The sequence below is a fragment of the Rhododendron vialii genome, chromosome 5a (assembly GCF_030253575.1).
Source record: "Rhododendron vialii isolate Sample 1 chromosome 5a, ASM3025357v1".
NCBI lineage: Eukaryota > Viridiplantae > Streptophyta > Magnoliopsida > Ericales > Ericaceae > Rhododendron > Rhododendron vialii.
The window spans coordinates 10,175,827-10,319,572 of record NC_080561.1 but is presented as its reverse complement, the minus strand read 5'-3'; the positions used below and the strand labels follow the sequence as shown (position 1 = coordinate 10,319,572).

The 143,746-nt window shown below is 38.3% G+C and overlaps 11 protein-coding genes and 3 long non-coding RNA genes across 23 annotated transcripts; 5 read left to right on the top strand and 9 right to left on the bottom strand.

Annotated features, from left to right (window-relative positions):
* Nucleotides 1–6,069: 6,069 nt before the first annotated feature.
* Nucleotides 6,070–7,397, bottom strand: LOC131327191 (2-hydroxyisoflavanone dehydratase-like). The gene has a single exon (XM_058360228.1). It carries the CDS (start codon nt 7,213–7,215, stop codon nt 6,289–6,291), a length of 927 nt encoding a protein of 308 aa, XP_058216211.1. The 5' UTR covers nt 7,216–7,397; the 3' UTR covers nt 6,070–6,288.
* Nucleotides 7,398–8,544: 1,147 nt separating this feature from the next.
* Nucleotides 8,545–9,879, bottom strand: LOC131326987 (probable carboxylesterase 12). Its single transcript, XM_058359930.1, has one exon. It carries the CDS (start codon nt 9,725–9,727, stop codon nt 8,795–8,797), a length of 933 nt encoding a protein of 310 aa, XP_058215913.1. The 5' UTR covers nt 9,728–9,879; the 3' UTR covers nt 8,545–8,794.
* A 16,572-nt stretch (nt 9,880–26,451) lies between these two features.
* On the bottom strand, nt 26,452–27,699 carry LOC131327152 (2-hydroxyisoflavanone dehydratase-like). Its single transcript, XM_058360174.1, has one exon. The coding sequence runs from the start codon at nt 27,586–27,588 to the stop codon at nt 26,683–26,685; it is 906 nt and encodes a 301-aa protein (XP_058216157.1). The 5' UTR covers nt 27,589–27,699; the 3' UTR covers nt 26,452–26,682.
* Nucleotides 27,700–43,428: 15,729 nt separating this feature from the next.
* Nucleotides 43,429–45,718, top strand: LOC131327156 (uncharacterized). Its single transcript, XR_009200212.1, has 2 exons — nt 43,429–43,765; nt 45,228–45,718. It is a non-coding gene; the product is annotated as an uncharacterized LOC131327156 (long non-coding RNA).
* A 6,947-nt stretch (nt 45,719–52,665) lies between these two features.
* LOC131327151 (probable carboxylesterase 2) lies at nt 52,666–54,439 on the bottom strand. The gene is made up of 2 exons (XM_058360173.1): nt 53,928–54,439; nt 52,666–53,207 (listed from the first exon to the last, which is right to left on the bottom strand). Exons 1-2 carry the CDS (start codon nt 54,344–54,346, stop codon nt 52,703–52,705), a joined length of 924 nt encoding a protein of 307 aa, XP_058216156.1. The 5' UTR covers nt 54,347–54,439; the 3' UTR covers nt 52,666–52,702.
* A 7,645-nt stretch (nt 54,440–62,084) lies between these two features.
* Nucleotides 62,085–64,149, bottom strand: LOC131327154 (uncharacterized). Its single transcript, XR_009200210.1, has 2 exons — nt 63,008–64,149; nt 62,085–62,617 (listed from the first exon to the last, which is right to left on the bottom strand). It is a non-coding gene; the product is annotated as an uncharacterized LOC131327154 (long non-coding RNA).
* A 4,963-nt stretch (nt 64,150–69,112) lies between these two features.
* LOC131327155 (uncharacterized) lies at nt 69,113–69,824 on the top strand. The gene is made up of 2 exons (XR_009200211.1): nt 69,113–69,267; nt 69,340–69,824. It is a non-coding gene; the product is annotated as an uncharacterized LOC131327155 (long non-coding RNA).
* Nucleotides 69,825–72,107: 2,283 nt separating this feature from the next.
* Nucleotides 72,108–79,966, top strand: LOC131327149 (uncharacterized). 6 transcript variants are annotated; one of them, XM_058360170.1, is made up of 7 exons: nt 72,108–72,389; nt 73,134–73,369; nt 73,446–73,704; nt 74,213–74,251; nt 77,541–77,708; nt 77,804–77,959; nt 78,061–78,462. In XM_058360170.1, the coding sequence occupies exons 1-7, from the start codon at nt 72,360–72,362 to the stop codon at nt 78,232–78,234; spliced, it is 1,062 nt and encodes a 353-aa protein (XP_058216153.1). In that variant the 5' UTR covers nt 72,108–72,359; the 3' UTR covers nt 78,235–78,462. The 6 variants fall into 6 exon arrangements, with proteins under 6 accessions (XP_058216153.1, XP_058216152.1, XP_058216151.1 ...); XM_058360169.1 differs by having other exon boundaries at nt 77,529–77,708; XM_058360168.1 differs by having other exon boundaries at nt 74,213–74,266.
* On the bottom strand, nt 78,577–79,083 carry LOC131327153 (acetylajmalan esterase-like). Its single transcript, XM_058360176.1, has one exon. The coding sequence runs from the start codon at nt 79,081–79,083 to the stop codon at nt 78,577–78,579; it is 507 nt and encodes a 168-aa protein (XP_058216159.1).
* A 1,616-nt stretch (nt 79,967–81,582) lies between the features above and the next one.
* LOC131327148 (putative serine carboxypeptidase-like 23) lies at nt 81,583–88,821 on the bottom strand. 2 transcript variants are annotated; one of them, XR_009200209.1, is made up of 10 exons: nt 88,524–88,821; nt 88,264–88,416; nt 85,428–85,535; nt 84,944–85,039; nt 84,678–84,770; nt 84,007–84,095; nt 83,554–83,927; nt 82,845–82,937; nt 82,579–82,709; nt 81,583–81,804 (listed from the first exon to the last, which is right to left on the bottom strand). XR_009200209.1 is itself a non-coding variant. In XM_058360166.1 (10 exons), the coding sequence occupies exons 1-10, from the start codon at nt 88,780–88,782 to the stop codon at nt 81,676–81,678; spliced, it is 1,503 nt and encodes a 500-aa protein (XP_058216149.1). In that variant the 5' UTR covers nt 88,783–88,821; the 3' UTR covers nt 81,583–81,675. The 2 variants fall into 2 exon arrangements, 1 of the variants encoding a protein (XP_058216149.1); XM_058360166.1 differs by having other exon boundaries at nt 82,579–82,687.
* LOC131327147 (polyadenylate-binding protein RBP47-like) lies at nt 81,904–99,398 on the bottom strand. Of its 3 annotated transcripts, none has more exons than XM_058360164.1 (6): nt 98,770–99,395; nt 95,812–96,289; nt 95,208–95,290; nt 95,001–95,131; nt 94,604–94,700; nt 81,904–82,032 (listed from the first exon to the last, which is right to left on the bottom strand). In XM_058360164.1, exons 1-6 carry the CDS (start codon nt 99,142–99,144, stop codon nt 81,919–81,921), a joined length of 1,278 nt encoding a protein of 425 aa, XP_058216147.1. In that variant the 5' UTR covers nt 99,145–99,395; the 3' UTR covers nt 81,904–81,918. The 3 variants fall into 3 exon arrangements, with proteins under 3 accessions (XP_058216147.1, XP_058216146.1, XP_058216148.1); XM_058360163.1 differs by lacking the exon at nt 81,904–82,032 and adding an exon at nt 92,948–93,499 and having other exon boundaries at nt 98,770–99,398; XM_058360165.1 differs by lacking the exon at nt 81,904–82,032 and adding an exon at nt 92,948–93,499 and having other exon boundaries at nt 95,208–95,263.
* A 20,803-nt stretch (nt 99,399–120,201) lies between these two features.
* Nucleotides 120,202–121,834, top strand: LOC131326815 (uncharacterized). The gene has a single exon (XM_058359700.1). The coding sequence runs from the start codon at nt 120,324–120,326 to the stop codon at nt 121,605–121,607; it is 1,284 nt and encodes a 427-aa protein (XP_058215683.1). The 5' UTR covers nt 120,202–120,323; the 3' UTR covers nt 121,608–121,834.
* An 8,181-nt stretch (nt 121,835–130,015) lies between these two features.
* On the bottom strand, nt 130,016–136,084 carry LOC131325813 (pentatricopeptide repeat-containing protein At5g39710). 2 transcript variants are annotated; one of them, XM_058358264.1, is made up of 4 exons: nt 133,170–136,084; nt 132,963–133,076; nt 132,229–132,313; nt 130,016–132,130 (listed from the first exon to the last, which is right to left on the bottom strand). In XM_058358264.1, exon 1 carries the CDS (start codon nt 136,016–136,018, stop codon nt 133,691–133,693), a length of 2,328 nt encoding a protein of 775 aa, XP_058214247.1. In that variant the 5' UTR covers nt 136,019–136,084; the 3' UTR covers nt 130,016–132,130; nt 132,229–132,313; nt 132,963–133,076; nt 133,170–133,690. The 2 variants fall into 2 exon arrangements, with proteins under 2 accessions (XP_058214247.1, XP_058214248.1); XM_058358265.1 differs by having other exon boundaries at nt 132,229–132,303.
* Nucleotides 136,085–141,612: 5,528 nt separating this feature from the next.
* LOC131327059 (uncharacterized) lies at nt 141,613–143,142 on the top strand. Its single transcript, XM_058360052.1, has 2 exons — nt 141,613–141,809; nt 142,587–143,142. Exon 2 carries the CDS (start codon nt 142,590–142,592, stop codon nt 143,010–143,012), a length of 423 nt encoding a protein of 140 aa, XP_058216035.1. The 5' UTR covers nt 141,613–141,809; nt 142,587–142,589; the 3' UTR covers nt 143,013–143,142.
* Nucleotides 143,143–143,746: the final 604 nt, after the last annotated feature.

The window sequence follows — 143,746 nt, the reverse complement described above, 5'->3', positions numbered from 1 at the left end:
GGAGCAATTGGAAAATTGTATTTCTGTTGCAAAATGTCCATCAATATATAACTACCGCACGACATATATAATTAGCCCGCAATTGTCAAGTAAAAAGTTAGCAGATGCCTCTTAGAAAAAATATGCATGACCACTCAAGACAAACTACTACTCCCTCCGTCCCTTTTTAAATGTCCTACTTCGTAATTCCAACTTATTAAAAAAACATCATCATTATACCTTTCACATCAACTTTTTCCTCCACTTTCCCTACTTACCCATCATCATTACACTTTTTACTCATTAACTTTTCAAAATAGAATCTACTTTTAGGGACAAAATAGACAATGTACCAACTTTTACCCACTAACTTTACCAAATGGACACTTATTAAGGGACAGCCCAAAATGGAATACTGGACTATAATAAAGGGACGGAGGGAGTACATGATTACAGTATGTAGTCTAATGCGCTGGTCCGACTAGGTCAACAAGATTTAAATCGATAGCAATAGCACAATGGAATTTTGAGTACTAATTTCACAATAAGCGAATTAGACCAAACTTATACTACAATGGAAAAAAAAAAAAATCCAAACCTTGTTGTTTCCTCGTCCTATTCGTCGTACCGCTAGATCTTCTTTCAAGAGCAAACGTCCAATTACTGCACTTATTCCATGCGGTAACAATTTGAGCAATAAATGATTAAATACAACACAAAACAAAAGGAAAAAAACGATCGCCACAACACAGGAAAATCATCTTCACCTCATCCAGGATGGACCTTACAACGCCAGAGAGAGAGAGAGAGAGAGAGAGAGAGAGAGAGCATCTGTCCACGCACATACTGTACACATTAACATGGACAGATAACTTTGTTAGTAGCTATTGTTCAAGTGTAACACCCTTTACCACTGCGAGACTTGTATATTGTTTTAAATCCTTCGCTTCATAATAGGATTAGGATATGGAGATATAAGTAGCATCAAATTTCTAAAGTAGTATTCATAAATGATACCACACCCACCAAAACCTTAAATCACCAACTCGATACCTTATGTCGTCGGATGAGGAAGTGGAGCTAGAGACCCTGATGTCACACAACGCATATTGATGTCTACTTGGGAAAGTGATATAAAAGTACACTACCCAGTTCCAACACGAAAGATAACAGAGGGAAAATGATGGCCATTTTCAGGAGACAGTGCCGGAAACCTCTTGCACCAATATTGCGCTGAAAGAAAATGAATGTATAGAAATTCAAATGCCAATTGCAGGCATCTCAGAAGTTAATAGCCACCAATTTCATAATTAGGTGAAGGAGACAAACCTAACCTAATCCCCATTAGTCTCTTCCACTCGATTAATTTTTTATTTTTTATTTTAACTTAACTCTTCTACTAGTTCACTCACCTCCCTTTTCATGAGGGAAGCAGCTGATCCAGCTGCTCTAACAGTTCCATGAGCATCGCAGTATTCCTCAAGCATAAGTTGCACTCTTCTTACAGCCCCCGAAATCTTTCTTTGCATGATCAAAAGTGATTTTGTTTGTTGTTTCCTTCAGTTGCTTTAATTGTTCAATTTCTTTGGCTAATGTTTCTTTGTCTAATGTAGTCAAATAGGACCAACTCAGCTCTTTCAAGTATTGCCCTATATGTCCTTGAAGTTGATGTTCAAGCTTTTTCCTCTTTTGATTGAGAAGCTGATCAAATCCCAAGTTTTGACCAACAGATGAAGCTGTATCGTATTTACACGAATCCAGAAAAGAATCCATAACGCCAACTTTCCAAACAAAGCACTAGTGGTTGTTCAGTATGTTGAGAAACTTCCAGATGTATTCAGGTAAGGGGCAACCGGAGTCCGCAGTCATCAAGGCTGAAAGATGAGATATACCATTGGAGTAAGAAGCAAACGGTCCACCATGCGAAGCCAATGCCTTATCAATTGATTCCAACTCAGAAAAGGGATGAACTAGTGCCGCCAAAAGAGCTTCGCTCCTTACGATGTGCGAGTCACCCTCGTCTTCAGCATCAACTAGGGATTGAAAATGCATGTCAGCAGAAAACAGAGAACTTCTAATACTAGCTTCTCTCTTCATTAGAGAAGAAGTTTGCGAGTCCTTCTGGTTCCAAGTTTGATGGAGTTTGTCCAGCTGCGCTTTACAAGCTTCTTCTTGAGAAGCAAGTTCTTCAGCCTCTTCCCAAGAAAGATGATCCCTACCCTTCATTGAAGCTTTTTCAAGAGCCAACTGCTGCCCAGTGATGAGACCAACCATAACAAAGTAATTCGATCTGCTCCGATTGAACTAAAGATACCCTCTCTAATTCAACCTCGACCAGCTGCTCCGGTGCTGTATCAATAGATCCCCTGATTTGTAGAGAGATCCAAATGCATCCATAACTTCTGAATTGAAAGATACATAAGAGCTTATCAAATCTGGTAAAGCAACTTCAATTATTTGCCCAACCAAGTCCTTGCAAGAGAATAAACTAATTTTGAAAACAGAAGCCCAGTTCCTTTGGGAAAAAATATTTGAACCACCATAAACAAATAGACAAACCACTGCCAATAAAATGCCATAGTTCACTAACAAATCCTGCTACCAATGCGAATTTCTCTATTTGCTCTTCCAAGTCACTGAAAATAGTTACAAGATCAGAAAGACTTCTTGTACTTCTACCCTCGCTATGTGGAGCGGCTAAATATACCGATAATTCAACACTTATCCTGGGAGCAGCGGGACGGATAGTGACCTGAAGTTGAATCCGAAGGCGGATCGGGATTTCGGAAAAGTGGGTTGTGAGAAGGTTTTGGTGTTGGTGGCGGAGAAGGATGAGTTGAAACGGAGAGGTGTGGAGTATTGTGAAGCGTTGAGGAGTAGTGGTTGGAAAGGGGAGGTGGAATTGGTATGACTTTGTATGACTTCAAATTCATCTTGTCCACAATCATAATCCAAAACGTTCACCTCTTGGCTTTTGCAGTCAGTACCGAAGAAGGTGCTTGTAAAAATTAATTTCAGAATGTATTGATGCAATTATGAACAGGTTAGAATTTTATTCTGTAAGATGAACGCAAGTGTATTTTATAGTTAATTAAAGCATTCATTTTTATGAACCAAAATGCAATTTCTACACATAATTATTGGTATCCGGTTAAATTAATTATTGCTGACGTACTTTACTTTGCAACTTCTACGAAATGAATGACTCGAATTATTATCGTGGGAATAAAAGCCCACAAATTGGCACTTTGGAGTGGCACGGAGAGAGGAGAGGCGATATTGGGAGGAGATTTTTCCCTGCACAGAGCCTAGACTAGTTCAATTGCAGGCTCTATCCAAAGTAGTACAATAAATTAGTAGTGTCCCAATCAAAAAAATAATTAAAATAATAGATTGTACTTCTTGAAGGTGCTTCTTTCATTTTATGGATTCCATATCTTTCTTTCTTATGTTTGTTTCGCGTAGAACAAGAGGAAACAGAGAAATATGAAGGGTTTTACTGGGTACTGTTTTGCATTGTTAATTTTCCATCCAAGAACTCCTTCAATTTGCTCAATTTTGTGGTTGGATTCCGATTAATGTACAAGGCACAAACAAGGCCTGGTAATTTTTTTTTGTAAATCTTTTTAGTTGGCCGAACTACTCGCCTTTCGGAGGTTTTTCCGATCGATTTCATCCTGTTTCATTTTATTGTTTTTTCTTTCCTATGTGGAACTTTGTCTACCCATTATGGGTTTTGCTTCAATGTACTAGTGAGATCCTACTCAATTCATATGGATTACCGAAAATTGAGGATCATTTTTCCCAACTGAGAGCTCCGAATTTTGGGTGTTTGTAGCCCTTTGGACAGTTTCAATGATCCAAAAACGTATGACTGAGCTGAGCAAGGCCTGATCTCTAGACCCCAACTAAAAATCTTGGAATTCTATTTGTCTTTTACTCTCTATCTCCCCTTTCATATTCTTTATTTCAAATAGTTCTTTCATAAATACGAAGAAGAGAAAAACTTATTCATGCAAGGAGAAACAGTGAATAAGTTTTACGGCGCTCAATCTCGGCCATTAGTAAATTATTTTTAATCTGGATCATTCAAAATACTTTTGGATAGCTGAGATTGCGCGGAGCCACCATAGTTGAGTTTCTCTCAGCAAAGAAAGGATCACTATTGCAGATACAAGGTAAGAAAGTCAAAAATCGCCACTGCGGCTCCACGACTCCCGGGCACAGAACCCTTCCAGACATCAGTGGTTTTCACCTTGTTTGATGTCAATTTTGAGAAAAAATTTAAGATAAAAAATTTGTATAGATGCACAACGTTGGAGTACTAATATTTAGTGCAAATTACTACATTATTTATTCTTGTTTTTAAGTTAAAAAGTTAAAAATTCCTTCCCAAGACTTTTTCTTCGCTTGTTTTCTTTTCAAATCCGGCAGTCTTGTTGCTTGTATTGTTTTTATTTTGGATACTTCGGAGTATCATTATAAAAATAAATGAACAAGAGTTTGTGCAACAGATGTGCGAGCACAAGTTTGTTGCTTGTATTTTTTTATTGTGCGGCTTTCACCATACACAATCAATTTGATGTTTTCAATATATCATAGTCTTGTAATCACTGGCCGGGGTAGAACCGGGATAATAAATTTAACTAAGCTTAAACTTGTCCCTAACTTGGAGGAGACCGAAACGTCGGTCTTTAATTAAGTTTACTACTCCTCCTTCTGTTGCTTGTATCCAATATTCCAATCCAACAATTTGGTTATGCTTGCTACGGGAATAGAATTATATTCCAGTTTAAGAAAGACCATTTCCTTCTATCAATGAAACTTTAAAAAGGCGGATTAGACGAATCAGAAAAATCCGGTGCTATCATATAACCGCGGCCTTTTGGCCGTATGAAAAGAGGAGACGAAGAATACATCCATGGCACTCGTAGAGCAAAGAGGAATGAACATGTTATTTATCAACGGATCAACCCAGAGGGGTTGGTCGAGTGGTCTTGGCCTATGACTTAGGCTCTGTTTGGAACTTAGGGAAAGAAAAAGAAAAGAAAAGAAAATAGAAGAGAAGGAAAATGAGAGAAAAATGGGAGAGAAAATTTACTATTCACTACACTCAAAATCTTTATTTTCTTCTCTCTTTCTCTACAACCAAACAATAGGAGAGAAAATTCTTTAATTTTCCTTTCTTTTCCTTTCTGTTCCCTGAGTTCCAAACAGAGCCTTATGTGTTTTGCTTCATCCTAAGGTTTCAGGTTCAATTCTCCTTGTCAACAATTCTTGAGGCCACCTCATTCTCAGGCGTAAACATGTGAAACAGCTGTGGGAGAGATTATAGAGATTAGCCCAAGGTGTCCGCAAACTGCCTCGGGACTCTTGCATTACCACAAAAATAAAAAATAAAAATGTTATTCATCGTCCAGCACTATGTCTATTTTTCAGTAATGGAAATCTATAGCATCTTCTGTTTCCACTACATTCTTTGCGTTTAAGTCCCATGCTCGTTTCATTTTTTACATTGCTTGAAAAAAACAATTGAAGCCCTTTTCGCTGAGGGAAAAAGAAAAGAAAAAAAAAAAAAAAAACTGGCAGTAGATTATATCTACTCCGCACAAATCGTATGTTCAGAAGTCAATTTTATACACTCAGACAAAACGTGGTTCTGACACGCCCTCTTATTGCTATCACGCGGTCAAAGTGTTGTTTCTCCTTTTTGAGGGAAACAACATCAATTCCTAACTTATGTAGGATTAGTTTAAGGAATTTGGTAATTTGGAAACGTGATAATAGAAATTAAAGTAAATGAGAATATCACAACTTATTGGACAGCTAGATAAAATAGCTGAGAAATAGATCGATGCAAAACAACTCTATTAATTCCATTTTGTTTTCTCGCCAAAATTGCAAGATTTAGTGGACTAGAAAGAGGTAGAGTGAACTTTATAAATATACACACACAAACCCAAACTCTCGATATGAGAGCCAGCTCAATTGACTCATACCCAAATGTACGCGTGAATCTGTGTACGAATATATACATCGTAGCGTCGATAGGAACAGGAAAGCCAATAGCTATGCATATTAGACAGAAAAGAAAAGAAAAAACTTGGACTATATTATATTAATCCAATCAACAAAGGTCTCATCCATGAGAATAACTTACTCACAAAGACTGTTTTTAATAGATTATAATCTATTAGCGGTAGAGACAATCTATTAGCGATAATAGGCTGTTTTTAATCTGAATCATCCAAAAGATCATCGAACGATCGAGATTGAGCGCTTCGGTAAAAAACTTATTCGCGGCTCTTCTCATCGAGAAGCTTGATTAATAAAAGAAACCAGCTTCTGAACCACAATCAAAGCATTTTCACAATCAGGATTAAACATGAAGAAGACATGATCCTCCCCTTCATTCTCCACCAGCTCCACATCCCCTTTCCAACCACTATTCCTCAACGCCTCACAATACTCTACGCCTCTCGGCTTCAACCCGTCCTTCTCCGCCACCAGCACCAAAACCTTATCGACACCCATTTTCCCCACATCCGGATCCGCCTTCGCGCTCAACTTCGGGTCGCTGTCCGTCCCACTACTCCCCGGATACAAGAACCGGAGCATCTCATCCGGCTCACTGATCGCGAAGTACGGGTGCGCTATAACCGCCCCGCGAACCCGCAAGCCTTCCGGACCCGGGGTTGCCCCGACCCGGACAGCCACGTGGTGAGCTATAGTCGCTCCAGCACTCTCACCCATTAAGAAAACCCGCTCGAAATCGACGTACTTGTTTAACCACAATTCGGGCCCGGTCCCGTTTAAATGAGTGCCGATCCACTGTAACGCGGCCCACGAGTCATCAAACGCGGTCGGCAGCGGGTGCTCTGGAGCGAGCCTGTAGTCGACCGAGATGGCGACGACGTTCGCTTCGGAGACTAGACGGGTGAGAAATGGGGCCGTGACGGCGTCGAGGGCAGATCCGGCGCAGAAGCCCCCACCGTGGTAGTGCACCAAGAGGGGGAGCTTTTTCGGATCTGGACCGTTGATTTTGGGTAAGAAGATCCGGGCTTTGACTCCGGTTATTGGGGAGATCACGACGTCCTTTGATTCGACCCCGGTTCGGGGATCGACGGTTGGGGGCGAGAAACCAGAGACCATAAAGCGTTCGACGCGGCCGTCTTTGTGTACTTGGAAAAATGGTGGGAATTTGTGGGTTATTTCACTACTAGTGTTAGGATCCATTGCTGTAATTTGGAGAGAGAGAGGAGTGTTGGAGAAAGATTGGGAATGAGGTGGGGTATTTGTGAAGGGTCACTGGTGAGTCACCGCTACAGTGGTAGATGGGAAAGTTAGTTGAGGTCGTTGTTTGGAGAATTAAAGTTGAAATTTCGTTCTTTGAAATTACTACTACTAGAGGGAACTGGAGTCGGACATGTAGGTTTTTTTCTTTTTTGTCATTGTTCTCCTACCAGCTTTTGTAGTTTTTCGGCTTTTTTGCGTTTTGTCCTTATTTAATTTTTTTTGTTTTCGTCAATTTTGTACAAAATTTTTAGGGATCATTAATTCGTCTCGACGGAAGGAATCAAAAAAATTTTTTTTATTACTTTTATCGAAGTATTTTTTGAAAATATATAAGATAAAAGCCCCAAAAGCCAAGCTTCACCTGGGTGTTGCAACAAGTGAAGTATACTTTAGTGTGGTTTTGGGGAAAAAGAAGTAAAAGTGATTTTTTTTGCTTGTCTTTATTTGAGTTTTTTCGCATTTGTTAGTTTTTCGTTAAATTTTTGTAAATTATTGATTCATCTCGACGAGAAGTAGAGAAAAAAATAAAACCTTATGATCGCAACCTATAATATTTTGAATAAAGACAAAAGTCTTTTTGACTTATTTTAATCCTTTCTAAAAAAATGACTTTCGATCAAATAATTTTACTTTGTCGATTTTTCTTATTGAGATAAATCAATAATATATAAAAATTTGACTCAAAACTAATAAATGAAAAAATATTACTCCTTCCGTCCCTTTTTAAGTGTCCTGCTTCGTAACTCCAACTTATTAAAAAGACATCATCATTACACCTTTCACATCAACTTTTTTCTTTACTTTCCCTACTTACCCATCATCATTACACTTTTACTCATTAACTTTTCAAGATGAAATCTACTTTTAGGGGCAAAATAGACAATGCACTAACTTTTACCCCCCTAACTTTACAAAATGGACACTTATTAAGGGACAGCCCAAAATGGAATACTGGACACAAAAAAAGGGACGGAGGGAGTACTGTATTTGCCAAAAAGTCAATTTTCCTTGTGTAAAATTGAAAATGCGATTAAATATTCCTTTGTCGATTAATTTTACAATATTTCTTTGTCGATTAATTTTAAAATATTCCTCTGTCGATTAAATATTCCTTTGTCGATTAATTTTACAATTTTTCTTCGTCGATTAAATATTACTTCAGACTAAGTCGGAATTTCGACTTAGTCTGAAAATGCGATTTTCGATTGAAAAATGTTACTATCAAGAATCATGCTCATATCCCAATCTATTCTAAACACGAAAATCATGGAGATATAACATTAAATTTTCATTCCCTCTCAAGATTTTCGCCATTCCTATAAACATTAACAAAACAAAAAAGGATAGTCTTATTCGTAAGAAACAAAAGAACGCCAAAAGACTTGTATTATCCATGCACAAGGTGTATAACACTGTGCTGTGCACAATCCGAATCATCCGTTCGGCTATCCGACGGTCCATACCTCATCTTAATCATTCGTTGTCGAGATGAGATCTGAACTGTTAATGTGACAAGGGATCATTCCGAAGCATCATTTACAAACAAACCCAACTTGTGAACCAAAAGCAAAGCATTTTCACAGGTGGGATTAACCAAATGGAAGACATGATCCTCCCCTTGATTCTCCACCAATTCCACATCCCCTTTCCACCCACTATTCCTCAACGTCTCACAATACTCCACCCCTATTGGCCTCAACCCGAACAAATCATGCTCCGCCACGAACACCAGCACCTTCTCACAACTCATTTTACCCAAATCCGAATCCGCCTTCGGACTCATCATCGGGTCACTATCCGTCCCGCTACTCCCCGGATACATGTACCGCATCATGGCGTTCGGTTTGTCATTTGCAAAATACGGGTGCACTAAAGCCGCTCCACGAACACGCAAACCCTCCAAATCCGTAGCGGTCCCCTCCCGAACCGCCATGTTATTGGCTATGGTTGCTCCAGCACTCTCGCCCGTTAAAAAAACCCGCCCGAAATCAGCGTACTGGTTTAACCATGACTCGGGCCCGGTGCCGTTAGAGTGGGTGTAAATCCACTGCAACGCGGACCAGGAGTCATCGAACGCGACGGGCAGCGGGTGCTCGGGAGCGAGCCTGTAGTCGATCGAGACGGCGACGACGTTCGCTTCGGAAACTAGGCGGGTGAGGAACTGGGTGGTGGCGGGGCCGAGGGCGGATCCGACGCAGAAGCCCCCGCCATGGTAGTGCACGACGAGGGGGAGCTTTTTGATCGGATCTGGGCCGTTGGTTTTGGGCAAGAAGATCCGGGCGGTGACTCCGGTTTCCGGGGAGATTAAGACGTCTTTCGATTGGACACCGGTTTGGGGGTCGAGGGTTGGGGGGACGAATGGGGAGACCATGAACCGCTCGACTCGGCCGTCTTTGTGGATTTGGAAAAACGGGGGGAAGTGGTGGGTTATTTCGCTGGTGTCGGGATCCATCGTAGAGAGAGAAAGAGAGGAGAGAGATGAATTTTGGAGAGAGAAGGAGAAAATAAAAGGAGCGTGGGGCGTGGGTTATGGTGACGGAGACGATGGTAGATGGGGGTGGGGAGGTGGTTTTAGGTGTGGCAGTTGGGGAATTAGGGAAAAAATTTCAGTGTGGAGCAGATACCATGTGATGTTCTTTCGAGCATCTGAGCCGTCCATCTCATGTTTGAACGGCTCATATTTGAAGAAAGAAAAATGAGAGAGAAAGCGTTGAGGTGAGAAGAGAGAGAGAGAGAGTTTCAATTCAAATCGTCTAAAAGTGTATCGGACGGTTCGGATGCATCGAATAGGTATCACGTAGGATATATCCGCTCGGCACTGAAAAATCACTCGGGAATTAGGGTATGTTTGGAACTTATGGAAAGAAAAAAGAGAGAAAAACTCGTGGAATGAAAGAAAGGGAAAAGAAAGGAAAACGATTAAGAATAAAAGTGTGAAGAAAATATAGAGGAAAATGTGTTACTACCAAAACTTGGTTTGTTTTTTTTTTTTTAATTTTTTCTCATCTTCTTTCTTAAAACAAAACAAGGGGACGGGAATTTTTTAATTTTCCTTTCCTTTCCAAGTTTCCAACTGGTTTCAAACAAATCATATAGCAAAAGTTTAGGCATTGTACTACAAGTTAATACTATTCCCTCTCTTCCAAAATAATAGCCCCACTTAAATTTTTGGAGCAAAAAAAAAGTATTTTTTTTAATGATTTTTTGAGTTTCTTCGTGCCAAATCAAAAAGTAACGTACTTCTGTGAAATATTTGCATTATATTTCATATATCATCAATTATTTGTTTTGATAAATAACATTAAGAAATAATAAATAATAATCGAATGTCAAAAACTTCGGGGAGTTCTATTAGGCCCCGTTCAGTTGTCAAGAAAGTACAAGAAAGGATGGAAAAATCAACTTTCCCGTAGCTTTTGCAGTATTTAGTTGCCAATAAAGTAGTGGGAAACATGTTCTCAAGTTGTCCTGCAAGATTTACTTTCTTGCAAAAGTGATCCGGCCAAAAGCATAGGATTTTGCGGGAACGTTTTCTCCATTATGGGGCCAAAATAATTGGCAGGTAAGAAAAAAAGCAAATGACTCCAATACCAAAAAAATACGAATTAGATTCTTAAAAAGACACTTTGAGATTTACGTGAGTAACAACAATTTCGATTACTGTGGTGCTTTCTGAGATAATTGTTGTGGAAAAAATTAGTAATTGATTTTTTTTGGAAGTATTTATTTATCTTGTCATTAGTCTTCAGTTTTGTTTTATACTTGCTAATCATCAGTTTATCAATAAGTTTTTGTATTGGCAACTAATCAAGCATAGTTGTTTAAAATTTGTTTATTTTGTTATCATCTACTTATTTTTAAGCTTCATTTTTTAAGCTTCATGTTAAGGCTTTGCATTTGATAAAATATATTTTTCGGTATGTGTTAGCTCTCAAAGTTACTTTTAGCCATGAGAAATAAAGAAGTTTCTCATAAGTGTCTTTTCTCGACAAATGAACCACTAAATTTAAGTTTTTCTGCAAAAAAATTTTGTCAAATGAACACTCGCAGGAAAATAGATTTTTTTTTCCTTTACTTCACTTTTCCTGAGAATAACTTTCCTGTACAACATTTCTGGCAACTGAACGGAGCCTAATGCGGAACTCATCGTACATGGATTAATATTGCGGTACCCATCGTATATGGATGAGCTAAATAAAAAGTTACGATAAGTGCAAGATGTTAAATTTTTAACTAGTATTTGAGTATTTTTGGCATGCATATTGGATAGACTAGTATATAGGTTAATTTAGCAAATGATGAAGTACTGTTCTAGAAGGCCATCCAAGAGTGGGCCTCCAAAAATACTCCTTGCATTACCGTTGAAAGCAACGTGCGTTTTAATAAGTTAGGCAATAAAGTACTATAATAAGTGAACATTAACTTGGGTTATTTGAACGAGCTGTGCTACGTGCACAGCAGCTTGTACACAGCAGCTGTGTACAGATCTCATTTTCTCTCAGCTCGGGTCGCACAGAGATGATCGGAGCCGCTCATGTTGTTCTAAATATGTCGTTTAATGTCTCTGTAAAAAATGAGCTTTGTTCGATATCGTTAGAGGCGTTAACAAAACACCCAAAATCACTTCAGAATTTGGGCGTTAACAAAACATCGATATCGCCACTCACTGGTCAGATGCAGTCTGGCGCGCGATGGTTGCGCTCTGGCTCGAGCAGGACTGAACCAGACCAGTGCTTGGTTTACACGTTTCTGGGTTCTGAGGTATGTTCAGAAAGGTCCCTGTGGTACTCCATAACAACAAAAATACATATTGAACTATAGCTAGCATTTCTAACAAAAGAATGCAGTAAACTGATTATTTTCATGCTTAACAGTGATTTAAATGTACAAAAAGACATAGAACAGTAGGAAACCAATCCCCACGCGGTCCAGCGCGTGTAGCAACGGAGTGTCGCACGCTGGTCCTACCATGACGATTTTTGAAACATTGCCAGCTTTAGGACCAAGACTGGTATTGACTATCAGCCTTGACCCTGCTAGCCCTCCTCAGGGATCAGAACAGAAAGCAGAACAAAGGTAAGTTATACCTTTGGTTTTTTGGGGTTTGAAATGTGCTTGAGCTTTGAGTGTGAGGTTGATTGGGGTGTAAGAACAAGCTATATTCTTGAAGAAGCATGAGTGATAGAAGCAAGAAAACAAGGTTGCTTGTGTTGCTTGGAATTAGGGTTAGGGCTTTGTATCACTTGAAACTTGACAATTGGTATTTTTTGGAACACTTGAACCCTTCAAATGGATGAACAATTAGGGTATTTATAGGGAGAGAGAGAGACAGAGGTAGATATGGGCTGCAAAGAAGGATTCAGCCAGTCCATGAGGCTGGCTGAGGTTGCATTGGTGGCCAAGTTTCCACCTCAAGAAAAGTTGGTGGGAACAGGCATTGCGCTCCGGCGCGCGATGGAGTCAGTCTGACGCGCGCGGGAGTTAGTCTGGGGCGCAAGGGGTTGCGCTATGGCGCGAGGGTCAACGATCAAACTTTGACTGTTGACCACCACCTGACAGTTTGACCAGCGCACGCTGGTGTCATTCTGTCGCGCGCGTGTACTACCTACTCACGCGTTGGTCAATAGTCAAGCTTTGACCATTGACTAACACCTGTCAAGTTGATCTGCGCGCACGGGCTCTCAACCAACGCGTGTCAGTAAGGTTTTTGGCTTTTGAAGTGGCTCTAATTTGGTTAGGTTCAAAAGGGTGTCAAACACTCAAAGCTCAAACACTTATCATTCCCGAGGTGTTTTTGATCCATTTTATCATCGGAGAATCAAAAATCGAAAGTAAATTAATCTGGAAGACCAGATTGGGGTGTCTACAGTAGCCCCTCTTTGACGGCACTTGAAGCCCCATTGACTTGGTACAAGTAATGTCAAAGATTTTTAGACACCCCTCAAGGCAATCCAGAGCAAAGCATACTAGGAAAGTAGACTTGTAAACTTAAGGAACCTAATTGGTAGAATGGACAGGCGGTCCATTGCCAGGGATAGAAGTAGAAGTGGACGAGTGAATGGCCGCTTGTTGATCGAATTTGGACAGGACAGGCTGTCGTTGTAGATTTGGACGGGACAGGCCGTCATTGCTGTGGATCAAGCTATCCTCGGCACAAAGCGCTCCAACAAACACGGGTAGGTCATGTCAGGCAGGATGAATTCCATCTATTGGGAATCAGAGTCAATTTCCTTATCAAAGATCATCCGAGACAAAGCAATAAGGCTGCTGGAAGATGCATTTGAAGCTAGATTGATGTAGAGATAGTCGTTCAGGGTAGGCCGAGGTGGACTTTCCTGGGGAACAATTAGTTGTGGATGAACGGACTATCGGACGATAATCTGATCGTCGTTGTGGACTGAATGGACAAAACAGACGATATGGCTGACCATCGCTGATGATATGGTGGATCACTATACAAGATAATCGAGCCATTGAAAATTGGATAGGACCGGCTGTCGTTGATTTGAATAGGCGGATCACTATACAAAGTGATCGAGCCATTTAAAATTGGACAGGACCGACTGTCATTGTTAATTACCCTTGGCTTCCTCACATAGAGGTGGGATCTAGAGGATATCAGGCCCAAACAACAGCACTTCGGCTTTCTCAGCTTCTTCGACCAAACCTACTCGGTGCTCCCATGAACAATGGACCTCAGCCCATCAGTTCGCTCCTTTGTAAGCTTCTCATTACTGTCAATCCAGGTGTCGGCAGTGAAGACCTCAATTACCCAACCTACAGCCATCATGTTAATCTCAAATTCGAACGAGATGGATATGATTGGTTTGGGTTGGCTTTCTGAGACGATATAGTGGCTAGGATTGAATATGGTGGAGCTAGGGTTGATTTGAGTGGAGGTGATAGATATCTGACCAACCAGAGGGTCAGAGTTGTGTTGAGGCAAAGAGTTGGAAATGAATCTTGAATCTCATGTCGAAGACAATAACACACGTCAGTAGAATGACCAGGCATTTGGTGGAAGGCACAGAAGATGTGAGGCTTGTAACGAGCAGGTAGGACTTTTGGCGAGGAGGTTGGGGTCAAAGGCTTGAGATGCTCGTATTTGAAAAGTTTCTCCATCACTGCGGACAGAGGTGCCTCGAAGACAGAAAAACTCCGAGGTTGGGTTTGGGCCCTGTAGCTTTGGGCGTTTTGAACCTAATTGACATCGGCAGCGCGATTGGAGTCAAAAGTCAGAGCATCTCTCCCACTTGTGGCTGTATTGGAGTAGTTGCTGTTACCAAACAGCGCGCTATTATTTCCAGAATAAGCCCTCGGCTTCGCTTTCTATGAGGAGGACTCTCCCCTAGGCAGAATTCCACTCTGCAGTGCATCCTCAATGGTCAAACCAGACTCAAAGAAAGTCTCAAAGTTTGCAAATGTTTGAACCAACACAAGGTTCTTAGCATAGTCGGGCTGAAGATTGCGCGAGATGATGTGGAATTGATCCCTCTCGCTCAGGCGATCAGTCATTAATGCGGCTTTAGCTTTCCACCTCTTAACGAAATCATCGAAGGACTCATTTGCTTCCATTTTGGTGGACTTCAACTCACGAGTAGTCATCTTGAGCTGAGAGTTGTAGCTGTACTGTGAGACAAAGGCAGCCCCAATGTCCTCCCAAGTTCTTCTTTTGGAGATGTCGAGCGACAGAAACCAATGGAAAGTAGGTCCGGAGAGAGTCTGAGGAAAAAGCTGAGACATTGCCTCATTTTCCACACCCAATAGCTTCATTGCAGCATGGTAGCCACAGAGATGAGTTTTGGGATCACCGCTCCCAAAACTCAGAGCATCTCTCCCACTTGTGGCTGTATTGGAGTAGTTGCTGTTACCAAACAGCGCGCTATTATTTCCAGAATAAGCCCTCGGCTTCGCTTTCTATGAGGAGGACTCTCCCTTAGGCAGAATTCCACTCTGCAGTGCATCCTCAATGGTCAAACCAGACTCAAAGAAAGTCTCAAAATTTGCAAATGTTTGAACCAACACAAGGTTCTTAGCATAGTCGGGCTGAAGATTGCGCGAGATGATGCGGAATTGATCCCTCTCGCTCGGGCGATCAGTCATAAATGCGGCTTTAGCTTTCCACCTCTTAACGAAATCATCGAAGGACTCATTTGCTTCCATTTTGGTGGACTCCAACTCACGAGTAGTCATCTTGAGCTGAGAGTTGTAGCTGTACTGTGAGACAAAGGCAGCCCCAATGTCCTCCCAAGTTCTTCTTTTGGAGATGTCGAGCGACAGAAACCAATGGAAAGTAGGTCCGGAGAGAGTCTGAGGAAAAAGCTGAGACATTGCCTCATTTTCCACACCCAATAGCTTCATTGCAGCATGGTAGCCACAGAGATGAGTTTTGGGATCACCGCTCCCAAAACTCAGAGCATCTCTCCCACTTGTGGCTGTATTGGAGTAGTTGCTGTTACCAAACAGCGCGCTATTATTTCCAGAATAAGCCCTCGGCTTCGCTTTCTATGAGGAGGACTCTCTCTTAAGCAGAATTCCACTCTGCAGTGCATCCTCAATGGTCAAACCAGACTCAAAGAAAGTCTCAAAATTTGCAAATGTTTGAACCAACACAAGGTTCTTAGCATAGTCGGGCTGAAGATTGCGCGAGATGATGCGGAATTGATCCCTCTCGCTCGGGCGATCAGTCATTAATGCGGCTTTAGCTTTCCACCTCTTAACGAAATCATCGAAGGACTCATTTGCTTCCATTTTGGTGGACTCCAACTCACGAGTAGTCATCTTGAGCTGAGAGTTGTAGCTGTACTGTGAGACAAAGGCAGCCCCAATGTCCTCCCAAGTTCTTCTTTTGGAGATGTCGAGCGACAGAAACCAATGGAAAGTAGGTCCGGAGAGAGTCTGAGGAAAAAGCTGAGACATTGCCTCATTTTCCACACCCAATAGCTTCATTGCAGCATGGTAGCCACAGAGATGAGTTTTGGGATCACCGCTCCCAAAACTCAGAGCATCTCTCCCACTTGTGGCTGTATTGGAGTAGTTGCTGTTACCAAACAGCGCGCTATTATTTCCAGAATAAGCCCTCGGCTTCGCTTTCTATGAGGAGGACTCTCTCTTAAGCAGAATTCCACTCTGCAGTGCATCCTCAATGGTCAAACCAGACTCAAAGAAAGTCTCAAAATTTGCAAATGTTTGAACCAACACAAGGTTCTTAGCATAGTCGGGCTGAAGATTGCGTGAGATGATGCGGAATTGATCCCTCTCGCTCGAGCGATCAGTCATTAATGCGGCTTTAGCTCTCCACCTCGTAACGAAATCATCGAAGGACTCATTTGCTTCCATTTTGGTGGACTCCAACTCACGAGTAGTCATCTTGAGCTGAGAGTTGTAGCTGTACTGTGAGACAAAGGCAGCCCCAATGTCCTCCCAAGTTCTTCTTTTGGAGATGTCGAGCGACAGAAACCAATGGAAAGTAGGTCCGGAGAGAGTCTGAGGAAAAAGCTGAGACATTGCCTCATTTTCCACACCCAATAGCTTCATTGCAGCATGGTAGCCACAGAGATGAGTTTTGGGATCACCGCTCCCAAAACTCAGAGCATCTCTCCCACTTGTGGCTGTATTGGAGTAGTTGCTGTTACCAAACAGCGCGCTATTATTTCCAGAATAAGCCCTCGGCTTCGCTTTCTATGAGGAGGACTCTCTCTTAAGCAGAATTCCACTCTGCAGTGCATCCTCAATGGTCAAACCAGACTCAAAGAAAGTCTCAAAATTTGCAAATGTTTGAACCAACACAAGGTTCTTAGCATAGTCGGGCTGAAGATTGCGTGAGATGATGCGGAATTGATCCCTCTCGCTCGAGCGATCAGTCATTAATGCGGCTTTAGCTCTCCACCTCGTAACGAAATCATCGAAGGACTCATTTGCTTCCATTTTGGTGGACTCCAACTCACGAGTAGTCATCTTGAGCTGAGAGTTGTAGCTGTACTGTGAGACAAAGGCAGCCCCAATGTCCTCCCAAGTTCTTCTTTTGGAGATGTCGAGCGACAGAAACCAATGGAAAGTAGGTCCGGAGAGAGTCTGAGGAAAAAGCTGAGACATGGCCTCATTTTCCACACCCAATAGCTTCATTGCAGCATGGTAGCCACAGAGATGAGTTTTGGGATCACCGTTCCCATCGAACTTAACCAAGTCAGGCATCTTGAATTTGTCGGGAAGCCTAGCATTAGAGTACAGATAGAGACAATCCAGGTCAATTCCACTTGCGCTGATCTTCTCAGATTTTGAAACAGCTTCCTCCAGTTTGGCGATCTTGGCCATAAGAGCGGCCATGTCAAGATTTTGAACAGGTCTAACAGCAGCAAGGTTTGGGTTTGGAGTAAGCACACAAGCCTCTCTAGAGATGGGCTGAACAATGAGACGCCCTGCATGATTTGGATCCTCGACAAAGACAAGTTCTGCATGAACATCCTTATCATCCTCGTCCTCCACTTCCAGTACTGGCGCTAGTGGAAGATGAGTGTCGATGAGATCATTCGGACGAGTGATGGAAGCATCAGTCTGAGTGGCTCTCTGTTGCATAGCAGTGATACTGTTTTGGAGGTTCATGAGCATGGTTTTCAGAGTGAGCGGTTGCTGCTGATCTACCATGACAAGTTTTTCTGATAAGCCTGAAGAAGATGTTGAAGATGGGGAAGCCGACGGTGTGGCTTTTTGCAATATCGATGGCGAACCCGACTGTAGGGTGGCCAACAGTAAACCTGGAGAAGCCTCCGTTGCAATTAACTGGGTTTCTAGCCAGACAAACCTTTGATCGGATTCTGAAGACGTTCCCAAATAGGTTTGGCTCTTCCTTTCGATACTCTCTTGTTCGGTGCAATGGTTCCAAACTAGACAGTAAAGTAATTGAAAGCTCAGTGACATTCCTGCAGCAAGCTATGTACAAGAATAATGCAATGTACACGTCGTCGTCGGTGTCCTCCTAGACTCTATAACTAAAAACGAGTCTGTCTCATGACGTTCGGACGCTATCAAAATCCTCGGAATTCTTTTCGAGGGTGATCCTTGTTTGAATCGACTAACACTAAGAAATGTCAAAATAGTCTAAGCCTTTGACTACTCCGTTCTCGAAGTTTCAACTTTGGAGTCAGAACAACTCGGTGTAGATGATGTGATACCGAAAGCAGGGCGGCGTAGGCGACACAGCACCATAGCCTAAACGGTGCATGTGCTGCGCACGAAAACCAAGGTGGTATAAACATCACGGCATTCTCTCCGTTGTTCCTTATTTTCTGTTTGAAACCTCGATTAGGTATGTAGACAAGGACTTAAAAAGTCTTAATTTCCCAAAGTCTTGTTGATCTAAAGACTTTGAAAATTGATAACATGCACCATCAAGATGCATGACTCTTCATCAGGTCATGACAGCGTCCTAATAAGCATAAGACAGACTCGAAAGAGAGACAACCTAGAAGCCGCCCTAAATATGTGCCTACGCAAAACGATATGTATGTACAATGCATGCGATAGGGAAAGCGGTAACACATAGACAGTATATGGGGGTTAGATGTAAGTAAATCTTACCCTGCAGGTCTTAGTTTGAAGAGTTCTAATGCTTTGTATATGCAAAGGCTGGTTTTGGCTTGTAACGGGTTCTTCGGACTAAAGCCAAGATATACCTACCGCTGCCCACGTAACCGCAAAGCAACAATCAAACGGTAGAATGACTCATCATCGTCGAAGGATGTTGGTCATTCGGGGACCCCGAGCTCTGGTAAACTGTGTCGGATTGCCAAAACGATCCAATGAGGCTTATCCCACATCGATGCATATGAAGATGCTAAAGAATTTGATTAATGGAACAGAATCGTAAATTCGCAAATGCCTTTTAAAATTTGGCTCACTTTATTAACCAATACTTAGAAGAAACTACACGAGAGAACAATCGGAAAAGCCCCAGTCAAGATGGCTGGACACAAGTTCCTGTTAAATCACCGATCCTTTCTTTAGCAGCGCGAAACTCACTATTTTGACAGACCTTTGTGGGATTGTTCTCAAGCGTATAAAAATCTAAATATAAATCAATATTGATTCGATCCCTAGCAGAGTCACCACTGTGAGCAGTGTGACCGGAAAAAGGCGGATCGATGAGCGCGCTTTTGGCAGACGAGCGCTTAATTCAGAGTTGCCACTTGGGTTTGAAGGTCCGACACCCAAGGAACCGAATTGAAACGCTTGCTGCGCTGTTTGATTTGAAAAAGGTGAAGGCACCAGTCCGTCAAAACCATATCTGGGTTCGGGAGCCAGGTTACGAGAGGGGAAGGGTTTTAAGGCACCCCTCTCATCCAATCCGGAAATCGGTCTCTACTTAGGCATTTGCAAAAATATTTGCGATTCTGTTTGATTAATCAATTCTTTAGCCAATTAGAACAGGAGAATAGTTTAATAGGGATTTAAAACTGTAACATATTTGCACGATGTGATAGGTAGCATGGATGAGCAGTTAGTAAATAGGGTAAAGGCCAGGTTCTGTTTAACAGAGCAAACCAGGCGCACTGTATTGAATTGACGTGTACAAGAAGGAATCTACATGCACTGATCCAATCCACGTAGATCACTGCATGTGATTACAACCTGCGCGCGCGAATACCACACAAGCGCGCGTGAGTTTGCTTTGCTTGTAGCCTCTGTTTTTACCATTTTCTGGGCTCCGGAAGGATCAGTGCACACCCAGGACAAATCAAGCAATTGATAAACAGTTCTAAGCAGTTAGAATATACAGTTAAAAGGCTGAAAAACCCTATAATTTAACAAAATAATATGGGAAGGTGGTATATATTTTTCACCGTTAGATTGGTACATATTTTTCAACCGTTGGATTGAAAATAAATGCCTTTGAATCCTTTTCACATGACTTTGAATCAATCATGCCTAATATTTCGGAAATTTGTGACTAATTATGGTAATCTATAACTAATGATGTTATCCTGATCCTAATGCTATAATCCGCCAAAATTGTATATTCCGAAAATTGTATAGTCAGCCAATATGGTACAATCCTAATCCTAATGCTATATTCCAGAAATTAAATCAATCATGCCTTTCTTTGATTGACTAATTCTAATCTTAATCCTAACTCTTTCTTTTATTGACTAATAATATTCCGAAAATCTGATCTTATGCCGGTTCAATCATGCATTTTCAGCCAAAATTAGTGGAAAATTATGCCGATTCAATCATTCATTTTCAACCGAAATTAGTGGCTAACTATGGTACTCTATAATCAAGCCAAAATTGAATACACATTATGGTAATCTATAATCAGTCAAAATTATCTCCAATATTTGTAGGGCAGTCCAAGAAAAACCGAGGACTGTGAAACCGATCCAGACCGAACAGATCCGTGCTCTTTGAATTTTGTCCGTGTATTTTTGACCCTAGGATTAGAGGTATATTCGGAAAGGGTAATGTGAGATTTTTGGTGATTAGTTCCCTATGATTCCGGAAAATAGAATTACCACATTTACCAAATCTACGAAACTAAAGGAAACGTGCAATTTTGAACTAGGGTGATTGGTGGGAAAGATTGTTACCACAATTATGAAAGTTTCGGAAACCTTCTTTAGAAGGTCCACATTCTCTGTAATTTCATTTTCATCCATTTGAATCTTGCACTTTCAATTTTGTTTCAACGTAGTCCTTCCGTCAGCTTACCAATAGTGAGGTAAGTTCGATTTCTTGAACGATTTTTTTCAGTTATCATATAAGGGATTCAAACATCGAAGGATTTTTTTCAGTTCTCAAGCATGTCACGATTTTTTTCTTAAACACTTTTTACTCATATTGGGTTTGTTTTGCCGAAAATTTGAAGATTCTTGAACGATTTTTTTCAGACCTCATGCAAGGGATTCAAACATGGATTTTTTTTCAGTTCTCATGCAAGTTCGATTTTTTTCTTGAACGATTTTTACTCATATTGGGTTTCTTTTGTCGAAAATTGGGAGTTTCTTGAACGGTTTTTTTCAGGTCTCATGCAATGGAAACATCGAAGGATTTTTTTCACTTCTCATGTAAATTTGAATTTTTTTCTTGAACGATTTTTACTCAAATTGGGTTTCTTTTGCCGAAAATTGGGAGAAAAAAATATGAGTGTGAGAGAATAGTTTTTTATTTTTATTTTTGACAACCTTGGGTCTTTTACGTTAATCCTAACTTTGTTAATTGTTTTCTTCTACCTTCTTCTTACTTTCTAATATTTTACTGCAGGAAAAATTAGCAAAAATACATTTAGAGAAATTTTGCATCGAGCTTAAATTCGAGGTACTACTAATATTTTTTTTCTATTGGTACAATCACATAAGGTAAATATGTAGCAGAGAAATTAATCATGAGGGAAAGAGGGATACACCTCTATAAAGAAATTTATTATATACTCCTATGCTATACGTTACGTGCCTACCCTAATTGACTCAATTTGGTTTGATTGAGACACAAGAGTCAATTTAGTTCTTTAAGTTCCAACACATTAGATTACCGAAAAATGGTGCGAGTTCAGAAAGTTCCTCCACACATGGCTCAGAGTGCTTTCTTATCTTTATTCCAGAAGTTGTATTTGATCGGGAGCGAGACAATTGTGAGCAAGACAATTGTGAACAAAAAAGATTGGAAGAAAAGTGAATAGAAAACATTCGGTACGTCATTTTTTCTGCCAGTTTTCTCCTTTCTCCCCTTCTAACTGATGTAAAGTGGAGACTATATTATTTGGTTGCAGAAAAACAATTTTGGTTGCTGAGGTCAAGAGGTAGAAATAATCTTAGGATGGAATTAGGCACCCTATGTGTATATAAATTTTCCGTGATGCTACTTTAATTTCTATCTTATACCACCACTCTTATAGGTTGTGGACTTATGTTTCTTATGGTATATGTAATTTCTTCATAACAAGAAGTTTTGGTTATAAGGTTGACCAACTTGAGATAAAAAAAATGTCATGCGAACTTCCTCACTTTTTTCTTTTGCTTTTTTGCTTTCTTATGAGGCACCGACACTCTTAGAGATCTTTGTATTTGCGTCGGACACTCCCGGTACACATAAAACTTCTTTATTGTGGGTCATGTCGATGACACGCACAGAGACATGATAGGATAATTTTAACAGATCAATTTTAAAAGCTTTTCGAGGTTGAAACTATAAAAGTACTGGTCCAAAAGCAAAAACATATGTGTTGTATAGGCATGCACCATGAGTCAATATTGCATTCAATAGGGGTTCTAACCTAAATTTTCTCTGATTAAAGGTTTGCATAACTAAAAACAATTATTTTAAGTAATTGCGTGTTCGTGACTCCACTTTTTTAGAATTACCGTGCCCCATTTTGGTGTTTGTGTCCGCATCGGGGCTACATAGATGCCTTGATACTAATTGAGTTAATATTTTGTAAGCTTATCATCTATTTTCTATCTCCAATGTGTAGAGGCAATGGAAAACTAGAAAGTTTGATTTGAAGTTGTGCAAATCTGCTGCTATTTCTCTTTTTGCTAATTGTATTGGATTTGCATTAAGGTTACATATACAAGAATAATTTTGCAATTATTAAAAGGAAAATCGAAGGCAAGAAAAAATGGCTCAATAAAGACAAAGATCTACCACAAATGGCAAGGAAAAAGAAAAGGCAACTTGCCGGATGGAATAGAAAAGAGAAAAATTGGGTAAGGCTTTTAATCTGAGTGACTTGGTTGGTTGGTGCAAGGTGTGGCAAGTGCATTTGGAACATGGTGTATCGTTCTTTTTGCTTCCAATTCCTTTTTTTCTTTTTTGATGGGCTGCTTCCATTTCCTCTTCATGTAATATTACAGGTCAATTTTCGAGCGTGACTTCAAAAAAACATGAGAAATCTATATAATAAGAAAACCTTATTACAAGCATGACACATCATTGTATGATTTTGGATCGTGAACCATGTGCTTACATTGGAATGATGCCTTTTGTGAATATGACATGTTTTCATGCGTTCTTTTAAGCTTTTAATATATATCTCCTCAAGTCACATATTTTCATAGTTGTGTATCGTTCCTATTTCCATTAGTGTCTTGGATGGTGTGTTTTATTTTATCAAGTTTTATGCAACAATGAGTTTTTGCATGCACAAGTTGGAGATTGCTAAATTATTTGTTCTTTATTTGTTAATTCAAATTAACCAAATCAATGAATATGCTTGGGCAATTGTTTTTTGCATAGTTGGAATCGTTGGGCAGTGGTTGTTCGAGCCGTGCCTTCAGGCACGGGCATGCGCTAGTAATTTAACAAAACACCCCATAAACAGTATGGGGACAAAATAACGGCCTAAGGCCAAATTACTCATGCAAGGCCACTCACTGGTCAGAGGCAGTCTGATGCGCGATGGTGGCGCTCTGGCGCGCGATGGTTGCGCTCTGGCGCGCGATTGTCGCGCCCTGGCTCGAGCGGGACTGAACCAGACTATTGCTTGGTTTACATGTTTCTAGGTTCTGAGGTATGTTCAGAAAGGTCGCAGTGGTACTCCATAACAACAGAAATACATATTGAACTACAGCTAGCATTTCTAACAAAGGAAAGCAGTAAACTGATTATTTTCATACTTAACAGTGATCTAAATGTACAAGAAGACATAAAACAGTAGGAAACCAATCCCCACGCGGTCCAGCGCGTGTAGCAACGGAGTGTCGCGCGCTGGTCCTATCATGACGATCTTTGAAACCTTACCAGCTTTAGGGCCAGGACTGGTATTGATTATCAGCCTTGACCCTGCCAACCCCCCTCAGGGATCAGAACAGAAAGCAGAACAAAGGTAAGTTATACCTTTGATTTTTGGGTTTGAAATGTGCTTGAGCTTTGAGTGTGAGGTTGATTGGGGTGGAAGAACAAGCTATGTTTTTGAAGGAGTATGAGTGATAGAAGCAAGAAAACAAGGTTGCTTGTATTGCTTGGAATTAGGGTTAGGGCTTTGTATCACTTGAAACTTGATACTTTGTATTTTTTGGAACACTTGAACCCTTCAAATGGATGAACAAATGGGGTATTTATAGGGAGAGAGGGAGGTAGATATGGGCTTCAAAGAGAGGGATTCAGCCAGTCCACGAGGTTGGCTGAGGTTGCATTGGTGGCCAAGTTTCCACCTCAAGAAAAGTTGGTGGGAACAGGCATTGCGCTCCGGCGCGCGATGGAGTTAGTCTGGCACACGTGGGAGTTAGTCTGGCGCACGAGGGTTGCACTATGGCGCGAGGGTCAACAGTCAAACTTTGACTGTTGACCACCACCTGACAGTTTGACCAGCGCGCGCTGGTGTCATTCTGTTGCACGCATGTACTACCTACTCACGCGTTGGTCTCATGCGTTGGTCAATGGTCAAGTTTTGACCATTGACCAACACCTGTCAAGTTGATCTGCGCGCACGGGCTCTCAACCAACGCGTGCCAGTAGGGTTTTTGGCTTTTGAAGTGGCTCTGATTTGGTTAGGTTCCAAAAGGGTGTCAAACACTCAAAACTCAAACACTTATCATTCCCGATGTGTTTTTGATCCGTTTCATCATCGGGGAATCAAAAACCGAAAGTAAACTAATCTGGAAGTCCAGATTGGGGTGTCTACATAATAGTTGAGATACTTTTTTAAACTTAGACTGAAAATAAATGTCTTTTATGTACCGGTAAAAATTGTTTTTATTCTAGACGTTGATTAATAAGATCAATAGTTGTGTGCCGCCCTGCGCTACAGCACCCTCTATGAGTTCATCGAACTGATAGGTTTCATACTTGTGATCTTAAATACTATATTGTATATAGTGTGGAATTTAGCGGTACTATGTTTCATTTGGGTGAGAAAAAAGAATGATATAAAGTATGAAAGATTATTTTTGACCGTTAGATTAAGAGGGAAATAATCTCAAAAGGTAAGACTTATTAATACCGCTTGTACTATTAGATAGTCCATCATATGTAGATTTAAATGGGCAAATAATCTCATCTAGTCCAGTGGTGAAACACTGAAATTTAGATTATTGTTGGGTCCAGAGTGTTCCCATGGATTTGGTTACACAATGTCACTCTCTGCGATCGCTCTAAAAATAGACTTGCGGGTGCGATGTCGAATGCCATAAAAGACTTAATTAAAGTCTTCGCTAACACCAATTGATTTTATGAGAGATGGTAGAAAAATGGTCCGATAATTATTTTATTATGAGTGTTTTTATTACTTTTTTTCAAAACATAAAATAAGTTGGAAACTTGCTTGATGCAATTTTTTATAAGCTAAAATAAAAGTTTAGACTGTTTGTTAAATAAGTTGTAGAATAACGTATTATATACTATAGAAACTTCCCAATTCACCTTAATCGTTCTATAGAAACACTCTTGAACTAGGCTCCGTTGAGCTAAGGTTTTTATTTTTTAAGTACTTATTTTTCGATTTACGAAACATGTCATTCTCTCACAATACATTACATGCATTTAATTCAAAAAAGTATTTATCCCTTAGCAGAAAGGGGCCTAAGTGTTATTCTGTAAAATGTATTTTCACAAATTCATATAAAAAGGAAAAAAAATGATTATCATTGTCAACTCCTATTGTTTTGTCTTTATCCGCATGAATTTATTATGTTACTTTTTTACTATGTTGCCCTTTTTCACACATTCAAGAATAAAATCGTAAATTCATATGAATAAAGACCAAAAAAAAAAAAAAATTGTGGATTATAAAAAGGAGAGTGTGAAAATCACTTCCCCCAAAAATGTACAAATTGAAGCTTAAAATAATCACACTTATTTGGTCAAATAAGCTATAAAATCTTAATAAGTGATTGTTAATAAGCAAACACGATTTATCAACTTTCTTAAGCAAATTAGCTAAATAAACTATTATACTATACGCAATGTCAACTCCAGAAATACAATTCATAAACTTAAAAGTCGGTGATAATCTAGCTAGAAAAGCAACATTTGTATTGATAAAATGATTTCTAATCTATTTCCAACGAATCACCACCTATAGAAAGCTCATGAAGTACACAACAAATCACATAAAATAGATCGACATACGTTTGGTGAGATAGTTGATGATGTCATATTTTCTAATTAATTAACAATTTTGCTAGCCTTTAATGACTACCTATATGCAAATAGTCAAAATGCATGTAAATAGATAAAAACGCCTAATCAAACAATTAAACCATCGATAAGAATGAGAGTAGCGTTCATAGTCACTCCAAAATGTTGGCGACTTTTTCTGAATCACTTAAAATGTAAACATTTTACCACATGCCTTCTTCCACCTAGTGGCTTTTCCCAAATCAAAATAAATAAGAAGAGGTAAATCACACAACAATTATTTTCAATTTGGAGATTAAACACAACCAAATTAATGAATTACCAAAAGGCTATCAATCAAGCTTGATTTATGAAAGAACCAAACCTTTGCCTCAATAGCCCAGCCTCTTCACTACTGGGATCAAACACATGGAAACAGTGGGTCCCTTCAGTTTCCACCAACTCCACGTCACCTTTCCAAATACTACTTTTCAAGGTCCCACAATAGGTCACACCTCTTGGCTTAAACCAATCCTTATCCGCCACGCAAACGAGCACCTTCGGGCAACCCATTTTCCCCAAATCCGGATCCGACTTTGGGTTCAACCTCGGGTCGTCCTCCGCCCCGCTACTTTCCGGGTACAAGAACTGGATCAACTTGTCCGGTTCGTGATCCGCAAAATACGGGTGCGCCATGATTAAGCCATGGATCCGAAACATGTCTAATCCACCCAACCCGGCCTTGACTGCCACTTGTTGGGCTATGTTGGCCCCAGCGCTCTCGCCCATCAAGAAAACCCGGTCAAAATCCGCGAACTTATTTAGCCACGGGTTGGGTCCGTTCCCATTCGAGTGGGTAGAAATCCACTGGAACGCGGACCACGAGTCGTCGTATGCGATTGGCAGTTTGTGCTCTGGGGCAAGCCTATAGTCCACGGAAACGGCGATCACTCTGGCTTCCGAGGCCAGAGAGGAGAGGAATACTAGGGTGGTGGCGTCGAAGGGTGACCCCACACAGAAGGCCCCGCCGTGGTAGTGGACGACGAGGGGCAGCTTTTGGCCTGGACCGTCGATTTTGGGCTTGAAGATGCGAGCTCCGATTTCGGGGGAGATCGTGACGTCCCCGATTTTGACACCCGTTTTGGGCTCGACGGTCACGGGGACGGGTGTGAACTTTTTGAAGCGTTCGATGCGGCCGTCTTTGTATACCCGGAAGTATGGGGGGAATTCATGGGTTACTACTTCACTGGCGCTCAATTCCATAGCTATGCTGGCGACAGAGAGACCAGTTTAGAGAGAGAGAGAGAGAGAAACAATATACAAGTAGTATGGAATGTTTGTTGAATCGGTTAGATGGGTTGGGATGCAGGTTTATGTATGCAAAAGTTAGTGGTAGCTTCTAGGCTTTTTGCTATGGACAATGATACATCCACCGGCCACCAACCACCACTCCGCCCACCGCACGCTCGCCGAGCCCACTCCAACCAGTGGACGGCCGATCCGAACCGTTCAAAAATTCTATAAAAAAAAACCGAGTGGGCTTCCGCGAGAATAAATGGCATCCGAAGTGTGTAAGTGCTCGAACCAATCTTCCATTTTTTAATGGCTCGGATCATCTAATTTTTGGAAGTTCGGATCGAGCACTTATACATGTCGGATGTCATTTATTCTAACGTAAGCCCACTAGGTTTTTTTTTAGAACTTTTGGACGGTTCGAATCGGCCGTCCGGTGGCCGGAGTAGGCCCGGCGAATGTGCGGTGGGCGGAGCGGTGGGCGGTGGGCGGTGGGGGTATCATTGTTGTTGCTATCCACATGATATCGGTTAAATATTGATAGATTTTTGAAGGGTTCAGAGGTAGTAATAGATTGAGTAGCCTCTAAATTATATTAACTAAATTTGAATAGAACAGATGAACGATGTGAGATAAAATATGACACTTTCTATCGCGCGCAACTCGAATGTATGTGGATGTACGTATTGAAGAGACGAGACGATTTGACTCGGGCATCAGAGACTCGACCACATGAGATGAGACGCACTAAAGACTTAGCTCTGACATCGTGATGGATTTATGAAGGGTTCCAAGGTAATAGGCAGAATAAGGTCTAGATTATACTAACTAAGCTCGGGTTGTTGGATTAGATGCTAATTAACTTACCTAAAAACAATTGCTAATAGAGGAATGCGTAATTTAATCTTTAAAGAGCAGCGCAGAGCCCTGCACTTAGCGGCATGTGGATATGAGGGGCTTCTCAATGCTGTCCATGCAGCACCAATGTGTGAAGATGGTTAGTCCTCCCAATATGCTTGCTCTGTGCTAGTAGGGGGCGTCTTGAGTACAGGGTGGATACTGATCCCCATAAAGCCAACATAAGTGATTTAAGTGAGAAATATGGGAAAAAGTCTAACACAGATAATTTTTCTATACATCGTGATTTTTGTTTTTTATTGCCAATTATAGAACCAGAACCAGATACAACCAGAAAGGGAAATAAACAAAGGGAATGCTACGGGACAGCCCCCCTATCCAAGCAACTGGGACAATTCTGGAGGTGCGACCGTGAGCTACAAGCTTGAAAATGAGCCGGCGTGGCTTGATGCCAGCAAAGCAATTTTATTGTTTACTAAGCAGCTCACGTGCACCTTGATTAATTTATGAATGAAAATTTTTATTATTTATTAGTGAAGGTCCAATTCAAATTGAGACAATCTTATGTGAGCTGACTTGGTATTTTTTTTTTCGTATTTGACTCAGTTTTTGATAAATAGGTACTTGAAGAGTAGAACACTCGCGCGATCACTCTGAATCGTAGCCTTTGTTGAGAAGGAGTTATAATTTGGGAGCAACTCCTCTCTTGACCCTTAAAATGACCTGGATCATTCAGTTTGTCTATTTGTGTGTTTGGTTTTTGATAATTGAAATCATTCATTTATAAAAAATAAAAAAAACTCGATCATCAATCACGTTCAAATTTCTGTTTATCGAATATCAATCAATACATGATCGCTACAAATTTATTCTGCTATAAATGAGCTTGACCAAATGTGGTCATCTTTCTCAAGACAAACGTGTCCATAATTGCAATAACCCGTATCAATATAATTTTCGACGTGCCGATTGTCTCCTGAAGTTTAAATTATAATCTCTCTATTCAATGGAAACGAAAAGGTTAAAGGCCTGTTTGGGAGAGATTTTCTTGGAGGGTAATCACGAAGGATTTAAAAAACGAGTTCTCAAAGTTTTGGGCATAGATTTCATTTTTCCATGTACATCGCATTTTCCATTGAGCTTCTGCATCTTCATCCCAAAAATCAAGTGATGCCTTTTTGGTTCGTCTCACGAGCAGGGACGGCTCTACAGGATACCCAAGATGTTATTGTTTGGTTAGCAGTTTAGTTTAGTTTAGTTTTGGTGGCGGGTGGAGAGAGAAATAGAGTAATGATTGGAGAGTAGGTAATGATTGGAGAGAGATAGAGAGAGATGAGAAAGTAATAATTGAAAAAATAGGATAATGATTGGAGAAAGAAATAGGATAATGATTGAAAAACAAAACTAAAATGGCAAACGAACGCTACCACATCTTCGGTGTAAAAAACTCACGACTTCCTAACCCCAAACCAACCTGTTGAACCACATTAAGGTTATTTAACATCCTTTCTATAAGAGTTGATTCCATAACCCTACTACAATTAAGTACGATTCCACACCCGCTAAGTCAATTGCATACGATGCATAGTCTATCTCTCCTCTGATTACGAAGGTTACTCCACCTTCTGTCAATAAGTATTAGCTCATGGGAGGCCTCACCTCATGTGGTCGAGTCTTCGTCCGAGTCAATCACCTCACCTCATTAATCATCAATTCACCTCCACGTGCATCCGGGTAACACGTAATGGATAGGGTTGGACTTCATACCACATCACTTACTGAAGCTACCTAAGCTCGGTTAAAATATAATCTAGATGTTACTGCACTTATATTGCCAATTGATTTTTGGTTGGAACCTTCCGTTGTCCATTTGTTGACCAAACTCCGGTTAAAAACGTGGAATACCAACAGAGTTAGGTTGGAACACTTTGAAATTGGCCGTTGGCCGGTAGCTTCACCTCTCCAAGAAGAAAATTGGTTGGCCACGTACATCGGTCTCAAAAGAGTAAAGCTACAGTTCCTGACCTGAGAATTCCGATCGGAATTCCGACGCCCCGCCGGGTCCATTCCGGCCACCGGACGGCTGATCCGAGCCGTCCAAAAATTCTATAAAAAAAATCTGAGTGGGCATGCGAGAGAATCAACGGCATCCGACGTGTTTAGATGGCCGATCCAAACACTCCATTTTTTGTGTGTATATTTGTGTATATATACACAAAAAATGAAGTGTTCGGATCGGCCACCCAAATACGTCGGCCCACATGGATTTTTTTTATAGAATTTTTGGACGGCTCGGATCAGCCGTCCGGTGACCGGAGTGGACCCGGCGGGGTGTCGGGATTCCGATGAGGAAAATGAGTCGGGAAGTGTGGACTTTCTGGTCTCAAAATGTGACGCCAGGGTGACAAGTATAGTACCATATAAGTATGTTTTAAGATTGAGACGTTACACCAAAAAAAGATTAAGAGAATAATATTTACCAAAAAGAGAAAAAGACAAAGATAGAGAGAATGGCGAACTTCAGGTTGGTGTTGTGCACACGGCGAGGTGCACGGTACTGTGCAGCGCACCTCCGAGTTATCGGATCGTGCATTGGACAGCTCGGATCTCATATCGGCAACCAACAATCAAAAGTCGTTTATTGTCGAGATGAGATCTGAGCCATCGAATGTACGATCCGACGGCTCGAGGGTGCGCAAGAAGGCTGGTGCTATTATTATTCCATTTCTGATTCCCTTCCTCGCTATTCTCGTGCATACATATAAGAATTCTTTTTTATATCCATATGACAGTTACTTGTAACAAGAATTAAAGGGTAGTGATTTTGTCACACATTTTTTTGATAATGTTACATCTTGCAAGCGTATTTTTGATGCAAAAATACACTTGCATGATATGACATTATCAAAAAATAGTGTGACAAAATCATTTCCTGAATTAAATCCTAAATCCCAATGTCTATTAAAAATACTTTTGCAGGGTGTAACATTATCAAAAAAAAATCGTGGCAAAATCATTTTCCGAATTAATCCTAAATCCCAATGTCTACATCAGTGATTGCTTTCATCTTTTACTTTTAAAAAAAAATAGAGAGAGAGAGAGAGATTTTTTTTTTTTTAATCCGCAAAAAGAGATTGCTTACATCAAGGATAGGAGGACAGAGTGTCACCTGCCGGCCACTGCCATAGCCGTTTTTCTTAAACAGTCCACCTAACGGGTTGCGCATGCATCTTTTAAAAGTACAACACACAGTCACATGTCTTTACTTTAACCTTTCTACTTTGTACTATTTGAGATGACATTTCCCCCGGTCTGACCCATTTTAGCCTTCTGTCTTTCTTTTAGCCTTGACGTCTCTCTCTCCTCGTCGGCCGGAGAAATTTTTGAAGTCCGGGTGGGTATCACATAATCTGGCCGACATGGTGCCCAAATAACACATCTGAACCGTCCGAGAGTATGTTGTACGGCTCATATTGCCTCTGCAAAAATGCATCATCAATTGCTTTTTTCATAACACTTTTGTCTAAAAATAAATTTTTAAAAATTTCAAAATCAGATAAAACTCCTTTCTCTTATCCTCAAGAAAGATTATTTCCCATAAATTTCACTCCAAAACTTTCGGCCCGCAATCTCTATCTCATGCCTAGGGGTGTAAATGAGTCGCATCGAACCGAATATCGGCATGTTCGTGTTGGGGTCCACCCATAGTGGTGAGGTTATTTTGTATAATACCCTTAGTGTTGGGTGTTGAGCGTATTTACCCTTAGAGTCCCTTATATATAATTGTAAACCCTATTAGGGTTAGGGTGTGACATAATGTGAGGGAAACGGTGAGGCGAGCATGGGAGGGCCGGTTTGTGGCCTCCCGGAGAGGAACCGGCGTGTGGTTCCCCAAAAGTTTTTTCATCTTTATTGTATATTGTGTGAATATATAATCAAAAGGAGTTTTTCTTTGAAATCACTGCGTAGGTTTGTGTGTGTGGTGTCCCTCATGGTCCTAACAATTGGTATCAAAGCGGGGTTGAAGAAGAAAGTCACCAAAAAAACCACGGGTTCAATTTCTGAAAAAAAAAAGGTGCTCACGAACCTCGTTTTTGTCACCCGAGGAGGTTGCACAGGCGATTGGAAGTGGCGGAAAGGACGATTGACGGAGCAAACTTGCAAGGATCAGAGGTTGATCAGTGCAAACATGCGCGAAACTAGTGAGCAAGGATACACTCGGGTTGGTAGTGACACAGGCGCTTACTAGAGCGAAGGTTTGCGGAGATGATTAATAGTGATCGGAGGCAGTCTGGTTCAATCGGGTTTGAAGACCTATCATCAGGAGTTGCAGTTGTGATTTGGGCTGCATGAGGATGATGATGGGCAATTGATACATGCTTGTGGAGAGTATAGACAAATGGAGTTGATGTTTGGTACTAAACAAGCAGAATGAGTTTTTTGTGACAGTGAACAGATAAAGCAACAGTTGCGGAGACACACAGGAAGGGCACTGGAGTACAAGGAGTCTTGACCTGAGATGTACAGGAGTGTCAGTTACTGAATCAGATTGTGTGTGGAATAGTCTGCAGACGGCTGGTAACTGGTTGTTTGGGAGATGTTCACGGGAGCTCTGGACAGAGGGATGGAGATGGAGACCAGACGATGCATCGCTGGGATCTCTTCCTTTGTGGATTTTGTGATTGAATTCTCTCTATGGTATGCGGCCATGAGAAGGAGAGATAAAGTTACAGATTGCATCCTGGTAAGGATGCGGGCACTTCGGTCAAGGGGGTGCCACTCTATTGAGGGGGTGCTAAATATCGGCGGAGATGTCGGTATTGCAGCTGGACAGTGCTGCGGGTTTAGCCTCGGAAGATCTAGTCTTGCAAAGAGACATTCAGTCAGGCAAGAGTACTTCGGTGAGGGGGTGCTAGCAGCTAGACTTGGAGTGACACAGGTGCTTTGCTAGAGAGGCTGGACAGATGCAACAATTGCCCACTCTGGGTGGAGGGGGTGATTGTTGGGGTCCACCCATAGTGGTGGAGTTATTTTGTGTAACACCCTTAGTGTTGGGTGTTGAGCGTATTTACCCTTGGAGTCCCTTATATATAGTTGTAAACCCTATAGAGTTAGGGTGTGACATAATGTGAGGGAAAGGGTGAGGCGAGCATGGGAGGGCCGGTCTGTGGCCTCCCGGAGAGGAACCGGCGTGTGGTTCCCGGAGAGTTTTTTCATCTTTATTATATATTGTGTGAATATATAATCAACATGAGTTTTTCTCTGAAATCACTGCGTAGGTTTGTGTGTGTGGTGTCCCTCACGGTCCTAACAGTTCGAGCTCAGCTCGATCATAATTTGTTTGGCTCGAGCTCGGCTCGACAAACATGTACAAAGCTCGAGCTCGGCTCGTTAGTATTCGGTCCGGAATAAACGAGCCGGCTCAGCTCGAATTCCTCAACTTTTTGGCATTGATTTTGAAAAATTGGCTAAACGAGCCGAGTCGAACAGAATATTGGCATATTCGAGCCAAGCCGAGCAGAACCTATATTTCGAGCAGAGACAAATCTGTTCGCGAACCTATATATTGGCATGTTTGAGTAGAGCCGAGCCGAGCCGAACCTATATATTTCGAGCTGAGACGAACTTGTTCGAGCCGAGCCCTGCTAGGTTCGAGCTCGGCTCGTTTATCAAACGAGCCGAAAAATCGAGCTCGAGCTCGGCTCTTTTATCCTTCGAACCGAGCCGAACGAGCCCTTACCGAGCCGAACCGAGTCAAACTTGCGAGCTGCTCAGCTCATTTACAGCTCTACTCATGCCCATAAGTAATCGAAGGCCACAAATACACAATTCGTGATTAATTTTTAATTTTTTTTAATTATATAAATAGTCTGAAAAATTTATGTGTTTTAATTTTCAATCCGTTTGAACCGATGTGAAGATTTTATTTTTCTGATCTTTTTATTCTAAAATGTCATAATTAATTTTTGTCTCTTATAATTAAAGATCAGTCTATCTAACCAGCGCTATATAACGCCTCATAAACGTCCAACTTTGCTTTAGAATTTAAGCTTGAATTTTGAAGCAAAGTTGGATGTTTCTTAAATGCCCTTTCCAATATTGGATTGAACTTTTTTTTTGTAAAGACCGTAAATAAAATATTTTAAACAAAATAAGCGATTCCTATCATTTTTTTGGGGACCCGTAAGAGGCCCAAAAAGAGAATTATGTACATGCTAGTACACATTTTTTCCTGTACCAATAGCACATGTTATTTTTTTGGAAAATTCTAAAATCAGTCCAATGGATTGACAATAATGAATGTGTGAATGTGTATTAAATGGTATAAAAAGTACACAGAAATACGTATTTTTCTTTTCTTCTAATGTGTTTATTGTTAGCCCAGTGGACTGACAATAACAAGACCATTTTTTTTTCCCCTAAAAAGAGAGTTGCTTGAGATTGAAGAGTAAAAAAGCGAAAAGAAAAGGGAAAAGGGAAAAGGGAAAAGGTTAATGTTGTAATTTGGCTTTGAACTTCAAACTGTTTCAACCTGCAAGTTGCAGTGGTCGGTAATTATTATCCCTGCGGGCCCACATACAAGCTACACTAATGCACCGGTTAGTATTTGCCTTTCTTGAAGAGCAAATATATCATACTCCCTTCGTCCCATAATGTTTGACATTTTTAAAAATGCGTGTCATTTTAAAATTGCATATATCTTTCAATTCATAATGTTTTAGGAAATTTTTTGAACTTTGTATAATAGAACAAATTAAACTCTATAAAACAAGATCCATATTGCTTATAAAAAAATATTATGGATTAAAAGATATTGTTAATTTTTTCATAAGGCTAGAATAGTGAAAGTGCCAAATATTATGGGACGGATGGAGTATTAGATAAAATTTGAGCCAAAATTATCAGTGAACAGTGCACATTTTTCCTTTTAACTACTCATATTTCTTTCAATACTACACTAATACTATTTGTTTTATCTATTCTCTATTAAAATAATATTTTCTTTTTCTTTTTCTTCTTTTCTTTTTACTATTATTCTTTTTGTTGGAGGAGAGAAAGAGAGGCTATAAGAGAAAGAAAATAATATTAAATGTATAAATGATGAATAGTTCTTAGGTAAATTTACCTAAACACTATTGCAAAATTTATTTTACCTAACCTTAAAAGGGGTTATTGCTAACTTGGTGTAATGCCTATTTTGGGTTTTTGCTTAGGTAAAATACCTGAGAAGCTATTTTCCCTAATCTAGTGTACATGTTAAATTCGTTGTCGTTAGATAAATTTTTCGTAATTTATTTTATTTATAATTTTTCATTGCCGACGCTACAGATCGAAAGCCAGTTGGTTTTCTATGTGGCAATTTTTTTTGTGTCCGCTCTATGTGGCAATCAACCAAGAGTTTTTTTTGGTACTCTTTATGTTAATGTTTTTGGGAAGTGATTTTCATACTCTCTGTAACGCCCCGAATTTTGGGTACGTTAAAAAGACATTTTATTCATAAAATCAAATGGAGTCTGGGCGTTAAATAAGTAATTTTATTGAAAGTAAACTGAGTCAAGCTCTTTATTACAACAGAAACTTAAAAGGAGTACTTTTATTACAAAAGGAAGGGAACTAAGGTTCCTAACTACAGCTTCGCCTGCTCCTCCATCTGAGCCGGCTCTTCAGCTTCAAAGGCCTCCAAGGTGTACGGCTCACATTGATCATCTACAAAGTCTGACACATTATACCAGTGTCGCCACCGATATAATATGTCAGGATCACCAAAAAGGCAACATCGTGAGCTACGAAAGCTCAATAGAAAAAATCCTATACCCGCTAACCCATAACTAACAAACAGCAGGTTATAACATCACATCGATTTCCACATGATACGTATATACAAAGCTAACATTGACACATCCATATTCGAATATCAATATACGTTGGTGTCCAAAATTTTCCGTGTTTTTCCTACGCGACTCGTCGTAGACGGTGTCAACATTTTCATTTACAACTCAACCTTTCAAAAATCATTTGTTTAACTCACACAATTTAAATTGGCTCCGTACCGCGGATAACCAAGCTACACACCCAACCTCGGTTCCGCCGTTCCGGACTCTTGAGTATCCTCACAATGGTTCCGCCGTCCCGGGTTCCCATTGGCACACAAAACTTGCATTGGCTCCTCTCCGCGGATAACCAAGCCATATTACCAATGAGGCTACCACGTCCGGCCGCATTGGCAATCTTCACAATGGGCTACCAAGTCCGGCCACATTGTGGTTTTCACAATCCACGCAATGGGCTACCAAGTCCGGCCACATTACGAGTTTTCATACACACAACGGGCTACCAAGTCCGGCCACGTTGCGGTTTTCACAATCCACACGATGGGCTACCACGTCCGGCCACATCGTGGGTTTCCATACACACAATGGGCTACCAAGTCCGGCCACATTGCGGTTTCAAAACACATCTCATCATTATCCACACCCTAGGTGTCATATTTCTACTTTCTTGATTTTCGTGTCTCGTTTCTCATGCATAGACTCCGCGGTGAGACTTTTCACATACGATATCATTCATTATACTATTCAAACTAACAAGATCATCCATTTTAAAACTACTTGACATGCTTGAATCACTTAATAACAAACATCATGCATTTCATATACTTTCAACAAAAGATAACATTATCTACTTTAAATGACATGATTAAAGTTTCTTCCTAACGAACTTATAATTGGGTACAAGACTATATTTGGAAAAATAGGTAAAGATAACTACTTGGGATGGAAGATAAGGATGTCCTACCTTGCTTCTTGGCGGTAGTAGTTGGTTATAAAGATTCGGTCTACGGTTTTGGATTTCGGCAGCGTAACGGCGTCGGTTTGCTTCGAAAGGAAAAGAGTTGTACTTTCTTTTCCTAGAAACAACTTCCTAACTACTTTAAAAGATCTAAAGGTGGTTTTGAAAGTGGTTTGGTGGTTTCTCTCAAGAACACTCAAGAACATAAGAAAACTAGAACTTTGAAAGCAAGAACTTATGGAATTTCTAGAGAGAAGTTGGAGCAATTGTTTGAAGGTGTGAGTTTAAGCTTGGAGTGAGCTTCTATTTATAGGCCAAGGCTCCTCCTCTCCCTCTCTCAACCGAATCTCTCTCTCTCTCTCTACATCTTTGATTTCTTTCACTTGTCATACTTGATAGAAAGCTTGATGGGTTAGGCCATGGGGCTATCTAGGCTTGCATGGCTATTCTTAGTACTTTGGATGGGATTTTTGGAAGATATGTTAGAAAGAAGGAGACATTGGTACAAGATTCTTGGTTAAACAATTGAAAGATGTACCAAGGAGGACAAGTAGGTTAAGATTTGGCTAGAAAAAGAGATCACCAAAGATTTTGAAGTACTTTGGAAGACTAATGACAAGGTACACATCAAATCTTTCTTCTTCTTCCTTCCTCTTTCCTTCTCTCTCTCTCCCTCTCCCTCTTTCTCTCTCTCGGCCTCTCTCCTCTCTCTCCCTCACGGCTCTCTCTCTCTCTCTCATGTACTATCTATATACATATATATATGTACTACTAATGCAAGACAAAAATAAATTAATAGATCTTTTGTACAAAAGATCAAACTAGCCTTTAAGGGTCAAGATTCAACTTAATAAACTAACAAATGGGTACAAGTGTACTAAGGCAATTTACATCATCCAAGTACATATATACATATATACATATGTACAAATATATACTAGGGCTAAAAGGGTCAAGATTCTCCCAATAAACAATTAAAAGGTACAAGTCCTTTAATTAATATAATAATGTACTTTTGTACTCCCGGGAATCTTAACAAAATATTATTTTAATGGGATAAGTACTTAGTTGGAAGATGAGCCTATTACCCAATGGATAATAAAATCCCTAACGGTTATTATCCAAAGGATAATAAGGTACGGGTACTTTAAATACTAAACTAAGTTTTTGGAAAAGACTACATGTCCTTTTTGAAAATACACATGTGATATATATGTACTTACCAAATAAAATAAAGGAAATGCTTTTGTCCAATGGGTAAAGATTATCCTAACGGTTATTGTCCAATGGACCATAGCTACAAGGGTACTTTTATTGGTAAAATAATTGAAAAGTACTTTTAAAGTAATTATAAAAGTCTACTTCCAAAAGATTATAGTACTTGGTTTAAATCTTTCAAAATCCTTTTAATATAAAGAATTGGGTTTCTATTATCCAATGGATAATAGTTCCCCTAACATTTATCGTCCAAAGGATAAAGAATAAAATCAAAACAATAAAAGAAAATAATTAAACAATTCTAGTCTAGGGTTTGAAAAGGTTCAAAAGGTTCAAGATGGGCAAAACGGTCCATCTACGGTTAGGGAAAATAACTAGGTGACTTTCTAGTTTGGTTACTCCATCAAGCCGGTTAGGAGCTAACTAGGCTTGCTAGGTAGGGCTTAAAGTTCAAGAAACGATCCTTGAGGGGCTAAAGTGCAATTAGGGTTTCTAGTCGAGGAATACGGTGATACGGTGTTCAATTGCTTGAATACGAACTACTAGGAATCAAATAAGAAAATCATCGAGAAATTAAGAAATTTCGAATAACGACGAGATTTTTATTGAATGAAAAATCGGAGTTGTTACACTCAAAAAGTCTAACTATGACGAAAACAAGAAATCAAATAGCCACTCAAGAGAAAATAAGTAATTTAAATAAAATTCAAATATTTAACAAAAAATTTTATTGACCAAAATTGAGGGGCGTTACACTCTCATTTCGACAATTCACATTATGTTTTGTCTTTATTCATATGAATTTATTATTTTATCCTATTTTCAACATACTTTTTCACACATTTAATGGTAACATTGTAAATTCATGCAGATAAAAATAAAAAATAGAGTGTAAATTGTAAAAGGGGTAGTGACTTATTTTTTATCCAAACTGAAAAAGTATGAAAGAAAAACTTTATAAAAGTATCGGGGAAAGGAGGACACAAACTACTTTAGTTTGCTTCATTCTAGGAAGATATAAGAGTTAGGCTTCAAGTTTGGATCCTTTTGGGTCCAAGTTTTGGACTAAAAAAAGAAAATTCCTAATTTGGACTGCACAATGGAAAAATTAATGGCTCAGTGAGCAGATCTGAACTACTGATTGCAGCATTGAACAGTTAAAATTTCGACTGTCTATTCAAGTCCAAAACTTAGACCGAAGAGGATCCCACTCCTGATTTGGCAAGGGGATGGGTGCGTGATTCCAAGAATGTGGCATCGCATCATGTGCCACTTGCGACACAATGGTTGCTTTGACGGCCTCCAATTCTGCTAAAAATAGAAAAAGAAAGAGATTGCTTTCATCAAGGATAAGAGGACGTAGAGTCACCTGCCACTACCATGGCAATTTTCCTTTAAAAAAATTTCTGGTATTTTTTCCAATATTTTTTTAATATAATTTTTCATTGGAATTTTTGTGATTAAACATTTGTATCAACAAGTTGAATAAAAAAAGAATAAAAATATGGACCAAGTTTGTAAAAAGCTTATATAAGACAACGCTAAATGGTTTTTTAGCAACTAAGTTTAATTAGCAGCTCCCACGTGGCTTGTGATGACCCCCACCACATGACTCTCTAGCAACTGAGTTGATAGGGCCCACATATGACTGGGGGTGCAAACTTGAAGTTTACACCCACTCGTAATATGTACGAACTGTATATCACGGAATTTCATTAAATTTTTTATCTTCAATTTATGATAATTGACCGGATCAAGTTCAATATCTTTGTAACAATACTAAAATACCCCTTTGTAATAACAAGAATACCACTTCCTAATGCCCCCACTAGAAGATGAATCAAGATCTTAATATCCTCTCATTGTCTCATGGGACTAGTATGTTATTCGAGATAGGACCTACCACAATTTCACTTAACCATTCATCCAAAACTATTTGTTTTGTACGTAGATCTAGACATGTATATTATCTATGTAAAAAAATCAGGTAATTGATTGAACATCCGCAAGGCCTGTATCGAATCGTAGTGGTTTTGGCTGTTCATTTGGTAAGTGATAATTATACGTCATTTGTGATGACTGTTGATGTCTGATCAAAATTTTTTGCACGACTGATAAACACATTGACACCTGCAACGATGTCTCATATAGTTTTAGAGCATGTACATCAGTTAGGTATATGACGCCTTTTAAGGTAAAATAGAGAAAGAAACTCACAAAAGTCTGTTGCAGCAGCTTAGCAAAATAGGAAGGTATTTTACCTTTCAGAAAAATGCTCGCTTATTTTCCCGAGCAACTGTTCACCTCTATCATTAAAATATTGTTCTTTCTGCAGGTTTTAGAGATAAAGGGAGGTAGATTGAAAGCGGTGCCCAATAAAGCTACGAAATACACAGAGTTTGTTATAGGAAAGACTGAAAATTGCCTAGCTTAATGTACTGTTCATAGCAATTTTGGCTCAAATTTTATCTAATTTGATGTACGTGCTCTAAGTGAGATTGTGGTGCACCTTAAGCAATTAGTACATGATACTTGGGATCACATCCAAATGGGAGGACTCATAATTTGTCTCTTTTTGTTTAACCGCGATAGAGTGCAAGCAAAGCAATTCGATAATGCTAAAGGCACAGCAAATTGGCACACCTCAGCCACATCAGCTGAAGTGGCAGCCCATTAAAAAAAAAGGATACTTAAAGAATCATCCTCAAAACCCACTTTCTTTAAGTTTTCATCCTGCTCAATTTTGGCACTTATGTTTTCATCCCCTCTTTTTTAATACCAAAAATGCCCATATATATATATGAAAAAAAAAAACCAAAAGTTGGGATGAAATCATAAGATTTCAAATTTCAGCAAAAAATTAGGCCCATGAATTACTCCTCCCAATATATAACCGAAAGTTGAGATGAAATCATAAGATTTCAAATCCCAGCAATAAATTAGGCCCATGAATTACTCCTCTCATCCTTATCTGATCCCCACAAAATGAAAACCCCATTAGAAATTTGAATATTTCTTAAATGGGTTTTGGAATCCATAAACGGATATGAGTTCGAATACCTCGTTGCCCATAACCGTCACAAATCTGTCCCCATCCCCACCATGCATCCTTGTCGCCATCCCCCGCATCCCCGTCACCATCCCTCGCATCTCCGTCTCTATACGCTGCATCCATGTGGCCATCCTCCATCCCACCCTCCACCGGAAACAGCTTCTTTAAATCTGGACCGAAGTGGAAAGTCGAGAGGAGAGAGATGGGTTGGTGGTTTGTTGCGAGGCCGCCATTGTGGAAAAAGAAGTCCCTGAGGCCTCCAGCAAGCGCCACGATTACCAAGCCGAGGTGGGTTTTAACCTCTCTCTTTTTTTCCCTTTACTTTTGGTTTGGATATTTCATGGTTTTGGGTTATTTGGGTTTGTGTATGTGTCTGATGGCTTATTCAAGGGGTGCAAATGAGTCGATCCGAGCTTCATCGTGTTTGAGTTTGAAAGAGTACTTGTTTCGAGTTAACCCACCCATACATTGTTGCCACGGTCGAGTTTAAAAGATTTCGTGTTGGGTTTGTTGTTTGGAAGCTTGTCATGATGTAAATATGTCATGTTTACCGAATGAATTTGATTCTCAATTGTGTGGGTTATATTTCATGATTTCAATGATAATATTTTTGGAGTATGTCATGTTTGTTAAATCGGTTTCAAGCTAGATTAGGAATGGTCATGAAACGTTGGAATCATGATGGTAATTTAACCATGTTAATGCTTGTTTTGATGGTAATTTAACCGTGTTTCATGAAATTAAAAATATGACCTTTGTGGATAAGCAATTTAGCATGATCAATACATGCAAAAAAATATGGTCAACTTATCATGTTATATACCCCAATACCAGTTTTGATGGAAAATAGTCCATTTTTCATTAAATAAGGTTGTGAACAATAATTCATTGTCAAGTGGTGCAACTTGATGGTCAATTGAAATGGGGATAGCAGACAAATCCATTTCATGGTAAATGATATAAATAATTTGCCATGAAAATTAAAACCGTCATAAGTGCAGTGAGGAGAAAAACAAAATTTGCTTAGACGTAAAACACTATAGATACATTAATTTTTTTTCATGATTCGAACCGGCATTTCATGGTGATGGTGCAAATGATATAGCATGAAATGGACATAATAGAAAAACTCGTTTCCTGGTGGTAAATGATACAAATAATTTACCATGAAACTAAATCCGGGTTGAACTTAAGATAACGTCCACACTAAAGGGAACGAGAAATCAGTGGGATTTGTTGGAATATTTGAAAATTTGAAAATCTTCCTCTCTTATATCTCACCTAATTGCATATGCTTCCATATTCATCCAAATCCCACAAAGTTAGAAAACAGTAAAAGTATCTCTCTCTCTCTCTCTCTCTCTCTCTCTCTCTCTCTCTCTCTATATATATATATATATATATATATATATATGTGTGTGTGTGTGTGTGTGTGTGTGTGTGTGTGTGTGTGTGTGTATGTATGTATTATAAAATAGTGTAAAAGGGTAATAAGGGTAATTTACAAAATGGAAGGATGAAAACATAAGTATAAAAAATAGGCGGGATAAATTCTTACATGGCATGGATAAAGAGGATGGATATTTAAATATTCCTAAAAAAAAGAAGAAGAAGAGAGAAATCAAAATCAAAACAAAACCGTGTTTCATCTTATTCTTCTTCCGCGCCCAAAATCGAACGAAGAGTGAGCAAGAGAGAGAGCGGACGGCTACCCAGACCAATCGGCCAACACCACCACCACTGGGGACCTCCGCCTCCATCGCCACCACCGACGACCTCCGCCGCCATCAGCCCCTCCTCTTCCATCCCCTCCACCGACGGCGACCAGCATCAACAGCAATTTCTGCCTCCGCGACCACGCACCTTCAATGCCCCTAAACACCCGTACTCTCTCTCTCTCTCTCTCTCTCTCTCTCTCTCTCTCTATATATATATATATATATATATATATATATATATATATATATCAGCCACAACCCTAAAACTTTTTTCGATTTCACTCTGGTTAAGGTTAGGGCTGAACTGAAATTGAGACTTTCACTCTAAAATTGGGGATTTCACTCTAATTAGGGTTATGCTTCCTTGCTTGCTTAGGTACTTATATTTGCAGTAATTTGTGGGATTATTGTTTGTAACTTCAAGCAATTTTGATTTTCAGAGAGACCAGCTGAGGATTTTGTAGGAAACTTTGTATGAGCAAGTGCCTGGTAGCGAAATGGCAGCTTTGTGGTAACGACTTCAACCCTTTGGTAATTTTGTGTTTAATGCAAGATGTGAACCACCCTGACTTCACTATGGAACATTGGTTGTTTGAATTTTCAGTCATGTTTCTGTTGACTATTCTAGTTGAAGCAAAACCCATGCTCAAGTATATCCCCAATATGACTGTAATTTCCATCTTCCGTTGGTGAAGGAAGCTCTAGCCATAATTGACAAAATAAAACGGGAAAATGGTTCTTGAATCTATGGTTGAATCAGTGATGAATGATTATGCCAGAGCTATTGTGTTCTATGTTGGAAATAGGGATTTTTTCTAAAATGGAATCGCAAACAAATGCATGAAATCAATTGTGCTATTTGTAGATGGATTATGGAAACACCAAATAAAACGATAATCAGAGCTATTTGTCTAGAATTTAATGTTCAACGTTGGTGGGTTTTTTTTTAAGCTTTTTAAATGACATTTGCCTCTTCTCTGAATCAGTCCTCCAAATGATCCATGAGCACTTTTCTGTACTAGTGGTTCCTATACTATTTCTCTCTTTCCTAGATGGGATATGTTTTCTTCATTTGCGGTTGGTAGTTGATATATTGGCCTGTGATGAATAATTGTCAAAGCCCATGTATTGAAACATAAAATTTGGTAATTGTCAAGTGTATTGAATGGTGAAGAATGTAATGGGAATGTTAAAGATAGAAGTTCGACATACAGCATACAAGGTCCAGTTTGAAAACCAAAAACTGGTAAATTACTGAAAACTTCTTTTCAAGTGCTGAATTATGATATCAAAAAAACCTCTTGGGGAATCAATGATTCTGCATGGTATAGTGGTAATGGAACTAAAGATATGACTGTAAACTAATAATCAGGCCCTAGCTTTGCGGTTTCTCATTTTTTATTTTGTTCTTTGGTTTTTTTTCTTTTGGCAGGGACGAGAGCTGCTCTTTAGGGTAACCAGGATTGGTTTTGAGGACATATAATCAAGCCTAGGTTCCTTATCACAGAAATATGGCAAAGACCACTGGGTCTGGTTAATTGCTAGCCTAAAATAAAAATGTCAATTGCCGTCCCTTTTCTCAATATTTCTCCCAATCAGTTATTTTTGGTCCATAATTGAAACTAACGCAAAGATGATAAGAGTTATGTTGTTTTTGTATAACAATCCAATTACAAAGTGATTGAGACATACAACTCAGTTTGGTTTGGTTAGTCCAATTACGAAGCACGTAATTCAGAATCCCGTTCAAATGTCTAGCAAGATGGTAATTCCTGCAGCCTTTCAGAAGTCCCTCAGTTTTTAAAGCGTCCATATTTGTTTATCGACTAAAAATTCCAGCCGGTTGTCTGTTTCCAAACAAATAGATGAAGTGCAATGAGAATAAACTTCTGCTGTAAAAGATGAACATATTTTGTGCTTTGAGGCAGTTACACTACATTTGCTGGTTCTTTACCGTAACTTCTTTAATGCAGGTGGTATGAGTTTAAAGGTGGTGAAAGAGTTGCCTCAAGTGCAAGAGAGAGAAGCAACAGGGGGAAGATTTGGCAGTGGTGGGCATGGCGGCGGTGGGTGTGCCTCAATTGCGTGAGAGGGTGAAGAATGCAAGCATGGAATGCTATAAGATGGAAAGAGAATATGGTTTCTACAACTACAAAGCAGTCAAGATGCCGAATGATTTGGTGGCAAAGAAGAGCGGAATGATTTGATAGCAAATAAAATGGAGATGTAAATCCTAGGCGAATTTGTCTTACAATTGAAAAGTTGAATATTGGAATGTAGCCTCTCTCTTTTTGTGTTTGCAAATGAGGTTTATACCATTAGAGGAGAATGTACTCTTATTTATTTGGATATGAATGATATTTATCATGAGAATGTATTCTAATGATATTTGTCATGAATGGATAAGTTGGCAAAGGATTTTAGCTATGAATATGGCTTGTGAATGGTGATTTAGAATGAGAAATATCGGGCATGATGTTCTTCTTGTTGTTTTTGCTGTACTGACTGAGACGCGTGACGTCGGGCTAGGACTAAAAATAGGGGAGATTTTGCCAAATTTTTTTCAAAACCTACCTTTGTGATTCATTTGGACATTCTCATAAATTGGGATTTGTTTTTACATTCTACCAAGTCTACGTCTATTTCTATTACACAAAAATAATAATCCATCAACAAGAACTAAAATGCTATATTTTTATGAACAAAAGCAGAATGTCATCAAAAAAGGACAACTTGAAACAGAAATCTCTTTCCATAAAAAAAGTACAATTGTCAAATCATAAGTAAATGCCACTCAAGTTGCAAATTTTCATTCAAACCTTTAACATAGACAACCATATCTTATAACATGATAAAGACACGACACGACATGATACAGATACGACACGACACGAACAAATACTCCAACAGCTTTTTCTTACATGCCAATACCAAGTCTAGCCAAAGAAAATAGTTTGAGATCCCATTAGGCACTAGCTAGTAAATGGACACGACACACCACAGATGCGACATGATACAAATATAAAAGCACCCACAATCAAGTGAACTGAACTATTCTTCAGCATTATCCAGTGCATTCAGTATTTTCGTAAAACTTGGTGGTGGTCCTCCGACACGTTGCCCTTGAGTCTCCAAAAAACTTGATTGCCCTCCTTGCCAAACTTGCCTACTTGTAATATTTGATTGCCCTCGCCAATCATGACTACTAAATGAGGTTGACATGTTTGTTTGTGAACTTGGAAACACATACATAAATTGGTTGAAGCTTGTTTTGGTTGGGCATGAATTTGGAGAAATTGGAAGATGCTTCCGCCTTGTGCCATATTTGGTCGCATATTATGGGGCATCATGTTTGGCCACATTAATTGTCCCATGTAGCTTGGCTGATTCTGGCCAACAATAAAAATGAGAATTAACAATAATTTTCACATGATTCATGAAATTGTACAATAAAAATAGTTTAACATGAAACAAAAACGAAAAAAGTTTAACGGGAAATACAAAAAAATTCTTACATTAACATTTACCAGACTCTCTTGTGTCCCAACCTCCTGAAAAAAATTGTTGTGTTCCAAACTCTCTTGTGTCCTAACCTCCTGAAAAAAAGTTTACATGAAACATAAAAATAAAAAGTTTATTGGAAACCAAAAATTAGCAATACCAAAAAATTCTAAATTTTACATTAACTTATACCTTGGTTTTTCCCTTGGACAATGTCTTTTTTTTTGTTTCTATTTTCTTTTTACCAATTTTTTCAAGAACACTTACTTCCTTTTGGTTGGCGGTCTCCTTTTTCGATGAAGAGTTACCGGGTCAAGTATGTTCGTGTTTTCTTTGGAAGGTAGAACTCCATCTCTAATTGAAAAAGAATTATTAGGAATACCGGAAATCACATTACTTCCACAAACATTCGAAGATTCAATCAACTCTCTTTTTAGCTCAAGTAACCGTGCCATCACCTTGTCATACTTTTCTTGACTATCTTCCGCCAAATTGGCAACCTCATTAAAGAGATTGCACATATTGTCATACCGACGTGCTTCAATTGACGTTGACGAGTTATCATAGTTGATTCGAATTTTAGTGTGCACTCTTTTGACATGTTTGTTCCATCTCCTCAAACAATCGACAGTTACAATGTGCTTCATTTGTTCAGCATTAATATCAACAATAAATGGCACTTGAATTCTCTTTTCCTCTTCTCCATATGTAATCCACTCTTTTACCTCATATTCAGATACACTTTCATTTTTTTTACTACAAGAACACTCAAGTCTCCCGACAAATTCTTCATAAAACTCTCTCACCTTCTCATTCGTGTACACACTTTGAAATTGCCTTTCCAAGCCACTTTTAGTTATTAACGGGATGAAACTCCTCTAACTTTTCCCATCTTCTTCATTTTCACTCTCCACCTTATTCGCCAATGCATTTTCATATTGCTCTACAAATTGTTTCAAGGTCGTCTTTGAATGAATGTAACCATCAAAATATGTATTCATACCCTCGCTTCTTTGTGTGGATGACATTCAAGCCCAAAAACAGTCATTCACATAAGCAAGAACCCACAGTTTCTTCTCCAGATATAACCCCTGTAATCATGTGTTATTTTGAAGCTCGTACTTTTTGATGAACCCATCCCAAGCATCCTCAAATTATTTTATTGTCAATGAATTCCATACTGCCTTGCGCATACATGAACTAATTTGTTCATAGGCGTTGTACTTACATAACTTTTCTGGCAGCTTTTTCATAATATGCCATATGCACAATCGATGTCGGGTGTCAGGGAATACTTTTTGTATAGCATTCTTCATGCCCAAACACTGGTCGGTAATTATTGCTTTCGGAATACAACCCCACATGCATGTCTTCCAAGTCTTAAATGACCACGAAAATGACTATGTGTCTTCATGAGAGATGAGCCCGCGTCCCAATAAAAGCGACTGACCATGATGATTCACGCCAACAAATGGAGAAAAAAGCATGTCATACCTATTTACTAAGTAAGTTGTGTCAAATGTCACAATATCACCAAACTACAAGTTGCCCTACTCCTTGCATCAGCCTAGAATACATTCCTTAGTCAACCCTTGTCATCCAAATCCATGGCATAAAAGAAGTCAGAATTGTCAACTTTCATTCTCATGAAATAACTATGCATCGCTTCAGCATCTCCTTCCATAAGTTTTAAACGTCATTGTTTGTCTACATAATTCTGGTTATCCTTCTGACTATATGGAAGCTTATCAGGCCCTCCCGCCTTAATTTGAAGTGAGGCATAAATATGGGGCAATTTAATCCCGGCTATATCATTTAACATGAGCTTTCTTTTCACATGTTCATCAATTACCCTATTGCTCTTGAAGAACCTACACTTTCCCAGGCTTTGATCGTTATTGTGCTCCAAGACAACTAAATTTAACCTCCACTTTCCATCCGGGTTTGAAGCAAAAATAAGGCGAGCCGGACAATCAATTTTTGTTTGTGGCCGTGGTTTCACCGGGTTGCTTCCTCTCAACCTTGTCTTTCCACCACGACTGCATTGAAGAGTTAGATTTTTCAAGTTTCCATCTTTTCCCTTTCTTGATGTTCTTTTTGCTACAAAAAATCCTTGTTGTTTAGCGTATCTAAAGATAAGCTTCGTTTGATGTGTCAAATTTCATTCCCACCTTCGGTTCCTCAATTTTGTCTTTACAATTTTCTGTTGTCTCATTAGTACCACTCAATACCTCTTCTTCATTGTCTCCACTTCCTACTTCCTCCTCCTTTTCTTCTACATCTCTACAAAATTTAACAAAAAATTACAACTAATTAAATCTTGTTCAACTATTGCCCAAAAAACCATGTTAATTATATTAAAGGATGAAGAAAATACCTTCCAAAATCAATTTCACCATCCGGAGGAGGCATAGCCGACCGAATAGACTCTGGCAATATCAAAGACGATGGTGATGGCAAAGGAAACATCACCTATTGGTAAAAATAAAAAGTAACATATAAGCAAATATGTTAGACTCCATTAAAATGAACGTATGATTTATGAAAACATTAAAATGAACAAAGTAAAAAACACATTAAAATCCATAGTAACCAAGCATTACAGACTATAACAATCAATCGCATTTTTTTGTCCGTTTTTTTACGGCATCCAAACATAAGCATGTGGCCATAGAAATTTCTGAGCAGTGCAAATGTATTCAATACCACTAAAGAACATACATAAGGCTTTTGAAGGCTAAACTTGAAATTCAAACTACAAATCTTTCTAGTGTTCCACAATCTAGTGATTGAATTGAAAGTGATTGTAAAAAACTTTGTCAAATCTTGTAGGGGTAGATTGGATTCCGCCCAAACTACTTCAAAAGTTCCTGCCATTGGGCTTGCAAATTCCCTAGCTTCTACAGCCACATATAGGTCTCGACCCTTGGAATGCGAAAAAGTATTTCGTACATCCATTTTTTTAGTCGCCAAGAGTAAAGAGGACTCCCATACTACAGGGCCAATTTGGATTCAAAATAAAAAAGCTTATGTCAATTACAGACTTTGAACAATTCAACTAGGACATGGGTTGATAAACGAACGAAATCGCAATTTCTGTTCAGCATTAACCCTAATCCGAGCAGAAAAAAGCAATGAACAAATAATAGAAATTGAAATCGAAACAAGTTCTGTTCACATCCCCAATTCAACTCAAGCCCTAACCCTAATCAGAGTGAAATCGGAACAAGTTCTAGTGCTATGGCAGAGAGAGAGAGAGAGAGAGAGAGAGAGAGAGAGAGAGAGAGTGTGTGTGTGTACAAATGTGTAGGGACGTTGGTGGTGCGTAGTTGCGTCGGTTGGTGGTGTGGCACAATTAGGGCTGCAAACGAGCCGAGCCGAGTTTTAGAGTGTTCGAGCTCGGCTCGCCAAAAATTTAGTTGGCCCGAGCTCGGCTCGAGCTCGTGACGAGCTGCAGGACTCGAGCTCGAGCTCGGCTCGAGATGTATTTACGGAGCTCGAGCTCGGCTCGTTTATGAAACAAATATATATAAATATATATATATAATATAATCGAGCCAATTCGAGCCGAGTTTCGAATAGCTCGAGCTCGTTCGTTTGTCTCTCGAACCGAGCCGAGCCGAGCCGTTATCGAGCTGAGCTCCGAGTCGCTCGCGAGCGGCTCGGATCGTTTGCAGCCCTAGGCACAATTATAGCCGGTGGTGGCGATGGAGGCAAAGGTCGCCGGTGGTGGTGGTGGTGTTGGCGGGTTGGTTTGGGTAGCCCCGCTCTCTCTCTTGCTCTCTCTTCGTTCGATTTGGGGTGCGGAAGAAGAATAAGATAAAACACGGTTTTGTTTTGATTTTGATTTCTCTCTTCTTCTTCTTTTTTTTAATGGGCTGCCACCTCAACTGATGTGGCTGAGGTGTGCCATTTTGCTGTGCCTGTAGCATTATCGTAAAACAATTAGGGTAATAAAGAACTCAAATAAAGACTGATTAGAAATCATGTGGAAGGAATGATTCTCTTAGAACCCGTCAATGGGGTGGCTCAGGGTCGGTTCATATATTTTGAAGGCCGGAAGTGAATTTTCTATATTGAGTCTGAGCCTTTTACATATTTATAAATTTCTTTAAAAAATGATAAAAGTACAAAAATAACAAAAAAAAAAAAATTTCAAACCAAAATAATACAATTATGACAATATAATTGTAAAAAGATATGATTGCAAATTTTTTTGAAAAAGAAGAAGATACAATTGTATTTTTATTTGGAAACATTTTAATATTAATATGTAAGTTATATTACAACAGGACCTCAATTTTAGACCAAAATTCGGGGATCGGAAGCGGTCGCTTCACTCGCCTCCCCTATAAGCCGGCCCTGTAGTGGCTGCACCGATCGAGAACCGACTGCTGCGCGGAAACCACCCCGAGTCCCGCACAGATGTTCCGAGCCGTTCAATAATTTTAAAAAAATTGAGTGAGCCCATGAAAAATCAACTCAATACGATATGTGTAGGTTCTTAATCCAATCTTTTCATTTTTCATTGAGCTTACCGGATCCTGAAATCTAATATTGTGTTTGGAACACTTTTTGAAATTTTTTTTGAAAAAGTAGTAAGGATAGTAAGTGAAGAGAGATAGAGAGAGAAATGATTAAAAGTAGGGAGAATCTTTTGAAAAATACTTTTCTCATAAATAAAAAAAATGGAAGATTGGACTGAATTCCTAAAAGTATTAGATTGGGCTGATTTTTCGCGAACTTACTCAATTTTGTTTTAAAATTATTATATGACTTGAATCATCCGTTGCTAGTCCAAAATCGGCCCGGTACGACGATCGATTCGGTGCAGCAATTCTGAATCTCTTATTCGAATGACACAAACAAAAACCAGACGTTAGACCATACTGTACTTTTAGAACTTTACGTACGTAGTCAAGTCCAATAACTAGTCCACGTTGTTGTTCGCACATTATGCGAATAGGTTTCGTGACTGATGCTTTTGAATGGGTCAACAAATCACATCACGATCAAAGCACACAGAAAGTTATGATCAAAAAAGTCTTTCTGTCTACTAGCCCTTACTCTTTTGATCATAACTTTCTGTGTGCTTTGAAACGTGATGTGATTTTGGTGTCATTAGAAAGCTGATTTCAAGATCTCGAAATCGATATAATTTGCATATTTTCGATTTTGGACGAAGAAGTTATGACCGTTTGAAGTTATGACCGTTTGAATTTCAGTTAGTTTGAGGGAGTTAAGTGCCAAAAATAAAAATTAGAGAGGGGTAAGTGTATGCGAGGGTTAGTTCGAGGGGGTAACTATAATTTGCCCTTTTTTTTATAATCTAAGTGTCTAAGACAAACTTACACAGACATTTTAAGCTAGTTGCGGAAAAAAAAAAGCACCAGAATTTAGTATTTCTGAAAATACAAAAAATTATTTACCATTTCTGAAGTATCATGCAACATTGTTTGTTTACATGGTTCTTTTAACTATTTACGAAACAACAAATTATGCAATATTGATATTTTAACCATATTGTGACAATTTTTTATTTATAGAGAATACGAAATGCCAAGGGGACAGACATGCCATTTCCCTCAAACAGAAACACTTCAACAAAAGATATTTATTTAAACGAAAATCAATGTAGGGAAATCATACCCACGGCCGCGCGCGGCCGTCTCCGGCCACCGGACGGCCGATCCGAGCAGTTCAAAAAATTAAAAAAAAAAAACCGAGGGGCCTAACGCGGGAATCAATGGCATCCGATGTGTGTAGGGTGTTTGATCTAAACACCCTATTTTTCGTGTATATGTGTATATAGGGCCCCTCGGTTTTATTTTTAAATTTTTTTGGACGGCTCGGATCGGCCGTCCGGTGGCCGGAGACGGCCGCGCGCGGCCGTCGGTATACCATCGGTGCAAATAGCACCACTCTTATTTAAAAAAGAAAATACAAACTAGACCCGATTCAAGAAAGAAGCAACCCGTTTCAGCAGAACCGCAGCCTTCTCACAATCCGGGTCAAATAAATGAAACCCATGACCCTCTCCTTCGGACTCCACAATCTCTCTCTCTCCGACCCACCCGCTTTTCCCCAACGCCTCATAATACCCCCACCCTCTCTCCCTCAAGAAATCCTTCTCCGCAATGCAAACCAGCACCCTCTCACAAATCATACCCGGCAACCCCGGGTCGGCAGACGGGTTCAGCCTCGGGTCGTCGCCCAACCCGCTACTCGACGGGCACATGAACTTGTACATCTTATCCTCCTCTTTTCCACCGAAAAACGGGTGAATCAAAACCAGCCCCTTAACCTTCAACCTGCCCGGCCCGGCCCGGATTGCCACGTTGTTCGCTATGTTGGCTCCCGCGCTCTCTCCGCCCAAGAAAACGCGGGTGAAATCCACATGGTCGTTGATCCACGGATCGGGTCCGGACCCAGACTCGTGAGAGAAAACCCACCTGAAAATATGAACAGCCCGCTCCACTATTTCAGTTTGACAAAAATGTATATATACACAAAACCTCGTATAAATATTTATTCTGATTGAAAAATTAATCGGGTCTTATTTATCTTATTTTATTGAGCTATATTATTTACCGAAAATGATATTGGTACCGACGGGGTCGGTACCGAAATCATAGGGATGGTTGCGCCAGGTCGTCTCCGGCCACCGGACGGCCAATCCGAACCGTCCAAAAATTCTATAAAAAAAACGAGGGGGCTGTGCGCGGGAATCAACGGCATCCGAGGCGTATAGGGTGCATGATCCGAACACCTATTTTTCTTGTATATATGTATATACGCATTATACACAAAGAAGAGGTGCTTGGATCAAGCACCCTACACACCTCAGATGCCGTTGATTTCCTCAGCGAGCCCCCTCGTTTTTTTTTTTAGAATTTTAGGATAGCTTAGATCGACCATCTGGTGGTCGAAAACGGCTCGACGCGGCCGTCCCTACGATTTCGGTACCGACTCGTCGGTACCAATAGTGCTACATTATTTACTTACTCACAGATTTAATAAATTTTTATTTACTTTGACTTCAATGCTGCAAACGAAAAATCAAGTTCTATCTTAAAAAAAAAAGAAAAAGAAAAAAGAAAAAAGAAATCTTTAGTGTATTTTTTAAATCCGGGTTCGCTTGAACCCTAAAACAATAGTAGAGCCGTCCTTGCCTGAAAACATCCCACGCGTCGTCGTACGCGATGGGGAGGAGGTGCTCCGGGGGGAGGCGGTAGTCGACGGAGACGGCGGCGATATTGGCTTCGGCGGCGAGGGAGGTGACGAAGTGGTGGAACTTGGGCGTGGAGGCGGAGCCGAGGCAGAACCCGCCGCCGTGGACGTAGACGAGGAGGGGGAGTTTCTTTTGGGGTGGGGAGGGGAGGGGGGAGGTGGTGGTGGTGGGGAGGTAGAGACGTGCGGAGACGCCGGTTACGGGGGAGATAAGGACGTCTTTGGATCGGACCGGGGATTGAGGATCGTCGGAGGGCGGGGCGAATTCGGGTTTGCGGCCGAAACGGTCGATGGTGCCGTCTTTGTGTACCTGGAAGAAGGGGGGGAAGTCGTGAGTGATTTCAGTTGCGGTGGAGTCCATTGTTGAGAGAGAGAGAGAGAGAGAGAGAGAGAGAGAGGGAGGAGTGGTTTACGAACAAAGCGAAATGTAGGTTTGACTATGGATGGGGTGGGTGGCTAGGCAGAAGTATAGCTGGGAAGTATTCTGGTCAAGCTAATTGGCGAGTCTTTGTCGGCATTTCTCCTTAGACTTGGGATTGGTTTGGCTAAAAAAATCTAAGAAAGTGATTTTTACACTCTGCCTTTTTAGCCAATAGCATTTTATTTTTTATCTTTATTTTATGTGAAAATTTTTATTTTATTACTGTTCATCCATTTTAGAGGGTATTATTATAATTTCAAATAGAAAAAAGATAAAAAAAAATTAAGGAGTGTCAGTAATAAAAAGTGGAGTGGTCAAACCAATTTCCAAAAATCTATTGTATCCTAATTTGTTCTTTTTGGATTATCGGCTTGTTGGCATGTGGTGATTTGGCTAGGGGAAGAAAGAAAAGAAAAGAAAAAAAAATTAGTTGGGTGACGATGTGTTCCACTAACTAAAATAAGTACTTATTTTTTAAATTAAAAGTTAATGTATTATGAGAGAATAATATGTCTTGTAAAACAGAGAATAAATACTTAAAAAATAAGAACCTCAGTAGAATTTTCAAGCCCAAACGTGAAGGCTTATTGCACTTCAATAAGCCAATAATGTAGCAGAACTGTTTGGCCAAACAAGGCCTTAGTCACACTTAAAATTTTGTTGGATTGGATCATTTGATAAGCTTATTGTGTTTTTTTTTTTAATTTCGTTCCTCGCAATTGTAATAAAAATGGCTCATGGTTTAGTCAAGTATACCCAAACTATTGAGGCGCCCGTCACTTGGTTTGGAGATTGTCCGAATTGGGTGCAACGGAATGTGTAGTTGTATATTGCTTCATGATTGAAGAATAAAAATTATTGATTGACAAAAGGTAACTGTTTACACCTTTTTTTTGCATCAAATCTTGGGCAAGAGCTGAAGGGCCATTTAATTAATTGTTAATTAAATTGGGCCAATATATATGAGTTTCTCGGGCTAAAATTAACGAGCCACATTAATTTTGTGATTTGAAGCAAAGCTTGGTTAATTAAAATTCAAGTGAAGCGGCATAATTTTCCATGAAAATTCTTGTTCTTTTCCATTTTCAAAAAAAAAAATTCAAAAAATACCCTTTAGATTCACCTTAGATTCCTCATATTTCTAATATTTCTCTCTCTCTAACTCTCTCCACTTATTACTCCTACTATTTTTCAAAAAAAATTTCAAAACACAAACCAAACATGGGCATGTGTAGCTTTGTTGCTACAAAAGTGGAGTGCTCCACGATGTAAAAAACAGTTGGGCTTTTTACTGTACTTGATATTGGAGAAGTTATGGACACTTGGCATCCAAAGAATTAAAGGAGGAAGTTACTCCGTATATCTGCCAAGACATGGGACACTTGTCCAACATCCAAGAACCGCACTCTCCCCCATGATTTCAACTTATGCGGCCACTGCTCCTCCACAATCCGGCTGCTCTCTTCTCTGCACCACCTTGGCCTATAAGTAGAGGAGCCGAAAATAAAAGAAGGGTTCTAGCACCAAAAAGCCCAGCAACGCTTCTATCAAATTCATATCTTTCCCTTTTTCCGGTCAAACTCTATCCATTTACTTCATCAACTAAATTGGATTTTATCTTTTCTGCACCCTTTATATTTACCTGTACCCGTCATCTATATTATTCAGATGTAATTAATAAAGTTCGTCTTTATTTTACGATCTATTCTTTTTCTCTCACGGTTGAAAAATTTTAAGTCCATTTCGTTTTGGCAAATCACGAACTTCATTGTTGCCTCACTATTTGGGTCACAAGCAATCGCTTTCAATTATGAAGTCAGATTAAAGGCTCTCTCAATCCTTTATGTTGGACGCGATAAGTCCTGACACGCCCGCGCTCACACCACACACGCCATTGATTTTCCGTCACGTCTACGCGGCGGAAAAGTAGGAAACAATAACATAAAGGGAGACTTAAAAATCCATCCTCAAATCTCATCCTACTTAAGTATTTATCATGCACTTTTTGAATAGTTATGTTTTCATCGTTTCAGATGGTGAATTCCCTATATTACTCTTTTAATAAAATATTTAAATATATGTACATATTTCTTTCCTAAATTAGTGGGATTGTAGCAATTACAATTACCTAAAATTATGGGATAGAAATGAGAGAATTTTGAATTCTCAATTTTTCAAATCCTTAATGAATATATTCTAAACCATTCTCTCTCTTTAATTTTGTGAATTTTTCAAATTCTTAATTTCGTGAATTTTTGTAAATCAATCATATCATATTCTAAACTTACGTGAATATAATTCGACCATTTCATTTAGATAATTCATGGTTAATAAACCATGAAAATCATGTATAAAATACACAAACCATGAATAAAATAAACCATGAAAATCATGAAATACATAAACAAACCATAAAATCGTAAATACAACCCAACCACTGACTCAACAATTGGGGATATACACATACATAGGTAATTCACCGAAAATCATGGAATTAATATCCCTTTCTTCATCAGACATTCATGAACGATGAAATACACAACAATGAAAAACACCATGAAATCTACTTTTATTTAACAAAAAAATACATCACAGTATATTCTCATTTATGAGGAAAACACTAGTTCAATTGAAAAGACAAACACATCTTTTTTAAAATAGCTTAAGATGTGCATATATAGAGAGACCTAGAATCATAAATACGTTTTAGAAAACCTAACAATAGATATTCATTGATGGCATAAGTTTTATTGTGGCTTACGTTTTTGATGAGATCCAAAAAAACTGAACCTTTCCCAATAATCAAAGTGAGTTAAATGACTTCAGAAAAGGCCCACAAATAAGCTAGAGTAACATAACAATGAAAATGGAAAATGACTGTTTAAGACGTATTTTGATAATTAATATCCGTCAAAAATATGCTGAGAACATTTATTAATACTGAAAATGTCATTGGCGGGTATTAATTATCAAAACACGTCATTCACCGTCATAACAATGAACCTTATTGTACTTGTTTTAACACATCTTTAGAAACACTCCACGATCAAATTGGTGGAAATATTGGAGTTTGAATATTTTTTTGAGTGAATTTAGACTTCACTTGGTTATTTTATTATATATAGGATGTATATCTTTGATAGATTCATGATTTTTTTACATCGAGTTGGTGAAACAATCTTGTCTTTAACTTTATGTCACACAATGTCATTGTCGCTTGGCTATATGGAGAAAAGTAAGTTAAGTATTTGAGATTGGAAAGATTTTACATAACAGGGCCGGCCCAAGGGTAAGCTCAACAAGCCCAATCCCTTGAGCTAGGGCAACCCAAAAGTTTACTTTGTGACCAAAAAAAAAAAAATTTGTGATCCGAAAGGTGCTTCAATTCTATTAAATGGCCTTGATTTGTGCTTTTAGAAAGTAGGAGTATATCATTATCATACTCCTTATAAAACCATAAGTAGTGACTTTTTTTGGTTGATTTTTTTTTTTGCCACACTTTATACATTAGCGGGAATTAAAAGGGAGTTAATGAGTTAGTTCACAGAAAGTTTATAGGCTCTCCGTAGTCCTGAATCCACAAACTCCCATAACGAGACTCAAATCCTGATCTTTCACAAAAATTAAGAAGAACCAGGTGTTACCATTGGGCTACAAGCCCGTTGGTAGAACTCTATCACAAGTGTTAGATTTTTGGTGAAATTAGACGGCTAAAACATTGGAGGAGATAAAAGCAACATTTGGTAGAATTTAACCTATCTGTTGTCACTTTATTTCGTTGAATCAAATTCTTGATTCTCACAAATAAGGCCCCGTTGTTGCGCAAAAAAGGATGGAAAATGAAGAAAAAATCAACTTTTCCGTAACTTTCTGTGTAAACACTTTCCTACAATAGAGGTATTGCCAAAATGAAGGAATTTTAGTTCTTCCGCAAGATTCTCCCCAAGGGAACTCACATAAAAAAATAAATTTCTTTTTTCCTTTACTTCACTCCACTCTACTTTTTTTGAGAATATATTTTTTACATAATATTCCCGACATCTGAACGGAACCTAAAGGTTTGAGGTTTCAAGTGATTATCCTGTGCGTATCACGAGACTTTGCTATATAGTCGTATCATTTGATATGCTTTTGAAAAATATGTGTGCAACGGAAAAGGGTTCTGATGCAGTGTTCAAATTTTCTTTTTTATTTTGTAACATAATTACCTTTTAAAAACATAACCATAGATTATTTTGTTTTATCAGCCATAGCAGTAGATCCCTGATGATACAAGTTTCGTTGTGGCTAATGTTTCCGATGAGGTCCAATAAATGAACGGTTCCCGATTATCAAAGGACCCTGCTAACCACACATACATTTGTGCATAGATTTTTCTGTAGGGCCCAGCACGGGTTCCACACAAATGATCTGAGCCGTTCATTAGATGTAAAATATTTTTCAAGGGTTCTTGTAAAAAATAAGCTCAATCTAATACCTATAGGTGCTCGATCCAATCATCTAAATTTTCATTCAGATTTTCGGGTAATGAAAAATTAGATGATTAGATCAAGCACCTATAGGTATTGGATTACGCTGATTTTTTAAGGGAACCTTTGAAAAAATGTTTTACATTTAATGAATGGCTTGGATCGTTTGTGTGGGACCCGTGGTGGACCCCACAACAAAATCTGTGCATAGATTATTTATGTGGACAAATTTACCGTTATCAAAGTGACTTCAAAATAGTCCCACAAAATGACCTAGACTACACGATACATCTTCGAGAGAGATTGAAGAGGATCCAATGCCATTTAACACAAAATGGGTGGAGGAGTTGCAAGGATAGACTGAGGGGCGGATGGACTCGGACGACCACCCTACTCAAGTTACTACAAGTTTAATTTATAGCTATCCTAATATTTTGTGACAAGTTTAAAGTTATATAGGTTTGCCGACCCATATATTATTTCTTTTAAAATCTAACACCCGGTCATTCACATTCTAGCAAGGAGCGTCGAACTTAATTAAAATTGAATCCTGATTTTACATAGGGATGTAATATACTAATATTAATTAGCTTATATTATTTTTGTATTTGAGATTAAATATGCACGTGCCATATGGTATCCACCTATGGGCCAAGGGCGAAAGTATAGGAAAGGCAAGAACTCCAAAAAGAAGTCAAGAACCGCGAGCTCAACATAGGAACCAAAGCAGGCAAAATCTAAGTCAAATAACACCCTTGTAAAAATTTAGTCGATTGTCTCTGACTCCATGTATAAATTCAGTAATTTGCTTCGGTCATTGAGTTATTGATAACTGACTAATTTAACTTTTTGCATGAATGTTTCATTCATCAAGCGCTACAACGTGAATGGTTCGGAAATTAACTTTTGAACTTGGGTTGAAATTCATTTTAAATTCACACTACACAACTTGTTATGTTTCGGGCGCAACGAAAGTTCTAGCTCTATGCAGGGATTTGTGGTGATGCGGACTTCGAGTTGGTGTTGTGCAGTGAGGTGTACAACACCTCCGAGCCGTCGGATTGTGCATCCAACGACTCGAATCTCATCTCGACAACCAACGATCGAGAGCCATTCAGGTCTCGTTCTGCTTTCTCTCAAAACCTTCTTTTCTAAAAATAAGGTAATTTCAAACTCAAATATAACGAAAATGAAAATTGATTTTTTAATTTTTTTGCACCGTTTAAAAAATCTTAATGAGATCTATCAAACAAGATCCATATTGGTAGAAAAATTATTTGCGTAAATACATGATTTTTTACCTTAAAATTACCTTCTTTTTCTTAAAGTTCTTTTTTTCCATAAGTGGAACGGCTTCTCATTGCCGAGATGAGATCTGAACCGTCAGATGCACAATCCGACGACTCTGAAGTGCGCACCACTATACAAGACCATCCCCAATTCGTGGTGATGCATAGCGGATGTTTGATAATTCAACATTTGGATCCTAACCCAAAAAGACCGCAATGTCAGTAGAAGGAGTTGGTTAAAACAAAGTATTTGGTCATGATCATGTGTTTCCAACCTTTGGTGAAGGAGTTGATTAAACTAGACGGCAATATGTTAAAGTCATTAGTCATTTATCTAGACTTCTACTATTTGGTGAAGGAGTTGATTAAAACAAAGTATTTGGTCAAGGTCATGATCATGTGTTTCCAACCTTTAAAAAGTAGGAGGACCTTTTCTGTCCACTTCTACTATTTTGGACATTCCGAAAAAGATTTAATATAATTTTAAATGTATAATCTTTTTTCTTTTTTTTTTGCGATATGGGTCTTATTCGATATATGTTAATTATTTCTATTATAAAAGATGTTATATATTGAAAAATATAAGTAATATACTAATGGCACATATGCCAAAAATGGACCAAAAAAATTGGGACGGATGGCAGGGGCAGCTCCACCATCTATTGAGCGGGTTCAAGTGAATCCCCTAAATTTGAATAATAAATTGAAAATTTGTAATTTTTTTTTACATATAATCAAAATTTTCTTTAATATTGTCAAAGCTGAACAATTCTTCCGCAGCCAAAGTAAATGAAAAGTTTCTTAAATTTGTTCGTAAATAGATAATATAGCTCAACAAAACAAAATAAACTAGGCCTAATAAATTATTAATCAAAATAAATAAGCTTATCTTATATAGAGCTTTATATACAAAAAAATTCTTCAACATTTTTGTCACCGTTGAACCAAAATCCTGGAGCCGCACCTGACGGAGAGAGTATATTATTACACTCTACTCGTTCCGGCTGGAGTTTGGACCAGGGTGGAGCACGTGTGTGATCGTTAACCTACCATGGATTGGTTTTGGGCTTGGCTCATCAGAAATTTGTTGGGAAAATGACGGCCCAGGACATGTTTTAATAATTAATACACTCCAAGGACATGCTAAGAACAATTGTTAATACTGAAAATGTCTTTGGTGGGTATTAATTATCAAAACATGTCATTGGCCATCGTTTTCCCAAATTTGTTTGGTTTTGGGCTTGGCCCATTTGGGTGTAAAGGTTTTGCCCTCTTAGGAGTTTCGAGCCTGGTCGGCCCTGGGCGTTTTTAGACTTTGTCCCATCACGTGTTTTTTTTTCCATCCAACCTTTGCTTCGATCTCCTTCCCCTCTCCTCCAATTTGATGTAGCCATTGTCAAATTTTTCTCAATAAATTTGTTGCTGATAAAAAATAAACCTACCACGGACTAGGTCCTCTCTCAATCACACATCTTGGGTACTATCGAAACTCATTCCACTACAAGAAATCTTGGCTTTCCCAGCGTTTTATAAACGCCGGAAAAAGTGAAATAAACGCCGGCAAAAGTCTTCCCGGCGTTTTTCCCAGCGTTTTTAGTAAACGCCGCGACTGCCGATGTCAGGAATAGTTCCCGGCGTTTATCAAACGCCGGTAATGTTCCCGGCGTTTTTATTACTATTGCCGGCGTTTACAAAACACCCGGGAAAAGTCCAAGGCCGGCGACTTTTTCCAATTCCGGCAGAGATTTACCGGCGTTTACAAAAACGCCGGGAAAAGTCCAAGGTTGTGATTTTCCGATTCCGACAGGGTGGGCTTTACCGGCATTTACAAAAAACGCCGGAAATTTTTTATTTTTTTAAAAAAAAATCTGCAAGAATGCTACTTGATATCCAAACAACAAAACTTTAGAATCCATATACTAACAAAAATAAACAATAATTCATACTTTTGCAATCCAAATTCATGTTCATATGTAACCATAATAAAATACAGTCAAGGAAAAAAAGGACAAACAAGTCAAAGAAAATAAACACTAAGTCCCTAAAATAAATAGTGTCCCGCGCGCCTTTATCAAACACATTCTCCTGATCATCTTTTTCTCAAGCATTTGCAAATAAAGAAGCAATATTAGTTGAAAACTGGAGAATAAATAATATGAAAGCAACAAAGAATGAAACTATAAAATAGGGCATTACAATAGGTACTCACCTCCAACCACTAAAGTAGTTTGTCACCTAGCATTGTAGAAGAGTTCCATGTAACCTTCTCTTGAAACAAGAAAACAAACAAATAAATGTTACGGTACCAAAGCAAAGAATGTACTTCCTTATGTTGCAGAGATGTACCACAATTGCACTTAAAATGAAATCAGACCCACCTCAATCTCTGGTTATCTACCACTAGTTGCACCTTCCTCATGTTTGGTCCGCAGCTGCCAGAAGAATACTATACACTAACTCATCACAAACAAATAAAAAGTGACAAATTGAGAAGTTAAAGCTACAACTCCAGCAGTTCAAACGGCAAACTTAGAAGTTAAGCATCAAAGCTAAAACCCACGCACCTAGAAGTCAGGCATAGTTCAGATGGAACATTTTAACTTACATATACTACTGTTATGCAAACAGCTCACCTAGCAACATATTTCTTAGAATACATGTTTTTATCAGGCCAGGAATGCATCAGCGAAGTTATTTCTTCCCAGAAGGGGTGCATCAACAAAGTTATTTCTTCAACGGTACAAGTTCCTCAAAGGAAGTAGGGAACTATATTAACTTCCAAGATGTACACAGACAAGCAAATACAGGATGGGAGCGAAAAATAGTAAGCCCTCAGAATTTACCTCTTAGTGGGACGTGACTTAAGTTGTGACTCTTTCTCAAGGCCAATTTTATCGTTTAAACCCAACTTCAAATCAGGCATTCCTGAAAGAAAGCACTTCATCAGAATTTTCCCAGTCACATCACATCACATCACAAAACACTACCTATAATCACCAAACATTTATAAGCAACCAAAGTATGAGTACAAGAAACACGTGACAATTCACAAACCAAAGATGAATGCTTATTTTGAAGATTCTCTGCCTAAAAAAGGTCAATGCTTATAATGCAAGGACCGCTTTAACGCGCACTGCTTACTAAACAAAGTAGTATATCCTAGGAGTCCTTCACAGATTCATTTTATTGACATAGTTCAACCATAGAAGCTGCTTTAACGTAGCCTTTGTGAAGCATTCATTGAAGTACCAATGCGTCCTATTTTGACCACATTGCAATTGACACAGCAAGCAGCCAAAAGCTATTAAACAATCGAAATCCAACAAGGAGAGTCAAACAATATTAGTTAAAGATTGGCGAGCCAACGAATACTCTTGAGAACCGGCCAACACAACTTTGTATAGTTGGCTTGGACCCTCTGGATCTAAATTCAAGGAGGTGGTCTTTTTAGAAACCAAAACCTCCTGGACGAACATGAATTTGAAAGGTATCCACCATATTTCCCCTAGAGGAACAATTAGAGTCAACAAACAAATAATGACAAATAACATAAAAGGGGGATAGTGTAATTTTAGCACAGAGGTATACAAGTGAAGGAAGAAAACTTTAAGCTTTTATTCTAACTTAACTTTTAAGTATAGTGCCTGGGATTTTCAAGTGAACTTACAGAAACAAAACTTTCAAACCAAAGACCATCGGCATTTTGATATCAATGAAGGAAAAATGAAGGGACATTGGACAAGTATATGAAAACTAAAACAGTCGCAACTCCGAAAAGGTATTTGGTCCCCCACAGAGTAAGTATTTTGTTCCCAATTTTAAGACAATGAAACCAGCACAATAAGAAGTTAGAAAAAGCAACAAAAATCATTACTGTTAATTAGATGTACATCTTGACATTAGTAAAATCTCACCAAGACCATTCCATAGATAATATTATGATCAATTCTATTCACGACACGATGAAAATAATCCCTCTGTTATGCTCCTAAACTTATGTACCCTTGTTTGTACCTCTTTCATCTATATAATAATGGATGGACACGCACATTTTTATCTTTTTCCGATGATCTAATTCGGATTAAAGTTTTTGATTCATTGGTAAATGGTTTTGCCAATCAAACACAATTTGTTTTTCTTTTTTTTTACCCGAAAAGAGAAGATATTATCATTCCAAGGAGTCATACCGGATAATTTTTTGGGTGGAATTTTGAATTGCAATAGAGGAGGAGGTGGGGCTCTTTACTTGGTTCGGTTGCCAGTGCCACATAGGCAATGTACAAATGGTGTACAAAATCGGTGTACCCATAGCACTTTTGTTGGAATAAATATGGGAAAAATGACGGCCAAGGACGTGTTTTGATAATTAATAATACATGTCAAAGACATTTTCAACATTAACAAATGTTCTTAATTTGTTCTTGGTGGGTATTAATTATCAAAACACATTCTGGGCCGTCATTTTCCCATAAATTAAATATGCATGTGCCGTGTGGTATCCATATATGGGCCAAGGGCGAAAGTATCGGAAAGGCAAAGGACTCCTAAAAGAAGTCTAGTCCTCGTTACAAAAAGCCCGCAAATATATTTCAAGTTGTAATTGGGTCATTTCAATAAACATGGGCCGAGAAGATACGGTTTGTGGAAGGAATATTGGTTTACTTAATGTAAAGTTTATCTTTACATGGATAGAAATCATACTCCTATTATTTTGTGTTTAGTAGAGATTGGCTTAGGACTATTAGGAAAGGAGAAGTAATTGGTCAATAGGGATCCCGGCAGGGATTGGGAGTTGCTGTAGTACTGCAACAGCCGCACGCACTACACGGTGTAGCTTATTTAAGAGGGGGAAGAGGGTTTTGCGGGGACCTCTACCATGGAAAGGAATACGAAGAACAGGAAGCACGTACATTCACGGCTTGGTTTGGAGGAGGTCGCAACCACGGCTTGGATTGGAACAGAACAAGATGAGTAAAAGAAGTTCTTGTGAGATTTTATTTTTATTTATGTTAGGCTAAACTTCTAGATTAGGGTTAAGGATGAAACCTCATGAATATGATTGGTTTAATGCATTTGATTTTTCTTACGTGCTTTCATATATAGTTTATTGTTCAAATCTCATTAATTAATTTGGTTGAAACTCGGATATGGATTCAATCAGGATGAGTTTTTAATTTCCATGATTTGACATCACCCTATTAATTGAATTGTTTGGGTTGTCAGAGTTAATATTTAAGTATGGGATATCTATTGTGATTTGCTAATATGGATATAGTTGATGATTTTAGCTTAAACCTTGAAGCAGAGGAGGAACATATTTTTGATATAAATAGAAGGACTTAACAATATATTATCCATGGTGGTTAATATTAGCTTCTAAATCTTATAGGAAAAATTGTTGCATAAGATTAGTTGATAAATATTTGTGGGTGTGGATTTCAAAACCCTAGTTACTTTTCTCAACCGTAATCTCCACTACCTTAAAATCTAGTATCTGATAAGAAAATCTATGGCCTCTCTCTCTCTCTCTCTCTCTCTCTCTCTCCCTAAAAACCCTAAAGAAGCTGCCGCCACCCATCTCTAAGAAAATCTATGGCCTCTCTCTCTCTCTCTCTCTCTCTCTCTCTCTCGCCCCCCCCCCCCTAAAAACCCTAAAGAAGCTGCCGCCACCCATCTCTCTCCTCCTCCCCACCCCCCCCCCCCCCCCCCCCCAGGATTTTATGCCCCAATGCGTGATGGGAGGGGAGGGATTTCTCCCCCTCATGGGATTTTTTCAATCTTCCAATTCTAGATCTCAGAGGTTTTCTCTCTTCCCCTTTCACCCCCATTCTCCTCCTTTCCAAACCACCATCCGCTGTCCCTCATTCGCCTCTTCCGCCATACAGTTCGATGGCTTTTGGACGTAGTGCCTTGCAGATCGTGGTTGTCGAAGGCATCCTCCTCCCACCGGAATGGAAGATCTAGGTGGGTGGATGAAATCTGCACTAGTACGATGGACTCCATCCGGTTCCGTTACTGGTTTTTCTCTTCTTTTTTTTCTGGTTCTTTTCTTTGGTGTCCTCTATGTGGGATTTCTCCTTGTGGGGCTTTTATCACCCTTTTGTGGGTGTTTTTGATTTTTTGGTTGTTTTCTGCAGTGTTCTATCTATTTGGAGACATGGGTTTAGTTGGAGTTGGTTACAGTTTCTGAACTGAGTCCCCTCCTATTTGGTTTCTTGATCCCTTATTTAGGGATAGAATTTCCTCTTAATGTACTGTTTCTTAAATCTCTAATATCACCTTTTATCGTTGTGACCAAAAAAAATCTCCACTACCTTGTCGTGATAGTTTAATTATTTTCTCTTGTCATATTTATTTAACTTTAGTTCAAAACTCAACCACAACTTCTTTTGTCAACGAGGTTAGGGTTCAATCAATTTGAGTTTCTTAAATTTTCCTATAAAAAATCACAATCCCCGTGGATTCGACCTTGCACTTGCATAACTATACTTTGACACGATTTTTGTGCGTGCGAGTACATTAAAATTTCATAACATCGGGAGCAACGAAAACTCTAGCTCCGTACAGGGATTTATGGTGATGCAGCGGTTGTTTGATAATTCAACGTTTGGATCCTAACGCAGAAAGACCGCAATGTTGGTAGACTAACTAGACGGCAATGTGTTAAAGTCATTTATCTAGACTTCTACTACACTATTTGGTGAAGGAGTTGATTAAAACACGTATTCATCTCCATATGAAAGTGGACATGCACATTGTCGTTGAATTCAGTCATTAATTCGGTTGAAACTCGGATATGGATTCAGTCAATGAATTATCGCAACAAGCAATGTGGATCAAACTCGTATTTTTCTATAACTCTACAAAACTGATTGTTATTAATTAAAGCGAAACTTCGGTACGACTGCATGCAATTTAGATGGGCTTCATCTTGACTTCAAAAAAAAACTATTCAAATTGGTCAATTATAAAGCCGAATGAGCAGAGCATTCCCGTGAAAAAAATATGCCAATATATCGAACACGATACTCAAAAGATCATATCAAGTTTATCTTGGGTGTACTATAGTTCGTATCACTATATTACACATTATTGATTTACTGCAACTTGATTTTGTAGATGTTAATCTAATCAACCGGGCTAAATGTGAATTGGTTTTCCTTGAAACAAATTATAATGAAAATAAACTGCACACGCGTTGCCAAGTTTCCAACCCCGTACAAGATGTTGGAATTGGTCACACAAAAGTAAGTAGTACAAGAAAGCCGGTCGCCAAATAGGCATTTTAATTGGCGGATCAGGAAAAAAAATAAATTAAGAGAGAGTATAGTACAATAAAGCTGGTCACCAAATAGACATTTTAATTGGCGGATAAAAAAAAATTAGGCATTTTAATTTCCAACAACTACCATACAAGAAGTCCAGCATTATTTTTTCCTAATTAAAAGTCCACAACCTATCATTTTCAAAAAAAAAATCGTAATAAAAATCCACTTGGCACGTTGCGATTAGACACCGTATGTGGTTGATTGACTGGTGAAAGTGTAAATATAAGGAGGGAAGAATATCAAAAACACCAATATGTATTTTATGTTTTTCTTAATTCACTATGAAAATCGGTTACCATGTAATAGTGTTAATCGTTAATCTTTTTCTTAAAATCTTTTCCATTTTCAGCGAACGTTTTCAAGTTTTTTTTTTTTAACTTTTTAAATCTATATAAGTTGAGAAGCGTAATTTTCATTCTCCTAATCTCCAGTGTAGGATCTTCATCACCCCTCCTAGTAGCAGTGTACTTTTGTCATATTGGGGTAATTTTTTTGAAAACCAAGGAAAATAAAAATAAAATTGAGACTAAATTAAGATAAGTGCAGAAAAAATTAAAAGAAAAGTTCCAGAAAAATTAATTGGTTTGGGGCAGGCCAAAAATTTCTTTAACTCCACGTGTTCTATTAACTAAAAATATAGTACTAAAGCTAATACTCTCTCCGTCCCAAATTCTTTGTCCTGTCCGCAAAACGGAGTGTTAAAAATAATACAATTTTTTCAAGAAAAAATTCAAACTTTTTTCACAAATTAAAAATACTCATTGATATCTAGTAAGTTGTTAAAAAACTTTTGATTTTTTCTTGCAAAAATTGTATTATTATTTTTAAGACTCCGTTTTGCGGACCGGACAAAAAATTTGGGACGGAGGGAGTATATAAGTATAAATAGTACGATAACGTAGGATTCTAAAATTGTCCTCAACGAATTTTCATATTTTGAATTAAGCAAGACTAAATTGGCACACTAAACTTGAGTAGTACTCTTTTGAGTGTAATTGTGTCAAATAGATTGGCACAAACCATTGTTAAGATATGTTCTTCTACCTTGTCTCTATCATTACGACTACAACAAGATTTTTTGTATAATCCCCGACTAGAAAGTAGGATTGTCAAAGATTTTCGCTTAGAATAACATTGAGTGAGACCAAACCGCCATAAACACTTTCGTGGAAGATTAATTTTGCAACGTAGTTGAATTTCTTTTAAATAAGTTACCTAATATACTCGACAAATAGCAGTAGTCATGTTATTAGCACGCATACACAGTAGGCGATGGGCATAGAATCGACCGTCAATGTGACAGAAGGCAGAGCATAAGACCAATAGCAATGCTGCGTGCACAGCGAAAAAAAGATCTTTCCTTCTTTTCCCCTCTTTTTTTTAGTTTGACGTGATGGGTGTTGACTTTGTTTGGAATATTATTATATAGATAATTAGAGGCCGGTCCTCATTTTTAGGTTTGGTTTGATCCCAATCCTAAATATTATTTCTGAAACCTAAATAGGCTCGGATATGATACGTAATGACATTTGTACCCCAAAGTCAAATGGACCCCCCTCTCTCTCTCCCTAAATGTTCTGAACTCTATCTCTCGCCAACCTTCTAATGGAGTCACGAAGAACTCCATGACCAATATCAGCGCCGGATCGCCGTCGACCTTGCCGACGAGTCCACCTTCGCCATCAAGTGGGCCGTCCACCATTACCTCTGCCCCAGCGACGCCAAAATCAGACCAAATCAATGGGTATCACATGAGACCCATCGACGATACACCGGTATGATTATGAAATTTCATTCGTTTCTCATCAATTCCGTCCCAAAGTTTTCCAATTTTCTTTTTTGGATAGGATATTGATGGAGAAAAATGAAGATGGGTTATGTGAAAATGGAATTAGAAAATTGTAGATGGGTTATGCTCGAACGCCGCCATCTGGATCGCCGGTCACGAGGAGTCTGACGACCAACAGGGTTCAGAAACGAATTATTCTCCGAGGAGGACTCCGATCTGATCAGGCTGAGGTTTTTGAAGGACAATCCGATGAAACTCACGCACCTTTCGACACTACTACTCAACGATGAGGTGTTGCTTGAAGGTCTCTCCTTGCTGTCCCAATATTGCAAAGCTACTGTAGCATTATTATTCTTCTTCTTTTGTTTTGTTTTGTTTTTTTTGTCAAAGGTAGCGTTATTCAGTGTGATGTGTTCGACGATATTTTAGCTCCAAAGCTTGATTGATGATTTCTTGTAGTAATCGAGTTTGTGGAGGAATTAAGATTTGAGAGCTGTGAGAACCGTGTATTTTTCTATGAGAACTGTATAATTTCTATGAGAATTGTGTAGTTTTTTATGGGAACTGTCTACGAGAACTATGCATTTTCTATAAGAATTGTGTATGTTCTGTGAGAACTGTGTATTGTCCATGAGAATTGTGTTTTTTCTATGGAAATTGTGTATTTTTTTTAAAAACTGTGTATTGTTCATGAGAACTGTCTATATGAATTGTGCAGTGCATGGGCTATGAGAACTGCATATGCGAATTGTTTATTTTAATGTGTCGTGCGTCTATGTGAATTATACGGTGAGTTATGAGAACTGCATATGCGAACTGTTTATTTTAATGTGTGGTGAAACTATGTGAACTATGCAGTAGGCTATGAGAATTGTATATAAGAACTGTTTATTTTAGTGTATAATAAGACTATGTGAACTGTGTTGTGGACTATAAGAAATGGTGGTGGAGAATTTTCTCTATTTTCTTTTTCTTTTAAATATTTTATTTTTCGGCCTTACATTTTTATTATTACTACTACACTTAGCTAGATTTTAGCTGAGTGCTACGAATTTGTTCAATTTTTTTTGACTTTGGAAAATTGTTCAATTTTTGTTCGTATGTGTATTTTCTATGAGAACATTGTATTTTCTATGAGATTTGTGTATTTGTCCATGAGAACTGTGTATAAGAACTATGTATTTTCTATGAGAATTGTGTATTTTCTGCGAGAACTATCTATGAGAATTTTGTATTTTATATGAGAATATTGTATTTTTCTATGAGAACTGTGTATTATACATGAGAACTATTTATGAGAACTGTGTATTTCTTACGGAAACATTGTATTTTTCTATGAGAATTGTGTATTTTTCTATGGAAATTGTTTATAAGAATTGCGTATTTTCTATGAGAACTGTGTATTTTCTATGAAAATTGAGTATTATCCATGAGAATTGTGTATTTTCTATGACAACTAAGTATTTTATATGAGAACTGTGTATTTTTAGTATGTGGTGAGACTATTTGAACTGTGTATTTTTCAGTTCATATAGCCATTTCACATAGTTCTTATAGAATTGACTATGAGAATTGTCAGTCAGTTCACATAGCCAATGGTATTTTTGTTCGAAACAGTTCTCATAAAGACAGTTTTCACACGGATAGTTCTCATAGGAACAATTCTCATAGAAACAATTCTCATAGCAAATAGTATTTTTTTAATCTTACATAATTTCATATTCAAAAATAGATCTTGTTTAGTAGATATCGTCGAGTAGGTTCCAAAAATATAATTTTTTTTAAAAATGAATATCTACAACAAAAGATATGACTTTTTAAAATTTAAACAATGTTTTAATGGTGTACCAATGCTCATGGAGCATTGGATAATTTTTTCTATACTAGATGGTATTTCGTTTTGTGCGCTGATGCGCGTGAAGGGACATGATTGGAATAAAAAATACAAATAATTGTACATGACTAAATTAAGTCCGAACCTAATTTTTGGGGTCAGCCTAAAAATTCCCCAATATTTATACTAGGTGTTTTCCTATTGCCGCCTAGGCTGACGAGTGTTTATAATGTATTGGTTGATTTTTAAATAAATTCTAAAAATAAATTAGTAATAAAACTTTAACGTTTTCTTTTTTCTGAAGTTACGGTTTACCCCTTACGTTTTATATATTGTTACATTAATGTAAAATTGTTCAAAAAAAATTCATAACAATTAGTAGTAAAAGAAAAAATTAAATAGGCATCCAACCTACTAGAAAAAATCGTGTTTATTTATTTTAGGGGTAACTACAATGGGGTCTAGTCTGTGAGAGTGCCTATAGGATAGGATAAATCCTCTTCTCTTATCCACGGTTTTGAAATAAAAATTCAATCATAATTCTTATCTCACTATTTTTTAAATTTTCGAATTCGCGTCCGCATCATTAATCCACAAACAAAATAAAAAAGACACGGATCAGTTCGATCTGGACCAATTTCACGACTCACGATTTTTCTTAAGTAGCCCTAATCTCATTGGCACCGGTACGTATCATACCAGTAGACAAAATGGTATTCTAGCTGGTATGCTATTCAAGACCTTGCTTCCATCAAATCTACTCTTTGTATCTTTGTATTTTAACCCAAAAAAGAAAATCTATCCTTGTAATAAAGGGCGGCATTTTTTCTTTTCTTTCTCTCTTCCTAAAAGGGCGGCATTGAACTAATCCACGTTGACACGTCACGGGAGCTAATGAACCAAACCACGCCGTTTACCGCATTCAACTGGCTTCAACTTTCCTATTTTGATTCGGCCATTCGGATCGCACCATGCTCTATAGTCTATATATACTGGATTGAGAGAGAGAGAGAGAGAGATGTAAATCTCGAAGAAAGAACATACACAGCATGCAACGGCCGACGCATATCATTGTTATCGCTGTTTTTGTGCCTATAGATTGATATACACATCGCATGTAGTATTTCACGGAGAAACTGATGCATAAAGCTAGGAGGAAAAGGGGAAAGGAAATAGAGGCGAATCTGAGCTGCCAAATGCCATTCCTATCTCTTCCCTTTTGAGCCAAGAAGAAAAATAAACAAATGGCTGAAGATCTTTGTATCATCATCAAGGTGCGTTTGGATGTCATTAATATGCAGGGGCCTTCTAGTATTTACGCTTGGATAAAGGGATTCTCTTATATTTTTTTTATGGATTTGTGTGATTTCTGATCTGGGTGTTTGATAATTAATGACTTTTCGCCTAAATTTTGGGTTTTGTTGCAATGTATCAGCAAACCCAGGTTCCATTTTTGCTGATTAGTATTCTGCAACGTTTGTTCCTCTGCTATTTTTATGGCTTTTCTCTGCATTTATTGAATTCAGGCCAAAAAATTTGTGAGTAGTTGCATTTTGCAGCTTTATTTTAGCATATTTATGAACAAGGATTAATTTGACTTCTGCACCTAGCTACTGTCGGGTGGGGGTAGATCCTGGTGGAGAACTTTCCATACTTTGTATATGGAGTACTTCACTTAATTTCCTCTGCAGTGTTGGCCTTTGGCGGCATTTATCATGCACTTCTGGGACCGGAGACCCTTGAAGAATCTTTTCCTTTCTTCGGTTATATATGAAAAGATAGAAATAAAATGACCACTTTTTGTATTTATTAGTGTTATTTAGCTTTTGCTTCTTGTTAAAATCTGAGTGAACTTTGATAAGCACATACACCTTCGTAGCAATCCTGTATCATTTACTAACGATAGCTGTCTTGAACAATTGAGCAACTTTTGTTCTTATTAGGATTGACTTTACTCCTAATATGAAAACACACGTTGGTTATCATGTGATTTATCTGTTTAATGTTTCAAATTCCAGGATACCAGAATATTAAATGCTTCAAAGAAATCTCCTTCAGTGTTGAGAATGATTGTATTGACACTTGCGATGGTCTGTGGTATTTACATATGCTCAATCTGTATGGAGCAAATCAGTACCCGCGCCAACGTTGGATTCACAAACGTCGAAGTGATTAAGAAGCCATGTGAGGAACCTAATATAGAATCATGGGAAAAACGCTATGTGCGTTACCCAAATCCCAAAACATTTAGTAGGTAAGACATTGACTTTGTCTTTCTGCTTATGGGGTCCATGCTAGATGTACTCATATTCGGTGATGTGCAATATCAGGGCTGAATGTGCATGCAATCCTGTGAGATATTTTGCAATACTATCGACACAGAGATCCGGGAGTGGATGGTTTGAGACATTATTAAATAGTCATCCAAACATAAGTTCCAATGGAGAAATATTTTCTGTAAAAGTCCGGCGGAGTAATATCTCAACAATTGTGGAGACATTGGATAACGTATATAATCTAGATTTGCTGACTAGTGCTTCCAAGAACGAGTGCACAGCTGCTGTTGGCTTGAAGTGGATGCTTAATCAGGTTAGTGTTGTTTCGAGATAACTCAACCTTTTCGTCCAATAGCGTATTGTGTGTCACAAAAGTCACTTCTCTCCTCTTTCTTGTGGTATGTAGCAAATTTTGTCACGACTCTTTGTGGACTTGTGATTCTTGATGTTACTGTTGTGGCCTTGTGGCTACTATTCCGAGTCTTGAGACTTCCGACCATTGGTCGGGCTTTCATGTGTTACTAGGCCCTCTGCTGTAATCTTCTGACAATAGAAACAGCAATAACATCACAGTCATTATAAATCTCAAATAATCTAGTGACTGACCACCTCTGCTCTGCAAAGGCATGTGTGTGTGTGTGTTTGTAGAGTCATTCGAATCAATGAGAAGTATTCCATTTTTTTCGTAAGATCTTAGGCCAGAAAGATTGCTGTAGTAGTATTTGGATAAAGCCTATGAAACGGTCCAATCAAGACAGTATGGTAGATTTCAAAATAAAGGATTATCAATTTTATTGTTTATTGAGTGTTAAATAGTGCAGGAGGAGTTCGAAGGGAGACAAGGAGATTTTTCAGTCAATGTAGGTTACCCTAAAGTACCGTCATTCCTTCTCTTTTCAAGAGAACATCTTCATTGTTTTCTCGGGACATATTAGAAGGGCATTTTTCTATGGGTCATATTGTTGACATTTATAACTTCAGTTGATGAAACTAGAATATCGTACATATGGTGGAATTCTTCGGAAGTATTGTTTATTTCAGAACTTCTGTAACAAGAACGCCCAAGACAGAAGATATGAAATGGAGTTGAATTAACATAATTGGATTTGGAAATTGAAAGATCTCATCAGCTGGTAGTTATGATGATGGAATTTGCAAACTTGTTGTAATTAGCATGAGAACATTTCCATCGGGGACACAGATGAATTTCCAGCACTAGAGTTTTTACATCAGGGACTGGCATTGAGTTCACCACATTTCAAACCATATCAAAGAGGAGGTTTTATGGTGCTGTTGTTATTGACATGTAGTTTTAGTTACAAACTAGAGTAGAGTCTTGGTTTTACTCAGATGGTATTTTAGTTGGTGAACTCAATCCTCACAATTAGTTCTTTCCTTGAACTTTTAGATTGGTCACACTTTCGCACGGGTTTTATAGGTGAACTTTTGGATTTTCACAAACACTTTTGACACATGGATTGCTCAGCTCAATCTTGTAGAACAGTCCTGTCCGCTAATTCCACTGCAGATATGTTGGTTTTATGCTCCGAGCAGACTTGAAGTTGAGACCCTTGTGGATAAGGTTGCTCATTTACTGCACATGAGGCCCATAATTTGTTCAAACATAACAACGAAGACATTGCACTGTTTTCTTTTGCTCATTCTCTGTTAAAAGAAAGACATTTCTACTAAATTATCTGGTATTTTGTTGTGGACAACTCTATATCTATATATCTACAGTGGTTATACTTGGATATCCTTGGCAATTTCAGGTCATAATGTGTGTATTGTATGTGTTTGATGCAGGGTGAATTCCAAGAAAGTCATATTTTATTTTAATTAATTTAGGTTTAGTATTATAATGGGAGGCTTAAATATCCATCCTCAAACCCCATCACACGTAAGTATTCATCCCGGTCGTTTTGAACAGTTATGTTTTCATCCTTGTAGAAGGTGAATTACCTATCTTACCCTTTTAATAAGATATCCATAAATATGTGTGTTTATATTACCTTCCTAGATTAGTGGGAATATTCAATCATTTCCTAACTCTATATCTATATATCTACAGTGGTTATCCTTGGATATCCTTGGCAATTTCAGGTCATAATGTGTGTATTTTTATGTGTTTGATGCAGGGTGAATTCCAAGAAAGTCATATTTTATTTTAATTAATTTAGGTTTAGTATTATAATGGGAGGCTTAAATATCCATCCTCAAACCCCATCACACGTAAGTATTCATCCCGGTCATTTTGAACAGTTATGTTTTCATCCTTGTAGAAGGTGAATTACCTATCTTACCCTTTTAATAAGATATCCATAAATATGTGTGTTTATATTACCTTCCTAGATTAGTGGGAATATTCAATCATTTCCTAACTTAGTGGGATTCAACCCTCCCCATTTTATAGAGGATTTCAAAATTTAAAAAATTCATAATAACCAAATCCCACCGATTTACTTTCGAAAACTATTTTTATTTTTCCCTATCTACAATGTATTATCATAAAACCTTTTGGAACAAGGTGGAATCAACCATGTTTTTCATGGATTATTATTACAAAATTACCATAAAAAACATTTCGGAACATAAACAATATTCAAACCGACCATGTTTTTCATGAATTAATTATGCAAATTCACTATAAACATATAAAAGAAAAATCTTCCAACTAGGATTGATTACAATACATCATGAAATATGCTTGATAAATACCTCACGACGAAATACACCATGAAACCTTCCATGGAGTAGAATACACTATGAAATTCGTTCGCAATACACCATGAAATATGCTTGAAAAAATACACCACCACAAATACACACCATGAAGTCTGCTTAAAAAAATACACCAATTTTTCTTCGCCTCGAATCCAACAAGGCTACCACGCATGAACCTACAAACATGAAATACTTCATGTACAATGAACTGTGAAGGCTAGGAATCAAAAAATTTACTTCATTTTAGTCTATTTATCCTGCTCCAATCAGCAACGCCAAACAAATCAAGGGGAAAAAAAAAGGGGCTTCATAATTACGAAAGCCATGCATTTTGGTTTTCTCCCCTCCTTCTCCATTGCTTGATTTAGCTTCGGAGAACCGGTCCAACCTCTTGCCGTTCTTCTTCTACGGACGTCACAACCAGGGAGGATTGGTGTGGATTTTGCCGTTTAGGGTTTTAGCCAACCAGGAAGATGAAATTTCAAATGGGGTGTTTCCGTTGCAAATGAAGAGCTCGATCGAAATCTTGGTCAAGATCTTCGGGATTGAATGGTGAAATATACGGGGACCAGATGAGGGGTGGAGGTCATCGGAGGGCTCGCTGTTTTCGCCGATCGCCCTGCTCCAAAACGAAAATGGGATTTTCGGGGTGGGGGGTTGTTGTAAATGGTTTTGCCGAAATTTGTGGGATTTGTTAGGGGTGATTATCCTAAAATTAAGCTAGAGGACCTTCATGATTATCTTTTAGTCCCAAAAATCGCTGCCTATATATGCATATATTTTAAATATATTATATATATATATATATATATATATATATTATATATATATATATAATAGTCAATGTATCTATATAATAAGGGGCAATTTTGGAATTATTTTAAAGCGGGGATGGAAAAATAACGGTTCAAAATGACCTGGATGGATACTTACATAGGATGAAGTTTGAGGATGGATATTTAAAAACTTCTATTATAATTCATTATATTTTAATTTAGTCAAATTATTTTAAAAGTATCTACTTTCTTAGTTTATTTTGATTGAGGTTTCCCATTATGTAGGTTACTTGATCAAGAAAATTAGGGTTCATTTTGTTTCCTTATGTCTTATTTTCCTTTTTGGTATTTTAGGAATGTTGGCTATGTTCAGGAGTTCTACTATTATAAATAAGGATGTAAGCCTTGGGGCAAAGGAGTTGTTTATGAATTAATGAAAATTGAGAGTTTTATCTCTATTAGTGTTTGTGTTTCAAAGGGAGAACCTTTAACATAAGCAAGTTCGTGATCTCTTCTTGCAACTAATTTCATAAAAGGAGGCTGAGCTGTATCAGTTGAATAAAATATGACTTTCTTGGAATTCACCCTGCATCAGTGTTCCATGAGAAGTTCACTTTAACAATAAATTTTCATGCAGGGTTTAATGCAGAATCACAAAGAAATTGTCGAATATTTCAATGCCACCGGTGTTTCGACGATTTTTCTTTTCAGAAGAAACCTTCTGCGCAGAATGATTTCAATACTCGCAAACTCTTATGATCAAAATGCTAAGCCGCTGAATGGAACACACAAATCTCACGTGCATTCACCCCATGAGGTCTCTCTCTCTCTCTCTCTCTCTCTCTCTCTCTCTCTCTCTCTGTGCAAGTGAAACTTTCCCTTTATATGCTGAACAAAAGGATGCTGTTTCAGGCAGCAATTCTTGCAAGATACAAACCGACGATAAATGTAAAATTGCTCATCCCCAATCTGAGAGAAGTAGAGGAGATGGTTACTAAATCATTAGAATACTTCAAGAGCACTCGGCACATTATCCTTTACTATGAGGACATAATCAAAAATCACACGGTAAGACAAAGCCAATCTATGATAACTGCTTCGAAAAAACACATGCACATTCATTCTGTTTCCACACACACATAAGTTACTGTTTTCCTTTGGTTTTCCAGAAACTGACAGAAGTCCAAGATTTTCTCAAGGTTCCACGCATAGATCTAAATAGCCGTCAGGTGAAAATACACAAAGGTTCCTTGTCTCGACAGGTTGAGAATTGGGCTGATATCAAGAAGACACTGAAGGGAACCTCTTATGAAAGCTTCCTGCATGCAGATTACACATTGTAGATTGCCCTCTGTAAGTAGCAAATTCTTTGAAACATTCTTTGTAATATATCAGTGGGTGCCAAAATTTCACCCACCTTGCTGAAATTTTGGCCACAGCATCTGCTTATGGCTTCCGAGTTTTGTTTGCTCCCTCCATGTTTCATTTGCTTGATAGCTTTTAGTTGGAGATCCATTTTTCACCCATTAAAAACATTGGTGTAGTTGAGGTGATATAGAAAGAAATCAATTTCACGTAGCAGTCTTTGTTTCATGTTGTTTAAATTGTATGTTAAGTTTGGCCAGTCTTTTACAATCTTACACTGCCTCAACAAGAGGTCAATTGAAGCATCTCTTGTCCAACTTCTACATTTTGCAATGCATTACCTCTTGAAACTTGAACTCTGGATACATGTAACCTCTTCCAGACATGAACACTTCCTCTATGTGCTTCAATGCCTCTTGAATAAGATGAAACCCATCCCAATGTATGTACTCTATGGGATTCAAGCACACTTTAATGCCTTGATTTCCGCACATCATTGCCGGATGAAAATTGTAGGGACCCCCGAATCCACAGCAAGCCTTCATCTGTGTTTCCTTCCTGAACCCCAAAAGCACACGATTCTGAAGTAGAGCCATGAACGCCATGTAGTAGTCACCATAAACGATTTGAACATGAGGAAACTCCAGCCTTAGCTCCATCAGTGCTTGTTGGAGATGATTGTTGCGGAGCATTGTGAAGGTGTTGAGTCCTTTGGCAATTGGTTGAATCATAATGCATCTGGTCTTTGTTTCGGAACAATGTCGGGTAGCCAGGGAGACACCCCATCGGTGAAACTCTGGTGATGAACAAATGAGTTGCTCCGCCATTGATCACCTTTCTTATGATCTTTAAACCCTCAACAACCTTTGGTACATTAACTGGATACCTCCTTTATGAATTTCCCTTGTAAGAATGCAAGTTTGAAGTCATTAGCCCCGACGTGATCCAGGAACAAATGAGTTGCTCCGCCATTGATCACCTTTCTTATGATCTTTAAACCCTTAACAACCTTTGGTACATTAACTGGATACCTCCTTTATGAATTTCCCTTGTAAGAATATGCAAGTTTGTAGTCATTAGCCCCGACGTGATTTTTAGAAAATGATTTAATCTGTGCGTCTAGGGATTGCTTCAGAGGATGGATCGGGAACGGAATGTCTCTCTCTACAAAAAAGGCAGCGCTCATGACTGTGGCGCCGGCGGTTGCAAAGGATGCGCCATTAAGGAACTCGGCACCAGGAGATTCAGTTGTGTAGGGTTTGGGAGATGGTAGGTGGAAAGCGGAAGCAAAGTGGGTCGGACATGGTTGAGCTGTCGGAAGTTGAGTCATTTCGTCGCCAAAGGTGTATATGGTAGTGAAACGACAGCCTTTTACTTTAGCGGTGGATGGAACGGAGTGGGAAGACAGAAGTAGGGTTGCGACTAGGAGAAAACGGAGGAGGCGACGGGTGGTGGAAGCGATGGTACTGGAAGACATGGAATTTGAAGCAGAAACCAAAGAACAAAGACCACAACGGCAGAGAATGAGTGTGGAATGGAGAGGAGGGAAAGCCAGCTTTAACTGACAGTTTCAATCCTAAGCGAAGTGTACTTTCGTGTTGTGGCGCTTCTTTCAGAGCATCTCCAATTCATTACTCTATTTGAGAGTATCAAAATACTCTATGTTATTCATAAAGCGATTTTAGAAGAAATCACTATTCCTATTTATTCCAACCACAAACCCTCTATTTATTCATAAAGTGATTTTAGAAGAGATCCTCCATATTTTCTCCCATCCTCTAAATATGGAGAATCAAAATCCCATCCTCTCAAATAGAAGAGGCTTGAGAGGATGGGTTGGAGGAGTTTCATACTCTCAAATGGAGGAATAGAGCATGGGTTGGAGATGCTCTTATGTATGGAGTTCTACTCAAGGGTTTGATTATCGTAGGGAACTGATGGTACGTACGAGTATTAGCGAAATCCGATTCTCTACACTTCTAATTTTGTTTTGGTTCAAATACCGGTTGGTATGAGAAACCCTTCATAGTAAAGTTGGTTGTCTCACCCTCTCTTCCACGGTGGAGGCAGAGGTTCGAGCCCCACAAGAGGTGAATTTGGGGTTCAGGGCTATGGACAGCCTCTGGATCCCCTGTTGACTAACATATTAACACCCCACTAACCCCCGTTGATGAATACAGTATTGGCAAAAAAAATAAAAATTACTAGTTGGTACCGGCTAGTACCACAGTACTAGTCAATACTAGAAAGACCGGACTACTTTGAAATTTCTTTTTCTCTTCTAGTACCGGACAATATTGGTCAAGGACAATAGTCAGTATCGGTAAATGCCAAACCATTTTTCAATTTGTTCTCTTTTTAATAAATGTATATGTTATATTGAATTTTTTGATGGGGGAAAATAATACTAATAGCGATAAATTCGAAACGGTATCCGGTATCTCACTGTACATTTAGAACCTTGATCCTACTACTCTTTTTTTCATATTTTTTTTTTTGTTGGAAAAGAAGATATTTAGTACTCGAATATAAGGAAGAGGAGATATTTTTATGAGAAAACTCTTATGAGGAATATATACATTTAGTACATGAATATAACAAGCCGAGTTGAGTCATCTACTAAACGAACCTCTTTAATCGAGCCAAGTCATCCTTAATGAGCCGAGCTTTTATCAAACAAGCCGAGCTCGGGTCATTTACTAAATGAGCCGAAAACTCAAGCTCGGCTCGTTTACTAAATGAGCCAAGTTGAATCTTAACGAGCCGAACCGAGTCAAGCTCGCGAGCTGCTCAGTTCATTTACAGCCCTACTTGCACGCCAGATTAATAGACTAATAGACGGACCGCTCTTCAACTCCTTATGCCCAAGCCCAACAGATCACTCCTTGGTTTAGGCGAACCCACCCGACATATGGGCTTGGGTCAGACTAAAGCCCGGTGGGCTGGACGGGTTTCAGGCCCGCGGGGTAGAATATGATCTTACTGGAGCTTGGCCGCTTCAGTCTATGTGCTCCACTACTTCTGTGCAGGATAAAAAGGCAAGCGAGGCTCCCGCCATTGCGCGGTTTGGGAAAAGGTTGATGTACGCAACCTTACTCCTACGAGTAGAGAGGTCGTTTCCGCGACTCAAACATGTGATCTCGAGGACACAATGGAGCAACTTCTATGCAAGATAAGGCTTTCGTAAATTATCTCTACTAAAAAAAGACAATCTGATGCAATTCAAAGATCCAAATACAAGCCAGAGTTCCCATAGTGCAGGGATCCACTACAGAGGATGTAGGGCACAATTCAAGCCGTGAGGAGTCGAGATGAAGTCTGGACCATTGATTGCTGCCGGTGCACTACAACCCTTCTTTATTGTAACAAGAAATTTATCTGATTGCCACTAGACGTTACATTGCCAAAATGTTAGAGCACTAATTTCCCATTACAAAATTCTTAAACAAAGCGAAAGCTCTACACGGCTGACATTGAGGAACTTGATGACCAGCTCCTCGAACTGTGGTGAACGTTAATCCTTCATAAACCACTGTGTAACCAGATACCTGCAAAATAAAAAACCAAACCCATATCATTTTACATCTTAAAAGTCATAAACTAAAATCTCAGACGTACCGTCGTTAGAAATTAAGACTCGCAACGAACTTTTATGCGATACTTCACTTGACGCAAAATGAGATTTGGCCATTTACTTTGTAGGTCTCGATTTGTGAATCATTTGTGAGAAAAATCAAGTTGATGGAATAACGGTATTCATTTGAATGAGTCCCATTTGTTTTACAAGAAAAAAGATGGTCAAATTCATCCAATTCTCTTAAAACAAATAGGACTCCACCAAGCTTTTACTGCGGTCTCAACCTAATGGTTTTCATTGATGATACAAACATCGAGAAGTACTGTTTATGATAATTGGTGTGTACTGTTTGTACTGTTAAAAGATGTAAAATATTGGTGTGTTCTGTGATGTGTAAAGTTGTAGTAGGAAAGTCTACGTAATAATAGTTGTGACAAGCGAGATGTATAATTGGTTTGTACTATTCAAGTGTCCTTTATGGGTGAACCAATTATATGTGGTACTGTTGCATGTAATTAATGGCTTGGATCGTCAAATGGGATCATGATAAGTCTCATTTTGTGTGAGCTGAAAGATCTCATAAATGAGAAGGATCACCACATGGCTCGGATAGTCAAATGGGATCATGAGAAGTCTCATTTTGTGTGAGCCGAACGATCTCATAAATGACAAGGATCGCCATTTTGGAGAGAGATTGGATGAATGCACACCAAATAAAGAGAGTTTTTAAGTAGAATTGACTTACTTCATCTGCATCATCGGACCAAGGATGCCAAGGCTTGGTGACTGTAAGGTTTAATGCATCAACGGCATATCGAGTGCCGGATACTGGAACAACTGCATCTGTATCTCCACTGTTCAGAACAATTTTTGTCACTATACATTGAAACAGAATAAGATGAGAGCAAATAACTGCGAAGTTTATGATCCTTTTTGCTGTTAATTGGAAACTAAACTAGGAAATGCAATATTGGAGCTGATGATTTAAACTATATAGACAAGTTACTTTACCTGTAAAGAAGTATCCGAAGACCAGCTGCAATGAGCCTTCTGTATATGGGGAACATGGTTGATGGGCTATCCTTCCAAGAACGGATTACCTCACTGAGAGAGAGAGAGAGAGAGAGAGAGAGAGAGAGAGAGAGAGAGAGAGAGAGAGAGAGAGAGAGGTTTAGAATTGCTAGATTAGAGGGAAGAAACTATGCCAAAGCAAGTGGAGGGTAAACGACTAAACGGTGGGAATGGACGCTCAGGCATCAAAAAAGGTGTGGGTAAGTTAATCCGAACACCCTAAGTTATCATGGAGAAAAGAAACCAAAGCAAGTGTTTAGAACTTGAAATTATCCAATGAGAAGCAAGATTGTCTTCTCTTGCCATGAGTACATGCATATTTAAGGGCAGTATCGACAGATACCAGTGATCATTAAGTCCATCTCTTTTTTGGCTCCCCAGCAGCTAGGGGCTCCTTTGGTCACACCAAAAGAAGGTTGCCACATATTCTGTTTTTTTTTTGATAGGCGTTGTCACATATTCGTTGCACCGAGCAAACTTACACACACCTTGACTAGTGTCGAGACCTAAGTTAACGATCGACTGGGTGAACCTCTAGTGTCCCGAAGATTATTTTGCTGGCAGTTAGAAAAATCCCCATTTTTTTTGTTGATCCCCACTTGTTTCATCTACGAAATCGAAATCGAAATTCACAGAAGAAATTCCAAACCTGCAAAGCTCCCAAGTATAAGACAACTTGGTGATATTGGCATGGAAAGCATGTTGCACTTGAGGGAGATTGAGATACATATGAACATAGTCTCCTTCACAAGGATCATACCCTCCAAACCCTATTGCCTTCTTTCTTGCTGATGAATTTGAGGAATTATGTGAACACACTGCACTATATATGTTGTAGAAATCGATGTTTCCGACCTCCATCTCAACTCTTCCTTCGTAATCTTCGCAAATTTTAGTGTTCTTCGATTTCCAGCAGTGATCTAAAAGTCCTCGATAAGTTTCATCCGAAATCAACGCGTGGTTCCAGAGATAATCGATACTTCCTTTCTCATCGGTAGGATCGTTCATTATCCCATTTCCTATCTGTGTATGGTTTCAGCAGAGGAAAATGAATACCCAAAAACCGTTCTATGCAAAATCAAAGAAGCTGAAGAGCTTTTACCATAATTCTTTTTAGTTGGATTTTTGAGGTGGAGTCTGCCTCTCTGCTTCTGTTGATAATGATATCTGCCAGCTCTGGAATGTAAAATCCTGGAAAAGTGAATCCTTAAAAAAATTAGTTATTTCATTAGGTGGGAAAGAGAAATAGTTAGTCTTAATGGGATCCACTTCTCGGCCTTGTATCCCACATCGAACTAAGTATGGGCTTAGCCTTGTGTATATAAGTTCTTGGGTAGCCTCCCTTTGTAAGTTGGTTTTCAAGCGTGAGTTATATAGCTAGCGGTTTGTAGCACCTACTACCAGTGCCAGCCACCACCTCGGATTCACCTAGATACTCTTACTGGCAAGAGTTTATTGTTACCTTTTCTTTTTTTTTCCAATATTGTATATATCAGTGCCCGTTAGCGGAAAATTAGTAGGTTAACAACTAAAGAGGGTTCGACGTCTCTCCATAGACTCGAACTCCAAACCTCCCCCTTGAAAGCCAAGGGATACAACCAGATGGGCTAGAAGCCCACATCTCAATTCATTGTTTCCGGTATGTAAGATATCTGAGCAAATTCAAACTAGTAATTGCAGCTATGGAAGATCCAGATTTGGACCGTCCCGTCCAGTCAAAATCAAGGACCGGACAGACCAAGTTGATTCTCATTTTTCATGTTTAGAACATACCTGCATAGCTTTCCCCTACTATGTAGAAGTCTGAAGCCTTATAATGTGGAAATCTTCTGAACCAGTTGATCAGAAAGTTGTATGTGTCTATAGCTGCACAATGAGCATTAACAACATAATTAAGACTCTGTGTATGGCATTGAAAAGGCAATGCTGATCAGAAGTACCATGAATTTAAGCATGAAAAAATACATGAAGAATCTAGCATAATTGGGAAGGTTGAACCGTAAGGCTGCGTTTGGATAGGGACCTAATTAATTAATTACCAGTCCTTTTGTCCCCTGAGGTGCTGTAATCAGAGGAAGTGTTGGAGTAGGAGAATCCAACTCCTGCTGGTGACTCTAGAAACAGCACGTTTGCAACTGCACCATGTATAACATTGGATCAGTTTTCTGAAATAGAAAGGTTACTCCTGTAAGTCCTATCTGAAGAGTAATTTTGGTACAGAATCAAGCGATCTTTCGGGATTCTTTCACTTCATACGTATGTAAATATACACATACACGCACATCATTGTAGCTTACATTCCTGAAAATGTTACCGGCACGTCATTTTTGAATGGGTTAAATTTGTTGTACGAAAGTTCTTCACCGGCATCATTTCCAGGGACGGAGGCAAGGCTAAGGGTGGCGCGCTGTGTTCTGGCACCCCCATCTTTTGAACTAACTCCATTGGATACGCACATAAATATATGTAGCTAGGACTTTTTTCTAATCAGTGAAACAGAAAAATACTAACAAATTTACCAACCTCTGTTCCAAGCATGTCGTCGCGAATAAAGCGATTTTCCATCTGAGTTTACACCGAAAGGTCCAATCTCTACCATAGCACCCATTCCAAGTGATGAACAACCTGGTCCTGGAATGTGCAATCTCAAAATATTAGTACTACTAGCAGAAAACTATCACCCTGTTTCAATGCGGTGTTGGTGAATACTCCCTCCATTCCAATTTAATAGTCCCCTATGAGAGTTCGTGCCACTTTCAATTGATTATATCTTGTAATTTTATAACGTTTTACTTGATTTTAAAAACATTATATTATAGAACTAATCGAGATCTATCAAATAAGATTCATATTGAATATAAAATTAATTGTCATTTTAAAGATATAAGTAATTTTTTATCCGGTTAGAATAGAACGAAGAACTATTAAATTGGGACGGATGGGGTATATATTAAGTCCATAAAGAAATTTTAGTGTTATATGGTTTAAACCGGTTATTTCGCGCACTTCCCATGTGGTCGAACCAGGTCAAGGCCACTCTTATTTGATGCGCGGAAAACCTGGTACACATAGACCTCATTTGTTACTACTCAAAAAAGTTAGATTTTGAGTGGTAGCAAATGAGGTCTATGTGTACTCAAAATCGAACTTATTTACTAGCTTATTTGGTTTAAAAAGGTTGATGAATTGAATTTTATACTATCAATTATGTGCAATACCCTATTTAGCTTTTCTAATTTAGCCAAAAAAAAAAGTGAGATTATTTTAAAATCCTCTGCTTCCTCTTTCGCGCATCTCGATAATTTGAGATTTTTAAAAAGTCACTTACAACTTGTGGTCGTACTCTCACTCATGCACTCACATTATGTAACTTAGCGGAAAACACATCGCTTGAACTAAGGCAATTTTCGCAAAATACCATCGTTTAGGCATTCGAAAAAAAGGTTGTTATAGATATTTATTATCCCTTTCATAGTCAAAGTAATTCCATTTGGGTCTAGATTTTTGTTTTCCCAAATACTTCTCCATCAGAGTGTTTTGATTTTGGAACTTAACTCATATCCATTTAGTATTGGTATTCCTTTTTGGGAGGTGATAATTTCACGACAGCATTTGTTAGGGACACGACAAATTTCACGGACTGACTATTGTACCCTCAGTCAAAACGAAGCAACTCAATCCTCCTCGTCACTACAGATTTACAGATGTAAACAGACCCACTTGTGTCGCTTCCCTCTATACTTTCCTAGCTCCTCTGCCCCTCTTTACCTCCAATTAATTTTGTGGATTGGTCAAGGGAGGCAACCATTGGGAATGCCTCAAATCTGAATATTAATATGCTTCAATTGAATCAATCTCAACATGCTTTGGAAACCCACATCCATGTAGGAGTCAACAAACCCAGCCTCTTCCTCGCCGCATAAGATCACCAAATCTCGATCGATGACTTCCTTTGCCCATATGACAACATTGTACTTCGAATAAGCAACACATCCATACCCATTGCTTAACTACTTTTTATCAAGTGAAAAAGGGGTGGTCTGCAAACATCATACCAAGGGTGGAGAGAGAACAGAGAAAATGGAAATTTTTCTATTCTTTTCATTTCTTATTAGTGATTAAAAAGATTCATTTTCTTTCTATAAAATTATGTTACCACTCTGAGTCTAAATTTTAAATATACCAGAAGATTCCGAATGGTACATGCGTTGGAAATTAAGATGCGATTGAAGGGGATTGGATGGGGCCATAGTGGTTATAATTCTAGAGAGAGAGAGAGAGAGAGAGAGAGAGAGATGGGTCTTGTAGTGAAGGAATTAAAGAGGGGAGGGAGAAATTCAGGAGGGTGAGTAGAGAAATTGGAGTGAGAGAAATGAGGATTGAGGATTGTTGCTTGATGGCGACGGTTTTTATCTTTTGATCGTAAAAGCCTAGAGAGAGGGGAAAGAGAGAAGGCGAAGAGGAAAAGTGAGTTGTTTTGACGAGGAGGATTAAGTTGCTTCGTTTTAACTGAGGGTACAATAGTCAGTCCATGAAATTTGTCGTGTCCCTAACAAATACTGTCATGGAATTATCACCTCCCTTTTTTTTTTTAGCACATTTATCTTGGAAAACTAAAAATTGGAATACATGATAGAATTTCGACCAAAAAAAAAAGTGTTCTCAAAACATGTCAACTAATACCATACCTGATGATTATGTTTTGGGAGTGAATGTTGTCAAAAAGTTTTTCAAATGAACAATTCTGATGAGGTAACTAGACAGGATTCCAGTGTCTTTAGCAAGATTTCGAGCCATTCTCTATTACTAATTGAGATTAAATTCTTTTCGCCGGTAGTGAAAACGGTGGGTTTTCTATCGCCGCCCACTGCGTGAACTACATCATGCGTTGATTGTTATAATCTAAACCGTTTATCTTGTAGAGCTTATAATATAATATATTCACGCAAAAAATCAACTTGATTGGACATAAATAGATCAATCAAAAGTTGTATTTTTGTTTATAAAAAAAAAGGATGGTATGTGATCTTGTCAAGTTAAACTGTCCATGATCATCTGTATTACAAAACCAAAATTCAAATTTTGATACACATATTGATGTCCCGCTAATTTTTTGATTAAGAATACTATTCTACGGGCCCGATAAGATGAATGGTTTAGATAGGCAATTAACGCACCGTGTGGGGCTCAAAATGATGGTAGTGGAAAACCCATAATTTTTGCCGCTGACCGAAGGAATTTAATGTCTAATTGAAAAGTGGAAACACATGAAGACATGAAAAATGAAGCCTCTTGAATGGATAATGTTTCAATCAAATCTCAGAATAAGAGAGAGAGAGAGAGAGAGAGAGAGAGAGACCTCCATTTAGCCAGAGAACCAGGGGCTTAGAAGAAGGATCTTTGACAGCCTCAGCAAAATAATAGAAAAGGCTTCGCCCATTTGATTCATCCACATCCACATACCCTCCATACTGCTTGAACCTCACCCCTGATGGCTGCCCTGGAAGCCCACCTGCAGTTTTCGCAAAACCCGAATCCGAACCCGGTCGGGATTTCAATTTTAAAACCAAAACTGCCCCTGCGGATAGACTGGAGAAAACAGCAAATGTTCATTCTTACCTGCAATGAGATCATCTTCCATTTTTCCACCATCAAAAGAAAGTTGTTCACCACCATCCAAATTCGACATCGTCCATTCTTGGTCGTCGTTGGAGAAACTCCGAGCGTGCCTTTTAGCACGCCGCACGGCCCTCAGTCGACCTGCTTGGTCAACACGAGAGCCGTGGCTAAATCCATAGAACATCATCATCATTAAGAGAGTAAAAAGAATGGGCAGGTTTGTGAGTTTAGTGAAGAGGACGCCATGTTTCTTCTCCATTGTTCCAATGGTGGGAGTTACAGACCGTTTTTGAGAGCATTTCGATCGAGTGACTAATATAGCAGTTAGCATACGTAATGCTTCGAGGGTAGTTATGTACTTTTGTCATTTCGGCCAGCTTTCATATCGAGTGATTATTCGGTGCTCTGAAGCACCGCTTTATGGTACTCCGTGAACATTCACCGCCACACATTCACATTGAACTCATACACTTAGCTCTGGGTTTGCGTGAACGTGTGATCACTGTGATGGCGGAGATGCGTGAATGTGTGATGGTGGAGGCATTTGAAGTAGCACGTGACGGTATTTCAAAAGTAATTAATAATTTCTCGTTTCCCATCAAGACAAACTCCTATCTGTTACTAATTTGTTAACAGGTTAGGATAGGGAAAACTCCACGGAGTTCTACTGAGGTTTTTTATAATTCCATCGGCCTCCAGACAAATTTAGAAAACTACATTATACTCCCTTGCTCTCTTTTTCCGGCCCAATATGTAGGGATCTTGTGTCCAATCAATTAGGAATGGATAGATAAATCCATTTTCGCGACTCAGGTTGTCAAGGCCATAATATGGAAGGTACTCTCTTTTTAGGGGACCCGTAAGAAATTATTTTACAAGAAATTATTTTGAATTATGAGCAGAATATTCATTTAAACTCTTATACGGTTTGTTTCAAGGTTAAGACTCATCATAAAGCATAATGGTCAACATTACAAGTTTCATATTGTCGTGACGTCCATCAACTAAATTAACAATAAGGATGAGTAAGCGGATCAAAAAAAAAAAAAAAAAGATGAGTAAAGCAAGTGAAAACAAAAAGTTAAAAAGATACCTGGGCAATTAAGGACAATATTAGGAGAATAAGTGCAATTATCCAATACGATCATTGCCAAGGGGAAATGACATGGAAGTCCAAATCCTCTATCCGGCTTGCGTGTTCCTATATATTCATTCAACCTCTTGGTCATATCATGCTTATAATTATTATTATTTTGGTACATAAGATGGTTAGGCACATAAGAGGGCCTATGCCCTACGAAACAAAAATACTTGACTCGGTAGCTCGATGAACTCCAAAGCCATTGTGGTCATTGTGCAAAGCCTCCAACACTATCGATGAGGCTCAATCAAACACTTGCTCATTGATGACATATTAATATAGATAAGTATTAATTATGTGTGACAAATAAAGAAAGAATATATATCTAGTAATCAATAAGGAACTAATTAAATGAGAGAAGACTATTTTGCAAAAACTAAAACTATTCATTTACCAAACCCTTCCTTAATTACAAGCAAAATGAGAATTGCCAGCTGAATTTGTTTTAAACAAGGGGGACGAGTTCACTAATTAAATTTCTGAAGATATGGTCTATGTTGACATTGTTAAATATATATATATCGGGGCGGTTCCGGAGACACTTAAAAAAACCCTTCAAATTTTAATCTCATAGTTCCCGATTAAATTTTGATGATCCGAGCCGCTCAATGTGTTCAGAACGTGATTTTAAAGGTACTCGCGAGAAACTGGCAAAAAAACTAACCGGGAAGGGCTTGATTTGAGCAGTTTTTTATTGGACCGTTCAATAAAGTTCAATAAAAAACTGTTCGGATGAAGCCCTTCCCGGTCTTTTTTTTTTGCTGATTTCTCGTGAGCACCCTTAAAATCACGTTCTGATCACATTGAGCGGCTCGGATCATCAAAATTCGATCGGGAACTATGAAGTGTTTTTTAAGTGTCCCCGCAACCGCCCCGTATATATATATATATTCATTAGACCAGACCTCATTCTATTCCTCCAGAATACAACAGGATATCTGTGATTTTGTACGTGCTCATTATGGGTAGTTATTACTCAAGCAATTTCCTTAACCAACTTGCAAACTGAAATATATTAACGTCAACCCCTAAACCATCCATGGAATGGTGTGGAATGGTCATATTTCAATCAAACACCTCAAACTTAACCACATTGACGCGTGGTTAGCTACTTGGATCAGTGTCGGTCATGGTTAATACTTTTTCTGCTAAATTATAAAAAGAGTCATAGTTACGGGATGATATGAAATCTTGTATTGTTCCATTATTTGGCAAGGAGTAGTGATAGTCAAGTTTTGCTTATGCTTTTGAAATCTTGTACGGAGTATATGGTCCGGTTATTGTTTGAGATTTTTTCGTTGTTGACAAATACTTTATTTGTTCGTCAAAATTCGTAAAGGACCTCAATCTTTGATTTCCCTTTGCACCCCCAAAAAGTCTGGATCAGTCCTGACAAGGACATGGTTGGTTACAGGGATGGCAAAACCTTGGCATTAAGAATAGGTTCAACTTCTTTGCAATTTGAGTTTGGACTTTAGGCAGGAGTCGCATACTGATCGTTCATCTCAACAATTGATGGTCTAGAGTTGCGATAGATTTTTATTGGTAAAAATCCAATAGCAAATCTGTTAGGCTCCTTAAAACCACTCTTGGACTGCTACGATTATACAAATTGCCTTATGCAGTTCAACAACAGACTGCAGAGAAGTTGAATTTACTGAAAAAAACAACTGCCACAAATGGTGGAAAATGGGGGAGCTTGCAAAGCAATGTGGTGGTGCTCAAAATACGGGCATCGTTCCGAACCAAAAAACATGATCTGAAACTTTCAGTATGTAGAGCTTAACGCATAGAATAAGATTTAAGAAAAATCAAGTCGATCGTGTATCAAAACCAAATTTTCCCACAGTATATTGTTTCGGCCATTTATAACCATCCAAAAACGTGGTTCATTCTTGAGTTACCAACATCACCGAGTAACAATTCAGATCATATTTTTAGGCTCGGAATGATGCCCATTTTTTTTTGGCACCACCACCACCCAGCCTATGGTGAACCATAAGCAGAGATCACATGTCACCTTGGATTTAATCAGCAGAAGCAGTTTTTTTTATTCTTGGGAAATCCACAATTTTATGGGCAATTGGAGAGAGATATGGGCACAATCTGGGAAAATCAGTTTGCATATGCCATATATGCCGTTATGGGGGGGTGGTGTGATGACAGTGCGGCGCTTGTTCAGCTTTTGGCCTTTTTAGCCTCTGCATTGGCCACCAGCAAGATAGCTGACAACGTAGAATACATAGAAATCATTTTTAAGTTCACAAATTTTCACTGTCACCTTTTATTAATGGAGTGCGCTCACTCAGAGTTAGGACCATGGTCACATAATTTGCATGGGCGAGGATAATGTTAGGATGTCTAAGGACTGGAAGTGTAAGCGCGAGTGTGAAGATATCTTTCGAGAACATTTCAAATTGTGTCTATTAGCATCCTACTATATTTCTCGAAATATTTATTTGATGGGTCATGTAGAATTCAGGTCATCAAAGTGAGACTCGCACATACTCAGGCTATGAAATAAGTTTGCACATACTCAGGCTACGTTCATGTAAACTTTTTCTTCTACTTCTTCGTCTTGTGTATTTTGTGTTCGTTTTTCCCAAATTTGTGTTAGATTTTCCTTCTTTTTTTTGGATTAATCATTCGTCACAACAAGAGGAGTCTAAAAATAAAAAAATTATAACCAAGAGCGAAAAAAATACTTACTAAAGACGAAAAAAATATCAAACAGCTATATTTTTTTAATGAAGCGATTGATAGATGGCTACAACTAAAGCTACCTACCCGGCTCTTGAGATGTTAAATAAAGAAAGCCCCGAGTATCAATCCATAAATTATTGGCTTATATGACCTTTTGTCAATATCAGTCTACATTTTTATATTTTTTCGATTTCTCTTGTCGAGACAAATGATTAATCCAAAAATTACGACGAAAAGCTCAACAAAAATTTTAAAAAAAAAAAGAATTACCGAAAGAGTTTTTAACAAAAAAAGTTTACAAGAATGGAGCCTCAACTAAAGTCAAGGTGTGAGTCCTTGGAAAAACAATAACGATTGTTTCTATTCACTATAGAGTTTTTCCTTTAAGTAGGTGCAAAATCGAAGCCATTAGAGCAAAAGTAGCAGCCCCCCTGACCAACTCTCCCATGAAAAAACGTGGAACTAATCAACCTCTGGCTTCTACTCAGGATGTCTAAACCTCAAACAAACATGCGTTACCGGAGCGCAACATGTGTCCATCCTACATTTGCTCGCCGCAAATCTTCCACGACAGCCCAAATAATCAAGATTTTCAACAGGTTGATACAGATGTAAACATGCAAGTCTATAAAGCTCACTCACCTATTACATTACAGACCTGGTAAAGTCCAGGAAAGAGAAAACAGGAAGCTGTCCATGACAACAAATCAACCGTCCAGAACTCTTCCCTAGAAGAGTTTCTTTAAATCTGGACCATTCATTCGTTTTCCTCGAGGGTTTCATGGTCCGGTTGTCCTGGTTTTCTATCTTTTCTGATTACATTAACCTTGTTGGTTGACCCTCTGCTCCAAAAAAAATAAGTTCGAACGAAGTCCTAGAAAAAAATCTCCAATACGAATTCAATCCAGCTGTAAAGTAAACAAAAAACCAACACAGAAAAGCAACTAAATCCGTAAAGTTTTCATAGTGTCTTTGATGATTCAAAAGGGCCAGTTCACTAAATTCAGCTGACCGACTGCTGGTGATTGCCGTATCCATTGGAAGATCCCCCATAAGCTCCAGCATACATGTTTGGATCCTGATTCTGTGGCACAGCATATCCATAACCTTGCCTTCCGTAATAAGCCCCATTCTGTTGATTATTGAAATCCATTTTCAGCAGCAGAACACATGCAAATTTTAAACGACGACGAAAAATGAAAAAGGCCAAAAAAAAAAAAAAAAAACTGCATATGATGGACCTTATTTATCAATTCTAAAAACTGGAACTCGACTATAGAGCTAATAGAACCTTTTGAGAAAATTATAAGCAATTATGCGACACAAACTCATTCAACAACTAAGATGGATATGAATTGCAGTAACGGCATTGTCTATCTGTTTATTTCTTTTTGTATTAAGCCCAACCAACAAGGCAGCATTTTACGGATGCTAATACTGAATCATACAGATAACTTGACAGCGGTAAAATGCATATTTTAGCCTTCTCCAATAATCTCAACCTCGTCACGCATTGACACAAATCGGATAGCCAGAGCTATGGTTGTCAGTACAAGACCATATGTGCGCTTCTCCAAAAAGAAAAAAGAGAGAAAAGACCACAAGTTAAGCTACAAACATCATCAAGACACTTAACACACCACCCATTTAACCCACATGCATCCGTTGCGGAAAAAGGACAAATACTTCAGTTCTTGATATTTCAAAGAAATAGATCACAGATATTTTTACCACAAAATAGGCACTATAATCTTGTTTCAATAGAACCTTTTATTGAAGTTGAACTTTTAGTTTAGCTTCCTTCCACTTCCCCTTCGAAATAAATCTACGACACCTTTGTAACTGCAATCTGAAGCCATTTACGATACTTCCCCGACAGAAGGAACAGAATACTCCTATCCATGTGTATGACATGTATTTGAAGGCCTATATGATTTCGCCATTATAGTCAAGGGTAAAGCTATTAAGTTTAACGAGAAAGATGCTTGGCCTCCACAGACCTGCTCTAGGGGGAGCCTAGTGCATTAGGCCACCCTTTGGGCACGCAAATGTTTGGGCCGGGGGGGGGGGGTGGGCTCTATTTCTTCATAATTTCACTATTTACTATATCACCAAATTTGTTTAAATGCTAGCTTTAGAACTCTATAGGCAGCACATGTCATGATACTACAACTCCACCCAAAGTTCGATTATTACTCATAGGCCGCAGACTTTGCACTACGTTGAGAAAATTTACCTGCTTGTTCCCTGGACTTCGACCCCAAGAAAGGCGAACCTTCTGACTGCCGATTACAACCCCGGTCAGCCTCTGTATTGCATCCTCTGCGCTATTTCTGTAAACACAAAACCACAAAATGGGGGACATACAGCAGTTAAGCAGTGAAATTTTCAAACGCAAGCAGCCACCATTTCAGCAACAGCAGCAATTACAACATTCAGTGCTTCATTTATGGGGATCGTCTTGAGAAAATGGGTACAGCTTTTAAAAGAGATTTAACTTCTTCTTCTCACTGATCGAAACAAACAAAAATACTTCTTGGTCCTAATAGAGATTAGAGATCAATACTTTCACTACTTATATCCTATCAAGAAATACATTCGAAATATTATAATGGTGTTTCACAAAGTTGCACCTGTTAGCAAATTGAACAAAACCACATCCTTTCCCAGCAGGTATTTTCACAGAGACAACTTCGCCACACTGAGAAAAGGTCTGTCTGAGCAATTCATCAGTGACATCAGAGTCAAGCCCTCCCACAAATAACTGCAACAGAACACGGGTTAAATAAGAAACAATAGTTTCTACAACAAATTGAGCAAGTAAACCCCGCCCCACTTACTGTTGTGTTCGATAAATCACCATCAGATTGGGCATTTTGGGGCATAGCACCATTCGCTGCATATCCACCAGTTAATACCAGAGCTATCAAATAAGGTAAAAATCAGTTTCCAGTTTTTACTTCGGCGATAGAGAAGAAAAATCAGTTTCCAGTTTTTACTTTGTAGATATGAAATTGACAGCATTGAAATGATAATACTGGTAACCAGTAAAAGATTACCTACTCACCAGTCAAACAATAAAGATATAGTTTTAAAAAACTCTCAATTTTTAGTATGTCAATACTCAAAAGTTATTCATACGTATCAAAGGAAGCTCAATCCATATATACAAGATGAAATACAAAATAATGCTATGCACCTGAATCAAATCCTCAAAAATTATGTAAGGAATGATGCTTGCAAAACTTAAATTGCTATTTTCTTGACCAAAAAAAACAAATGACGTAAAACAGCAGAACCAACAAATTTGGAATAACAATTGGTAATTTTTGCTAGGAAGAGACCAAAGCCAGACACTAGTAGATATCAACTCCCAAACAGAACTTGGAAGGAAGTAGTGAAAACAAGGCATATTGATGCAAAAGAAAGGACACTATACTACACCTTGAGAAGAATACTGTTGTTGCCCTGATTGCTTCTTAGGTGTTGCAATGCTTATGCGCATTGGCCTAGTAGAACAATACATGCCATTCATTTCAGTGATAGCCCTTGACCTCTCATTTTCGTCGCCAAACCTAACAAAACCGTAACCTTTTGAACGGCTAGTATTTAAGTCAACAACAACTTTGGCACCTTTAACAGATGGGTATCTAGTAGCAAAAGTATCATGCAATGCTGCATCAGTAACATCTGCAGCCAAATCTCCAACAAATATAGAGAAGTCCGAACTAACATCCACATGCCTATCACCCGTGCTGAAGGTCGCCCAATTTAGGCGGAAAGGTTGGTCTGTATTTGGCATCACAGTACCATTAAAACTCTGCAGAACTTTCTCTGCTGCTGCATGAGAAAGGAACTCAACAAACCCGTACTTCTCTGACTGACCAGTCTGCTTATTGCGAATAATCTTTACTGAGGAAACCTGTACACTTGAAGACCTTGAAGTAAGAAACAAAGGGAATACGAACCAAAACGAAAAGCAACATGAAGCGTCTAGTTAATCATCTCTATGACCATGAAAAAGCTGTCAGATTGAAATGCCACACTCCACAAAATAAACTAGAAGCCAAAAGGGAACTCGTTCCCACAACATGAAGAAGGAAAAATGAAAGGTGCAAATTGGGAATTAAACATGACAGACTTCGGCTGCACATACTGGTTAACAAGATTACCGCAGAATCGCAGATAAGCATCTAGGTTTAATATTTAGCCAATTTGATTTTTTTACCTAAAATTTGGCCAACTTTTCTATAAATCTACTTTTTTTTACCTTCTTCGAGATGGTCGGGTAGACAGGTACTTTAAGCATCTAACTCTAGTACAAGAGAAAATAAAGCGCCTGTCGAAGAATTACATTGAGGAATATAAAATAGTACCAAATAAGAAAATCCGGATTGTCTTGCATTAAACATACTCAGTAATCCTTTTTCAGTGAAATTACATCACCATTATCCTATAAGAAAATAATAGCAATCTGAATTCATTTAATGAGATTAACACTGCGACATTTTCCTCCAAGTCCTCATGCAAAAGCAAGAGCTCAAACTCAGCTCAAGAAGAGTTGGTTCACTTGGAAGAAAGGAAATTAAATTTGTCATATTTTGTCACAGTCCCCATTCCCCAAAGGTTAAAGGACATGACCTCTCTCGTTCCCTAGACCTGGGCCATTTGGAATATCGGCCAGCTCTAAAGGATCTGGTATAAGAGAGGGGTACATGGGGTATAGTGGGAGCTGTCTAAAATGGTGAAAAGGCCTACCTATCAGTAAAACAAAGCTGCTTAGAGTTACAGACCCAAAAGGTTATAATGGCTTGATCTCACATTTTCAATGGCTCAACACTGCAAATAAGAGGTTAATGACTTGGTTATAAGTTTATTAGCAAACTGAATTCTAACTATATTCCAACGAACTGTGGCACCAACGAATGGGTAACGTTCCAAAGTTAAGTAGATTGAGGCTTCATGTTGACAGATGGATTTCAAGCAAAAGAATCGACATGATTATACAAATACATTGACTTAACCAAAAGGACTTCCACATTGATAGTTTAGGCTATTAATCATGATGGATTTGATGTACCAATTTACAGGAGCTACAATGAGTAAGACTCTTTAATTTTAAGTAGTTAGGTAAATGCTAGGTAGCTTGTGAATGTAAATCTTTCCTCTCAAGGACTGTGGTTATACATGGAACTAAATGAAGCACATCTCTTTAACCTCATCTATCTTACACTGTAGTTCCACAAACCACCTAGAGCTAAATACACCTTTAAATTTTTGTGACATTAAACGTTTTCTATCCATACAGAGCGCTAGTCTCTTTAGAGTTTAGACTCTAACAAGAGGATCCAGATCCTCATAGGGCCAGTTATATGAACCTCTAGACGTTGTTTCCCCGTTTCACAAGTGTTAAATGGACTCTTCTACTTTCCTTAACGGTTCTCGTGTCATATGATGGGTAAGATTGTGAGATACACTATGGACGTTAACTAGGAAAAAACATTCTAGTCTTTTACATGGATGGGGGACAGAAATTCCATATTTTTTTCAATACCATCTGACTTTTAAGTACATTTCTAAACAACTTTCAACATAACCTACAATAAACAATACAAAATCACTTCACATTAAGACTGTCACACCTTATGGATGCAAATGTCCAGCAACTTCTAATTCAAAAGATACTTCCATACTCAACAATAAATCCTCAATCAAATCCATGACTGCTTCTCTTCAAACAGCTTTTACAATAGTGATTAACCAATCAAAAGGTGCTCCACATCATTACATTACGCTTCAATACTACAAACACTACACATCATTAAGCTGAACTTCGATACTAAGAATAAACAACAAAATATCCAAAGTCCAAACAGAAAAGACTCGGCTTTCAACAAGTATTGGAAAGAAGATCCACAATGCACATATATCTTTGCATACATCTACGCACATATATCTTTGCATACATCTATGCAACTACGTATACAAAGATGTCCTCCACAACGGGAAATTTTGTCGGGTTTATGAAGCTTGGTCTAATTTGCGCTTCACTGACTACTCGGGATATTACGCTGCTAATTGATAATACAAACCCTAGGTTATAAATACTTGTCATACGTAGCCTACTTAACTTGTACTACATTCTTCATTCATAGATAGCGGAACCTGATTGGGTACACAGTTGGCGAACCACGTAAAAGTTTCTTTCTTGATTGTTCTTCGCGCTTTGTGAGTGTGTTGATTCGTTCGATTTCTCACCAATGAGCTTAAACATTACAAGAACACATCAACTAATCCAAACAGAAAAACGATTCAGCATCGATCCACAACGCACATATATATTTCTACGAATCTAATCAACAATGAATTACAATTAACGGAAGAAAAAGACAAAAAAATAACCTCGCCGGAGGGAGCGAAGCAGCTGGTGAGATAAGTCTCGTCCATCCAGTTCTGGAGGTCGCCAATCCAGATCGTCCGGTTCTCGTCGCTCGATCCTTGAATCTGAGCCTGCTGCTGCTGCTGTAATTGTTGTTGTTGATAGGGCTGGTGGTGGTGGTAAGGCGATAAGTAATGCTGCTGATGCTGCTGCTGGTACATCATCTGCTGCTGCTGCTGCATCATCGCGGCCGCGGCGGGGTACTGCTGCATCGCCAACCATTGCTGCTGCTGCTGGTACTGCATCCACAGCTGCTGCTGCTGTTGAAGTTGCTGCTGTTGTTGTTGCTGCTGTTGTTGTTGGGTCAGATCTGCAGCGGTGGTTGTGGACGGCATCATCTTGGCAGCAACTCTCTCTCTAGACTGGTTTTCCGCCCTCGCTGTCTCTCTCTCTCTCTCTCTCTCTCTCCTCGTTGGAAATCGGACTGGGGATTGCGGAGGGATCGGTGGAGAGAGAAAGAGCGAGGGTGCGGGGGCGGGGGGCCTGACCTGGTCTAAACCAAGGCTAGAGAGAGAGAGAAAGAGAGAGAGAGAAAGAGGAGTTGAAAGTCGGCTTGGATGAGTATAGGAGACTTGGGAGGGAGGGATCTGGTACGAGCTACACTTCATAACCCTATCTCTTTTTAGTTACCCCACAAATGATTGGGGTCCGACCCGACCCTATAAAAATGATGTAAATGGAGTAGTAGTACTATTTTACTTCCTCCGTCCGTTTTAAGAGTCTCATTTTGTAAATTTAATTTTTTTGAAAATTCATTATTATATTTTCAAATTTGTTGATTTTCAAATTTTACTTTGTTACTATAATTTTATTTTTCAATTATTATCATGTATTTTTCTCTAATCATTATTCTATTTTTTAATTATTAATTTTATTTCTCTTTCGATCTTTCTCCACTCATTACTCATCTCGCCAATCATTATCATATTTCTCTCTCTACCTACTATCAAAACTAAAATACCCAAAGTTATCAAAAGAATAATGCCATAATTTTTTCTATTGATCCTCCATGAAGATATCATTACATTTTTACTTGCTAGTTTTTTAAAATAGAATCTACTTTTATGGAGGAAAATGAAAAATATATCAATTCTTACCCACTAATTTTACAAAATAAATACTTATTGAGGAACAACTCCAAATAGATTATTGAACTCTAAATAATGAACGAAATGAGTATCTCACAATAGGTCTACCACCATGTACAACTCACATAAATATTCAAATTTTTTGTAGTCACACAAATTAACTAATTTGTGAATACATATGTACCGAGTCGCGCCAGTGGACCTGCTAACTATTGATTTAATCATGTGGCTCAAAAAATTGGCATTGAGTTACTGTATAAAAAAACTAATTAAAATCTATCAAAAAAATTCATATTCGATATGAAATTCATTACGAATTTAAAAATATTACAATTTTTAACTTGTCAGTATAGAATGAGAGACAATTAAATTAATACGGTTGGACTATATGTTAATTACTTATGATTCGTTATATTCCAACTTCATTTCCATTTGATAGCCGATGTGGGATCAATGGAGATTTCACAATGTAGATTTTTCCTTTACCTCGTAAACTCCGCTCGAGGAAAAAACACTTGTGCAAAAAATTGATTTGATTTGATCTGACAGCTACCGACCCTGAGCGAATTCCATATCAATTGATAAAATAAACAAAAATGCTACGCGCACAGCCGTTGTGTTGGTTGTGCGCGTAATTCTGATCGTTCAAATGTATTTGGACAATCTAGATTTTAAAAAAACTCTTCCAGAGAAAAGTTTAACTTTTCCCGAAAAGAGTTTGAGCAAATTCTGACCATTTATTATAATAATAGATGGCTAAAGATTAATTGTACAGTTTACAATTAAAAATTGTATTTATTGCCTATTTTATAAGAAAAAAAATCAAATCCAAGATCTGTCTTGTTTTCTTTCCTTTTCAAAAAATATTTAAAAAAAAATTCCTCCTAGATTTCTCTTACTTTCAACATTTCTCTCTATATCTCTCTCTACTTATTATCTTTACTATTTTTCAAAAAACTTTTCAAATACCAAACTAAACATAGCAGCAGTCCATTTTTGGAGGGTAGAAAAAATTATGTGCAATTATAGCCGTTCAAAGTATTTTCAATGATTAAAATTTATTGATATTATTACAAGTAAAAAAGTATCTTATCAGTAAACATTTTTCCCAAACTATGATCACTGATTGTCAAAATGAGTCAAGATTCAGTTGTTTCATGCAGTTCAAACTTGAACCACAAATAAACCAGATTCCACTATAATATCGGCTCACACTTCTATTATTTTCCACTAAAGCAATCTAATTTTTTTTAGCATAATTTTTTCCCAAGAATATACCTTTACTATTGTAGGCGTGAGGCCAAAAAAGAAAATTTGAGCAAGAGTTAAGGGTAGGGCTGCAAAATAGCCGAATTGAGACAAATTTTAAGGGATCTAGGGACACTGTCATGCGTTCCTGCCAAGCAGGCAAAACAGCACCATTGGGGGCTGCTGTGTTGGCTTTAATTCCTTGTTTGTTTGTTTGGCCTTCCAAAAAACACGTTATTTATTTTTTATTTTTGTGGAACCCGTAATGAGTCATAAAAAGATCATTCAAATCACAAATTATTAAAACCACATAAGCCCCTTTGCATGGTTCAAATGGTGCCGTTTTGCCCACTTGGTAGGGTACGCATGATAACGTCCCCGGATCCAATTTTAGAATGTTCAAGGTTGTTCATTAAATATTTAGTGAACTTAAACTTGAGTTCAATGGAAATTTGATGAGCCAAGCTCAAACTAAGCTTGCCTAAATTTGAGTTGAACTCGAGTTTATTAACAAATCTTAACGAGTCAAAATTATCAAATATTTATGCTTGTGCATGTCTAGATTTGCAAATAAATTTTTTATTTTGTATAGTATATAAATAAGTTGGAAAATATGCAAGATTATAAAAATACAAGGTTATAGTTTTTAAAAAATATATATATACTTGCCAGTTATAAAATTTTCGTTACGTACTTGTATAACTTTGTACACATTCAAGATTATATATGAAATAATTATGAATCTCATAGACTCATATATATATATATATATATATATATATATATATATAGAGAGAGAGAGAGAGAGAGAGAGAGAGAGAGAGTGAGTGTGTTTAGGTTTTGGGCTCATTTATTACACGAAACTAATTTGAAGCTATCTTCGGTTCATCAAGTAGACGAAACAAACTCGAATGACGGAATAAGTTTTTGCCGAATCAAGCCTAGAACAACTTACGAATCACTCCATTTATTTTCAAATAGTCACGGGGAAAGAGAATATGAGATATACAGTACTAGACGGGAGCTTGACCCGGGTGGGATACAGGGGTTGCGCCGGGTTTTCATCGTTTTGTTACGATGACACTTGTGTCCCTGCCGTTGATAGGATGGACGGTGATGTTGTTACCACCGTTGGATGTGAGAATTTTGCCGACATCAACTGCATCAGGCCCACTGGATTCGCCGGTGGATTCAAGTGGGGGTTTCTTCCGTGACATTTTTGAACTTTTAACACATGCTAAAATCTGGCCTAATGATAACAGTACAGTCCATGGGATGTACAAACGGTACATCGTAGTGTGGGGCTTTACTACGGACTCGACACGAATGATCCGATCCGTTGAGAAATTTTAAAATATTTTTTGGGTGGTCCAGCAAAAAATTAGCTCGATTAAATATGTATAAATACTTGATTCAATCTTCTAACATTTCATTCGTGTGGAATCCATAATGAACCTACTCTGCGATGCACGCCATATGTTCACCCTTTCGTCGGTTATAATAGTAGGGCTCTAAAATTTGAGGGCTTCTAATCAGAGCCCTAGGGTGGCTAGATCCGTCTGGCCCATCAAAACTTGGACGGTTAATTTTAGGAGTGGCTCAAGCTCTCCGTCAGATCTTAGATTTTGAATAAAAACAAAAATGCTACACGCATAATCGTTGTGTGTGTTGTGTAACAAATTCTGGTCGTCCAGATATGTTTGGACGGTCCAGATTTTAAGTAAACTATTCGCACGAATAGTTTATTTATTTCCTAAGCGAATCTGAATCATCCATTACAACAATGGACGGATAGTACGTAATTGGTTGTGCAAAGAGTTTTGCACAACCGTTGTACGTGGAAAATAGGTACTCCATATTGGGACCCGGGGACCCTGCCGAGCGGCACCCCTGCCGAGCGGGTGCCGAGCGGCCAATCCGGCCGTTCATCTCGGAATCAACGGCCCGAATCGAAACATCTTTTTCCTTTTCTTTTTTTTTTTTTTAAATTCGTTCGGTACCTTTACATCCGGGCCATCCAAAACACTTTTGGACGGCCGAGATGCGCTCGGCACCGCTGCCAAGCACCTCTGCTTGGCAGCATCTCCCAATCCTCCATCATCATATTGAATCAAGAACTTGCGGGCATGTTTGCGATATTATGAATATAGATTTTAGTTTCAAATTCTTCTGCAGATTTTTTATTTTTGATTTTAGTACAAGTTGATAAATTTGTTTTGTTGTAGCTGTGAGATAATGAAATTTTATTTACTTTTTGAGAATTTGTGTTAAAAAATCTTAAAAACCATCCAAACCCAGCTTTGAAGGTTTTGAGAATTTCACTCAATTTTGTAGCATTTCGGAATCTGTAGAATTAGAGATTCCGTTATCTAAAATTTTTGATACAAACTCTAAACTGATTTTGAAAAGCTAGAATTTTAAAATTTGTAAAATAAAAAATTCTCACAAACGCGCACAATATTCATTTAAGCTTATTTTTCACGAGGCCATTCAAAAAAATATTTGAGAATTAATGAAAAGTTTCAATTAATCGTGTGAAACCCAAAACTGAATCCTGCGAACCGATCTGGTGCACTATGGGTGCACTTCTCGTCGGTTCCCATAAAATCCGCGGGTAGAAAGTCAGAGCCCTAGATGGCTAGATAGATCCCTCTGGCCCGTCAAACTTGGACGGTTTTTCCAGTACTAGCTTTGCTGTCTTGGGCTAGGGTTGTAGCGTCCGGAAATAGGAAGATTTGTCCTGCTCAAACTTGTTCCTGTCAAATAGGGCTCAGATTACTGATTAGCCCATCAACTTCAAGTACGTTTATACCACCTGTCCATGTTGATTATCAAAACTTTGCTGGACGGCATTCTTTGACAGGCTGGTGTGTTCCACTAACGTACATAAGTGAATACTTATTTTTTAAATTAAATATAATATATTATATATAAAAAAATAATTTATCTCGTAAAATGAAAAAATAAGTATTTAAAAAATATAAATCTAAGAAGAAAATAGCCTTAATTCTTTGGAGACAAATAAACGTAAATAGATTCACGCAAATGTTTTAGCAGGAGTTCGATGGGTGTGACTGTGTGAGTCCCACATGCATCAATGGCGATATAAACATCTTTGTCAAACGTTGTAACACTGTTAAGTTAGTATTTTTTTGGAAATTTTCAATTTTTGGAAACCCTAGACCGGCCCGCACAAAACAAAATGTCGTATAAACAGAAGTCTACGCTAGTTGTAGACTGTCAAGAGTTGATCAGTGCAAGACTTCCAAATGTACTTACCGTCGATCGACGTTTTTAATTTGTTTTTTTTTTGTTTTGGGTAAATGTCCATCGGTATTAATAATAATTTCACTACTCTGATGGGTTATTTTCAATCGCCTCTATATATGACGCCCCCCGCTACCATCTGAGCAAAACAACGCGCTCTCTCTCTCAAACGACATCTGATTTAGGCCAGTCTAGTCTAGTATCGCAACAGAGTTCGTTCCTGAAACATTTGTCAAAGAGCATACAGTTATATTATTAACTAGTGTTTATCCGTGTCTACGGCACTACCCACCCCGATTAGAATTAAAATTACCTTTTGAATCTTGATAGTGGCTCAAAAAAAGTTTATTTCAATTTTTAGGTAGTTATAAAAATTCTAGGTAGCTACAAATTGCTCGAAATTAACCTCTCTATTTTTTTAACGGGAAAGATTTTTTTTTTTTTTTATTGATATGAAAAAGGATTACCCTACGACAATCATCTACAATTCAGCACATAATTGATAAAATAAAATAAAAATATGTTGCGTTCAAAAAGGGGAGGAAAAATCTGCAGAAGCCCGATAGTAAGAGGAGTGTGTTCAAAAAGTCTCGACATTGTAAAGAAAATCCATAAATATAAACAACAAAGACTCTACAAAATAGAAGAGATCTTTTTAACAAACACATGGTGGGTTACAGAAAATACCTCTTCCGATTTGATTTCTCTCAAGGGGTTTGACTGTCGAGGAGGAGTGGACGGTTCCAGTGCTCGGCAATCCGGGGGGGAACTCCTTCCCCGAAGACAGTCAATTGAGAAAAAAGAAAGGAAAAGTCTCATAGAAAGGAAGCAAGAAGAATTGCTTTCCCCCCTTCTTTCTTTTCTTCACCGTGGGGAAGACATGTAACGACCCTGACCCGCCCCTATAGGTCTTAGCTATCACAAAGCGCCAGTGAAACCATTACCAAGGCCATATCTAACATATAACTTCTCATAATCACATAATAAGAAGTGACAAGAGTGCATAACCAACAGAAGCTTATCTTCTGCAATCTAACAAACAACAACTTACACTTCAAAAGAGCTAAGATCCCCAACTACACCTCAAAGCTGTGCTTAATAATAAGGTTTAGCAAGCCACTTACAATGATTACATGATTTAACAAGTAATCAGAATACAACTCCTATCCATGAAATAATCATATGATCCGACCCCACAGCACAAGTGACACGCCATCAAACTCTTTAATTCTTGAAAGGTGGAGAAAATACATAAGCTAACGCTCGTATGAATGACCAATACATAATTTACATGCTCTACATGCATGGACAATGCAAAATAATTTGATAGTATTTCAAAACAAAGAACTCAAATCCATACGCCAAATATAATGCACATTCCGCTATTTAAAATTCAAAAGCTACCAGGCGTCCCCAGTAGTGGATAAATCAGACGTCTACGCATTATCCCAAAACACACGCCAACCTCAAACACCCTTGCTAGCCATTAAGCTGTCCCCTAGCACGACCGGACGTTGGGAATGCCATTAAATAGATTCGCAAATATTTCACAAATAGGTCCACCTTCCTTTGTTATTCCACGGAGTACATAATTTATAAAACTTGTTCAAATAAACTCGCTAAGGAAAACAAGTTCAAAACCATGTAATTTAGGTATTAAATCACTCACCTTGATCCGAGCTTTCACACAAGTCCCCTAGACTTCAAGAGCTTCAAAATGACAGGTAGGTTAAAAACGGAGTTCGGACAACATAGCTATACCTATTTAAGTTGGACTTTTAGCTTCGGAAAGACAGAGTTGCAGATTCTGCAGTTCTACCAACTTCAACTCAAAAACTGATTTTGCCGAGGAAGCTTTAAGGCACAATCTTTACATATTTTGAAAGGCCTATGTGTCTAGTTTCAAAATCAAGAAACCGTGCACGATTTTGACGCTCATGCTAAAAGATACGGCTGTTTTCCCAACGTGTGACAGTGCTGACTGCACAGTGACGAATTTGAGTGCAGCTAGGTCCTGGAATTTTGTAGCCCATTGTACTTCATATTATTTTCTGAAACTTTTACACAATATAGTAGACTCATAAACGAACGTTCAGTAAAAGTATCAGAAATTCGCAAACTTCCTAAGTGCCTGTAATAATTTTGTGAAAGATAGACATGTATCAAGTTTAAAAATTCCAGAATTCCATCCAAATTCCATGAACAAGAGTTCCATAACCTAGACTGTAAGACCCCGAAATTAAACTAGTAAATCATGGATTTAAGCTTCTAGAATATGAAATCTAAGATGAAGGATTACTATACTTACCAAGTAGGGCTTCAATTCATCTCAATCAGGACCTCTCCTAGGTTTTCCCTTCTTCTTCTTCTCTCTCTCGACAGAAGGCAAGCGGTCTGTGTCGACAAAAAGCTCGCGGCGGAGATAACGATGGAGAGAATGACGGAGAGAATAACACGTAGAATCCCTTTCCGTTTTATCAGACCTTAGGAAAAAATATCACATGTGGTGCTCTGATGTGGGTCATGTGTTCCTAAGCCTTTTAGCAAATAAAATTAAGTCTAAAACTCACGCGTTTAGCTATAACTCAACACGTACACCAATTATAAAATAATTAAGGATTCAGGATATTACAAGACACACACAAAAAGAGAGAGTAGATGGCATTTATGTAATATGATGGCCAAATGTGGATACTTTTATAAAATGTGAAAAAATGCATCTCAATCCTTAAATTAAACAAATCTGAGCCGTTGCAACAATTTGTCCTCACACCCTTCTGTTTTATAATAGAGATAGAGATGCTTGCTTCTTTCTTCAATGGATCAAATGGAATATTGGTTTGCTTAGCGGATTATCTTGAATACGCATGCAATTGCACTCAAATGTTGACATTAATTCCATTCTCTCTCTCTCTCTCTCTCTCTCTCTCTCTCTCTCTCTCTCTCTCTCTCTATTGTTTAATGCATTTTGTTTAGAGAGGATTTCAATCACGTGTTGAATTAGCTAGAAAATATATACTACTATTAGTTTCTGCGACCCATTTTATTTTATGGTCAAATTGGACAGATTTGAAGCATGCGATATTTTAAGTACCTAATTCTCCTCCTTTATAAAAATTTGGGTTTAGCAGGTCCGATTCATGTCCATGGAACCAAATTTACACATCCAAATTTGTTTCAGTCATGTACTTATAGATGTTTGTTTAAAACAATTTCTTGTCACAGTAAGCATCTAAACATGATCTAAAATATGAACAGTTCAAATTTTGAAATTAAGGCCATTATCATGACTGAAATGAGTGAACTACGGGTAATTATTCAGTAATCCAGGAGTACACTCCCTCCCTTCACATAATATGCGGGGCCTACATATGAGCCTCGTATGGGCTCCACATGTTATGTGAGGGGTGCATGTGTATTGAATAATTTTCCGTGAACACCCCTTAACCTTCATTAATGGCAAGAGAAGCCAAGTCATGATAATGGCCCTTAATTTCAAGATTTGAACTGTGAGAGGTGTGTATTGAATAATTTTCCGTGAACAGCCCTTAACCATCATTAAGAGCCCTGCTATACGTACCGACCGAATTCCCACCGAAATTATATCGACGGCCACGCCGGGCCGTCTCCAGCCACCGGATGACCGATCCGAGCCGTAATAAAATTCTATAAAAAAACATAAAGTATACACTAAAAATAGGGTGCTTGATCCAAGCACCCTACACATATCAGATGCCGTTGATTTCCACGCAAGAACCCCTCGGTTTTTTTTTTATAGAATTTTTGAACGGCTCGGATCTACCGTCAGTACGATTTCGGTGGGAATTCGGTTGGTACCTATAGGTTTTCTCCTTCATTAATGGCAGAGAAGCCAAGTCCTATTAGAAGCAAAACGTTACCATAGGAAAATGCACATCTCTCGGACAAACATGAGCGTCCATTCTACGTGCGCGGATGTTAAAGTCGTGTTTGGAAAATAAAGTACAGAGGCAACAAGTTAATTGGGGGTGTTTGGCCACCGCATATTGATCATTAATTGTTGATTTTTCATTTTAACATTGTGAGTGTTAAGCTGCGAATTGTGGAGTTCATTCTGGCGAAACACGTTAAGGATCAATTTGGATGACAAGAATTTTGAGAAGTGTTGAAAAATGTATGCATTATAATTTGTGAAAATTTATATGCATCTCTATTAATTATTTTGATGATTAATTCAATGATATTTTTATTCGGCAAATACAAAATTATCGAAAAGTCGATTCCCGAATTAAATATTTTCATGACCTTGAAATATAGCATAAAGTCTCTTGGATTCATGATTTATATTTACAAAGACTTTATTGAGCTCAATACATGCTTTAACGGTTTATTTAGATGAAATTGTGAGCCACAGGTTGACGAACCGGCTGACAAGCCGGCTGTCTGAACAGAAAGCTGTGACAACCGGACGACCACCCGGATGACCACTCTATCAAACGGCTAGTTTCAAACGGCTAGTTTCCAACGGCTAGTTTCAAACGGCTAGTTTCCAACGGCTAGTTTCCAACGGCTAGTTTCAAACGGCTAGTTTCCAACGGCTAGTTTCCAACGGCTAGTTCCAACGGCTAGTTTCCAACGGCTAGGAAGCATATGGATGGCTATATAAGGCATCAAGAACTCATTAATGAGTACATACACAAGCTACAACATTCCATATTATTGCAAGAGCAAATTCTCAAAAGATCAAAGCCAAAAATTCTCATTGTTCTTCCACTTTCATATTATTCTTGAGAGAAAATTTGTACAAGTCGTGAGCGATAATTTTCATACCTTCTTCACATACTTGTATTTCCTAAGTGAGTGTTTGAGTCAAACACTTGAAAGCTTAGAAGACCAAATTCGGGTTGGAATTTGGGTGTTATTGTTTTTGAGAAGTTTTCGGAGAAAATTCTTGCGGTTGTGCTAGCTCCTCGGGAAAGCTAGAGGCATTCGGTTCTTGTAAGCACCCGCAAGACTTACAAGTTGTAATCTTTTAAAGATTAGTCTAACCTTCAAGTAATTGCTTGAGGAGAAGTGGAGTAGGGCCGGACCGTGGACAAATCCGGACCGAACCACTATAAACGGGTTCTATCTCTCTATCTCTCTATTTTGATTGCATACTTATTGTTTGCATATATTGTTAGAGATAAATTTTTATTGGTAATTATTAATAGCAATCCTATTCACCCCCCCTCTAGGTTGCATAATTTGGGTAACAAGAAGGAATGAGAATGTGATACTATACTTTTATAATTCCAACGTTTGGAATGAATAAGAATAAGAATGTAAAGCCACACTCTCAGGATTTCCATGTTTGGGAGAGATAAGTATAGAATTTTGATTCTTGACGATACATCCGACCAGAAATCACAGTACTAGATTGAGTGGGAATCTAATCCCTCCCTTATCACATGGGAATCTTAGATTCTTGGCTCAATCAATAAAAAAAGGAAATATTGACTTTGATAAATTTCCAAAAAAAATTGATTTCATGCATAGGATTACTGAAGATTAATTCAGGTATTGTATTCCTAGGAATTTCATTCCTAGTAATCATATTCATATTCTCACTCAATAAAATTCCTAGGAATTTGATTCCTATTTCTATTGAAGATTCCAATCATTCAAATTGAACCTAACAAAGATCAATTAGGGACTGTAGAATCTGAAAATCACCTCCTGAAGAGCTTAACGGTCACCTCTACGAATTGTGGTTTGTAAATTATGAAATTATAATAAGAATCTGTGTAAAATTGTTTGGATGATATAAGCAAAGTAGATTTGGTGCAAGCATTTTATGAGTGTGAATTCAAATAGCTCTTCTACGGGTGATAGTTGGATTCTGCATCCTCCATTTTATTTTTTTGAGAATCCATTTTTGATAGAATACATTTTACAATCTGCCAAACACCCCATTGTTAGATTCTGATTATTCTTCTACTGACTAATTTCTTCTGGAAAATCTATATTATGTGTATATCCAGCTCCAAATACTTTTATAGATTCTAATTACTATAATACAAAATTTTGTAATCTAGTACCTTTTTTTTTTCGGCAAAAGTAATCTAGTACCATTTATTACTGTTTAGAATCTGAAAAACTTGGCCCCCAAACACGACCTAATTGTCTATCCCAACTAGGAAAAAAGAAAATGAAGTGTGAATGTATTTGTTGGCAATATTAGAAAATCTTGTGACTCTAGATGCATGATAAGAACATGGAACTATTCAAGTTTCACCAGCTGCATGCCAGGCCCTTGCCCATGCCCGTAGAGATATCATGACTTCTGGAAGCAGATCCTAATAGAATATAAATTTTCCCATTTTGATATAGAATACATTTATTTATTTTTATAAATCTTTGAAAAAGATTATAAAGATTTAACGGATCACGGGCACGCCGAGCTTCCGGCGAACGCCACCCGTGAACCAAATCCAAAGGAAGGTAATGAGCCAACCAAATTCACCGCCATGAAAAAACAAAACTGAAATATCCGCCGAATCAACCCAATTAAACAACAAACAAAACAAAACTCAAGAGAGCAAACCGAAAGGACAAAGCCAATAAAATAATCTTAATATATATATATATCGGGATGGTTCAAGGGACACCCAAAAAAATACCTAAAAAAACACCCCAAATTTCAATCTCATAGTTCCCGATCAAATTTTTATGATCTGAACCGTTCAATGTGTGCAGAATGTGATTTTAAAGGTGTCCGTGAGAAATTAGCAAAAACAATGACCGGAAAAGGCTTGATTTGAGCAGTTTTTATTTGAACCGTTCAATAAAAAACTGTTCGAAACTGTTCGGATCAAGCCCTTCCCGGTCATTTTTTTTGTTGATTTTTACTCTTAAAATCACGTTCTGATCACATTGAGCGGCTCGGATCATCAAAATTTGATCGGGAGCTATGGGGTGTTTTTTGGGTGTCCCCGGAACCGCCCCATATATATATATATAGACCCCATCTTTTTTTTTTCAAGCCCAGAATCCCCAGGACCAGAAGGAGTAGGATCTATTCTCATAATTATAAATATTAAAAAAAGTCAATATTTGGGCGAAATTTTTTCGCTAAAATTATCGAATTCTAAAGTAAATGTCCGATAGCAAGTTGATCGATTAATTCAATAAGAAATGGGAATTAATACTCAATTTTGTTGGTACCATCCAACTGAATCGAATTCAATTGTTTACTTATTCAATTATTCAATAAAATAAGTGAATTTGAAAATTATTCAACCAACCCGTTTTCAAAATATCAATCAAGTGAATGAATAAGAATCTTGAGAAAGTGAATAGATTGATAGACGAGTGAATATATATATACACACACCATTCACCCAATGAAATAATCAAATTAAAGACCAATTCCCCCATTAGTAGATTGAAAGAATGGACATGCAAAACAATACTATGATCTTATTTTGGTTTCGCAAAAGTATGTCACACTATAATTATTTAGTTTCATGCATATAGGACTGATGAACGAACTGAATGAGCTGAGCAGTTAATTGTTCAAGGGTTCAAGTTTCATTTAAAAATTAAACGATCTTCAAATGCATGTTCAAGCTTAGCTTATATAGGAGGCTACTAGACTAGTTGTTGATCAATCTCAAATGAATTAATTTTAATTGAGCCTATCTCAAGTAGCGTAATTTTTCTATACATGATCAGAAACTAAATGACCCAAACAATAGCTTAATGTACTTTTGAAAAATGTTCAAACTTTCTTTGTTATTAAAAACAAAAGGGCTTTTTACCTCTAGGTCCAAAAATAAATTAAAAACAAAAGGGTTTTTTACCTCTAGGTCCAAAAATAAAAAGTAATTCCTATAAGGTCTCATCTAATTAATGAAACACTGAAACTCTTTGAAAGTGTCCAAAACCTTAAAGTGCCTATCCTCTAGGGCACCCTATGAAAGTGTCTAAACCCTAGGGTACCTTATAAAAATGCCTAAACCCCTAGGGTACTCTATAAAAGTGCCTAAATCGTTAAAACCATATAATAGAAAAGTGTACCCTAAATCCCTATGAAAGTACCTAAACTTAAACCCTAGGGCTCTATAGAAGCACATAAACCTAAACCCTAGGGTATCCTAAATCCTAAAACCCAAGGGTACCCTAAAACCCTAGGATACCCGAAAACCCTAAGGTGACACTTCCACTAATGGTAAATGTATTTTTGTAAAAGTGGACCTTGTGGTAATTAAGTATTTTATCTCCTTAATGGGAATTAAGTTTCATTTTTTTGTACTTAGAGGTAAAAATCTCAGAACAATTTGACGAAAGAGCCGAGCTCGATCACGAATAATTTGGTTTCCTTTTATTGATGTACATGTGCCCATTCTCCTTAACTTTTTGGTCCTTTTCGTTTTGTATTTTCTAAATTGTTGTGAGATTCGCATTATATTTTTTTGGATTAATCATCATTCTCGATACGAAGACTATAAAAAGCAAAAAGTTATGAGCAAAAGCAAAAAAAAAAACATTAATGATGAAAAAATACAAAATAATTGTCTTTTTTGTTTAAAGTGTCATATTAAAAGAGTTTTTTTCAACATCGGTTTATATTTTAATATTTTTATGATTTCTCTCGTTGAGACCAATAATTAACTCAAAAAATTACGAAAAGTAAGACATATCAAAAAAGTACTGGGCAAAAGAAGACAGGAAGAATAGAGGCTTATAGTTTCACTTCCTTTATATTGTACTCCAAAACATGTATACGAATATTTATATTGCAGCTTGACATTGTTTGGTGATGGTGGTTCCGAGCTGCATATGGTTCTCATTAGAACACGACACAAACATGTTAGGTGTGAGAAAAAGAAATTAAAGTTAACACAATCTCTGTACCCTGTTGACGAATGATCATAATTAGGGACTTGTGCTGCAGTGCAGAGGTTTATTACAGGAAGGGTTGTAAACGACCTGAGCAGCTCACGAGTTCGAGTTCAAGTTTTTGACTTGATTAGTAAACAAGTCGAGTGGAGCTTGGCTCGTTCGACAAAAGCTCGCCTCGTTAAGGGAGGCCCCACTCGAGTACAAAAGCTCGCCTCGTTAAGGGAGGCTCTACTCGAGTATAAAAGGCTCGTTTAGAGAATGTCTAAGCTCGGCTCGTTGAGACTCGAGCTTGACAAAACTCAGCTCGACTCGGCTCGTTTCCTGCCCTAACAGTAGGAGTGTAGTTCGTCACTCGAGCCATCTATATCAACAATCAATTATCCAAATTTTATTTTGACTCTTGCAGATGTGAGTGGTCTATTACTGAGATGAAATGTGAATCATTGATAGCCGAGATAGATGGTTCGGATTGCTGATTACACCACATGTAGTAAGGTGCAATGTCGGATCTTGGTTCTAATAATTAGCCATTGAAAGTGATAACCCAAAAAACATAAGTCAAAATCGTTCCCAAAGTGGAGGAATCCTATTGCCAAAAAGCACATGCCTGGTCCTTAGCTTGCCTAGGCAAAATGATGGCGAATGTTGAACAACATTATGCAATTCAAAACCATTTATTACAAAGTTATTTTTCACCCCATTGCTAATTAAATCTTTACTATAGTAATGTCTTTCCTTATTGAATTTTTTTGGATCCATGCTGTTTGGATTTGGATTACAGCAAGCAATAGCATCTCATCCATCCATTTCGACAGTCAATTGAGCAATGTTTTTTTTCAAGAGATAAGCTTGTCTACGGAGGGTGTAAACTCCAAGTTTGCACCCCCCATGTGTGGGCCCCTTCTCCCCTCTCTTTTTTTGTCCCCTTACCCAAGTAGTTTGTTTCTTCCTTTCACGGTTGTAAATTTGCCCATGGTTTTCCAGTAGGTCTTTCGCTGGTTTTTCCGATCACTTGCGATAAACTGTCATTGGGACCCACACATGGCGGGGATGCAAACTTGGAGTTTACACCCCTTCAGAAACAAGTTTATCTCTTTCTTTTTTTTTTCAATTAAAACATTCTATTGTTGGGTCTGGATTTACGATTCAGTATGATGGTTATCGTGGGAGATGAAAGAAATTGAAATACGGAGTAATACTTAGTCCATGCACTTCTTAATTTTTTTTTCATTCTTTTATAAATTCAAAATCCAAACGCAATGAATGTCAAAGAGGACTATTCCTTGGTAATTAGTCCGCATCTGTCAGCTCTTTATAAAAATAAAAAAAAATCAATTTATTAGAGGAACATCATAATTATACTTGTTATATTTTGGTTTTTCGTTTTTATCCTGAAATAAGTAAGGACACTTAATATAAAATGACAATTTTAAATTGCTTCTATAGCTTGAAAAGGAAAGGTAGAAAATTTATTTGATGTCTTTTTTTTGATAGGCAAAAATTATTTGATGTCCATTACAATAAGAAGCAATCTTGTTGCTAAAATAAATCAACAATTATGTTACGTTCGGAGAAGAATTTTTGTGTTAACGTCATGCCGTGTGTATACTTTTATTGATGTCCATTACAATTTTTTTTTTTTTTACTTTGTTAGAAAGGAGAGTAGTTTATTAATCCGTGTGTATACTTTTATTTGATGTCCATTACAATTTTTTATTTATTTTTTACTTTGTTAGAAAGGAGAGTAGTTTATTAATCACCTAAACATCAGAAATGATAGAACTCTATGAGGGCAGAATAGTCGCCCATTACAATCATTACGATATGAAGCAATCTTGGTGCTAAAATAAATGAAGAATTAGGGAGTAATTCTCCACCAAATATTTATATTTCAGTCAAAGTAGGGCAGCATGCAATGGGCCACACCATTCAACGAGAGAAACTTTTGTAAATACCAGAGATAGAAGGGGTGGTGGTGTCCCTTTTGATTTGTTTTTAATTTTTCGGCTATTTTTTGAACACATTTTGATGATCAGCTTCGTTCATTTGTTAGAGCTTTGCGAGAACATTAATCTTGTCAAAAATCATATTCATTGAACTTTATTAGACACATGATCGACACACGTGGAAATTGAAAAAATTAAAAACTGGATCCAAAAACACACTGAATCAGAACCCAAGTTTTGTTTTTCTTCAATTTTTACGTGTGTCAATCATGTATTTACTAAAATACGATGAACATGATTTTTGACAAGATTAATGTCCTTACCGAGCTCTACAAAATAAACAGAGCTGATTATCAAATTGTCTTCGGAAAATGGCCGAAAAATTATAAACGAACCGGAGGGAACACCACCATTCTTCCTATCCTCAGTATATACAAAACTTTCTCATTCAGAGATTAATGCAAAAACTCTTTTTAAACAACCTTATGAGTTGGGCTGTTCACGGTCCAGATCGGATCAGATTCGTATGAATCCAATCCTAATCCGTATCTCACGATTTTTAAAAAATGCAATCCAATCCTAATCCAAAAGTTTCAAGGTTCGGTTCGGATTCCGAATCAAGGTTCGGTTTCGGTTTTATCTACGGATTTCCTTCCAAAAAAATAAAATGATGCTATTATCATGATCATATTCCAAATAAAAATGAAAAACACTAATTTCCATAAACATTGTCCAAATTGTCAAGGCATTAAGGCAATAAACATGGTAAACGCAGTAAGACAGCAACCAAATAAAACTTCGCATTGTCCAAAACACACAAATTCTGGTCAAGCATGATCTACTTATTACATCCCATAAAATCAAACAAAAAATAGCAAATTAGTATCTCAAAACAAACAAGCAAATTAGTAAAATTATAATTATTTATATATATTACACACACATTTCTATATTTTTATTTTTTAAATATCTCACGGTCCGGTTCGATTAATTCATAATTTTGAAATGAAAATTCAATCCTAATCCGTATCTCACGGTTTTTTAATTTTCAAATCCGTGTTCGGACCATTAATCCACGAACAAAATTCAAAAAACACAGATCAAATCAATCCGGACCAGTTTTACGATTCTCAATTTTTCTTGGATAACCCTACTTATGAGGTCATGAAGACATCACGCTGGTAGCTCTCAAATCTTACAGTACAATTTTTAATTGTGTTCTCATTATTACCACTCGAAATTGTTGACCATATTTACCACTCAAAATCGTTGCAATCAAATCGCCACCAACAATCATCATTTACCCCTCACCTTTAAAATTCAAAACTAGCTAGGGTCAAGCAGGGAGGGAGGGGGGCTGTCCCCAAGGGGACAGCAGCATGCTGCCGCACCCTATTTTGGGACCCATTCTGATCTCGCTTCGATTATCTAAATCGTTCATCTTGTAGAGCTCATCGAGTAGAACAACTATGCAAAAAATCAGCATAATTAGATATCATTAAGTACCTAATCGGAACTTTTTTATCTTAAAAAGAATGGATCCGAAACACTGGATCAAATCCACGATAACCCATGTACTGAGAGTTATATGAGCTCCGATCAGGTACTTAATGATATCCAATTAAGTTAATTTTTTGCATAGTTGTTCTACTTGACAAACTCTACAAAGTGAACGATTCAGATCATCGGAACGAGACCAAAGTAGACCCCAAAATTGGGACAGCAGCACGCTGCTGCTCCCTTGGGGATAGCAGCCCCCCACGTCCGGGTCAAGCATAACAAACCCGGGGGCGTGCTGCGCACCTAGTGCATAGTACGGTGTTATGCGATCTCAATTGTTCAAAAGTGTTACGTGTGGTTCAGATTTTAAAAAAACTTCTGAAAAATTTTATTTTAATCTGGACCATTAATTACTGAGACGGATAATCCAGATGGTGTACAATACACACTACACAACACTGCCCCTGCTTCCCGCCAGCAAACGTCTTGTTACGTAGCGTATATGAGAAGTCATCCAGCATTCATTGCGCCCAGCTATGGGCATACCATTGGGGAGCAATGCTAGAACCACACTAACGGGATGTTTTTTATAGTGAAATATTTGTAGATTTTTATTTGTAGTCGAAGAGTTATTAAATATTTTCAGTAGTGAATAAGTTATTGAGATATGTCTGATTTTTTTTATAGTGAAAAAGTTATTAATGTGTTTGTGAATAGAGTTACTGTAGCGAAAACAGTATTTATTAACAATTTTTTTTGTTGGTGAAAACGAGACAATAAAATGCGTTAAATTTTTTGTTAGTGGAAACATGATCTAATTTACATACACTCAAAAGTACATCAATTTTTGGATCTCACGCTAATTAATAATCGGACCTCTTTAATTTGTTAAAACATTATTTAAGGATTCTTGCAGAAAAATAGTAGTTCTTTCCGGGACAAAACTGAATGAATCAATTAAGCCTTTATCAATATCCAAATGAACGAATTTTGTAGAGGCACTTTACAAAAATGTTTAAAAAAAGTTGAACGGCTCCTGTCATTTGCTGGGCACCCCGAGATTTGACAAGCCACAATCACCATGAGGTGCTCCACCAAAGACATCATACATGGGTAGAGAACTGTTGACACGGATATCGTTGTGAAGTAATATCATCATACATGGGTAGAGAACTGTTGACACGGATATCGTTGTGAAGTAATATCGTCTGAAAGACCTAATGTGTAGATAAAATATTCGCCCAAAGGCAAAAATGATCACTCTCACCGAAAGGAGAGACAAAATTAACTCTTCCAGAAAGGAGAGATAAAACTCTCATAGATTATATGACAAATCGTTAATGTGAAAGAAAAAAGAAAAATAAACAGAAAGAATAGAAAATAGAAACAAAGATCGAGAATTAGTATCATAGTTTTCCTCTTCTGCCGCCGCATAAGGATAATACTCTTGGGAGGGAAGAAAAAGGGGAAGAAAGATAAATGTGACGGCTAATGTTTTGAGAGTGAGAAATGGAGAGTTAGAAGAGTGTCTAGTAAAACTCAAATATTTATTAAGTATATTAAAAATAGGGTCCAGAATTTAACGAAAAGTCCTAATTGATAAAATTACAAAAATGTGGTGTTTTTTTTTTTTGATAAAATCACATATATATATATCTGAATGAAAAAATAAAAGATTGGATCGAAAACCTACACATATTATAGTGAGCTGATTTTTACACGTCCACTCAATTTTTTTTAAAATTATTAAACGGCCTGGATCATCTGTGTGGAACCCGTAGTAGGCTCCGCGGAACCGTTGATATCCCATCGGTAGTCATTTGATTGGTACTCTCATCATTTGAATTTATTTACTATGCCCTCCTTTAATTTGAGCCTCTTTTAGGGAATTACATTTATGTGGGAGTTGGGGCAAATATTGCCCAACTCATGGAGAGATTTTTTCAAGTTGCATAAATATGGAACAGAGGAAAAAAAAATTCCCCATACATGAAACGGAGGAAAAAATATTCCGCATACATGGAGTCGGTTGTAGTCGAATTTTCTAGATTGCCCATTCTATGAATTTAAGTTGCCTCTTATATGAACCTAAGTTGTCCCTCCTATGAACGTAAATTGCCTATTCTATGAACTTCCTAGGTATTTAATTTCCTGAGTATTTCTTCAATCTCCTTACCATTTTTATTATTTTCTGAGAAATTTGGAATCTGCGTTACTTGCAAATTTGCATGAAAACGGACCAACTAAAAATCTCTATGCATGAAACGGAGGAAAAAAAAAATCCAAAATATGAAGTCGGTTTGTAGTCAAATCTGGGTTTGAATCTAAGTTACCCCTTCTATAGATTTAAATTGCCCATTCTATAGACTTAAGTTATCCCTTCTATGGACTTAAATTGCACCTTATTTTTTTAAAGAAAAACAGCCAGTGTAGCAAATTGGTAGTTAGTAGCATAACTTCTTTACATTTTCAAGTAAAACCAAATAAGAAATTTCAAGTGGCAATTCCTAGAATCTAAAAGCAAAATATAAAGTGAATGCTAGAAAATATACATCTTATTTTCTCTATCATTTCTCTTTCTAAAAAATTATCCAAAATACACTAATCTCAAAGTACTTTGAAAACTCAAATCTGCAAATAACCCAGATCTCAAATTTCTTAGAAAATAATAGAAATGGTAAGAATATTGAAGAAATGCTCAAAAAATTAAATACTCAGGAAGTTCACAGAATGGACAACTTAGGTTTATATAAGGGGCAATTTAGGTTCATATAAGGGGTAACTTAAATTCATAGAAGGGACAACTTAAGAAACCCCGATTCGACTACAACCGACTCCATGTATGGGGAATATTTTTTCCTCCTTTCCATATTTATGCAATTCCGAAAAAATCTCTCTATGAGTTGGGCATTATTTGCTCCAACTCCCAATGAAATGTAATTCCCCCTTGAACTTTTTCATAAACAACAATTATACTACTACTACTACTTAATTTACAAGTTCTTCAAAAGACCCTTTAGACCTTTTTCTAAAATCCCTTCAGACCATTGTGAACATGAAGAAATTTGTCAAATATGAAAGACACGGAAAATGAAAACTGTGTTCCAGTTGCGTGTACTGGATTGTAGATTAAAAAAAGACTTTAAAATTATAGGAGTAATCAAAATTTGAACGAGTTTTTAAAAAACACGAGCAGAATAAATTTTTACGAAAACATGTTTTAAAATACACGTTTAATAGTATAATGCGAATCCAAAAAACTCTTTTGCAAGATGATTTTTTATTTATTTTAATTTTTGTATCCTCTCATTCATTTTTTGATAATTATGTCTTGACATAAAATTTCCGTTTGACCGGGAAAAAAAAAATTATGTCTTTCAATAGAAAACCCCACAAGAAATTCACCATCCAAAATTCCAAACACGCGCCAATTATTCAGACAAAGGACGTCGGCTCTATGCTATGGGACCATTCTGCTCTCTCTCTCTCTCTCTCTCTCTCTCTCTCTCCTCTTTCCTCCCTGTTTCCTCTGTCTCTCTCTGTCTCAATAAATCTCCCTCCCCAGAATTGCCAGCCTCCCCTCAATACCTTCACTTCATAGAAATGGAGGTAATGATACCCTCACCCCCGGCCTTCAACTTCGACAGCACTTCCACCACCCCCTTCCTAACCCCACCGTCCAGCCCTCCCCACTTCTCCCCCTTCTTCAGCGCCCCCACCAGCCCCTCCTCCTCCTTCCGCCGCCTCGATGCCTTCTCCGCCGCCGCCGCCAGCACAATCCCCTTCAGCTGGGAAGAAACTCCCGGTACTCCCAAAACCAAACAACGCGCAACCGATAATTTTTTCGATAACTCAGGTGTCCGCAGCGGCTCACACGCAATCCCCTTCAGTTGGGAAGAAAAGCCTGGTACTCCCAAAACCAAACAACACTCAGCCGAGAATTATTTTTACAACTCAGGTGTTCGAGTCGGCTTACGCGCAGTCGAAAACGAAACGGACTTTGAATTCGACTTCAGCGGGCATTTAGACATGAGGAACTCCCTTTCTCTCTCCACAGCCGACGAGCTCTTCGACGGCGGCGTCATCAAGCCTCTCAAGCCACCTCCCCGTCTACAATTCTCCGAAAACAACGCGCTCGGTGATTCTCCGAAATCGCCGAGATCTCCCATCAAGGCGAATTTTTTCAGAGAAGCTCTGTCTCCGAGGCATCATAACAAGAAGAAGGATTTCGACCCGTTCGAGGCAGCCATCGAGCAGACTAGGCGAGAGAGTTACGGCACCCAGCAAAAGAACAGCGAGTCCGATACAACTGAACGAGGAGAACGACAGAGCAACGAGAGAGGGAGAGAGAGGGCTTCCGACTCGTCCGGCAAGGGCAGCCGCAGAGCGAAAGGGACTCGGTCGCTGTCCCCTTTCAGGGTGTGCGATATCTTCACCGAAAACTATCAAGAAATGAGGTCGGGCTCGGGCTCCTCCTCCAGCTCGTCGAAGAATTGTTCTTCGGCGGGTTGGAGAGGGTACTGCAAGAAGTGGAAGCTGAAGGATCTGCTGCTGTTCCGGAGCGCGTCGGAGGGGCGGGCGGCGGCGGCGGGGAAGGATCCGTTGAAGAAGTACTCGTTGCTGAAACAGGGTGTCGGTGCGACGGAGGACGTGAAGAATTCGAGTTTCCGGTCCACGGAGAGCGCCGGTTCGGTGTCTAGGAGGAGGGGATCATCGGGCGGTCCGGTATCGGCTCACGAGTTGCATTACACGACGAACCGGGCGGTTTCGGAGGAGATGAGGAGGAAGACGTTTTTGCCCTACAATCATGGGTTGTTGGGTTGCTTGGGGTTTAATCCGGCCGTCCATGACATTTCCAGAGGGATCGGATCCGTGACACGTGGATGATCCTGATTCGTTATCGCCTACTATTTTTCTCTTAAGTAGTTGTAAAATTGTAAACACTCATATTTATTTACTCTTTTTCTTGGTTGGTGCCAAAGTCCAAAATGGGTTTTCTAAAAGAAAAATGAAAAGGGCCAGTTCCAAAGATATGTGCCAAGCAAAATACTACTAGTATTTGTTTTTTGGTCTCTGATAAAAAAAAAAACAAGCAAAATATTTTTTGTCCTCCATTTTTTATTAGAGTTAAAACAATGCGATTCTATGTCCGGTCCAGGTTTGATTTGTTAAAAGGTTATTTGGTATGGGGTGTAAGAATGTGTGTCGATCGAATTGGGTACATTTTTGAATTTGTTAGGTATAGTGGAGTATTTAAGATTGGTTTAGAACAATCTCATGTGCGCTCTAATTCTGTAACAACTTACCCGAACTCATGAGCTCGACTCTAGCTCGATCGTTTGCAGCTCCCTCGAAAAGTTACCCAATTAAATGTGTAATTATATGCTTAAGAAAAAGTTTTCAATCAAATTTGAACTCGAGTTTATAGGGGTGTTTAGCTGTTGAATTTAGCAGTTAAGATTCTGCTATTTGGGAATTAACCAGTTCATATGATATACTCTGGCAGTGGCGATTGCAGGCAGCAATAAGGGTTTTTGTTATGGGTTTGGGCTTGGCCATTTTTGTTGGTTTCTTGTTAACGTTTGGGTCTCGGGTAACCTTAGGTTATTAATATTTTCTTTCGATTGCCCTTATCCTTTTAATCTTTTGTAACTATTCAGTGATTAATAACATTTCTTTTGCCGATAAAAAAAAAAATGATCCACTGTCAAATTTAGATTTATCGGCAAGTGTTGTAACTCTATACTAAAAGTTATTTTATGTGGTCCTTAATTTTAAGATTTCAGAATGAATCGAAGTATGCGCGAGCTGTTCCAAATATCCGATTATAAAAAAAAAAAAAAACTCTAATATTAGAACTAAAGTTAGGCTTATCTCGCATTTTTCTAGGTGAATAATGTAAGTTTGCAAATCATGAATCAAATCCGATTCTGTTGTTTTCTTCTCTTGTTTCGGCGTACTTTTAGTATATTACTATTTTCAAGAGCATGGGTATAAACTATAAAGAGAGGCAATCATTATGTGGGGTTTCGCTTTCATTTGGCAATAGTGTTTTTCTTGTCTTTTTTGAATAAGAAAAAAAAGGAAGGGTGAGCCAGCCGATTTGCCTGGTGGTACATTGAATTTAGGGGTTGGCTCCTACTAAGATTTTTGATTCAAAATCTTTCATGTCTTATTAAGTACGTTAGGATCAGTTCATATGGTGCTTTGCTCCGATTTTAATGGGGTTCTAATGTGGACAGTGGAATTGGGTCTCCAGAATTAGTCGAGATTCACGTAAGCTTGCCCAGATACTCGATATATAAAAAAGAAGGGCCCAAAAAAGAAAGGAAAAAGAAAGAGCCACCGACCGTGCTTGCAGAATTAACTCCGTTAGGACTAGCTCATACGGTGCTTTGCTCCGATTTTAATTGGACTGTAATGTGAACAGTGGGATTGGGCATCTAGGATTAGTCGAAGTTAACGTAAGCTTGTCTGGACACTCGATATTTGAAAAAGAAGGGCCCAAAAAAGAATCACCAACCGTGCTTGCACAATTAATTCCGTAAGGACCGGCTCATAAGGTGCTTTGCACTGATTTTAATTCGGCTCTAATGTGGACAGTGGGATTGGGCCTTCAGAATTAGTCGAGGTTCATTTCAGCTTGCCCGGGCACCTGATATCTATAAAAAAAAAAAAAAAAAAAAAAAGGCCCAAAAAAAAAAGGAAAAAGGAAGAGCCACCAACCGTGCTTGCAGAAAGTCGTTTCTATAATCACAAAAATGCCGATTTACGTCTATTATGGAGGAGACCCACATGAAACCATTTTTAAATTTTTAATTAATTACGGCTACTTTCTTTCCTTCTCTTTTCTTTTATTTTCTTTTCTCTCTTCTCTTCCATTTAATATGATTTAAAACTTTGGAGCCTATTGGAGATGAAGAACAAGAAAATGTTAGGGACCATGATAGATTGATAGTGGGAGTTGTTAAATATATGCAGAATTCTGTGTACGTCGTCAACATATATAATGACTTAATTCAGAAAATTATATCTCACCCGCCTTTATAAAAATGGTGCGGTTCGGGTGATCTATTTACCTATACGTGATAGTGGATGCATAATTCGGGTGTACGACAACCGAATTACGGTGCTTTCTTATGGTTCTACTGAAGAGTATGCGTATAATTTTTATACATATAGTCAGATCCTCGCTCCGCTGGACTCACACTTATACAGAGAGAATAGCAATTTTAGATTTGTGTCCGATGTCCATCTCCCCCTTTTCAAATGAAAGAAATTTGAACTCAACCATGCTGCCTTGTTGGGAGGCACTTGTAAAAGAGCAGGGAAAAAGTTCTTAGAAAGTAGAGGACAAGGGTCAAAACAATTATGAGGAAATGCGAAAATGAAGGGAAAGTGAAGAGTGAAAATTCAAGGGAAAACTACAGGGGACTATCTCGTCTCGGGTTGCGGAAGCTCTCGCTATTAGAGATGGGTTGAAACGTGGGATGACTATGGGATTACAATGGGTGGTATAATTGAATCTGATGTGGAAGCAATCGTGAAAAACTGCGTAGACTCATAAGATCCCCCTTCCGATGTTGCGATATTGGTACATGATTGTTTTGAGATCTTAACGAATCAGATTGGTTGTTGTGGTTTTAGTTTCACTAAACGTGATTGTAATCGGGCTGCACATAATTGTGCTCAGAAAGCTCTTTCCGATGGTTTATCCGGTCTGTAGACATCCATTTTGCCCTTATGGGGTTCCCTCTCTTATATGATGTTTAGGCTCGTGCCTACTGGGTGAATAAAATTTCTTACCATTGGAAAAAAAAAAAAAAAAGCTAACATGTTTTTGTTGGAAGTGGGTAAAATTTTGCGTCAAACGCATTGCGAAGGTATATTTGTCTACACGAATTTATATGCATGTGAAGCATATATTTCATTTTTTTGGAAAAAGGTACGTAGAAGATTTTTGCAAAACTGTTGTTGTTGTTTTACTTAAGAATCTGTTTATTTTTACACTTACAAAAAATCAGCATTTCATTTAGAATTCACGTATACTATTTAGCAATTTTAGTAAACATATATGCTGATAATTGAAATGGGTTTAGATATGAATGACTAGATTCATGGCCTTCTCACGAGGAAGTATTTCGCTACAAGATTCGTGGCCTTCTCACCAAAAAAGTACAGTATTCGTTAAACTCGGTAGAGTACCAGTGTGGCATGACGGTTTCGTGGAACTGTGGAAGTACTTCCCCTTCATCTTCATGGAAAAACAACGAGACAGATGCATTTTTAATGGTCACCCACCCCACCCCAACCCAACTGTCCCTGCGGATATCTCTGACCTCCATGAGGAAAAAGGACCACTTAATTAAGTCAAAGAAAGAAGGCTGACCCAAGTCAATGACATCATCAACTTGAAACAATAACTAGGAGTATAATAGATTTCATGTGCAGAGATTATGTGTTGATGATCCGTTGTCCAAGTTGAATTGTTTGACTACAGAGTCCATAGTATAACTCCACAGATTTTGTGCACAGATCACGGTATGAGACTCACGTCGGATCCCACAAAAACGATACGAGTTATTCATTAAATTTTAAATATTTTTTCGACGAGCAATTCCAAAAATCATCTCAATCCGGTACTAATAATCATCTCAATCCGATACCTATAGGTGATCGATCTAATCATCTCACTTTTCATACATACTTTACGATCCTATAATCTGAATAAAAAATTAGACGATTGGATTGAGCACAATTAGGTATTGGATTGAGCTGATTTTTCATGGGGACCCTCAAAAGTGTAGTATATTTTATATTTAATGAACTGCTCGGATCGTTTGTTTGAGACATGCAGTAGGCTTCACACCGTGATTTGTGCACAAAATTTGTGCAGTTAGTCGGGTTGCAGAATAAATCAGTAATTACTAAAGAGGGCGCATGGTTGACCCCAACAACTTCATAGTTGACATGATGATCAAGCTCGAAGCAAATGGTTGTGGGTGCGTTTCCATTCTATTGTTGGACTACATGCTAATAGCAATAGTTAAGTTATTTTTGCAAAATGATATTTTAGTTGATGTATGTGAGAAAATGATTTGTCTATAAATTTGTTAAAATATGTGTTTAAGTCCATTTAGTTTTGCAAAAACGCAATCTTCTCTTTTAGCCCAAGGTTATTTTTTCATAACGAAGTCTTCAGGCATGCTTACGTGCACCCTGGTTAATCTTAGGGGATCATAACTTCACCATCTACAGGCAAGACCCACTTAAAGCCAGAGCAAATATTCCGTATGGACTGATTCCAAAGGAGTTGATAATATCCGATAGGTTTCGAACCTGAGACATTAGAAGGGAGCAAACCTTTACGTCCAAACCTTGACCATCAGGCCAACTCCTTGGGGTGCTATAGCCCAAGGGTTTATTTGGTTAGTTGGTCGATTTGCTCTCAACACAATTAATTATGGTTCGATTCTTGAGATGAGGATGTAAGAAAGAAAGATCTTTTGAATTTACTAGTCCCAATGTGGATGATCTTCTTTTGACCAGACTTAGAATGGAATTAGTTGAAGTGCGCATAAGTTAGCCCAAACACCCCTGACCGTCGGGGAAAAAAAATGCTCTCTTTTTCTAGTCGTCTTCCACATGAACATCCAGACTGTATACTGCAATAATTAGTGGAGGGAGTACGAGCGAGAATGAGGCAAGGATTTGACGCACAAGGGCCAACCAATTGACCCAACTAAGGCTATATAACCGATAGGTTTAATTGTCCGAATTCATGAAATTTTTTATTTTTTTTGGATAGGAAACAAAATTTATTAAAACTCAACAAAGGGTATATCGAGAAAAGGCCAAAACTCCAGATACAAGAAGACCTTGGAGCTAAAGAAGGCCAAAAGAAAAAAAAAAGAAAGAAAAGAAAAGGAAAAATACATCCAATGAGACATTGAAAAAACCACAGTAAAGAGTGGAATCATCACAGCATATATTGTGCAGCTTGAAATTGTGCTGATTATGTTCCAGCACGCACCACAACCGGCCACTAATCCTTACACCATGCACCAAAAACCTCCTAAATGGACCCTGCATAGGAGGATTCTTCCAGAACAATACCTCAAACTCAGCCAACAGAGCAGCAATGCAGCAGAGCAACAATAAAGCACAGGCATAGTAACGTTGACACCTTGCCAAAGAGGGTAATTCGCCTTGGAATAAAGCAATACGTGTGATTACCCATAACCATGACAACTGATATAGCAATATCAGCAAAAGACAAGGCCTCTTAGCCCTCCCAAAGTGGGAGTTGAATACAACCAAACTCAGGAATTCATACAACCAGAATTGCAGCAGCTTGACCATTCCCAGCATAACAGCAAACATCCTTGAACCTCTTAGCCCTCCAAAAATTGGAGTTGCAAGAGTAATCTCATCTGTGCTCTAACCGTAGTAAGTTGGTTGGACCAAAGTTCTTAGCCCTCCAAGAAGTTTGAGAACAGCATCAAAATCAGTCGAATAACTCCTTGAAGATGTTAATAACAAGAATTTTCAGAGCAGCAAACTCAAGCTATAGAATTTCAGCATTGTGAAACAGTATTCCGGGACTTTGACATCCACACCTCATCAAAACCATTAAACTGAATTAAAACAGCGCGGTTTTGAGGGCATATCCAAACCATTCTCCACCATGCTAGTACATCTGACCATATTCCCATGAGAAATGACAGTGAAGAAGAAGGTGAGTGGGTGTTTCCTCTTCATTATTACAGAACAAGCATAATGCTTGGTTTCCTGAAATGATTCCTCTCCTAACTAGGACAGATTTGGCAGCTATACAATCTTGCACTGCCATCCAAACAAAGAGCTCAGACTTTGGGGGGGCAAATGTTTCTCCATAGTGACAGAAGCTTTGTTTTCTAAGAAACTCTGATCCTCCCATTTTGAGTAGCCTGATTTAACAGAAAAAGACAAATCTTTAATCTACTTCCACTGAAGACAGTCCTCAGAGTAATCTTGAAGCTGCACCACACTTACGAGTTGTTTTAAAATTTGATGTTGCTCTCTTTCCCAAGGGTAGAGGGTTCTCCTGAATTGAAAATCCCAATAATCCTGATCCTGATCATTCACCATATCTGCAATCATGGCTTCTTTCTTTTCAGACAACAAGTGCAAGCTGGGAAAAACTGCCTTCAAAGTTTCATCTCCCAACCATTTATGTTCCCAAAATTTGATGCTATTTCCAGAGTTAACTTTGAAAGTGAAACCTTGGATAATACATTCCCCCATATCAGCTGCAACACTCCCCACTGAGCAAATATCTTTCCAGATGTTACAAGGTTTGCCTCTAACTGGAAGTTGAGGTAACCGTTCATCTTCCTTAAGACCATATTTCTCTGATACTACCTTTACCCATAATGCCTCTTTCTCCTTATTGAACCTCCACCACCATTTAGCCAGCAGGGCTACATTGTGTTCTATCAACCTTTTGATTCCCAATCCTCCATATTTCTTACTTCTTGTTATCCTATCACAGCTTAACAAATGAATCTTCCTTCTTCCCTCTGAATCACCCCATAGAAATCTCCTTGGAATTTTCTCTAGCCGATTGGCTACTGCTGCTGGCATCTTAAACATGGACATATAGTAGATAGGCATATTACACATGTTTGATTTAATCAAGGAGATCTTCCCACCAATAGAAATATGTCTGCTTTTCCACATTTTCAGTTTCTTTTCCACAGTGTCAATAACTGGTTGCCAAGTACTTATTCTTCTGGGATTAGCTCCCAAGGGTAGACCAAGATACTTCATAGGAAGTTTTCCACTCGCGCAGCCCAAGATCTTAGCTAAATTGTTCACCACTTGTTCTGGAACTCTCACTCCACATAGCATGCTCTTTGAGTAATTAACCTTAAGCCCTGACATCTCTTGGAACCACCTCAGAATTGTTTTTAACTGCAGGATTTCATTAATGTCATTGTTACAGAAAAATATGGTTATCATCTACAAATTGTAAATGAGATACCTTGACACCATTTATCCCAACTTGAACTCCTCTGATCATACCTCCTTCTAGAGCTCTTTCCATTATAATATTCAATCCTTCCACCACTATATTAAACTAAAAAGGGGATAGGGGATCCCCTTGCCTTCCTTTTCCTGGTGTAATTTCCTCCGTCGGTGAGCCATTGATGAGAATAGAGTAAGAAGGTGTTGAAATACACTCTTTGATCCATTCACACCATTTTACTCCACATCCAAACTTCCTTAACATATTTAGTAAGAAATTCCAGTTTACATTATCATAAGCCTTCTCAAAATCTATCTTTAGAACAAGTCCTTCGTTTTTCCTTTTCTTCCAGCTATCAATGATCTCGTTAGCAAAAAAAACCCTACCCAAAATCTCCCCCCCGCCCCCCCCCCCCCCCCCCCGCCCCAACAAAAGCAGCCTGAGTTTCACCAATGATGGTAGGTAAAACTTTTCTCAGTCTATTAGCAAGGACTTTAGCTAAAATTTTATAAATGCAACCTACCATGCTTATTGGTCTGAACTCTTTGAAACATGAAGCTTCATCTACTTTAGGAATCAATGTTATGAAAGTACAGTTGATACCTCTTGCCAATGTTGCATGGTTGTAAAAATCAGCAAAGAAGTTGAGCATGTCTTCCCTCATGATTGTCCATGCTTTCTTGACGAAGGAAAAGTTAAATCCATCTGGTCCAGGAGCCTTCAAACTGTGGTTCCTCTTTAAAATGTTCCTCAAGCATTTGAGATTGCTCAAGAATCCACCTCCTTTTGAAATGCCCATTTATCTCAGATCTGACTTCCTTCTCCTCACTATAACTGAGTTTGAAGTAATTTACTGCTGCATTCTGATCAGAGCTGGTTCTTCTAAAATTCATTCCCCTATCCCCCACCACACACCCCCCCCCCCCCCGTTATAGAACAAATCATGTTTCTCTTGAGCCTATTTTTGGCAGTGATTTGGAAGAATCTTGTGTTTCTGTCACCCAACTTAAGCCAATTTATTCTGGACTTCTGCCTAAAGGCTTTCAGCTAGCTTTGATAACTTCCATAATTCACTCCTTAATTCATTTCTTTGCTTCTTCTCATCAGGGTTTAAAGGTCTTATTTCACTAAGCATATCCACCTGATGAATCTGTTCTTTGATTTCCTTTAGCTTAGAATGTACATTTCCAAACTCCTCTTTATACCTGATGAATTCATGATATGTTGCGTAGTTTTTGCATTCGGGATGCTAAAGAGATTAATTTTTTTAACATTCATACGGATGCGATGACGAATTGTAATGCTACCTTGAAGTTATGTAGAGTCGCTATCCATGGTGGTGACATCGGCCACTACCTTTCTTTGAATCAACAAACATCCCACATTCGTGCCATGTTGTGTTTTCTTTGTGAAACCCAATGGAACAGAAGAGTCATCTTCTCCATGACTCCAAATTTCTTCGAGTGCTTAGAATTGAGGACGATGATATACTAAGGTCCATTTTAACTGAGATTTGCAATTTAAGGCAATTGACTAACCTTAAATTGAGTTCGTCATTTGGAGTTGTAAAACTTCTTTGTGTCATAAGCAATCTGAAAAGTTTGCTAACCTTGGATCTTTGAAATGTCTACCTTTCTGATGTTATTTGGAGTATGAAGCAATTATGACACATTCTCTTACCCCATGCATGCTATCCTCCTCCAGTTCGTTAAATTGCTTGGATTTGTTCCATCCAGTTGAATTTTCTTTAACAAAACTCCAGACCCCATATGGGCTGCTTGGTGACCTTTTTAAGGCAGATTGGTTGCGTAACCTTACTGATTTGAAAAGGTCACCAGGCAACCCATATAGGGTTTGGAGATTTGTTAAAGAAAATTCAACTGAATGGAACAAATCCAAGCAATTTACCTGACGAACTGGAAGAGGATAGCATGCACGGGGTAAGAGAACGTGTCTTAATTGCTTCATACTCCATATAACATCAAGAAGGTAGACATTCCATGATTCTCAAAGATCCAAGGTTAGCAAACTTTTCAGATTGCTTATGGCACAAGGAACAAACTCAATTTAAGGTAAGTCAAATTGTCTTAAATTGCAAATCTTAGTTAAAAGGGACCTTGTATATCATCGTCATCAATTCTAAGAACTCGAAGAAATTTGGAGTCCCAGAGAAGACTCTTAGTGACCCTACTGTTCCACTGGATTTCACAAAGAAAAAAAAAATATCGCACGAACATGAGAAGTTTGTTGATTCAAAGAAAGGTAGTGGCCGATGTTACCACCATGGATAGCGACTCTACGTAACTTCAAGGTAGCCTTACAATTCATCATCGAAAAAGAGAACGCCAGAACTAGCACACAACTCTAGGGGAAAAAACTGTAATGAACATGAAGCACAGTCTGTAAGATTAAAGTATGCATGCTTAGAATGTAACAATAAAAGATAATGCTCAAATCTAAATCGGGATACGTATCGTGTATCATAAGATACGTTAACGGAAACAAATTTAATATAAAATAATATTTATACTTAATTATACTATAAAAATCTATTGGATATATGAAAATAAGTGTTTAATGTATGAAGAATAGGCTTTTAGGATGAAAAATTTCAAGTCTCCCAAGTAGGGTCTATTATAGTGAGGCTTTTTGGTTCCTGAGTATGCAATATATGATCGAAATATCAAATATGTTCTTTCTTCTATTCGAACTTTGAATTCTGGTTTTCACTAAATGGTTTGGATACCGTCATAATTAGATCAAATGATTTAGAATGTGTTTGTGTTCTAATTCTTAAAATATGGTATGATCTCTTCTCAATAAGAAATCGTAGGATACATTCCGAATCAGGATACGCTATTATATCGTAAGATACGCCATTGTATTGTAGGATTTCTATACAAAAAGAATAAGAGGTGGGATACGTATCGTTTTTGGAAGGATATGATATGAATCGTAGGATACGTATCCCGTATCATAGGATTTTAACAACCATGAGCAGTATTACCCAACATTAGAACAAGTTTTACGTTATTTTGAAAGATCTAAAAGGTACGCAAGTAGAAAAAATACCAATCACAGGGGCAGTAGCGGCATCAATAACATTAGCAATACCAGTAGCCATAACAGTACTAGCAAGGTCATTTATGGAAACACACTACTTCACCACTTCATTGATTTCATACAAGTAGAATACAACAAAAACAAAACACAGAAATGAATAAACAACAACAAAACACACCCCTTATTCTTCAAAAGATACCAGCAAAGCAAGAAGAGGAACCTGGGCACGAATGTATCCACATAGCGCAAAAGTGGAGAATTGACCAGTATAACGGCCAGCCTCCTCCAAATGTCCGAATTAAGCTGGACAGAGGCATGATCCTTAGCAGTGATCAGCCTGTTCAATATGGCAAGAAATAAGTGAGTGAAATCTCTCATGTCCAACTTATTGATACGAGCCTACGCAATTGTAATATAAAATGAAAAAAGATATACCACTTCCTGGAGATGTAAAGATCCATGTTCTGTCTCTCCTCATTCTGCATCTTGGCGGATTGTTTCAACGGGGAACTAAAAACAACTGCATTTGACAAGACAAAAAAGGTACTTCAAAAAGACCAATTATCCATCCAATCTAATATTGATTTGATGCCTAAGTATTCAGAGACTCTCATGAGGCCGTATATAAATTGCAACCCTAAAAAACACGAGTGAGGGAGAGGGATTTTAGAGAGAGAGGGAGAGCCCTACGTCTATGGGACAAAGAACTTGCCCCAGACAAGTGTAATTTTGCTTTATTTGTAACTTAAGGAAAGGAAGGGAAGAGAAGGGAAAACTTCAAAAAAAAAAAGAGAGAATCATCTTCCGTTGTTTGGTTTGAGAAGAAAAAAACGAGAAACTAGGAAAATAAATATTATTCAGTAAAATTTTCCCTGCAATGCTCCTCATACTTTCCTCATAATTTTTTCTCTAACAGATTCTGAAGTTCACCGGTGAAACAAGATTCGTGTTAACAACCCCAAGAAGATACTGCACATGACCAAAATGTTAAGCCATCCATGATTTACTAAATTTCCACAAGCAAAGCATACGAAGGATGGGAACAGAACACACACAGGCAAGTTTGTCACCCGTTCCTAACTACTCTGGATACTTTTTAGATAGATCGCTCACTAAAACTATGTTACGATAATATTACTCTCCATGCACATGATGTGACAGATTCCTACCTCATAAAAGTTTGTTGCATGGTATCAATATCACACGAATCCCACATAGCCCAGCTTCAAAGATCATGAGTCAAATTCGGAGCCACAATTATGCAAGGATTTAGTAGGATTCACCTGCAGCCAAATTGAAGGACCTTTAGTTAGCTAAATTCAACTAAATAATAATATGAGGTTGGCAAAGGGTGATACAAAACCAGAATGGATTACCTAAATTAGTATGAAGCAGAAGACTCATCAACAATTCATCAGTGTGATCTTGAGAGCGAAATCATAGCGAGTAGAACCCGGATGGGATGATACCATCATTAAAATCCAACCAGATTGTCAAAACAATCACTCAGCTACGAAACCTCAATAAATTAAAGAGCTCCCACTAGCACTTGGAAGAAATCGGGCACAACCACAAGCAGGAACACAACAATGGAGATAAAAGGCATTCTGGACACGAATACTGCAGCCCCTTGAGAATTTATATTAGAAGAACCATTGATTCATTGAATGAAAACAAGAAACAGGTTTGTAAATGACTGTTGTGGGTTCATAGTGGATGTCTAGTTCATAGCAAGTGGACAAAATACAAGGTTTTCCCCATCTTCGGAGGTTCATCTTGACTCATATAAATCTTTAGTCGAAAAAAGGGACTTGCTAAATTCTCTCAGTGGCCACTCTTACCTGAAAATCACGAATGTGTTCAACGGTCCCTGATAACAACAAGGTACAAATACACTTTACGCCCTAGCACGGATAGTTTCACCACTGTTTGGAAGAAGACCATCCTTGGCCATTTCAGACAGAACATTAAGTACTGCAGTCATGTTCCCTTCTTTGTGGTTAACCTCAACTAGAACTTTCGCAAGTTCTGCATCAGTAAGCCTACTGCTTCTCAGCGTATTTCCTATAACATGACTCAAGTCCTCACTTCTCCCTTCTTTGAAAAGTTCTTTAATCAGAGCAATGACAGATACAGTATGAGGAACAAATCCGTAACGCACCATCTCATTGTACAGATCAAATGCCTTCTGCACATTTCCACCCCTACAGTGGCCATGTATAATAATATTATAAACTGCTTCGTCAGGCTTGTACTTTCTCTGAACCATCGATTCAAAAACACGATCTGCTTCATTCATCAATCCTTGCATGCAGAATCCCTTTATCAGAGCAACCACATTCTTAAATTCACTACTACTACAATTTTCTATCAGTATATCATACGTGACATCGTTTGGAATAGACTCCTCATAATACAATTTGAAGAGAAGCTGCTTTGCCTCCCTCGTCCGAGCTTGTTTGCTAAGCCCATTTATTAGCACATTATAAGTAACAACATCAGGGAGGAAACCCTTTTTGATCATTTCATCATGCAAATGAAGAGCACTTTTAATATCCCCTTCCATGCAATAAGCATTGATCAAGCTAGTATATGTGCACTCGTCAGGAGGAAGATCCATTCTCCACATCTCCTGAAAAAGTTCACAAGCTTCATTCAGCCTTCTCTGCAGACACAAACCTTGAATCAGGGATGAATAAGTTACTGCATCTGGCGAAACTCTTTTCTCCACCATCTCCTGTTTCATTCGGAAAGCCTTGTCCAAATCTTGAGTTTTGCAAAACCCTGATATGATTGTACTGTAACTCACAACATCCGGGGCCAACCCTTTTCCTACCATATCCTGAATAATTCCTAATGCATCGTCCATCCTACCCAATACACAGTGTCCATTGATTAGGGCATTATACGTCACAATCGAAGGTGAAAACCCACATTCAGTCATTTCATTCAGGACCTGATAAGCTTCCTTTAAGTATCCCTGCTGAGAAAATCCATCTACCAATGTAGTATATGTTCTCTCATTTGGACGAAGTCCCCTAAAGTGCATCTGATCGAAGAATTCCATCGCACGATTTAAATTCCCAGCCTTACACATACTGCTTATTAACGACGTATAAGTAACAACATTTGGAGAGAGACCGTTCCTCACCATCTCCGCATGCAAAACAAGCGCTTGGTGAAGATTACCATCTTTACAATACCCATTGACAAGGGTATTGTACGTCACCTCATCAGGTACAAAACCCTTCCACCTCATCTCCTCAAGAATCTCACCAGTCTCCTTCATCCTCCCTTCTCCACACAACCCATGGACAATCACATTGTACGAAATCAAATTCGGCTCCAAACCCTTATCTAACATCAATCTCAACAACCTAAAAGCGTCATCAATCCTCCCCACCTTACAGTATCCATCGATCAACGTATTGAAAGTAACCACATTGGGAAAACACTCTTTTCTTTCCATTTCACTCAACAACCCCAAACCCCTCTCCAATTTCCCAACCCTAACGAAACCTCGGATTAGTACATTGTACGTGTACACATTCGGCGAAAACCCAGCGTTTACCATATCGATATAAAACTCCTCAGCTATTTCCATGGACCGGGACCTAATCATAGCATCAAGAACCACATTATACGACAATATACCCGGCATAAACCCATTCAACTTAGCTAAACTAATCGTATTCAGAGCTCTATCAATCATTTCCAAGTGAGAGTAAGATTTTACCAAGAGATCAAAGACGGCCGAGCTCGAATTGCAGTCATGGAAAGTCTCCTTGAGGCAACGAAAAACTTCGTCGTCATTGCCGGAACCTACGGCGAGGTCTTCGGCTAGGGTTTGGGCTGTCTTGTAAAGCTTGAACTTGGTGAGGATGTGGAGGGATATGCACTTGCATTTGGAGTCGAAGAAGGGGAAGGGGCGAGCCCAGTTGATGAATTTTAGGGTTAGGGTTTTGTCGAGCTGGGACTGGAGGAGCATATGGGAGGCTGATTGGGGGGTAAATTGGGAAGAGAGCGGTTGCAGGTGGGCTGAGTGGTGGCGTTTGAGGATGGCGATGGCTTTGTCGACAAGATGGGGGGTGGAGGGCGAGGAGAGAGAAGAGAAGGGCGAGGAGGAGAGAGAGTGGAGGTGGGTTCTGGTTAGGGGTTTAGGGTAGGGCATGGCGGCGTTGGCGGCGGTGTGGAGATTAGGAGCCAATCCGATGTTGGCGGACATAATCACACGATGATCAAACCTAAACTTAGCAGATGGCGTGGTGGTTTGCTCGCTCCTTCTTTGTTCACCCTCCCGCTCCCGCTTAGTAGGGTGAACATTATTTTCTTTATTATTGATTGAAATGGGGTGAATTCTATCATAAAGTCACTTTGTGGTGGGTTCAATCAATAAAAATGAGGGTAATATTCACCCTCTTAAGTAAAATGGTGAACAAAATTGCACTCACCAATTTCTTTACGAAAATGTTAGACACCTTCTCTTCAAGGGTTTTGGAATTTTGGATCCTAATTATTATTATATTTTTCTTCAATCATTATTTTTATTTTATTTTTTTCTTTTCTTTTTAATCATTACTTATATTTTCAATCATTACTTTATTTCTTTCTACACTAATTACTCTATTTTCTGGACCTAAAGATAAATAGCCTAATCCAAAATCCCAAAATGAAGGGGTTTAGAGTCCATGATACGTTTTACAAAATTTTGTTCTAATTTTAATTGAGCTCTCTGTAAAGAGCCCTACTACAACTACTAGTATGTTGAGAATGTACAGAAAGTCTACACACACATACAATCTGTGCACAGATTGTGCACAGATTTTATTGTGGAACCCACCACAGGTCTCATACAAATCATTTCAGTCGTTCATTAAATGTAAAATATTTTTTCAAGGGTCTCCGTAAAAAATAATCTCAATCCGATACATATAGGTGCTCGATCCAATCATATAACTTTTCATTATCCGAAAATCTAAATGAAAAGTTAGATGGTTGGGGTATTGGATTGAGCTTATTTTTTATGGGAACCCTTGAAAAAATGTTTTACATTTAATGAACGGCTCGGATGATTTGTGTGGGACCCGTGGTGGGCCCCACAACGAAATCTGTGCACAGATTGCTATGTGCGTAGCACAGTTCGTACCGATCATGTATTTCACTTATTACCATTTTTTTGGATATTCTTACTTAGGGAACACCAAAAAAATATTCTTTTTTTTTCCTTGCATTTTCTACCATTATCTCGCTAATCAAACGAATCCTAAAGGAACCGATGGGAATGTACAAACAATGCAGATATCGGCGCGTGGGACCCACTGATGGGTTCCACACAAATTATATGAACCGTTCATTAATTTTAAAATATTTTTCTAGTATTCTCGTAAAAAATCAGCTTAATTAAATAAGTTGACTTATTTTGTTAAAAAATGGTTATTTTTCAAAATCTTTGGGTAAAAGTACATTTTTTTTTTACTTTTCCGATTCATCTCGTCAAGACAAACTAATAATCCATAAAAATTTGGCGCAAAACTAACAAATGCGAAAAAAATTCAAATAAAGATGAAACAAACTTAAATTTTTTTAAAGTTTTAGGAGAACTCACCTGAAGTGTAATTTTTCAACATGGGATTATTTTTACCATAAAAAAGAATAGTCTAGTACATATGACTGGTAGGCGAGTGCACTACAGAATTTAAATCCTTAGAGCATCTCCATCAACCTAGGCTGATGCTCCATTTCGCATGATTCCCCGAGTAAAGCCCTAAAATCACAGTCCCAGCTAGGGGTGTTAGCCGAAACCGGAAAAATCGGATCGGACCGAATTTTTTAAACCGGTTGAATAATTTCGATTCGGTTCCGGTTTTAAAATTTTTACAAACCGGTTTTCCGGTTTACGTATTTTAAAAACCGATCGAAACCGGACCGGTTATATATATATATATATATATATATATATATATATATATATTAACCCCTTTACCAATTGAGCCCTAAAAATTTTCATTCTACGCCGCACTCCACAATCCACTCTGTCTCACACTCCCACTTCTCACTGCTCCCACTCCCAGCCTCCCACCCACGATTTGAATCTCTCTCTCTCTCTCTCTCTCTCTCTCTCTCTCTCTCAACGACGAGTTCCTCGGCCAAGCTGTCTCTCTTCTCCTGTCAACGACGAGGAACGACCGGCGATCCGACCGGCTGTCTCCCACTCCGTCCACTCACACACAGGTCTCTCTCTGTCTGTATGTGTGTGTGTGTTTGTTTGCTATCTTTTTTTCCTAATCAGAACTTTTGTAAATCCTTACGGTTTCATCGGCTGTCTCATCTCGTATGAATAGATCTGTTGTTGTTTTTGCTGTGAGGGGTGGCTTTCGATCTGTTGTTGTTTACTTGTTTCTGCTATTTTTTTTTTTTTTTGTAGATGGATGATTCTGGTGTTACTGGTATTGGATCTAATAATGTTGATAATGAACCCATCACAGTGGATGAACAGAGTTCGAAACGTAGGGCTAATCAGTCTGAAGTTTGGGATTATTTTGAGAAATTAGAAAAGGTTGAAGGACAAAAGCAAAAGGCTGTTTGTAACCATTGTGGCCAAATATATACTTATGATTCAAATTCTAATGGGACATCATTAATGAAAACACATATTAAGTTGATATGTAGACAGTATGAGTTTAGCCAGTACAATTTGAAGAAGAACCCTGGTAAGAGACAAAAAACCCTAGCATTTGAACCCGTGAATAGAGGAGGCACCGGCGCGGTTCCAAAGCTTACCTCCGTTAGCTTTAGTGTGGAGGCATGTAGAAAGGCCTTGGCTGAAATGATTATTCTTGATGAGTTGCCATTTCGTTTTGTAGAGGGTCAAGGTTTTAAACGGTTCATATACGTGGTGCAACCAAAGTGGGAAAATTCGCCAGGTAGATTAATTGTCGCAAAAGATTGTATGAAAATATACCAAGATGGGAAGAAATCTTTGAAAAGAGCACTTAAGGACCAACGAATTTGCCTTACCACGGACACTTGGACTTCTCTTCAAAATCTTAACTATATGTGTCTCACTGCTCATTTCATTGTGATTGGAAGCTTCACAAAAAAATACTTAACTTTTGTTTAGTTCCAAACCACAAGGGAGAGACACTTGGTAAGGTGGTGGAAGAATGTTTGGTGGAATGGGGGATTGACAAATTTTTAACAATCACAATCGATAATGCAAAATCCAATGATGGCATAATTGATTTTTTGAAGAAGAAGACCAAGAAAAGAGACACCACTATTCTAGACCACGAGTATTTACATGTTAGGTGTTGTGCTCACATATTGAATTTGGTTGTACGTGAGGGGTTGAAACATGTTGATGTGTCAATTGCAAGGGTGCGTAACATTGTGAGATATGTGAGATCCTCACCGCAAAGGTATGCCAAGTTTAGATCATGTTGTGATAAAGAAAAAATTGTTTCTAAACTTGTGCCATGTTTAGATGTTGCTACTCGTTGGAATGCAATATACTTTATGTTGGAAAAAGCTTTGATGTTTCAAAAAGCTTTTGAGAGACTGGAAGATGAAGATAATCTCTCACTTATTGTTGGTGTTAGAGAGGATGAGATTGGTGTAGAATCTGTAGATAATGAATTGGAAGGGGAAGTACATAGTGGGTTAATTGACATTATGCATCTCGAGAAACAACATGAGAGGGGCCAAGGAAAAGGGAGAGGGAAACATGTAACACATGGTACTCCTAGTAGTGATGATTGGAATGTTATGGAAATGTATGTTGAAGTTCTTAAGGTGTTTTACATTCTAACCGAGAAATTTTTGGGTTCTTTGTATGTGACATGCAATACATTTTTCAAAGAGATCATGACCATAAAAACTGCAATTGCTAAGTTGGAAAATAGTGATAACCCTAAGTTGAAGGTTTTGGCTAGTGGCATGAATAAAAAGTATGACAAGTATTGGGGTAAGTTTGACAAAATAAACTCTTTATTGTTGTATGCCAATGTTCTTGATCCCCGTTACAAATTTGTTTATGTGAGATGGAGCTTAAACAAACACTATGAGAAAAGTATTGTTGAAAAGAAGGTTATTGAGATAAAGGAGGGGATGCTAAAGCTTTTTAATTGGTATGAGAAGAAGAGTGTTGAACATGAGAAAACACAAAATGTTGGTGAGTCCTTTAGAAGTGAGAAGAATTCAAAGGAGTATATGAATTTTTGTGAGGAAATGGACGATGAATTTGAGCGACACATGGAAGAGGAGAATAATATGGTGAGCAAATCGGAGTTAGAGAGGTATTGGTTGGAGAGTAAGGAAGACTCTAAAGTTCATGGTGATAAGTTTGATGTGTTGGCTTGGTGGAAAGTTAATTCTCCTAGGTATCCCATTCTCTCTCAAATGGTACGGGACATTCTAGCTATTCCGGCATCTACAGTTGCATCCGAATCCGCTTTTAGCACGGGAGGACGTATTCTTGATTCATACCGAACCTCTCTTTCTCCCAAAGTAGCGGAGGCCCTTATTTGTGCACAAAATTGGTTGAGGAGTCCTACTCAAATATCTCTTCGAGAGGCACTTGATGAGGTGGAGGCACTTGAATCCAGTAATACTCTTTAACTATAGCTTAACTGTATGAGTTTTGTTTTTTTAGTTCGTGGTTTAACTTGTTTTGCATTATAAATTTTTCTGTCATATTTAGAGGTTTTGGAAGCATTGAAGGAGGATGAATCATGTGTCATTTATTTGTGATAAAAAGAAAGGAGTGAAGAACAAAGAGGTAAGTTCGAATCATGTGTCACTTTCCTTTTTATTCGTTTTTCTGTACACGGAAATTGGTTGTCCAGGCTGGAATTCAATGATTATTCTGGTTTGTAATAGCTGAAGAACCATGTTGAAGATCATTACATGATTAGGTTTTATTGTGAAGTTGAGATGCATATGAAAATTAGTAGTGAAGAGTCTAAAATTAGGTGTTCTTTGGTTTGTGACATCTTAAGAACCATGTAAGAGATCATGACTTGATTCGGCTTTGTATTAAACTGTTCAAAGTTTGGAGCAATTAGGATGAGCAATCAGAACAAGAGTATATAAAATCTGGGTTTGATATGGCTTTGTACTCGTTTCTTTTTATTTGAGAAATGTGGATTTTGATTACACTAGCTAGAGTATATGTTTTAAACTATCCCAGTCGTTAAAATACTTTGTTCCTGTGATTATTGGCTGGATATGAATATTTTTGAAAGTGAAGGAGTATCACTGTATCAGATTTAAGTCATTTATAATTCTTCAGCAGTATATTTTCATGATGCCCTTGGTGGCTTCGTTTTTGACTTTTTGGCATTAATGTGTCCTCCTTATGCTGTTAGTGTTGCTAAAATATGGAAGCATTGTGTTTCTGCATCGTTTGTTTTTTTTGTTGCTGCTGCTGTGGTGTTGTGTTGCTGCTTGTTGCTGTTAGATGTTGCTAATGGTAGATGCTGTTAGATGTTGCTACTGGTGGATGCATTTTTTTTTTTGCCGCAGCTTGCTGTGTTGTTGAACTAAAAATGTTGAACATTCATTTTATTTTTCTTGTTGGGCTTGGCCCTTGGTTTGTAATTTAAAAGCCTATAAATTGTGTGTAGCGACCCGGATAATTATTTCATGGAAAATACGTCAATATTACGTGTGGCATTGGGGGTAATGTGTAATTTGTTTGGGGTTGGGGCCAATGTGTAAGAGAGGGAAAATATGTATATATGTATAGGGGTGGGGTGGAAATCTAAACAAAAACAAAAAAAAAAAATCAAAACATCTCTCGCCCTCTCTCTCACGTCTCCCTCTCTCTCTTTACCCCTCTTCTCCAAACTTCATCTCCCACAATTCCTCCACAAAACCCACATCAAAAACCTTCGATCCTTGCTCCTCCAAGCTTTAATTTCGTGGGTCTAGCTCGGTGGGAGTTGGTTCGCCTCGGTTTCGGAGTATTTCAAGATCTAGGGCTCGATTGGCTCGGGGGAAGTTCATACGACCTTGAGGTAGGGATTTCTTACGCTTGTTATGTGTTTATACGTTGATTTTGTTGACAAATCGTGCTTAAAATCGTTGTTTGAAGCTATCCCTGTCATTTCCGAAAATCTGCAGAACAGGGTCTTCGGTTTTGGGGGTTTTACGCCTTCTTAAGCTCAGAATTGAATTTTTGTTCCTTCATATGAAATAGAGTAGACTTAAAGCCCGTTCTAATGCCGCTAGAATCACTCAAAACCGTTGAGAATTGAATTAATGGTGGATTTTAGAAATCAGGTCACAAATCTGTCACGTTTTTACTCGACAGATTCGTGTTGCTTCAGTAAATGCTTGTTTAGCCAGATTTTGAGTGCGAATCTGACTAGGGTTCTTTTGTATCTTTTGTACTTCGTTCAATTGCGCAACTATCGGGACTGAAATCACTCAAAAGTATTAAGAATTTGATTTATAGTGATTTTTAGAAGATTGTCCTGCAAATTTGAAAATCTGGGCAGCTTATAGAGCTGCGTTCTTTTCATCGCTGGTCACGGTTAAACGACGCTATTGGTTATGGATCCTTATGGGTTTTAAAGATTGGTAAGTTGGTGATATTTTGGCGTTGGAATCATTGAAAGATATTGAGTATGCAATTTTTATGATGTTGTATAATCGTTTTGACTCGATAATGGGTGTGAGATTGATTATGGATGGATTGTGCATAATGAAGGATGTTTATGGAACTATGATTCGAGTGTTATGGCTACGTGTGGTATCGAATTTTGTATGCATCATGGTGTGGCATGTCATAGCATATGGACAATAGATGGAGTCGTATCCAACTTCGGATGTCGACGAAGGTTACGGGGCCTAACACTGCCCGGAAGGTGGAGTCGCATCCATTTCGTGGGATGTCGATGAGGGTTACGGGGCCCAACACCGCCCGGAATTCACGTCAATATGGACGGAGCCCGGTTCACCTTCTTGGTGGGACCTTGGCGAGGGTTACGGGACCCAACACCGCCCGGAATTCACGTCAATATGGACGGAGCCCGGTTCACCTTCTTGGTGGGACCTTGGCGAGGGTTACGGGACCCAACACCGCCCGGAATTCACGTCAATATGGACGGAGCCCGGTTCACCTTCTTGGTGGGACCTTGGCGAGGGTTACGGGGCCCAACATTGCCCGGTGCATTGCTTTGCATCACATATCACGCATTGTTGATTGGTTGGGCTAGACGTATGATCTGTGTTGCTTGAGAAATGAAAAGAGAGATAAAGTTGTTAATTTAATGTTTGGTTTGTCATTCGACTTTGAATTGTATCTTGGATTACTATCCTTCTTCATTGAGCCTCTTGTTCGGTAATTGAATATAACATGTTTTCATGTTTTTCATTTCAAGATTTCTCTACGAGCTAGTGAGCTCACCCTTCCTTAACATTTTCAGGTACAAATCAAGGCAACTAGTTCTTGTTGCATGGAGTGTATGCCTGCAAAGAAAAGGCATCTTTTGTGAACTTATTGGACGGTTATTTATACATCTACACTTATAGTCTTTTGGAAATTGGGTAGATGGCTCTGTAACCGTATTTTGACGTTTACTTTTGACATTGGAAGAATGTAATTAACTTTGTTATTTCCACCCGTTAACCTTGACACTTGAACTTTCTCCAACTTATGCTAAACTCAAAGGATCTTTTTGGTAATATTACTATTATTTTTTATTTGTTAATTAGTATCTTTTTTTGAAGATATGTTCAAAAAGCAGGGCGTGACATTGTGTAATGGGCTTAATTATGTTTTTAGGGGTTTTTTTTGATGTATTGGGCTCAAAATTGATCCTTTTTTGTTGGGCCCAAAAAAAAGTGTTGAATTATGAATTTTTGTGAGTTGAATTGTGAATTTTTTGATGTGTTGGGCCCAAAATGTGGCCCATGAATGAAAACCGGATTAACCGAATAAATCGGACCG

Excerpts from the sequence above, each read along its gene's own strand:
- LOC131327153 (XM_058360176.1), bottom strand. The coding sequence starts at position 79,083 with ATGGCGGAGCAACTCATTTGTTCATCACCAGAGTTTCACCGATGGGGT.
- LOC131326987 (XM_058359930.1), bottom strand. The coding sequence starts at position 9,727 with ATGGATCCCGACACCAGCGAAATAACCCACCACTTCCCCCCGTTTTTC.
- LOC131326815 (XM_058359700.1), top strand. The coding sequence starts at position 120,324 with ATGGAGGTAATGATACCCTCACCCCCGGCCTTCAACTTCGACAGCACT.
- LOC131327148 (XM_058360166.1), bottom strand. The coding sequence starts at position 88,782 with ATGGAGAAGAAACATGGCGTCCTCTTCACTAAACTCACAAACCTGCCC. Across the intron at positions 82,938-83,553 it reads TATACTTGGGAGCTTTGCAG|TGAGGTAATCCGTTCTTGGA; the intron begins GTTTGGAATTTC and ends TCTCTCTCTCAG. Across the intron at positions 81,805-82,578 it reads GGTCCGATGATGCAGATGAA|GTATCTGGTTACACAGTGGT; the intron begins GTAAGTCAATTC and ends TTTATTTTGCAG.
- LOC131327147 (XM_058360163.1), bottom strand. The coding sequence starts at position 99,144 with ATGATGCCGTCCACAACCACCGCTGCAGATCTGACCCAACAACAACAG. Across the intron at positions 96,290-98,769 it reads GCTTCGCTCCCTCCGGCGAG|GTTTCCTCAGTAAAGATTAT; the intron begins GTTATTTTTTTG and ends TCAAGTGTACAG. Across the intron at positions 93,500-94,603 it reads GAAGTCCAGGGAACAAGCAG|AATGGGGCTTATTACGGAAG; the intron begins GTAAATTTTCTC and ends AATAATCAACAG.
- LOC131327151 (XM_058360173.1), bottom strand. The coding sequence starts at position 54,346 with ATGGACTCCACCGCAACTGAAATCACTCACGACTTCCCCCCCTTCTTC. Across the intron at positions 53,208-53,927 it reads GACGCGTGGGATGTTTTCAG|GTGGGTTTTCTCTCACGAGT; the intron begins GCAAGGACGGCT and ends TCATATTTTCAG.
- LOC131327152 (XM_058360174.1), bottom strand. The coding sequence starts at position 27,588 with ATGGAATTGAGCGCCAGTGAAGTAGTAACCCATGAATTCCCCCCATAC.
- LOC131325813 (XM_058358264.1), bottom strand. The coding sequence starts at position 136,018 with ATGTCCGCCAACATCGGATTGGCTCCTAATCTCCACACCGCCGCCAAC.
- LOC131327191 (XM_058360228.1), bottom strand. The coding sequence starts at position 7,215 with ATGGATCCTAACACTAGTAGTGAAATAACCCACAAATTCCCACCATTT.
- LOC131327149 (XM_058360167.1), top strand. The coding sequence starts at position 72,360 with ATGGCTGAAGATCTTTGTATCATCATCAAG. Across the intron at positions 72,390-73,133 it reads ATCTTTGTATCATCATCAAG|GATACCAGAATATTAAATGC; the intron begins GTGCGTTTGGAT and ends TTCAAATTCCAG. Across the intron at positions 74,267-77,528 it reads TCAATGTAGGTTACCCTAAA|GGTTTAATGCAGAATCACAA; the intron begins GTACCGTCATTC and ends ATTTTCATGCAG.
- LOC131327059 (XM_058360052.1), top strand. The coding sequence starts at position 142,590 with ATGGACAATAGATGGAGTCGTATCCAACTTCGGATGTCGACGAAGGTT.